Genomic DNA, 144,179 nt, shown 5'->3' with positions numbered 1-144,179 from the left:
CCGTGCCATCTCATAGGAATTTCTAATAGATTTCATTTGAAAGTCTAGATACACTGCTTTAAGTCTTTTGAAAATCAAATGTTTTTTTTCTACTGCGTTGTACTTGAGGTTTTGATCTGCCATCTCATTAGGTATATTCCGACGAGTCGGAATATACCTAATGAGATGGCCCATCAAAACCTGAATTGCAATGCAGTAGAAAAAACATTTGATTTTCAACAGAGACTCAAAGCAGTGTATTATCTAGACTTTCAAATGAAATGTATTAGAAATTATACTCCTAGCATGGGCTTCTAGATAGAAGGCTCTAAGAGGGAAGACGGCAATAGGTTGCATGACATGTGGTCCGGATGTAACCGTTCTTTTGAGGGGAGGGGAAATTGAGTGCAAGTGTCACTTATATGTATGCGTATATACGCATGCAGAGTTCAGAAAATGCCTTCATAAAACCGGGGAAAGGAGTAATAACTGGTTTATTAAAAATGCAAAATTCGAGTATACGGTACACTGACTTCGTGTCCATGGGGGACCTTGTACTGCCTTCGTGTCCATGGGAGACCTTGTACTGCCTTCGTGTTCATGGGAGACCTTGTACTGGTAACCTATAAAGAAAAAAGATGCAGTTACACGTTGATCTGCTTATCTGAACTTCAATGTCTGAGCAAGGTATCCTGTTCACAGCGCAGCACTACCTCAGCGCTGAATCAGTATTACAAACCGGGACATCAGTCCTTTATGAAAGGAGGACACTCAATACACACGATAGAAGCCATGGAAGTAGCAGTGACTTGTTGCCTTAACAGGGCTAAGTTAGCGCTGCACTGTATGTGTGAACCAGCCTTAAATGCGAAAAGTCACATTTAAATTTCCTACATTTTTGCTCACCCAGGCACTTAATTTACGCGCTACCTTGATAGTTTAACGAGTGGCACTAATAACATTGTCAGAGGCACCATAATGCAAAAGTATATTTTGCCCCCGAGTATGCGAGAATCAATCGCTCACTGTTTTTTGTCCGCCGCATTGCACTCTTTTATTTCGGCTTTTGAAAAGGTCTACCAAAGATAGGCGAGCAGATGTTGTCGCTTATGAAGCTTAGCGAATTCAAACATAGAGAAGCTAAGACTTATAAGCATCTCGCAGAATTAATATGGCAATTCGGGCCAATTGATCCATGATCGTAGACAACCGCCGCAAAAAACACATGGACAATAAGTGGTGGTAAACACTGGCGCCAGTGTTTTATGTCCACTTCTCCCTGTGTATTTTTCTTTACTTTTTTTTTTGTTTGTTTACTATCTTGAAGAGGTATTTTTAATCGTAACGGACAGGAAGGAAATGGTAATAGGGTTCTATGCGGATCATAAAGCCATGCTCTGAATGGACGAGTGTGAACTACAGCATTCACAGCAGTGGCGGATCCAAGAGGGGGGGGATCCGCCACTGTTGTGGTGCACAGCGGTGCAATCGATGCAATACACTAAGTTTGAATAATTGGGAGGATCGAAACATCAGAGGCCGAATTCAAAAGCAAACTTACGATAAAAAATTGAGTATGACAAAACCTGAGAAGAAATCCGTATTAACAAAACAAAATTGTTGCAACTTTTGTGTGACTTACAACGGAATATTACGGCATTATCTAAAGTGTCTTACAAACTTCTTAGGGCAAACATGGCCGCACATCACTTGACTATTTCGCCGCGACCAGCAATAGAAGCGTGGGCAAGAGGCATGTGTTTTGCGCACTGTTCACATGCATCCCTACTTGAAGCTGCGTAAGGACAACGCTAAACTACACACGGAGGATTCAGCGGACGAGTCTGCCGAGCTGTCCATCCTGCCCGTTAGAGCTAACGATGTGCAGGACTGCGATCAACGGCGAGATGCGCCAGTGAATCAACGAAAGAAAATGCCACACAAATCTTCAGTGCACCAAAATGGATCTTTCACCTATGAATGGCGTGAACCTGATTTGGGAATCACTAGCGCCCCCTCGTACTTCAGTAGTGATTTTCAAACTCAGGGGACAGCTGTGCGACTCTACAACAAGAAAAGGCACAATCCTGACTGGATGTGCCTTTTTAATGCGAAGCCTTATATGTCCATGGAGCGGAAAATCCGGCGTCCGGTCGCGTTAACCGAGTGGTACCAAATGTTAACAGAGGAATAAGAGAAAGAATAAAATGTGCTTCCACGGCTGAGATTTGAACCCGGTGCTACGGTGTGAGAGCCGGCATGCTAGCTGCTGTGCTATCTTAGCCGCTTCGGAATGCGGCATTACTCTCCCCTCAAAAAGAGGCTTGTCCCATTACGGCAAAAGACGGCATGGGCGTTGATGTGCCCGAAAGATGGTCATAAAAATATGTCCTCGGTTCGATGACATCGCACTTCACGTGACGACATGACGTACCATGATGTGTGACGCCGTATGATGTAACAAAAAAGTAATAGAGGGGCACTTAGGTATCCCTACGTAAATTGAATGCGAAAGCACTGATATTCCAAACAATAGAAGAAAAAAAAAGGAAGTGTCGTTGGGAATGGCAATGCTTTCGCATTCAATCCACAAAGGGGTACCTAAGTGCCCCTGTAATATTTTGTGTGGAGTAGAGCTCAAATAAACGCCGTACGGTGCAGTATACCTACGATTAAGTTGCTGCTAGCCGTGAGGCTTAATGTTTTGCACCAACAATACCGTAGTTTTTCCTCGGTTGCGACGAAGCACCACTGCGCTACGAACTTGCTAGAAATTTCTGCATATGCGACCGCTTTCTTCTGAAAACCTATGGTGACCTGCCACTCACTTTTCGCCAAAGAACAGTGAAAATACTTGATGTGAAAACAGCCATAACAAGCCTTAAAGAAATCGAGATGGGGGTCATAGCATTAGCTTCCCAACGTGCCGAGACTATCACAGGATTTCTGTTACACGCCGTTTATAAGACAGGACTCGACTTTTTCCGGTCTGATATTGAAAACAAAGTTTGGTTCGGTTAATTTTGTAGCAGAAGGCCCGCGCTTTCCCGTTTGTGGGGTCATTTTCTCGGTTCAAAATATGATGCAGAGTCCTTCCCACAAAAATGCATGGGTGCCCGCTAGGACTCTTCGAAATGATTAAATTAACCGAGGTCGCGCTATACTCTGTTGCCACTTCACAGAAGCCCCTCCCACAAAGCCCTTCACTCTTTTTAATAAGCAAACACAAGAGAGGAGGAGAGCCGAGAGGACACCTCCAATCAAGGCGAGCAAAAGGAATTGTGGGAGGGGCTTGTGCCATTCTATAGTTGCAACGGACTATAACAAAAGTGTACAGTACCATGAAAACAAAAATACCAAGCATGCAGAGAAATTCGCAGGAAGTGTAGCAGGGACAGAATAGAAAAAAAAAACTGCAGCTGCAATATTTACCCTTTAAATTTCCCTCAACAGCACAGCAGAGACGACATGCTGGTCGTCAGCACCTGGATGGCCACCCCCTTGTACTGTACAAACAAAAAATTAAATGCATGGACAATCCGCACATGCTGTTATTTCGCTTCATTGGCCGCTTCAGAGAAAGCAAGGATGCACACCTTTGTCCAACCATGTCAACTGCTAACCGAAACTTGCTGCCGCCAGGATTAAGATATCGCTTGTGCTATAAAAAAAAAACAATTACACACTACCCAGCTGGCACGCTGAAAGTCCAAACATTGAAGAAACTAACTCACAAAACTTAAATGCAAGAAATACACCTCGTGGACAATACACAAAATTATGTTCAGTGCAGTCTTGTACACTTAACTAAAAAAAAGTAATCGATTACAATTACTATTACTCTTGGCTATAAAGTATTCGATTAGATTACTTGATTACTCGACGGCAAAAGTAATTGGACATTACTTAAAGAAGTGATCGTTACTTTTCCGATTACTTTATTGTGTGAAGACACATCTTTAGCGCTCATAGCAATGAACTACTTCCAACCTGTATTTCACATTTGCACAAGTATTGAAAAAGAAAAATTGGCCCCCTCTTCGTGGTCGTTGCACCTTCACAGTGCGGACATAAGCATAGAATTCGTTTGAAGCGGAGGTGGTTCGGGATCTTGTTAAGCTTGAGCAAGGGTTGTCGCTCAAAGTTTGTGTCGCTCATTTTATTATTCACATGTGGATGAGCTCGGATGTTATACAGAAGAGCAGCAGCTCCAGGATTTGAAACAGATAATGTGTAGTAGCCATTAGCGGAAGAGATCGCCCCGACCACTTCTCAACTCGAAACATTGCTTGTCACAAAGACCACGTAGGGGAAATCGGGAAATATTTCAACTGGCTTTGTTATATTTTGCATCCGCTTTAGGCATTATTCGGTTCTGGTTCTCCTACGGGCTGCGAGTAGGTACCCTAAGCAGGATTTTTTTTATTTTTTTTTTATTTCGGTATGTGTGTGCGTGAGGGGGCTAGTTTGAACGAAGGACTCACAAAGCTACATTCTGCTTCCTTAAACTTCGCCTTAAATGGCCTTTGTCACGCACTGTGGCTTCCCTGGGAATTCCCACTCCCAGTCCCAGCTCGAAAAAAAAAAAAAAAACCGACGTTCCACAGAAAGTGTTCATAGAAAGAGATCGACCTCGTTTCCTACAGCTCCGCAAAAATCGTTTTTTTTTTTTCGTACGAAAAAAAAAAAGCAAATTTTATTTTTGTCATTTTATGAAAAAAAGGCGTGTGCCGGGGAATGGGGGATCCCGTGGACAAATTGTAACGGTTACAAGTAATTTTATTACTTCAAAAAGTAATCAGATTACTCTTGTGATTACTGCCTAATAAAAATAATCAACTAATTACAAAATTACTCCAAAAATTAATCGATTACAAGTAATCAAATTACTTGTAATGCGTACGGTACAAGTCTGGTTCAGTGTAAACCTTGGTGCACTGCAGGCTGCGTTACCTCAGCCAGTTTGGAGCATCTGCAGTTACATTCTTTTCGAGTTATTATGCCTGAAAATTTGTGACAAATTAACTGGGTTAATATTTTTTATTCGACACCCGGCCCAAATATTTAGGAGTATACTAGTGGGTTAGATTCTAACTTACCATAATTATTTTCGGCATCCTGAAGGCGTCGCTTCAGGGTCCAGTGTTCATATTGGATCCACCTCACCCTCACAGCTGCAACCACACTGAAATGTTTGCAAAGTTTCAGGCAGGGTAATTAAAAGTTTGGAGTTTCTCTTGAACACCATTGTCACAAATTTTATCTTTTTTGTCATTTTGTTCTGTTTAAGGGTGGTTTAAGGGGAGAGGGGGGGGGGCGGTGGGTCAAATGCAATCCTCGCATATGTTTACCTGAGCGCCAAAAGCATGAGCTTGGATGAGACTATACTCCCTTTCATACTTAGGGTGCAACGCTGTCAAAGCTACCGGCGCTAGCGTGGGGCTTGATCTCGTTGATCGTTTGCACGCCTTCTCGCGCAAGCAAAACCGTAGATGAAGCCACGCACTCGCGCCAGTAGCTTTGACAGCGTTGCAGGCTAAGTATGAAACAGAGTATAATGCCGGCCGAGCTTCAAACCAATGGGAAGAGGGAGACAAGAAGAAGGAAGTGGGACTGAGAGCGTTTCGGGTTCACCAACCACGAAGCTGCGACAACCGCATAGGTCATTCAACACACGTTTCACACCGCTTAAACACTGCGTCGAACTGCATTTTGAAGTCAGTCCCAATTCCAACGGTGTATGAACAGCGGCATTCGTTTCGTGGCATGCCTTGAAATGAATCGAAGTGATGCATGCTGGGAACACACTGCTGCTGCTTCATTTGGGAATAACTGCCGCCCTCGGCCGCAAATGAATGAGAAAAAAAAGAGGCGAAAAAGAACAACTGCTTTATCAAAAGTTCTAACCGACAAATGTAAACTCAGTTCAATTCTAGAAAGTCAGGGGACTGATGTTTGTCCTAACAGTACAATTCCCAGTCCACTTCCATAACTTCAAAACAAAAGATAGATATCCTCTTCAACCATTTTGACTGAAAAGGAATATTGGCTCTGCATGAACCGAATTCCAAGGAAGTCTAACTTCGGAAATGTATAAAGCGACCACATTCCTCGGGCCCCAAAACGGGACCCGTCTCGGAATGTGTGTGTGTGTGTGTGTGTGGGGGGGGGGGGGGGGGGGGGGGGGGGGGGGAGTTATTATTGCGTTGCCAGACTTGAAAAAGTTTAAATTTTCGGTAAAAAATCACACCTTTTTATTTTTTCGTATTCACCGTGCGCATTTCTTTTCCTTGCAATTTGCATACTGTTTGGCATGCACATCTAATACAATCGGTTGGAATATTTCTTTAGTAATAATGTATCTATTTTTTATAGTATACCCATAGTTCTGTTCACATGTCATACGTAAATTAACCTTCAGTATCCTCTCTGTGGGGCATATCTTGGTCCTTGATCAGAGAAAGCACCCTCTCACTGGTGCGATCCATTCGTTTAACCGCATCTTTTATTTATTCGCCGTTCGGGGGAGCCGAAGCGGGACAAAGCGCCGTCCCACAAGCACGTTGGTAAGACAGTGGGACCACGGCCGGAAAAACGGGACCTGTCCCGCCTAAATCGGGACGTCTGGTCACTTTAGAAATGTAATGAAGTATGATCAATGTAATTAATTTATAGTTGAACGACATCAGTACACTGGTAGACGAATAAGACATTTTCTAAAGCAATGGACTGAAAGTAGCATTAGGAATTCAATACGTGCTCTGTTGACATAAGCTGCACTTTCTCGCACCATACACAGAATGAGTGGCAACTTTTCATTATGCTACGCATAGATCCAAACATTAGGACAGATAAAGCAAACCCAACTGCTGAAGAAGAAGAAAACAAAATACATTCTAGCTTAGCGAGAAAACGTGTGCCGAGAAAATAGGGAATTTTAGAATATCGGGCGCTACTTTACCGCACGTTACGGACGGCAAAATAGCGAGGATTACGGCGAAAAGTTTTAGAATAGCGTTTCTCTGCCGGGGACCCCCCAAAACGCAAGCATCTCGCGCTTAAAACGCCACCAAGGTGTCACGACAGCGTTTATTTGGAAGTTTGAACGTTTTATCTTGAAAATTTCATTTCATTTCATTTATTTACTCTCAAGGCCGAAGCATTACAGAGAGGAGTGGTGAAGCAGAAAAGAAAAAAAAATACAACATGAACATAAACACAGCAGAGGGATTACAAAAAAATGGTTGCAAACACTTTTTTGCAATTAAAAACAATTAAACAAACTTTTTGTCCAGAGTAACATTTTTATAGTTGTTTTATACTCAATGCCGCACGTTTTGTTTTTGTCACTGCCAAGCTGCTCTGTTGTAGGGGAGGCGCTCACTTAATCGAATGACGTTTTAGCGAACGCCGACGTTTCACCGAATGACACTGTAGCGAATAGTCGGACGCCGCGAAGCGGCGTTTTCGGGTGGGCCAAATGGGTTCACATTTTTGTAATGAGCCGCCGCAGACTGTCGCCGCGAATCGGCGAAAGCGCAGCGCGATGGATGGGTTAACGCGCCCCCCCCCCCCCCCCCCCCCCGTTATTCGCTAAAACGTCGATTTGCTCAAATGTCGCTGTTCGCTAAAACGTCATTCGCTCATCTAATATGGACCCCTGTTGTACTTACGAAGCCCAGACGATCCACTACCCAGGGATGCTTACATGTCTGCCGCGACCGTAAGTACACGCGCCTCGATAGATTTGAGCTGTGAATCCAGCGATCCGTGGAATTTTCAATAGGCTTCGACCACACCGACCGCGCTCGCCGAGTACGACTCACGCAGTTCCCGAGCGGGCGACGGCGTCGAAGACGCGACCAACGGAGATGTCGTGGGCGCCGCCTTTTGCGGTGCCCACGCTATTAGGGAATTGTAGTAGACCGTTTCCGCAGCCCACTAAGCACCCGGATAGCGCTCCGTAATCCGCCACAAGACCTTGAACTATGCAGACAAGGCTGGCGGCGCGCATGCGCAGCTGCGACGTTTTCTTCGGGGATACCGTAGCGGAGGAGAAAAACGGTCTACTACAACTCCCTATTATCGAGAAATAACAGGCGCGAAAGCTCGAGTCCGAAGTTTGTTTTGGGTCTGCGCATGCACAGCAGCCACGAGATTATTCTAAAACTACCTAACGTTCACTTCTCGTTCAACGCGTACAATGCAAACAACAAACTGCGTCGAGTTGCTCGTTCTGTCGCGTCGTCGGTCTTCCGCGCTCTTCTTGCACATAATCATCACAAGAGAAAACTTCACAGATAGATAAACTTTATTAAATTAGCACATTTCAATTTTTAACGGCCCAACGCACCACAAACGCAAGTTGCAACGGACACAAAACTGGCGAAACCTTGCCGACCATGCCGGAAAAAGAAAAAAACAAAGAACTGGTGTCACTACCGATGGGGCGTCGAAGACGCGATCCTTAAAATATGAAACCGAAACCAGTAAAAGTTACAATACTGAAACCGAAACTGACCAAATCGCGATAGATGGGTGCCGTAAATATCTTGTTGGCGAATCTTGTGTCGCGAAACTAGGTTTGGGGAAACAGATTCCCCGTCTGAACGCGACCGAAAAAGTGGCGCGCCTCTGAAAAAAGTGGCGCGTGTTTCTCGCTTCTGGAGCAATTTTTCGCTGAAACCTCACCGACGCCCGTCAATCACCCGAAGGAGAAACACGGACGCTGCAAATGGCCGCTCGACTTCGCTATGACGTGTAACCTTCGAGGAGGAGTGTGCTTTTGGACGAGTCTGATTTTCGGCCGATTCCGTATCCGAGCCGAAGCCGAAAGAAAACAAACAAACATGGCGAGCGATAAGCGGAGACGCTAGTACAGGCGACGAGTCTTGGTCCTACTCGGTTGCAGGTGTGTGAACGGCGCCTACAGTACGGATTGGGGGCGCGGTGCAGATTCGTCAACAGTCGCGGCGGGTGCAAGCACGGCATATAAACATGATGACTGGGGATAACGTTATTTATCAGCGGTGCAAAAATGTCCGAAATGCATCGAGATCATCTCGCGGTTTTTCCCAATAAAGTTGTTTCTCTCTCTCGCGCGCGGTTTTTCCCGGGTTTGGCAGGACTAGTAAACCCGTTGAGCCGAATCTGACGAAATTCATTGAGTGGCATTAATAAAACAGGCTGTCTCTTCACACTGTGCGTACTTCATATCATTTTGATGCGAAACGCTTGGTATTCCCGGTGCAGATGACAAGGTCTGGCGAAATTATCATGAATCAATACGTCACACCCTTACAAAAATTTTAAATGAATTTCATTTGACAGTTTATGGAGTCTACTCATTACATCTTTTCGAGTCTCAATAGAAATGCAAACGAGTTTTGTAACGAGTCCGTAAGGAGTTTACGAAAACTATTGGCCACCGCGTTCCAATTGATGTTTCGACAAAGCTACCGCATAAAGTTTCTAATGTATTTCATATGAATATAATTTGAACGTCTATTGACGCCGTTTCGAGTCTGTGTTGAAAAACAATTGATTTTTTGTAACGAGTCCCTAAGGAGTTTACGAAAACTATTGGCCACCGCGTTTCAATTGAGGTTCAGCCGTGCCACCTCATAAGAATTTCTAATAGATTTCATTTGAAAGTCTAGATACACTGCTTTGAGTCTCTGTTGAAAATCAAATGTTTTTTTCTACCACGTTGTCCTTGAGGTTTTGACGTGCCATCTCATTAGGTATATTCCGACGAGTCAGAATATACCAAATGAGATGGCCCATCAAAACCTGAATTGCAACGCTGTAGAAAATAACATTTGATTTTCAACAGAGACTCAAAGCAGTGTATCTAGACTTTCAAATGAAATGTATTAGAAATTATACTCCTAGCGTGGGTTTCTAGATAGACGGCTCTAAGGGGGAAGACGGCAATAGGTTGCATAACATGTGGTCCGGATCTAACCGTTGTTTTGAGGGATGGGGAAAGTGAGTGCAAGTGTCACTTTTATGTATGCCTATATACGCATGCAGTGTTCGGAAAATGCCTGCATAAAACCGTGTGAAGGAGTAATAACTGGTTTATTAAAAATGCAAAATTCGAGTATACGGTACACTGCTTTCGTGTCCATGGGGGACCTTGTACTGCCATTGTGTCCATGGGAGACCTTGTACTGCCTTCATGTCCATGGGAGACCTTGTACTGGTAACCTATAAAAAACAAAATGCACAGTTACACGTTGATCTGCTTATCTAAACTTCAATGTCCGCGCAAGGCATCCTGTTCACAGTGCAGCACTACCTCAGCGCTGAATCAGTATTACAAACCGGGACATCAGTCCTTTAGGAAAGGAGGACCCTCAGAACACAAGATACAAGCCATGGAAGTAGCAGTGACTCGTTGCCTTAACAGGACTGAGTTAGCGCTGCACTGTATGTGTGAACCAGCCCTAAATGCAGAAGGTCACATTCACAATTCCTACATTTTTGCTCACCCAGGCACTTAATTTACACACTACCTTGATAGTTTAATGAGTGGCACTAATAACATTGTCAGGGGCACCATAATGCAAAAGTATATTTTGCCCCCGAGTCTGCGAGAATCAATCGCTCACTGTTTTTGCCGCTGCATTGCACTCTTTTATTTCGGCTTTTGAAAAGGTCTACTAAAGATAAGCGAGCAGATGTTATCGCTTATGAAGTTTACCAAATTTGAACATAGAGAAGCTAAGACTTATAGGCATCTCGCAGAATTAACATGGCAATTTGGGCCAACTGATCCATGATCGTAGACAAGCGCCGCAAAAAACACGTGGACAATAAGTGGTGGTAAACACTGGCGCCAGTGTTTTATGTCTACTTGTTGTCCCTGTGTATTTTTATTTACTTTTTTTTGTTTGTTTACTATCTTGAACAAGTATTTTTAATCACACTGGACAGGAAGGAAACGGTAATAGGGTTCTATGCGGATCATAAAGCCATGCTCCGAATGGGTGAGTATCAACTGCAGGTTTCACAATAGTGGCGAATCCAGGGGGGGGGACCCCCCTCCTTCCCTCCCCTTCTCGGAGGGCAATTGGACATGAGTGGACCCCCCTTGAACAAGAAAGAATGGGAGAATAGTATCCTTAAAAATTTTCCGCCCACCCCAAAACAAACAAAGGTCTGGATCCGCCACACTAAGTTTCAATTATTGGGAGGATCGAAACATCAGAGGCCGAGTTCAAAAAGCAAACTTACGATACCCGAGAAGAAATCCGTATTAACAAAACAAAATTTGTCGCACCTTTTGAGTGACTTACAACGAAATATTACGACATTATCCAAAATGTCTCACAAACTTTTTAGGGCAAACATGGCCGCACATCACTTGGCTATTTCGCCGCGACCAGCAATGAATATAGAAGCGTGGGCAAGAGGCATGTGTTTTGCGCACTGTTCACATGCATCCCTACTTGAAGCAGTATAAGGGCAACGCTAAACTACACACGGAGGATTCAGCCGACGAGTCTGCCGAGCTGTCCATCCTGCCCGTTAGAGCTAACCAGGTGCAGGACTGCGATCAACGGTGAGATGTGCCAATGAATCAACGAAAGCAAATGCCACACAAATCTTCAGTGCACGCAAAAGGATCCTTCACCTATGAATGGCGTGAACCTGATTTGGTGATCATTAGCGCCCCCTTCTACTTCAGTAGTGATTTTCAAAGTGGTGAGCGGCTGTACGACCCTACCACACGAAAAGGCACATTCCTGACTGGATGTGCCTTTTTAATGCCAAAGCATTATATGTCCATGGAGCGAAAAATCCGATTTGTACCAAACGTTAACAGAGGAATAAAATAAAAAATAAAATGTGCTTTCACGGCTGAGATTTGAACCCGGTGCTGCTGTGTGAGAGCCGGGCATGCTAGCTGCTGTGCTATCTCAGCCGCTTCGGAATGCGACATTACTCTCCCCTCAAAAAGAAGCTTGTCCCATTACAGCAAAAGATGGCATGTCTTTACCCGTTTTTTGTCCCTGTTTATCTGAGGCTGTTTTTTTATCATGTTTGACGGCATCGGCGTTGATGTGCCCGAAAGATGGTCATAAAAATATGTCCTCGGTTCGATGACATCACACTTCACGTGACGACATGACGTACCATGATGTGTGACGCCGTATTATGTAACGTAATATAAATATTAGAGGGGCACTTAGTTATACATACGTGGATGGAATGCGAAAGCATTGCCATTCCTAACAATAGAGGAAAAAAAAAGGAAGTGTCGTTAGGAATGGCAATGCTTTCGCATTCAATCCACAAAGGGATACCTAAGTGCCCCTGTAATATTTTGACTGGAGTAGAGCTCAAATAAACGCCGTACGGTGCAGTATATCCATGATTAAGTTGCTGCTAGTCGTGAGGCTTAATGTTTTGCACCAACAATACCATAGTTTTTCCTCGGTTGCGACGAAGTGCCACTGCGCTACGAACTTGCTAGAAATTTCTGCATATGCGACCACTTTCTTCTGAAAACCTATGGTGACCTGCCACTCACTTTTGGCCAAAGAACAGTGAAAATACCAGATGTGAAAACAGCCATAACAAGCATTAAAGAAATCAAGATGGGGGTCATAGCATTAGCTTCCCAACGTGGCGAGACTAGCACAGGATTTCTGTTACTCGCCGTTTAAGACAGGAGTCGACTTTTTCCGGTCTGATCTTGAAAACAAAGTTTGGTTCCGTTAATCTTGTAGCAGAAAGCCCGTGCTTTCCAGTTTGTGGGGTCATTTTCTCGGTTCAAAATATGATGCAGAGTCCTTCCCATAAAAATGCATGGGTGCCCGCTAGGACTCTTCGAAATGGTTAAATTAACTGAGGTCATTATACTCTGTTGCCACTCTAGAATAGCAGAAGGCCCTCCCACAAAGCCCTTCACTCTTTTTAATAAGCAAACACTAGATAGGAGGATAACCGAGAGGACACCGCCGATCATGGCGAGCAAAGGGAATTGTGGGAGGGGCTTGTGCTATTCTATAGTTGCAACGGACTATAACAAAAGTTTACAGTACTATGAAAACAAAAAGACCAAGTGTGCACAGAAATTCACAGGAAGTGTAACAGGGATAGAATAGAAAAAACTGCAGCTGCAATATTTACCCTTTAAATTTCCCTCGACAGCACAGCAGAGATGACATGCTGGTCGTCAGCGCCTGGAGGGCCACCCCCTTGTACTGGGAGCACATGTAGTCTGAAACGAACAACAAACAAAAAATTAAATGCATGAACAATCCGCACATGCTGTTATTTCGCTTCATTGGCCGCTTCAGAGAAAGCAAGCATGCACACCGTTGTCCAACCATGTCAACTGCTAGCCGAAACTTTCTGCCACCAGGATTAAGATATTGCTTGCACTATAAAAAAAAAGACATTTACACACTACCCAGCTGGCACGCTGAAAGTTCAAACATTGAAGAAACTACAACATAAAACTTCAATGCAAGGGCTACACCTCGTGGACAATACACAAAAGTATGTTCAGTGTAAACCTTGGTGCACCGCAAGGCTGATTTACCTCAGCCAGTTTGGATCATCTGCAGTTCCATTCTTTTCAAGATATTATGCCTGAAAATTTGTGACAAATTAACTGGGTTAAAATTTTTTAATCGACACCCGGCCCAAATATTTAGGAAGTATACTAGTGGGTTAATTTCTAACTTACCATAATTATTTTCGGCATCCTGAAGGCGTCACTTCAGGGTCTTTTCATAGTGGATTTACCTCGCCCACACAGGTGCAACCACACTGAAATGTTTGCAAAGTTTCAGGCAGGGCAATTAAACGTCTGCAGTTTCTCTCGAACACCGCTGTCACAAATTTTGTCTTTTTTTGTCATTTTGGTCTGTTTATAGGTGGTTTTGGGGCAGGGTCAATTACAATCCTCGCACTTGTTTAACTGAGCGTCAAAGGCTTGAGCTCGGATGAGACTATACTCCTTTTCATACTTAAGGTGCAAAGCTGTCAAAGCTACTGGCGCGAGCGTGGGGCTTGGTCTTGTTGATCATTTGCACGCCTTCTCGCACAAACAAAACCGTAGATGAAGCCACGCACTCGCGCCAGTAGCTTTGACAGCGTTGCACGATAAGTATGAAAAAGTATAATGCCGGCCGAGCTTCAAACCAATGGGAAGAGGAAGACAAGCGTTTCGGGTTGACCAACCACGAACCTGTGACAACCGCATAGGTCATTCAACAGACGTTTCATACCGCTTAAACACTGTGTCGAACTGCATTTTGAAGTCAGTCCCAATTCCAACGGTGTATGAACAGGGGCATTCATTTCGTGGCATGCCTTGAAATGAATCGAAGTGACGCAAGCTGGGAACACACTGCTGCTGCTTCATTTGGGAATAACTGCGGCCCTCGGCTTGATCACATCACAATTGCAAAATGAAAGAGAAAAAAAAGAGGCAAAAGGAACAACTGCGTTATCAAAAGTTCTAACCGACAAATGTAAACCCAGTTCAATTCTAGAAAGCCAGGGGACCGAAGTTTGTCCTAACAGTACAATTTAGTCCACTTCCATAACTTCAAAACAAAAGATGGATATCCTCTTCAACCATTTTGACTGAAAAGGAATATTGTCTCTGCATGAACCGAATTCCAAAGAAGTCTAACTTCGGAAATGTAATGAAGTATTGCCAATGTAATCAATTTATAGTTGAAAGACATCAGTACACTGCTAGACCAATAAGACGTTTCCTATAGCAACGGACTGAAAGTAGCATTAGGAATTCAATACGTGCTCTGTTGACATGAGCCACACTTTCTCGGACCATACACAGAATGAGTGGCAACTTTTCATTACGCTACACATAGATCCAAACATTAGGACAGATAAAGCACACCCAACTAGTTAAAAAAAAAGAAAAAAACATTCTAGCTTAACGAGAAAATAGGAGGTTTTAGAATATCGGGCGCTACTTTACCGCGCGTTACGGACGGCAAAATAGCGAGGATTGCGGCGAAGAGTTTTAGAATAGCGTTTCTCTGAAGGGGAGCCCCCCAAACGCAAGCATCTCGCGCTTAAAACGCCACCAAGATGTCGCGGCAGCTTTCATTTGAAAGTTAGAACGTTTTATCTTGAAAATTAAACAAGCTTTTTGTCCAGAGTAACATTTTTTTGTAGTTTTTTTTACACTCAATGCCGCATGTTTTGTTTTTGTCGCTGCCAAGCTGCTCTGTTGTACTTACGAAGCCCAGACGATCCACTACCCAGGCATGCTTACATGTCTGCCGCGATCGTAAGTACACGCGCCTCGATAGCTTTGAGCTGTGAATCCAGCGATCCGTGGCGTTTTCAATACGCGTCGACCATACCGACCGCGGTCGCCGGGTGCGACTCACGCAGTTCCCGAGCGAGCGACGGCGTCGAAGACGCATTCAACGGAGATGTCGTGGGCGCCGCCTTTTGCGGTACGCCGCCTTTTAAGGTACCCACGCTATTATCGAAAAATAACGGGCCCCAAAGCTCGAGTCCGAAGCTTGTTTTGGGTCTGCGCATGCACAGCAGCCACAAGATTATTCTAAAACTCCATAATGTTCACTTCTCGTTCAACGCGTACAACGCAAACAAAGAAGTACACTTACCAACTGCGTTGAGTTGCTCGTTCTGTTGCGTCGTCGGCCTTCCGCGCTCTTCTTGAACATAATCATCACAAGAGAAAACTTCACAGATAGATAAACTTGGTTAAATTAGCACATTTTCATTTCTAAAGGCATTTCCATACCGCGAAACGGCGAAACCATGCCGGAAAAAGAAAAATACAAAGAACTGGTGTCGCTACCGATGGGGCGTCGAAGACGCGATCCTTAAAATATGAAACCGAAACCAGTAAAAGTTGCAATACTGAAACCGAAACTGACCAAATCGCGATAGAGGGGCGCCGTAAATAGATCTGTTCACATGATGCATCTCGTTGGCGAATCTTGTGTCGCGAAACTAGGTTTCGGGAAACAAATTCCCCGTCTGAACGCAACCGAAAAAGTGGCGCGCCTTCGAAAAAATTGGCGCGTGTTTCTCGCTTCTGGAGCAATTTTTCGCTGAAACCTCACCGACACCGAAGGAGAAACGCGGACGCTGCCAATGGCCGCTCGACTTCGCTATGACGTCTGACCTTCGAGGAGGAGCGAGCTTTTAGAGGTGTCTGATTTTTGGCCGATTCCGTATCCGAGCCGAAGCCGAAAGAAAACAAAACAAACATGTCGAGCGAGAGCGACATACGGGCGACGAGTCTTGGTCCTGCTCGGTTGCAGGTGTGTTAACGGCGCCTACAGTACGGATTGGGGGCGCGGTGCAGATTCGTCAACAGTCGCGGCGGGTGCAAGCACTGTATATAAACATGGTGATTGGGGATAACGTTCTTTATTAGCGGTGCAAAAATGTCCGAAATGCTTCGAGATCATCTCGCGGTTTTTCCCGGGTTTGGCAGAACTAGTAAACCCGTTGAGCCGAATCGGACGAAATTCATTGAGTGGCATTAATAAAACAGGCTGTCTCTTCACACTGTGCGTACTTCATATCATTTTGATGTGAGGCGCTTAATATTCCCGGTGCAGACAGGGTTTGGCGAAATTCTCGTGAGTCAATACGTCACAGGTTTCGCGCGTCAAACTCCACGTGTGAGCAGGCCGATTTCGCGAAATCTTGGTTTCGCTAAACTGTGGCGCGTTGAAGACATACATCGTTAGAATAAGCCTTTAACAGTAAAAGAGGGTGAATACAGTTATTATTTTAAGCACAGGAAATAAATCTGTATATCAGAACTAGCACCGACGCGCTATTTGCTTCGGGTGCAATGCAGTAGGGAGTAGATTTATTGATTTTTTTTTTGACAACACTCATTTCAATGTGTAATGAGTAAACACAAAAGAATCGCTATTGATTGGGTAACGATAAACCTCACTTGAATTTGTAATGAGTAAACTCGAAAGAATTGATATTGATTGGGTAACGATAAACCTCACTTGAATTTGTAATGAGTAAACTCGAAAGAATTGATATTGATTGGGTAACGATAAACCTCACTTGAATTTGTAATGAGTAAACTCAATAGAATTGCTATTGATTGGGTAACGATAAACCTCACTTGAATTTGTAATGAGTAAACTCGAAAGAATTGATATTGATTGGGTAACGATAAACCTCATTTGAATTTGTAATGAGTAAATTCAAAAGAATAGATATGGAGTGGCTAATGATAAAACTCATTTAACGATGAGTTTCTTATGAGTTTCATTTGACTCTATAAAAACACATTAGAAGCTCAATTGAAACTCATTGTTCATTTTTGTAAGGGCAGGTTTCGCGCGTCAAACTGCACGTGTGAACAGGCCGATTTCGCGAAATCTTGGTTTCGCTAAACTGTGGAGCGTTGAAGACATACATCGTGTGAATAAGCCTATAGGAATAAAGGCTTATAAAGAAATAGCACCGACGCGCTATTTGTTTCGGGTGCAATGCAGTAGGGAGTAGATTTTTTTTTGATAACACTCATTATAATGTGTAATGAGTAAACGCAAAAGAATTGCTATTGATTGGGTAGCGATAAACCTCACTTGAATTTGTAATGAGTAAACTCAAAAGAATTTATATTGATTGGGTAACGATAAACCTCACTTGAATTTGTAATGAGGAAATTCAAAGGAATAGATATGGAGTGGGTAATGATAAAACTCATTTAATGATGGGTTTCTTATGAGTTTCATTTGACTCTATAAAAACACATTAGAAGCTCAATTGAAACATAATGTTCATTATTCTAAGGGTAGACATTCCGCACCAGTTTGTATGGGCGGCAGAATAACCTTGTAATCGTTTTTAGCAGACGCACCGCCAGCGACGCGCCGCCAGGGCCGCCAAAGGCCTTTATTGCAGCTCCGGAGGAGCGAACCATTCTGCGACTGTTCACGTCGAGCGCCAGAAGCAGAGTCGGGCTACCGCTAAGCATGCGGCAATATGTATATTTAACAGTCTGTTATGATTGATGACACAATACATGTGGTTGGTGCTATATTTATATTGTCACGAATTAAGGCCACGAGTAGGCGAACAGTGAACTCAAACTAACAGTTTAATGGGCGAACTTGTGCCAACCAAAAATAAGTAACGAAAGAGCGTCGGGGCAGCAGAAAAGCAGGCGGCGATTCGGCGGCGAAACAAAGAGCGCCAGAGAGACTGACTCGACAAGGTCGCGGGTAGCTGCTTATCTACCGTGCGTCGCTATCTCAAACGTTCGGCAAAGGAGGCTCAAGCATCGCGCGGTCGGGGCGAGAATGAACTGGCACTTTCGAGAATAACAAAGCAGAGGGAAAATTATGTGTGGTGCGAGAATGAACGGAAATCTTCTAGAAGACCGTGACCAAGCGTTGCTTTCTCGGCTCTGCGGGCGGCATTATCCCCCCCTTTTAAAAGTGCATCGCCCCGATGCAAAGCGAAAGGAAAACGGAAATGGCTAAAACATTTACGGTGAAACGAAATAAACATGCAATGTCACAATCCTAACGCGCGTAGAACGGCTTGAGTCGAACTACGTGGACGACTTCGGGTCGTGGCTGGCGGCGTCCTGATGGTCGAGGTCCGTCGGGGAGCACCTCGTAGTTCAAGTCCCCAAGGCGGCGGATGACCTTGCAGGGTCCGAAGTAGCGTTTTAACAGTTTCTCGCTGAGGCCGTGGCGGCGAATGGGCGTCCACACCCATACCCTGTCTCCGGGCTGGAACTCCACGTCGCGGCGATGAAGGTTGTACCGGCCAGCGTCCACACGTTGCTGGTCCTTTATTCGAAGAGGGGCTAGCTGGCATACTTCTTCTGCTCGTTGGGTGACCAGCTGTGCGTCGTCGGTGCCGTCGGCCGTCGGGGCATGGGGCAGCATGGCGTCGAGCATTGTCGTCACCTTTCTGCCGTGCACCAGCTGAAAGGGTGTAATGCCGGTAGTTTCTTGAATCGCCGTGTTGTACGCAAACGTGACGTAGGGCAACACTTCATCCCACGTCTTGTGTTCCACGTTCACGTACATCGAAATCATGTCGGCGATGGTCTTCTTTAGTCGCTCCGTCAGCCCGTTGGTCTGCGGGTGGTATGCCGCGGTCCGGCGGTGGTCGGTGTGGCTCAGGCGGAGTATCTCTTGTGTCAGTTGCGCGATGAACGAGGATCCTCAGTCCGTAATCAGGACTTGGGAAGCGATGTGTCGGAGGACGGTAGACTCCACGAAGAACTTGGCTACTTCCACGGCGATCCCCGACGGCAGTGCTTTTGTCTCGGCGTACCTGGTGAGATACTCAGTGGCCAGGGTTATCCAACGGTTTCCCTGCGCCGACGGTGGAAAAGGTCCAAGAAGATCCATTTCAATCTGCTGGAATGGTGCAGTCGGGGGCGCGATCGGTTGCAGGAGACCTCCCGGCTTCGTCGGTGGTTTCTGGCGTCATTGGCATTCGTGGGAAGAACGCACGTAGAGGTGGGCGGTCTTCGGGAGCTTGGGCCAGAAGTATTTCTCTTGGATCCGTGTAAGAGTCCTACTGTAGCCAAGGTGACCAGATGTTGGGTCGTCGTGGCAGGCTTGGAAGAACTCTTCTCGAAAGACTAGCAGAAATCACCAGGATTCACGTCGAGTTGTTGTCCCCGAAGTTCTCTTTATAAAGGATACCTCTCCAGACGGCGAATCTAGGCAGGTCACGTGAGAAGGTTCAGGGAATCGTGCTCCTTCGTCCCTCCAAGTGATCGATCAGTGCACGCAACTCAGGATCGTCCCGCTGGAGCGCTGCCATACCGTGAATGCTCATTGCGCCAAGAAAGTGGTCGTCGTCGGCGCCGTCGGCTTTGGCACATCCGGTAGCTGACTCGACAGGGGCTCTGGACAGGCAGTCGGCGTCGCTGTGTTTTTGGCCTGACTTGTAGACCACGGTCACGTCGTACTCTTGCAGTCGTAGGCTCCACCGAGCGAGGCGTCCCGATGGGTCCTTCAGGCTCGCTAACCAACACAGCGAATAATGGTCGGTGACCACCCGAAAAGGAGTCCCGTACAAGTATGGGCGGAATTTCGTGATGGGGCCCAGACGATGGCCAGACATTCCTTCTCGGTCCTCGAGTAATTGCGTTCCGCGTTCGACAGCGTCCGGCTAGCGTATGCGATCACGCGCTCTACACCCTCTAGTCGTTGGACCAGTACTGCTCCGCGTCCTGTATTGCTGGCGTCCGTGCGAACCTCCGTTTCGGCAGATTGGTCGAAGTGGCCGGGAATCGGTGGTGATTGAAGCCGTCGCTTTAGCTCGTCGAACGAGTGTTGTTGTTCACCACCCCATTCAAAGTTCACGGCATCCTTCGTGAGGTGCGTGAGCGGCGCCGAAAGCTTGGCGAAATCCCGAGCGAATCGCCGGTAGTACGCGCAAAGTCCCAGGAATCTTCGGACGGCCCTTTTGTTGGTGGGCGGTGGAAACGCCGCTACGGCGCGAGTCTTCTTAGGGTCAGGACTTACACCTTCGTTGCTCACAACGTGGCCTAGCAACTTCAGTTCACCGTACGCGAACCGGCACTTCGTCGGCTTTAGGGTGAGTCCTGCGGTCCTGATGGCCTTAAGGACGGCCGGAAGGCGGCGTAAGTGCTCGTCGAAGTTGGTCGAGAATACTACGACGCCGTCGAGGTAAACAAGACAGCTCTGCCATTTGAGGCCTGCCAGGACGGCGTCCATGACACGTTGGAACGTAGCCGGTGCCGTGCACAGTCCGAAGAGTGTCACCTTGAACTGATACAGTCCGTCGGCCGTGACGAAGGCAGTCCTTCCACGGTCCCTTTCGTCGACTTCGATCTGCCAGCAGCCACTCTTAAGGTCCATCGACGAAAAGTATCGGGAGTGGCGCAGGCGGTCCAGCGTGTCGTCGATGCGGGGGACTTGTATCCGTTCCTCTTCTGAGGAGCGGATGGAAGTCTTTCTTGGTGACCGCGTTGAGCCGCCGGTAGCCAACGCAGAAGCGAAGCGTTCCGTCCTTCTTCTTCACCAGTACGACTTGAGAGGCCCACGTGCTGCTCAAAGGCTGAATAATCTCGTCGTTGAGCATCTCTTGTACTTGTTTCTGAATGGCCTCTCGTTCCTTTGGGAGACCCGGTACGGCGGCCGATGCACAGGGAGCGCGTCCTCGTTGGTAATGATGCGGTGTTTAGCAACTGTTGTCTGGCGCACCCTCGACGTCGTCGCAAAGCGACTGCTTTCTCCAAACACCTGCTTTCACAGGTGCCCCCTGCGGGGCCCCGCGCATGAGGACACGCAGCTTCTTGTCATCGGTGGATTGTGGGTCGGCACGCGCGCTCAGTCGCAGGACGTCTTGAACGAAGCTGGTGACGCTTTCGTTGGGGCATTGCGTCCTCATCCGAAGGAGGTCTTCGGCTCTCTCCCTTCGGTGCTGACTGGTGAACGTCCCACGGAGCTCTCCTTTCAGCTGGTCTCATGACGTAATTGAGGTTTCACGATTCTCCAACCAGTGTCGCGCTGTTCCCTCGAGGGAAAAATAGACGTTTTGCAGACACTGTTCCGGAGTCCATTGGCTGTGCAGCGCCAGCCGTTCGTATTGCTGCAACCAATGTTCGACGTCTTCGTAGATCTCGCCGTGGAAGAACTTCGGTGTACGAGGGGCGACGGGCGGGTTGACGACGGGGGCGGCGGTATGGGTCTGCGACGACTGGGGGTCCATGGTCGGCTTCGTCGACTGGTTGGTCTTCTTCGGCAGAAGACCGAATTCCGGGATCAACCCTTGAATACGGCGGCTGGCACGATTCTCCGAGTCTTCAACGGAAGATCGTCGGGAAACGGGGCTTGCTGAACGAGTTCTTGTCGGGGTACGCTGCACGGGTTTCATACTCCGCACCTCCACCAGAAATGTCACGATTTAAGGCGACGAGAAGGTGAACAGTGAACTGAAAATAAAGGTTTAATGGGCGAACTTGTGCCAACCAAAAATAAGTAACGAAAGAGCGTCGAGGCAGCAGAAAAGCAGGCGGCGATTCGGCGGCGAAACAGAGAGCGCGGGCGAGACTGACTCGACAAGGTCGCGGGTAGCTGCTTATCTACCGTGCGTCACTACCTCAAAAGTTCGGCAAAGGAGGCCCGAGCATCGCGCGCTCGGGGCGAGAATGAACTGGCACTTTCGAGAATAACAAAGCAGAGGGAAAGTTACGTCTGGTGCGAGAATGAACGGGAATCTTCTAGAAGACCGTGACCAAGCGTTGCTTTCTCGGCTCTGCGGGCGGCAATATCATTAAGTACAAAGAGCGGCATGCTACGTTGAAAAACAAAGATTGTTTCGCTCCTTTATGCCGGAGCAATTTATTACAGGCGTACTTGCATCTACTCACGTAATGTATTTTTATATTTTAGCTGTGTACTACAACAAATATACTTTTGAGATCGGCACTAACATATTTTAACATCTTGAAGCATGCCGGTGAAAGCACAAGCTTACGAGGAGTGACAAAAAGAGAATTACCGTGATTTTTTAATCACGAATTCTATTCTTTTTATACACCAAGTTTATCTCTACCAAGGTAGTGTGCTTGCTCAGCTACGTATGAACGAATGAATTGGTTTCATTTAGACACTAGGTCTAGGGTAACGAGGAAAAAGGCAGATTAACTCTGCCTGACGTTGAGGTGATGTTTCAACTTTTCGTAGCAGTGCTTTGAAGGCTTCCCCTCGAATGCCCTTGAGCTCGTCGGTTACGCTCTTCTGGTTGTAATTCAAAGCACAAAAATGTCGTCATTTGATGGAGGGAAAGTACGCAGGCGAGCTAGTTAGGAAACATATTTAAAAAAAACCTAAAAGAAAACCCAGTGAGTACCCTGAAACATTTTTTTTTTGCGATAAAGAACTCGTTCTTATTTAGTCCAATTGCTTTTGTCTACAGCTGTGCCAATTGTTCCACTGATTTCGACCCTGTGAAATAAAGACATAGAACTCTGAGGTCTATATGAACTAACTGTTTTAATTGCTACCGAATCGTCCATAATTTGGTAAATATACACCACCCTTAGTTCACAACCTTCTTCTTAAATGCTTTCTGTTAACATCCCCCCCCCCCAAAAAAAAAACAAAAAAAAAAACACGTTAAGTTTTGGTGAATTGCGGCAATTGGTGACTTCCGGTAATTTCTGGGAAATCCAGATAAATCTGCTGACTTCCGGTAAGTTCCGCCTTTACCGGAAGCGAAAAAAGTGTCATCATCTAGTAAAATAAATTATTTTACTGGAAATAAAATTCCGATAAAACATCGGTAATTAGCGGTAAATTCTGGCTTTACCGAAAGTGAAAAGAGTGCCATAATCCAGTAAAATAACATTTTTAGTGGAAGTGAAATTTCGATAAAATAATCTTTTTCAAAAGGGTCGACAATTACTTTGTATAATATGTAATTAGTCCCTTACGAAATTGCTGATAAATATAAGGCATTGCAAGTAATTTCGTTACCTGTAACAAATCACATACGAGCCTGGTTAAAGCCCATATATAAACGGAGAACTTGCCAGAGACAACACACATGGGTGTCGCGAACACAGGCGCAGCGAAAGATCACACCGGATTCCAAGAACACGGGAACAACCTGAGGGGGTTCACCCAAAGCTGCGTCAATGCCTTTGCGTAAACCTAGGGCTCGCTCAAGACCTCCCCAGCCAGCCCCCACAACCACTGGAACATGATCCTCGTTCTCGACCGGTGCGACCTGCGCCCTAGATCCGCGCCTACGGCACGACTTTTGGTTTATGAAACGGCCTGCCCGTTAACAAGTGCACTTAGGAGTTATACTGGCTATGTAGGTTTGCGCGTATAGATGAAAAGTCCTTTAGGTTAGTGGCAAGACTTGCGGGCGATGAGCCGCCTTGGGAAAGATAACTTTGGCGTTGGTGGAAACACTCTAGGTTCAACACGTACCGGAACGTACAGACAAATTCTTTAAACAAAACGCAGTCTCGGCAACAAAGTGTAAAGTTGGGAGAGTGGTTGATGGTCGTATTGAATGGGTTAAAACAGTGCAGTCTTTGCGGCGCGCAGAAATGCGACCGCCTGTACACGCCCCCTCTAAGACTGCGCAAGGACTTGTTGGACTGGTCAGCAGTTAAAAGAACATAGTGGTCACATAAACAAATCTTGAATTAGATTTTAATATTAAACCGAACTTTCGTGAAACGCTACAGAATGTTATTCGAAAGCGCTTAAAACGTTACCAAAAATGCGAAACAAGTGTATGTACGGCTCACCACGCACACTGTCAAATCTCCAACAGAAATGGCTGCACACCATGCATACATGTACAACTTGTAAAAATACAAATGCACGCAAGAGTATGCGGCAATAAAAACACACCTACGAATATGGCGAGAGCAATAAAATTAAAACAATCACAACAATCTCCACGCAGTTTCTCACAACACCAAAAATTGAGATAAAAAAGGGTGGGGGGGGGGGGGGGGGTTGGGGTACGCTGGAGGGTCTCAACTGGGGGAATGTCACAAAAGGTTTGCACACACACGGCCCGACAGTTCGAGGGAGGAAAAGGGCATAATAGGGCGGCCTCGTCTGTCTGTCACCGCTGGGGGACCCCCCATGTCTAAGGCGGAAAATATTCTCCTGGGTTTCCCGCATGATTTTCGCGAAAAAATACCCTCGAAGCCGATGCTGATGGGTTCGACCCTGCTATCGCGGTGCGCCTGACAAGCAGGCCGAAGGTCACGAACTTTGAAGACGAAGTAGTCTCTCAATGATTCTTGCCACTGCCGAAGCGTTATACCAAGAGGTTTGGCTTTATTGGAACAACCCCGACTACAAAGTCGTCCTAAACATCGGTTATTCCGACCTCCATGTGATTGGTCTAACGTGTGTCCGAACGCGCTCGCGTGGCAGATTCTTCCGAAGGAAGAGGGAACGGTAGAGAGTCAGAGCTTCTCGACGCACTGTTTGACAGGGCACAGGGTCCTGACACTCACATCTCAGACGAAGCCCCTATAGACCTGCTTATGCTCGGCGTTGGAGGGACGGTGACCACTTTTGTCGAGTTCGCCTCTGGCTCGACCGCCACCTCCACGAGCAATACTGCCGATGGAGACAGTTTCCCCTGTATCGCGCTCGCCAAATTGTAGCCGAGTCTTCCTTTGTCCCACTCCCGGAGATCCATTGCGTGGCTTCCGTCTTTGGACATGGCAGCGGCGGCAGCGGAACCCCCACACCCGAGCTGCATCCAGCACGGCAAGCCTGAGCCAAATTAGCCATTGCCGGAGCTCATGCCGCGCCCGCAACGTCCTCCTTCTCGCAATAAGAGGGTTCATGTGAGCGTTGCCAACATGTGCATGGCCACCGGTGGCCATACTGTGCCGTGGTCAAATTTACCTCCCGGCGCGATAATCAGGGCTGCATTGGCCTAGCAGTATCCCCCAACTATTGCAGGAGGAAAGGACTACCTACCTGGGGCATCTTGCCAGCTTAGATCGCCGAACCGCGTCGATGGCTCCGCCTTGGCTTCTCCTCAGCAAGCGGACTCGTCGTCGTCTTGATAGTACTTGGCGATGACCGAAGTTGCCGACGACGTCAACGACCCTGTCGACTGCGCCAATAGGTATGTTAGATCCTTTTGGTCCCGGAACTTGACTGAACACCTTAAACTACCGTCGGCAATTGGGAGGAGATCATCGAAGATGAGTCCGGATGCTGGCTGGAGTTGAAGAAGACTTCTTGCTTTTTCTTGTGGCAGACGGCGGAAAGTTAACGGACTTGGAGGCGAAGTTATAATGAATACAATAACCAAAGCTAAACTTCACTTCTGATTACAGAGTACAAATATTAAAAAAGAGAAAAAGAAGAGAGTACAAATATTAAAACGTGTAACTAACTGCTGCGCACGGCTTCGGTAGTTATGCATTTACAAAAACGGACGTCTCGACGTCCATTGTCCTCCCGCGCACGGTGAGGACGGCAGCTAAGCCGCAGAGCAGGGGCTGTCGCACACAACAAAAGTAATACGGCGAACCGCGGGAGAGTACTGAGGCACAAGGGTCCGTTCAAACTTCAAGTTTTCTTCTTTCCAAACGTATTTTGTTCTGATCTACAAGCCTGGCTTTCAGGCCTCACTTGGTGTGGAAAATGGAGAAAGAGAGAGGGTGCGGTGGGGTAACATGATGGTTAAATGAGAGTAAGCGAGACGGGAGAAGGGATAAGGTGACGACGGTTAGATGCGCCTCTCAATCCCGGAGGACCGGAGGAATGCCATGAGGGATGAATACAGTTCCGTTGCGTCACTGAGCACTGCGGTAGTTGGTGTTGTCCATTCAATGTACGTAGTTGGCCGGAGTTCGTGTGGCAATAGTTTCAGTTGACCGGACGCTATAGCTTTGCGTACGCAAGGAAATTGCGGGTCGTGAGTGCGCCTGCCCAGAACGCAATGGAAGAGATAGAGTATTGCGTACGCACGACCCGGGGAGGGGGGGGGGGGGGTTGCGTTGCGGGCTAGCGGGCTTTGCGGGAAGCTCTCGAGAGAAATCGGGCCCAACGAGAGCGTCAGTGTCAAGATGGCGGTTACCTCGACTGGCGCAGCAAGGGTGTCGCGGTGTTCCCGAAGTTCTGCCTTACGTGACCGGTGAAATAACGTGGTATCAGCGCGGCAATCTTTCCGGCGCGTACCGCGCTCTAATCAGATCGCCGTGCAGCTGAAGGAGTGCACAGTAAACCTGTTCACTGCTCGCAATATCCGTCGACGGTGCGATCTGCTCAACGCTAGGCCTATTCGCTCAGTACATCGCCGACGGACGAACGACTCTTCAAGAAATAGGCGAGGCTCTGGCTTTGCACTGGACATCAGTAGGTCATGGATTTTTTTCTGCGATAGCATTGATGAAATATGCCGTTTTCACGGGACGAGTGACGAAGGCTCCGTGATCGAATTTGGCTACGGACTCGTACTCGTATAGCCTTGTACCCCGCAGAAAAGTGCGCTCGGCGAGACAGTTGCGGCTTGGTTTAACATGGAATAAAATAATTAGACACGTTTTCATTTTCAATATTTATTATCAGGAGCACGGTGGCGCTGTAGGCACACCGAATTGTACGGCTCTGGCAAATTTAACCAAGATCATGCCAGGTGTTCACTTGGAAACGTAACGCACCATTAAAATTGGTCTGAGCAGGTCGTTTTAAGCGTACACTATACTATTGCGTATTGCGTACGTAAGAGCCAGCAACGCTATACTATAACTGCCTAATGTCGCAAGCGCCTCCACGCGTTCTCGCGAGGCCGCGGCACAGTCCCTAATTAAGTGAGAACACTTCGCCGGGACCGCGAAGTACTAACAGCGTCTGGCATCGTTTGTTGCATCGTTTCGCCTCGAGTGGGCAAAAGCCAGGCAATCGCAGTGCATCCCTGCCTACCTGGGGCAGCGTTCGTACAGAACACCTCTGTATCTTCAAAATGTGGGGCTACCTCCTTCAGGTGATTAGAGGCTTGCGTCATTCGGCGTTTTAGGTTGTTGCCGACATTGATTTGGGTAACGGCCTGGCTGGAGTGACGAGCTGGTTGTCCCATTTTGGACGTGAAGCCGGGAGGAGCGGGCCTTCCGTCAGGTGGGCCTTCCCGCTCATTGTGAGGATGACTTCCGTCGTACGTGCGGGCGAATCGCTTCTCTTGGCATCGTATCATTTCTTGGGGAAATTCTCGTAATGTGTTCATCTGAGCAGCCTGCTCCAGCGGCTCCACGGGAGTAAACTTAGGAAGGCCAGTGACGGCTTGCATGGCGGCCCTGTTCATCACCACCAGGGCTTGCTTTTGACGTTTAGTTAGCTTAAGGTAGTTGAGTCCGTAGACCCCCTTCGACACAAGCAATGTCCGAACCAGGTTTTTTTTAGATATTCTAGTGCCCCCAAGAGGAGCCGGGGATGTTTCGGAGAATTTCAATGCCGTCTTTTCATTGCTTTCTAACGTACTTCATCTAAGTAGCCGCCACTCCACTTTTACTGAAGGTGCACCTAGAATTTTGAGGGTGCTCGTTTCCTCGATGGGAGCGCCGTCGGCTCACAGTTTGATTTGTAGTGGGTTCTTTTTTTTGGTTATAGAGCGTCATGTAGACAGTCTTGTCCATGGAGACCTTCAGCCCACTTTCATAGGCGACTGTCATGTTGATGTCCAGGGCTCGTTACATGTAGCGTTGTTGTGTATCGGCCACGGCAACAGTTGTCCACAGGGTGACTTCGTCTGCGTAAATCGTGAAGCGAACTTCGATTACAGTATGAAAGGCCATGGCAAGGTCTGCCATCGCCAGGTTAAATAACGCCGGTGAAAGGACCACCCCCTAAGGGATTCCGATGTTTTTTGGTTTCCATTGACTCCTGGTGTTGCCGATCGCAACCTGGTAAGTGCGGTCTTGCAAGTAGTTAATTATGATATTCAAAAGTCTGCCGATAATCCCGCGCTTTGTTTTGGTGTCAACGATCGTCTTGTGAAGGATGGAGTCGAAGGCCTTGAGTAGGTCATTGGCAACAATTATTGAGTGCTGTGTTTTGAAGAGTCTCCGCTCGAACATGTCGTAGTGGATTATTACAAAGCTGTCTTGTGCTGGTCAATGGGGTGTGGAGGCTTATGAGGTCTTGGGGATTTATGTCAGATGTGCCTCGATCATCCGTTTGAGGACCTTGCAGAAATTGGACGTCAGCGCAATAGGCCGAAGGTTGGCGATCATGTGCGGAGTCTTGCCGGGTTTTGGGATCGGGATGACAATCGATGGCTTCCAATTGGCAGGGATCTCCTCTTTGATCCAAATCCGGTTAAATTGGTAGAGAAGCTTGTCAGTGGCTTTCTAGGGAAGGTTTTGGAAGGCCGTGATAGTAACGTGGTCAGGGCCAGGTGCTGACTTTGTATTTGCAGCGCCAAGAGTCTCGACGAGCTACCCCAAAAGAAATAGTGCATCAACTGGTTGCTCTGGAAGAATGGCTGTTTGGCGTAGAGACCTTCAGGCGGTGGTTCGACTTGCTGTGGGTAGAAGTGATATATCCCGCTTCTTCCGCCTTTTGCTTCTCAGTTATGCTGAGACGGAAGGCAGATTGCTCCCCGTGTTGTGTGCTTTGGCCTTTCCGCTGAGCCCTTTGTACCTATTCCAGACTTTGCGGCAGTCCATCTTGTGGTTGAGTGAGTTGCAACTGCCTCGCAAGATGGTTTAGACGAGCTTCTTTGTATACTTCTTGGCCTTAGGTGTCTCATGGTTCAGTCGGATCTTGTTGTGTAGTGGTTGCTTGGCCCTATAGCTCTGGAACTTTCCGAGGCGTGTATCACACAATTTGACTAGATGTAGGTCGGGTGGCGGTGAGTCCTCTTTCACCTGGTATTTCTTCCTTGCATCGAATTTTCTTCCGCCTCCCATCGAATTCTCTCGTTCAGCAGGAGCCTCTCAAGTCGGCTCATACCTGTACGAAAGGTGTCCCATCTGATAAAGGTTACCTGTCGCTTTGGGTCAGTCGAGATGTGGAGATCGGCGCTGATAGGAAGATGGTCATTGCCCATTCGATCTTGCAAAACTTGCCACCTGATCCGCAGCTTTGGAGAGGTCCAAGTTAGTCGGAGAAGTGTCATTGTGATTTGTACCTTGCACTAGCCGGGTGGGGGTATCCGGGTTATTGCAAATCTGAAGATTTGCATTCTCGCAGGCTTTCTTGATGTTTTTGCCTCGAGTGTTCTTGTGCGAGTACTTTCAGGCAGTGTGTCGAGCATTGAAATTCCCTGCAGAATGGTGAGGTGCTTAGGTTTCATGAGCCGGTCAATCCAATTGGTCCTGTTGGCTTCTACGGACGGCCGCATAGTACGTGTTGTGTAGGTCGATGACTGTGTCTCCGCCTGCGTGGAGGCGACCTCTTGGACGTGTGAGCAGGCCAATTCGTAATCTAGCACTATTTATGGGAGGTTTTTTTTTTCATGGGTGCGGCCATAATGCCGGAATTGTTTGTCTTTCATTCGATGCTCGAGGGTAAATACGTGTTGTATGCCCTATTGAAAAATCCGGCAAAAACTTCCAGTTACATCCGGCAAAAACTTCCAGTGACATCCGGTAAAAGCTGGTCAAGTTTCACCCATTTTCATTTGAAACCAGCGTAGTTTACCGGCTTTTGTTGTAATATTTAACGGCAAGCAGATTTCGCTAGCACTTCACCGGCAGCGGGTTTTCTGATTTCGCTGGAATGTCACCGGCAGCCACTTTCGTTTACCAGACTAGCCGGTTTTGCTGGAAATGTTACCGGAAATGAGTGACTCGTTTCCCCGTTTGCCGGACTTCATTGAAAGCCGACGCGAAGGAGCCCAGACAAGCCGGGCACGTGCTGTGCAATTATGGTGCCTAGAACGCACCAAGGACAAGTCTACACGCTCCCTAGGATTGGGTTCATGGGGAAAATGTGAGGAGGTATTTTTCCTCTTTTGAAAAAAATCTGTTTCTTTTTCCATCAACGAGCAGCGGACCCGATCGGATTCTCAGAGTAGGCTTCCCGTACCTTCCATTGCAGCTGGGTGTAGGGATAAAAAGAAAATATCTTTTAGTGACATGTTTCTTCCTGTTTGTCCGCCCGGCCCGGCTTCAGAAGCATCCAGTGCGCGAAAAAGACGCCGGAGACGCCATGACTCTGCCCGTGATTTCTCAACGGCCGCGAATGTTCGTTCCGCGCGCTCGTGGTTTTCGTTAAGCGTGCTGCTGAGAGTGTGTATGTGTCCGCGTGGTGCACCCGCGGCGACGGCATCAGTGACGAGACCATGACTGTGCCCATGATTTATTATCAACGGCGGCGGATGTTGGTACGAGTTCGTGGTTTTCGCTAAACGTGCTACTGACAGTGTGTGTGTGTGTGTGTCCTTGTGGCGCGCCTGCTGGGTTTTATTACCTGAACTATCGTACATTTAGGAATTTACATAGCGGCATTATCAGTACCTTGAAAAAATATTTTTTTTTCGACAAAGAACTGGGTCATTCCTGCATGGTCGGATTGCTTTTGTCTAGAGCTGTGCAAATTCTTGCAATGGTGTCGACCTTGTGAAGTAAAAACATGGAACGTACTGGGCCTATATGAACTAACTGCTTTTTAATTGTTACCGAATCGCCCAGCATCTGGTGGACACACACTACCCGCAGTTCACAGGCTTCTTCCTAAATGCCTTCCATTGACGTCCGAAGAAAAAAGAAACACGGTATGTTCCGGTGAATTGGGCAAATCCGGTGATTTGCGGTGAATTCTGGCTTTGCTGGAAGTGAAAAAGTTCCATGTTTAGCAGAAATTTTGTTTACTGGAAACGAAATTTCGGTAAAAGATCCGGAGACATTTTGTAAACAAAACATTGACATTCCGGTAAATCCCGGTTTTACCTGAAGTAAAAAAGTTTCATAGTCCTGTAAAGTAAGTTTTACTGGAAACAAACTGCGGCTAAAAATCTTATTCAATAGGGTTATTTTTGCCATTATCGTGGTAAACCATAGGTGACTATCGGAATAGTGGCGGACGGTGGTAATTTTGGCTCAGCAAGCTGCAGCAGCCTTTTCTATATATATAAAAAAAGAGTACTCCAGGAGAGTACCACACCAAGACTTGGAGTGGAATAGCATGGCTTGGTCCCATCTTTCCGCAGCATTTCCTTGGAACGAAGTAAAAAATTTTGATTTTCATCCGTTTCAAGCTTCGTCAGCGTGGTCAACAAAGTCTACCTCGTACAAGTGTAATGAAAAGGATTTTTTACCTAAATTTTATTTAAAATTAAAAAAAATTATTGTGCTGGATTATGGGACTCTCTTCACTTCCGGTAAAGCCGAAATTTACTGGAGTGTCAACAAATGTTTTACCGAAATGCCTCCGAATTTTTAACCGGAATTTCATTTCCGGTAAGAAAATCTATTTTACTGAGTTATGGGTCATTTTTCCCTTCCAGTAAAGCCGGGATTTACCGGAAATCACCGAATTTGCCGCAATTCACCGGAACTTACCATGTTTTTTTTCGGTCGCCAACGGAAGGCATTTGAGAAGAAGCTTGTAAACTGTGGGTAGTGTATGTTTAGCAAATGGGCGTGGACGATTCGGTAACAAATACAATGCGGTTAGTCAATATAGGCCCGAAAGTTCCATGTCCTTATCTCACAGGGACGATACTAGTGAAACAATTTGCACAGCTCTAGACAAAAACAATCAGACCGATTAGGAACAGCGGAGTTCTTTGTCGCAAAAAATATTTTTCAAGGTACTCATAATGCCGCCGGGTAAATTCCTAGACTTACGGTAGTTCAACAATAAAACCGAGCAGGTGCACCACACGGACACCCACATACACACTCTCAGTAGCAGGTTTAGCAAAAACCACAAACTCGCACCAACACCCGCCGCCGTGGAGAATATATTCTGGGCAGTCACAGTTTCGTCACTGGTGCCGTTGCCACGGGTGCACTACGCGGACACTTTACACACTGTCAGTAGCAAGCTTAGCGAAAACCACGAACATGCGGAAGGAACATCCGCCGCTGTTGGGAAATCACGGACACAGTCACAGCGCCAACAGAGTCCTTTTCGCTCAGTCGATGTTTCTGAAGCCGGACGGACAAACAGGCGTAAGAAACACGTCACTGAAATATATTATCTTTTTATCCGCACACCGAACTGCTCTGGAAGATACAAGTCGCACACATAAAACGGGAAGCTTTACTGAGCATCAATTCGGTGCCACTGCTCATTGGCGGACAAAGAAACCGGTTTTCTTCAAAAGAGCAAAAATACCTCCTCACATTTCCTCCACGAATATCATCGGAGGAAGAGAAGGTGCGTGGATACTCGTCCTTGGTACGTTCTAGGCTCCATAATTACTTACCCACTTCCCGGCTCGTCTCGGCTTCCCCTTCCGCTAGCGTCGGCTTCCAGTGGAGTTCGGTAAACACGGAAACAAGTCGCTCGTTTCCGGTATTATTTCCAGAAACTTGGGTAATCTGGTAAACGAAAGTGGCCGCCGGTGACATTCCAGCGAAATCTGGAAACACGCTGCCGGTGAAGTCTTTGTGAAATCTGTTTGCCGGCAAATATTCCAACAAAAACTGGTAAACTACGCTGATTTCGAATAAAAACGGGTGAAAATTAATCAGTTTTCACCGGATGTCTCTAAAAGTTCACCGGATGTCACTGGAAGTTCACAGGATGTCACTGGAAGTTTTAGCCGGATTTTTCAATGGGGATGTCCCCCTTCTGCTCTAGCTTTTGGAGGCTTGTCGTTTCGCCGCGGTGGAATCGTTCGTTTCGGGGAGTCATTGCTGGTGGCCAGGGTGGCTCCGCCGCAGTTCACGTACTTCGGGGCCTGGGCGAATCCTTCCATACCGTCGTGCTCAAAGCCGCATGTTACATACCCGGCAAAGCATGAGGGAAGACGTCCATCTTGTGTCCGATTGCGTGACACCGGAAGCACAGCAGGGGACGCAGGCGGTACTCGCGCACATTGAGCATTTCACAGAGGACCTCACTTTCTTGCGAAGAACGTTACCCTTGAAGGTCACGAGGATGGTGTTTCCTTTTGCGCCGATGAGCCTCGCTGGTGCAACTTTGTGATTCTTGGAGTGGATGTCTTTCCGCAGTGTCGGAGGAGTCACAGTGTTTCCCTGACGAGGGAGATGAATAACTCCCCGGAAACAGGTTTTCCGCCAGGGCTTCGTATGGTTGTAGTGGGAGTGTGTCGTCCCAATTTCGTATTTCTTTGACCCGAAGAAGCTTATCCACCATGAGAGGGTCCCGTGTGGCGATGGGAATTGCATTCGCTTTTTCATTTCGATGGACTGTGCAGTCCTACATATTGTCAATCTCGGCCTGTTTGACGGCTTCGCCGATTTTATGTCCAGTAGAGGCACTCACTTCCTTCTTTCCAATCGATCGAAGCACTACAGTCTGCAGTGGGGTTGCAATGGGTGGTGAACCTTCCGCGTCCCTTGCAGCCAGTAGGCTCCGTCTTCTTCTCGTTTGTCTGGCGTCCGGGAGCGGCTGCTTTTGGTGATACAGTTCCTCCGCATTCCGCGACGCAGCCGCAGACTCTGTTCCGTGCGATGTGGGCTGTTCCGCCTCCCGGGATCATGTGTTCCTCCGTCTCCATTTAGCTTGCGGCCATGGGTCTTGTTGCCACGCCGGCTGAGGTGGGCTGCTGTCGACTTATGGAAGCGGCATGAACTACGCCATAAGCCGGTTTAGTGCCTCAAAAAACGGCACTGAACGTATGCTCCACGTCCTGAGGTGATGATACCTGGGGTTGTCGGTATTGCGTTGGATGAGTTACTTGTAGTCGTCCATCATTGTGAATGCATTCGGCTCCGGGTGGCGGCTGCTGCTGACGGAAGCGGATTATTTCTTCCCTGGAGGTAGCTAGCGGGGCGGTAGTCGGTCACCACTCTAGCAGGGGTTACCCAAGGCCAGGGCTGCAAATAAACATGTCCGAAGTCCTCAACTTCATCCCTCATCCACTCCAACTCCACTCCTCGGCGATTTCATTGTCATAACCTCCGGTCGTGGGTTCTGACAGTGTGCCGAAACCTGTCCCATCCAATCACAGTCTAGTTAGAATTTCATTGGGTAAGGCTCCGACGCACTCTCAACCAATCGGACGGGCGACACCACCAGGATCCAAAGGTCATCTCCCAAGGATAGGTTCCTCGGCTAGAGCCCAAACATTGAGACACGAGCTCTGGTTTGTTTATCATCGAAGAAAATAAACTGACTCCAATGACTCCAGCGAGCATCGCAAGGACGTGCCTCACTGGAAAAACCGTCCCTTGAAGTGTGAGCATAAGGTACGTTAAAACCAATAGATGAATAGAGAACTTGCCAGATACAACTCACAGGGGTCCCGCGAACACAAGCGCAGCGAAAGATCACACTGGATACCAGGAATATGTGTACCACTCCTGGGGGTTCACTCGAAGTTCTGTGTACGTCTGTGCGTTAAACTCTAGCGCGCTCGGGACTCGCGCAGCCAGCTCCACAACCACTGAAACCCGATCCCCGGTCTACGCCGGTGCGGCCTGCGCCCGAGACCCACGTCCACGGCACTTCGACCAGTTTATGAAACGGCCTGCCTGTTGATAAGTGCGCTTAAGTGTCTTGCTACCTGTGTAGGTTTGTGTGTCTGGATTTAACGGCCCTTTAGTTAGGGGAAAGACTTGCGGGCAATGACCCGCTGTGGGAAAGACACAACCTCGCCTTTTGTGGAAACGCTATAGGTTCAACACGTACCGCAGCGTATAAACAATTTATTTTTATCAAAACGCCGTCTCGGCGGAGCGCAAAAATGCGACCACCTCTACCGGTATGTTATTCATAAAATCCGTGCAACTTTTAAAGTTACAGTGGCAGATTCGCCAAATTTCACACAAACCTGGATAACCCAACCTTGCCCAAAATTTTGCCAACCCCTTCTTGTAACTCGCCTTAAAATCAGAACTTCACTTAAAGGAATAATTCAACAAAATTTTAAAAATTCCCGACGTGTTCAAAAATAGGTGGAATATGATCCACAATATCCGTAAATGACAATCGCACGTTTGTATTTTGAGCCTGGTGGCTGTATTTTTCGTTATAAACGGCCCACTCTGGCAAGCGCTCAGAGAACGCCCAGCGGAGACCACGGGACATCCAACGCAATCCTGACCTAGGTCGTCTCGGGAAAAGCAAAGCTACGGCGAGTCTGACGCCGAGAGGATGACCTAGTCGTTCCAGCCACCGAACGACTAGGTCATCCTTTTGTACGAATTTTGAGTGACGGGTTAATCCTCTATAAACTTGTAAAGGGGCAATAACGACTTGTGCGACACACAAAAGACATTCTCGGGAAGAAAGGAGTTCCTCCTTCACCTCTCCTCTTGTCGTGGCCGGAGCCGAGACACTCACCGTCTCTATCTGTCAAGGTTCCTAGACGGGCATTACAAACGAGGCGTTAGCGACATCCACCAGGTGCTCTTTGTTAATCGTTCAATTCGTTTTAAAATTCCTTTTCGAGACTTTTTTTTAAATAGATATTGGTATGTTCGATGTGATACCGCCACTTTGAACACGTTTAGACCAAAAGATGGCCGGTTCACACACTGGCAACTGCTTACAACCGAGTGCCTTAAAACGTCTTAAAATTTCTTAGGACGAGAGTACGCACTGGCACCATTAGTCGTGTAACACTTAACATTTCCGCATTGTTTTTGCGCACCATTATGTTTTATGGCTTATAAAGCTTAGAATGTCATAAAGTGCCTTTTCTCATAGAAAGTACGCAAATATGATCTCGCGGACGCTGCAAAATCTTTGCTCTAGAAAAATGCATTTCCAGGGTCAACTTACAGATGGCGCAGTGTGCCTTGTGTTTTCTCGTCGTAAGTAAAACACACAAAAACAAAAACTTGGTCGAAAGCTAACTTAACTGTTTGAACGGACCTTCAAAAGCTGACAACAATCACGTATAGCAGCAATAGCGACGGGCACAGGAGGAATCGTTTTGTTCCTGCGCAGGTTTGCCAGGCTTATTACGTTTCTTCCATACCTTGTATGTGATCTGCCCTGGAATTATGAAAATAATTCGTCGGTCAAAGCTGTTTTATACCTACATTTACAGTCAATTTCTTATACTTGGAAACACTCGTCAATTTTTTAACTTTCCTTAGGCAGTTGCAAAACATCAAAACGCAATTGTTATGATGACGGAATACCATTTAACTAAGGGCACCATAATTAAGCCTCGTAGTGCTAATTCTACCACTAGGGTACTAAAAGGAAGCCTCTGTGAGAAGCAGCACTCAATTTATTTGAAGCTTAACACCTATGTCTTCCCCATTGGGAAATCTCCTCACGAGGCTTTGTGCGTGTTTTTAAGATATATTTCATAAAAAGAAAACAAAAACGGGAAAGGTGGGAATTGTTTGGAAGTAGCTAGTTCATTTTAAATGTAGGCTATAGTTGTATACGCTTGTTTTTTTGTTTTTTGTATCATGTCACTCACATCGGAAGAAAATAATAACATATCATTTAACCTATTTTTGATTTTGCTATGGTTTAAAGGGTTAATTATTTTCCAACTCCCAATACCATATAGTAAAACATGTCTTCAATAATGTATTTATTAGAACGAATGGCGTTTGCTTCTTACCAGAGAATTACGTTTGGCATTTTGTGCAGTACCTATGTTTGCAGCAACCATGCGTAATGTGCGGCGGTTAGGGAGACACCTGCTCAGTCAATTCGACCTTTTGGTTCTCCATATAGAAAAACGAGAGAAAAAAAGGTGATGAATATTATCTGAAAGGTTCTGATAGAGAAATCGTATTAAAGTTCAAATCATTATACAGGACGTAAAAGTCACAAGTGCATACGGGAAGAATACGCGTGATTTCTTTAAAGGTGAAACGGCCTCCCTCACACGCCGTGCCATTTGCTACGCATCGTGATTCTCGTGCTTACGGCGTATTAGAGTGCTTTCTCCGAAGTGGCCGACCGATTTCGACGTGAAAAAGTAATTGGAGTAAGTAAACTAATGATATTGTAGTGAGTGCGCAGGCGAGCTGGTGGAAATGAACCATTCTGATGTTAGCCTGAGACTGAGGCAGGAAAAGAGGAAGTTTCAAAGTAGAAGAAAAAGGAACAGTCGAGGATACGTCGAGGATACGAGAGACGTATCCTCGACTGTTCCTTTTTCTTCTACTTTGAAACTTCCTCTTTTCCTGCCTCAGTCTCAGGCTAACATCAGAATGGTTAAGTAAACTATTTTTTGACGATACGTGCGCTATTGCACTCCCTGAGAGCTTTCATAAGATGCATAGCAATTAATAAACAAGGAGAATGATGCTTTCTAACATGCCGGAGATAGCACTGTGCAGCATTAAAAAATCAACCGTTTATTTTTTTTAATTAAAATAATGAAGTAGACGATTACGTTTTTTTAAGTACACGATGAGAACGGTGACAGGAAGCTATACCGGACACGGTACCGAGTGACCGCGGCACTGCGTTCTAGCCCTGGACGTCAATGCATCGATGGTGGCAACCGTCTATTTCGACTGGGCCACCTCCTGGAGCCGGAGGGAACTGATATCTTTTCCCAGAGATCCCTCTGCTGCGTCCGGGCCTGTGGAACTCGAGTAGGAACGGCGCATTAGCGGAGTAATTTAGTCGGGGCGGATGCCTTTCGCAGTCAGATTGTATCCGCGGAGGTTTTTTTAAAAAAACAATGCAATGCCGCCCCCTTCCCCCCCCCCCCCCCCCCCCAAAAAAAAAAAGAAAAAAAGAACAGCACCAACAACAGGAATATATGTACATAATTTCAGATTTAAAATTACTGCGCCACGTCCCACATAGCGTATTATTTTGACAGAGACGGCTGCTCGTCAAAATCCCCGATCAAGTGCTTTGGGCAAAGTAGTGTTTGGTGATTTTGCCAGCACTGTCCGTGTAATTAAAACAAGTAATATTTTACTTCTCATTCTGTAGTGTAAAGAAGCTAAAATCGAACCTAACGTTATGCCCGGGCGTGTGTCTTCGCTTAACAAAGGGGCAAAGAAACGTTTGAAACTTCGTATCGGGTTTATAATTAAAAGAAAAAAGCAATACAAAAACAGTCAACTATATTGATTTTGGGGCTTCTCTTGCATTTCGTTGTCATAAAATATCCATATCCTAAGTACACAAAGATTGTAAAAATAAAATGTCTTACTACCGAGTTTTTTTTGTTACTTTCTAATGAACAGAATGGTTAGGGTGTTTGATTTTTCTTAGAACATGTTTTTATATTTAAAAAAATTAGGTGAAAGTTTCACTGGCGCCGTCTTCGCCATCTACATCTCAGGCTCGGATGACGGAACAACCGTCAAGGTGAGCCGAACAAATTACTAAAATGTGTTCGTTTAGTTTCTAGTGAATATATTTATCGGTCATTCTGTGATTGCAATATTGACGGAAAGTTAGTATCAGAGGCCAGAGCAATTTAAATAATTTGTGACGAAGGTAATAGCATTTTTTAAATATTTATCATTCAGTTTTCGCATTTCTTTAGATAGATTTCCAGATTGTGCGCATAAAGACATCCGCAAGCCCTGCCAACAATGACGCTTAGAAGACGACGTTGTCCTTTCAGCCACGTCGTCGCTACACCGGCAGTGCGCCGTCAGCAAATTCACCAAGAACGCATTGCTGCCGAAATAGTGAATCGTAGCACTATACCAAATGGAAATAGACTTCCTGTGACATGTTCGAGTTGTAGAATTTTACTAATCCTGGTGCGATTCCTTTTTTTAATGCAAAAAAGTGGACAAATAAAAAAAAAATAATTAAGTAAAACATGAGTTAAATGTTAGGTGGAAGTACTGCAATGAAAAAAAAAACTTCATAAATATAAGCAATTCAAAGCATTAAGAGCTCTAAAAACAAAAAAAAATGGTGAGGTCTGAGCTTTTACTACGTCTCCCTAACAGCGTGAAACCGGATATAATTGCAGGTGGTGAGAAGCAATTTATTTGATCAGTCTTAAACATTCTGGTATAAGAAAGTGAAAAGAAGACTTGGACTCAGAAGAGGTCTTTTGAAGACGAAGTAAATTTTGTTCTGTTACTACGCCTTGGGAGTGTACCAGGCGCAAAGGCGAGTTCATGTTTTATACGATGTTCGTGCTGAAACATTAGCAGAGGTGTCAAGCATATTAACAAGTTACTACATTTGTTTTTGCATTTTTTTTCTATCTTCTAAACAGTCCTTGAAAACAAAGGAACACTCTTAGCCGAATATTCGGTATTTGGTACAACACCAGTCCTGAACAGAAAGCCGCACCATGAATTGCTGGGCAACAGGACGGATCTTCATTATGTCGGCTCTAATCTGCTCCACGACTGCTGAAACCAAAGGTATCGCGTATTAATTTGCAAGTAGCTAGACCGTTTAATTTTAGTAACCGGTGAAGTTATTTCTGAATCCATCAGGAGTTGAACCACGAAGGTTTGCAAAAAAATGCGAATATTATTGTTACTTCTTTAAGCCCAATAATTTATGTAGTTCAAGAAATCGCAAATATCAATATATTACATCTGTCTGAATTTTTCAAATGATTGTTTTTGTAGGCAAATACAAAATTGTTGTATAAACTAGAAGCCCGGCTCATTAACAAAATCCAGAGTTCAAATCAGTGTACCATTTGTTTTTTTCTTAATAGTCATGAAAAATAATTTTGACTATGGCGTTAGTCATTGAGCAATTTGTTTCGCAAAATAAAGCTCCGACGAAAGTGATTCATCGAAGAACAATATTTAGTAAACGGTGGCAGACAGTTTCTATAAATAGATATTTATAGCAATTATTGATTATAATTATAAATTATAAATTACAGAAAATAGAAATTTATATTTATAGGGGTTGACGTGAAGGAGGTTAGAAAGAAAAGAAAACGAAGCGGGCACTCCAACTTTTATTATAGGACTGTATCAAGACCGACCTCTATTAGGTCATCCGTAGTTCACTTACACCGGCATTTATCAGACGCGAAGAGCCACCACAGTATGCGAAAATGTTAATTTTGCTTATCGTCACAAATATTGTCATATATACATATAATGTAAAGTTATAAACAATATGTATGAATAATTAAAACTTCAATGCATGAAGGTTTACGTCCTAACATCAATAAAAATTATTTACTTCCAAAATTTAAAATTGAAGCGTTGCAGAGTAAAATTAATTTCAGCGTCCCAAGCATGTTCCTCTCACTTTTCGAATGACAGCGTGGCACGATGAATCTGCTTGATGCTCTAAATTCGGCCGTGTATATTGCATAGCATCCAAAATATTTAGCAATGCGCAACGGAGTCACAACGATGATAACTGATACCAACACAGAAATTGGTTATTTGCAGAGCCAGGCGAGATGGCTAAGCGGGATTGGGAAGTGAAACTGTAGTTGCAAATTGGCCTTATGAATCCGTAGCTCATAAAATTCCGCCAGATTCGTCAAAGATGGGCGATCGCATCATAGCGTTACATTTGGGAGTCAATGTGCGTGGCTTCTGACTGCATGGTGTCAAATTATAGTTTGGCCAAACTAAATGTATATTTTCTAATGATGTCGTACCTTTTGTTAATTTCGCCACTGTTCAAAATGACCGTTTTGTGCTCATTCTCAAGACAAAAACTTGTGCAATACTACCTTACGGCTATGATTGCTGTGTTTATTAAGGCGAGCAAATACAAGAAATGATGTCGGCTAACATTACTTGGGCAAGCTAGCATAAATCATATATGTTAATTATTTTATTATTTCCACTAGTAAAAAAAAGGACGACAACAACAGCAACGTATATTGTATATTCTGAACTTCCGGGGTGTATTAGTGCGACTGAAAGCTGGTACTTGGTGATTTGCAAATTCATTAGGTGTGGACGAAATCTATGATATTAGTTGTAGATTTATTCATAAGTCATGTCAAGCTCGAAGCTAACGTCCTCTGATAGGTCGCTGACCCTGGCGATTATCCCAATTCTGCAGAAGTCTACCCTATCCACACGTCACTACAAGATGATTACAAAAGAGCAATAATATTTAGACACCTCATGAACGTCTAAAGGTGAAAGCCGACGTTTCGACAAAAGACAGTTTCGTAATGCCCCTAAAAAAGCCAAGTTACTAGCTGCAACTTCTGCTGTGATTCTTAAAGTTCCATAGAATCCATCTGCTTTTTTCCTTGTTACTCTAGAACTCTGGTGTCTAAATAAAAACCAATTCCATTCATTCAGGTTTCTATAAAAATTTTCTATCTCATATAACGAGTTTCGTGCTTTGCTTAAACAACAATAAAAAAAGACACTTATGTCACTATGGCCACTCGAACTACGGTTACGGCATTGATTAATTAACCTTCTGATTGATTTATATTACTTTAATTCCAATATTTTTTTCTGGTTAAAGGGTTGGGTTCCGAGTATAAAATTTTATGAGAAATTTAGAAAGGCCTGTTATTATTTCACGGGGTAGCACTGTTTTGTTCGAGGATAAACCGATTTAGCATTTTCTATGAATGAAATTTAAAGTGAATAGAAAGTTCAAATAATAACTTAAAATATTTATTGAAATCCAGTGCCCGCTTCTTCTATTTTTAGAGGATTATTGCGACGAAGGCGCCGTGTAACCGAGATTTTGATTGGATGGAAAAAGATTCAAGACAGTCGAAATTAATTTTTAATCCTACGCAAAGACATGCCAGATGCATTTTTTCACCTTCCAAAGGCACTGGAAAAATGAACTAAAATCAAAACTGGTGTGCTTTCTTCTTTCAGGAGAGGACGATGTCTGCAACACCGCTGACTGTATGAAACTGGGTACGAACTCACTCGGCATCAGCAAACGGGATAGTCTTATCAGACTTCTGAGATAATAATTGTACTTAATAATTTTTGCAGGTTTAGAGCTTAGTGATGCTATTAACGCATCTGTAGATCCATGTAATGATTTCTATGACTACGTGTGCAAGAAATGGAAGAACAAAACCAAAGTTCCGCCTTATTTGCCAAGCTATGGACACCTGTGGTTGATACGAGACGAAGTGGCCAAGAAAATTAATGGTAATTAACATATTCAGCAAACATATATTTTGTGAGGGATCAAACTGGAAAAGCAACTACGTAAATTTTTTTACATAGAAAGTTCTACAGAGTTTTCATAATTAATGTAAAAGAAAAGGAATGCAGGACGCGGAAAAACCGGTAGTTATTCTCATCACTGATAAACTTTTAAATAAAAAAATATTTTAACGGTTTGGAACTTAAGCACAACTTCATTTACGTCATGTTACAAGCCTTCTAAAAAAAGTGAAAGCCGTTTACAACTCCCTGTAACGCCGAATCGGAGCGCAGCTCTTGAGGAGGAGGAGGGAAGGGTACTGAGGGGAGGGTAGACTCCTTTTCCTCCTCCTTCTCCTCCTCCCCTCATTCTTTAATGTGCTCCGGGGGGTCACCTGACCACGGGGGGAGGGGGTCACGTGACCTCGGGGAGGGGGGCCACGTGACCTTGGGGGGTCACGTGGGGGTCACCTTCGGGGTCCCGTAACCTTGAAAGGACCTTGGAAGGGGCCACGTGACCTCGGGGGTCACGTGACCTTGGGAAGGGTCAGGTGACCTTGGGGTGACCTGGGGGTCACGTGACCTTAGGGTGACGTTGGGAGGGGTGACGTGACCTTGGGGGGTGACGTGACCTTGGGGTGACCTTGGTTACGCCGACGGCGACGGCGACGCCAACGGCGACGGCAACGGCGACGCCGCTCAAGCCGGAAACGAGCGCCTAAGAGCTGCGCTCTAAGACATATTTTTTCTTATAGTTATAGTTTTGTATTTGTTTTCATTAATTACCCCAGACGGACATATAACGTGCAGACGCGTTAATAAAACAAAATGGTCTTTCGAATAAAGAAAGATCCATTGATCGATCCTCAAGCCGGGGTCACACTGCTGATACGTCATACAGACGACGCTCTGCAAACCCTATACTTCGTTTCAGCTTCGGTCCGAGCGCGGCCGATGTTATGAGCCGAAGGGCCAATCGAATAGCGCAAAAAGCGCAGCGTCATGGCGTGTTCTCTGTGCCTGATAGGACTAGTCGGCGGAGAAGCATGCACAGAGACACGGCGAATATCGGCTGGTTCTATCAACTGCAGAGAGCACGCCATGACGTTGTGCCTGTTTCGCTGTTTGATTGGCCCTTCGGCCCATAACATCGGCCGCGCTCGGACCGAAGCTGAAACGAAGTATAGTCACCACAATATCCGTGGTTGGAATGCCGCGTGCCAAGTTTTCTCCTTGAACTCATTGCCATGCACAATTCGAAGCGTGGATCTCGTGGTGACTCGCGTTGGAATCAGTTTGCAGACTGTCTTCTGTATGATATATTGCCGCGCGCAGGGGTCACGGACTTCTAGAACTTTCTCGGTTATTCTTGCTCTGGACATAACTTCTATCATTTATCCCCGCTTATGTTGTTCTAGAAAGTGCGTGTTCATTCTCGCCCCGAGCGCGCTACGCTCGAACCTTCTCCGCCGAATCTTCGAGATAGTGACTTACTGTAGATAAGACGACGCTCGCGACATTGTCGAGTCAGTCTCGCCCCAGCGCTCGATCCTGCGGTTTCGCCGACTTCGACGCCCGCGATGCTCTGCTATTATCTTTTGTACTCTTTTATTTTTGGCACAAGTTCGCCACATTAAACGTTTATACCTTCCTGTTTATCTATTGTTTTTAGTCACCACCCGTGACATATTGGTGGAGGTGCTGGGTATTCCATTCTATGCCCGTCAATCGTACCCCTCCAAAGACATCCCGGCCAAGCGACGTGCTCAGCCCCGGAAGGCTACCCTTCGCCGAAGACGCCGAAGCACGAAGAAGCCGCCGTACCAGAGGTCAGTCCCCTGAATTTGGTCTGCTGCCGGACAAGCCCAGGCCAAAGAAGACGACGATGGCCAACCAGTCGCAGACCCCGGCCACTCCTGCCTTCATCTACCTGCCCGTCTCACCCCGGACCCCGACGCCTTTCCACGGGGACGCCCACGAAGACGTCGAGGACTGGCTACAACAATACGAGCGAGTTGCCCAGCACAACCAATGGACGGACGAACAGCGCCTGCAGAATCTTTATTTCGCGCTCGAAGGAACGGCCCGGCACTGGTTCGAAAATCGCGGAACTTCCCTGACCTCGTGGACCGCCTGCAAGGATGCGCTGAGACGGACATTCACCAACCAGTATCGACGGGAGAGGGCCGAGGACCGTCTTCGAATGAGGACCGAGGGCGCAAACGAGACGATCACCAGTTTTGTTGAGGATGTTCTGCGCCTGGTCGCTCGAGCCGACCCTCAAGCCACCGACGAAAAGAAGCTGCAGATCCTGATGCGAGGCGTAAAGGATGATATTTTCGGTGGTCTTGTCCCCAACCCTCCAGCCACCGTCGAAGATTTTGTCAAGGAAGCTACGAGCATGGAACGTGCCCTCCTCGCAAGAGCCAGCCATTACCATCGGCACTCGAGCATCGCTGCTTCTTCTGCGTTGGGCCACGACATCAGCCCTAGCCTCCCCGGCATACGCGGCATCATCCGTGAAGTCGTCCGGGAAGAGCTCCGCAAGATGCTCCCCGCTGCAGATAGCCCGTCCTCTCTAAGACTCGCCGAGGTTGTCCGAGAGGAGCTTCACCGAGTCGTCCAGCCTGAAATTTCCACCAACACGACGACGCCAGAGGAACCAACGCTGAGCTACGCCGCCATGGCCCGACGACCGCCGCAAGCTAACCGCCATACAACGGCACCACCCCGACGACACCCTCCGATGCCACAGTATCCTCGACGTCAGGAAGGACAGGCCCATTACATCCGTCCGGAGCAACCCTCGACGAGGAACACCGACGTGTGGCGGACGGCCGACAGGCGACCGCTGTGCTACCACTGCGGTGAGGCCGACCACGTCTATCGAAGGTGCCCCTATCGTCACATGGGCCTACGAGGGTTTGCGCCAAACGACCCTCGCCCAAGGTACGGTGAACGCCCTCGTGACATTGAAGAATACCTCCGACGACCCCTGTCCCCGGTGCCGACTCGACCCCGAGGTTCCCGTTCGCCTTCGCCACGACGTGCGCTCTCGCCCTTCCGCCGCTCTCGTCGGGACAGCCTATCCCCCCTATCTCGTCGGGACAACTAAGTGCGGCAACGCCTGGAGGTGGCGTTGCCGAAGACGACCAGAGTAAAGAGCCTCCAAAAACGCCGGAGCGCTCCCACTCCCCCGACGCCACGCATCGCAACGAAGCCACTGCAACGGTGTCCAACAGCCTAAATGTTGTTATCGACGGCTACGACGCATCGGCACTCGTGGACACCGGAGCAGACTACTCAGTCATGAGTGGGAGGCTCTCTCGCCGCCTGCGAAAAGTTACGACGCCCTGGGGAGGACCACAAATTCGAACCGCCGGAGGACACCTTATCACGCCTGTCGGAAGTTGCACTGCTCGCGTCGAAATTCACTGCAAAACGTGCCCTGTGAAATTCGTCGTTCTACAAGACTGTTCCAGAGATGTCATTCTCGGCATGGACTTTCTGTGCGAATACGGCGCTGTCATCGACCTGTGTGAGAACAGATTGACGCTGCGGAAGCCTGTTCCGCCTTCAGAGAAACCCCAAAGAGCGTCACCCGTCGTCCGAGTCGCCGCCGACCACGTGAACCTGCCTCCGCGATCAAGTGTTGTCGTACCCGTCGTGGCCGATACAGCTTCCTGCGGCGAAGTTCTTCTCGAGGGAAGCCTCCAATTGCTCCTGGGAAGAGGAATAGGCGTCGCAAGGGGTGTAGCTGAACTTCAGGATGGGCGGACTGTGGCCCTCGTGACGAACTTCCGAAACGAAACGCAACACCTCACGAAAGGTGCAGCCGTAGGCCACGTCGAGGAACTCCGAAACCCCGCCGAAATCACCGCGATTACTGACGAATCCTCGCCGCCTCAGCCAGACAGTGCGTTGCCAGCGCAGCTCGACGTTGACTCTAAGCTTCCGGGCCCGAAACGACGGCAGCTGCTTAACCTCGTTGCCGAATACCGCGACTGCTTTGCGACGTCGTCGAAGGTACGCCAAACCGCCGTTGCGAAGAACCGCATCGTTACCGAGGACGACGGACACCCTGTGCATCGATCGCCGTACCGAGTCTCTGTTAAAGAAAGGGAGGTAATCCAGGAGCAAGTTCAAGAGATGCTGAGAGTCAACATAACCCAACCTTCAAATAGTCCTTGGGCCTCGCCAGTCGTGCTGGTTAAGAAGAAGGACGGAACGCTAAGGTTCTGCGTGGACTACCGGCAGCTGAACGCGGTGACGAAGAAAGATGTCTACCCACTCCCCCGCATCGACGACACCCTTGACCGGCTGCGACACTCTCGATATTTCTCATCGATGGACCTGAAGAGCGGTTACTGGCAGATCGAAGTCGACGAACGGGACCGAGAAAAGACAGCTTTCGTCACGCCGGATGGACTGTACGAGTTCAAAGTGATGCCCTTCGGACTCTGCACAGCAACTTTCCAGCGTGTCATGGACACAGTGCTGGCAGGGCTGAAGTGGCAGAGCTGTCTCGTCTACCTCAACGACGTCGTCGTGTTTTCCAGCGACTTCGACGAGCACTTGCGACGACTCCAAGCAGTTCTCCAAGCCATACGGAGTGCCGGACTCACCCTGAAGCCGTCAAAGTGTCGGTTCGCCTATGACGAACTGAAGTTCCTAGGCCACGTGGTTAGTAACGAAGGCGTCCGCCCAGACCCCGAGAAGACTCGCGCCGTCGCGGCATTCCCAGCGCCGAAAGACAAGAAGGCCGTGCGAAGATTTCTCGGACTTTGTGCCTACTATCGACGCTTCGTTCGGGATTTCGCAAGGATTTCCGCACCGCTCACAAACCTCACGAAGGACGCCCAGAAGTTCGAATGGGCCGAGGAGCAGCAGCAGGCATTCGACGAGCTGAAGCGAAGACTCCAGACTCCTCCTGTCCTAGGACACTTTGATCAGGATGCGGAAACCGAGATTCACATGGACGCTAGTAATGCAGGACTTGGAGCGGTACTGGTTGAAGTGCAAGAAGGCACCGAGCGAGTCATCGCCTACGCAAGTCGGACGCTGTCCAAATCGGAAAGAAATTACTCCACGACTGAAAAGGAGTGTCTTGCGGTCGTCTGGGCAATCACGAAGTTCAGCCCGTACTTGTACGGGAGCCCGTTCCGCGTAGTCACAGACCACCACTCGCTCTGCTGGCTCGCGAACCTCAAGGACCCTTCAAGACGCCTCGCTCGGTGGAGTCTCCGACTACTGGAGTTCAACATGACTGTAGTCTACAAGTCGGGCCGCAAGTACAGCGACGCCGACTGCTTGTCCAGGGCCCCTGTCGAAACACCTTCCGGCAGCAGCGACGACAATGACGACGAGTGCTTCCTAGGAGCAGTGACCAACGACGACCTGGCACGACGTCAACGAAACGATCCTGAACTGCGCGCATTAATTCAGCTCCTGGAAGGGCGCGGGAGTACCGTGCCCCGTGTTTTCTCACGAACCCTGCCGACCTTCGCCATTCGACAAGGTGTACTCTTCAAAGAGAACTTTGGGGACAGTAACTCGCCGTGGCTGCTGGTAATCCCGAGTGACCTTCGAGAGGAGATCTTTCAAGCCTGCCACGACGACCCGACGTCCGGACACCTTGGTTACAGCCGGACACTGGCCCGTATTCGTGAAAAGTATTACTGGCCCAAGCTCCCCAAGACCGTCCACCTATACACACGATCATGCCACGAGTGCCAGCGACGCAAGAAACCTCCGACGAGGCCGGCCAAACTCTTGCAGCCCATTTCTGCTACCACTGCACCCTTCCAGCAGATCGGAATGGATCTACTTGGTTCTTTTCCGCCTTCGACGTCGGGGAACCGCTGGATCATCGTCGCCACAGATTATCTCACGCGGTACGCCGAAACGAAAGCTCTTCCTCCGGGGACTGCTGTGGAAGTTGCTAAGTTTTTCATTGAGTCCATCGTCCTCCGGCACGGCGCGCCAGAAGTTGTGATTACAGATCGCGGATCATCGTTCATGGCACAGCTGACCCAAGAAATCCTCCGACTCAGTCACACCAGCCACCGTCGTACAACTGCGTACCACCCGCAGACCAACGGGCTGACGGAGCGACTCAACAAGACAATCGCCGATATGATCTCTATGTACGTCGACGTAGAGCACAAGACGTGGGACGAGGTGCTGCCCTACGTCACGTTCGTCTACAATACGGCGGTTCAAGAGACCACTGGATTCACAACCTTCCAGCTGGTACATTGTCGGAAAGTAACGACAATGCTAGACGCGATGCTGCCCCATGAGCCAACTGACACTGAGAGCGACGACGCCCAGGTGGTTGCTCAACGGGCCGAAGAAGTCCGCCAGCTCGCCCGACTCCTGATTCAAGACCAGCGGCGCGTCGACGCGGGCCACTACAACCTTCGTCGCAGGGACGTCCACTTCCAGCCCGGAGACAGGGTTTGGGTATGGACGCCCATCCGCCGCAGCGGCCTCAGTGAGAAACTGCTGAAACGGTACTTTGGACCATACAAGGTACTTCGTCGCCTCGGCGAGCTGAACTACGAGGTGATGCCCGACGGAACACGAACATCGTCACGCCGCCCACCACGACGTGAGGTCGTCCACGTCGTGCGCCTGAAGCCGTACGACGCTCGATAGGACTGTGGATCTTATGTGTTTCAAATGACTCTTTAGCTTGCCGTTCTTTTTATGAGCTTTGTTTTGTTTTGTGTTGCATCGGGGCGATGCACTTTTAAAGGAGGGAGTAATGCCGCGCGCAGGGGTCACGGACTTCTAGAACTTTCTCTTTTATTCTTGCTCTGGACATAACTTCTATCATTTATCCCCGCTTATGTTGTTCTAGAAAGTGCGTGTTCATTCTCGCCCCGAGCGCGCTACGCTCGAACCTTCTCCGCCGAATCTTCGAGATAGTGACTTACTGTAGATAAGATGCCGCTCGCGACCTTCTCGAGTCAGTCTCGCCCCAGCGCTCGATCCTGCGGTTTCGCCGACTTCGACGCCCGCGACGCTCTGTTATTATCTTTTGTACTCTTTTATTTTTGGCACAAGTTCGCCACATTAAACGTTTATTTCTTCCTGTTTATCTATTGTTTTTAGTCACCACCCGTGACAATATAACCAGTGTAACCCCGGTTTTAGGAAATGCGTTAGCATGACCATTGGGAAACGCTTGACACGTCCCCTTTTCGGAAACGCTAGCGCGTACCTCATCACTTTTCTGTTTTGGATTTCTCATTTTTGTTTATATTTTTCTTCCTCTATATTTTTCTGCTTCTCTTTGGCTTCGTTTCAGGGTCAGTTTTAGCGTTTCTCAAAAGAGAACGTGCGTACCTTTTCCCTAGGGTCATTTTAACGTATTACCTGAAGGCCCCGTCACACTGAGGCAAGAGTTGGACAAATCTATCTGGCAACGCGAGATAATCGTGTTGCCGGCGACCCTGTCAAATAGCGGAAGCGACAACAGTCGGCAAACATGTTGTTGCCGCCCGCCAACCGTGTTGGCCGATTTTTGTCTGACAACTCTGTCACACCCCGCTGACGGCGGGGACAACACGGGGAACACACCACCATCTTGATTGTTTACATTCGTTCGTGTGTGGCGCGGAGTCGCTGGAAATGTGACTCTACAAAGTGCTATAGCGTTCGGAGGGCTGGAAATCACCACAGTACGACATAAGCCAGTGACTGTGATTAGAAAAATTGACACGGGTAGTATTTTTCACCCTTCAGTTTATCAAAATGTTTTTCATTCGCTTACAAAGCAGATAGCCCTAACCAAGGAAAATAAGATCGCTGATAAATATTCGGGACTTACACCAGCGTATGATGTGTTTCTGTCCGGTTCTTTCTTTCATGAAATTCGTATCTCTACTGTAAAATTGAGTTAGCACCGGCAGTACCCCAAAGCGCCTTTTGTAGCATGGTGTTGAGATTAACTGGCAGTGCTTCAAAACTGCGACACCGACACTATCGGCCTTCATAACGATCGCTGGAATGAATATTTTTCAACGCTGTCTATTTGCCTACCGCCTGCTGTATGGTCGCTTCATTCCGCAAGACGTCCTGGGTATTTTTTAAACAAATCAGGTGTCTGGTAGCTGCTGTTGCTAAGTTACACGCGTGAACCATAATAGTCAAAGTGGTCGTTTTAATGCATCGATTCTTTATTATTTCCTTTCCTGGAATATTTTTGTTTTATATTTTATCAGCGGGTCAGTAGGCATGCCATTTTATTTCACTAGCAGTAACATGAGCTGGTCTCTCGCCGGTTCTAATTCCAACACCCGTCTGGACGTTCACTACCGTAGCTGTGACCATTTCGACGATGAATTTCGGTAACTACGCAGTAAAAACGTTAATCAAATTATTTTAGTTTCACGCCAGCCTTAATTATTGTTAAATAACGTTTTTCCAGCCCTTATTTTTGAGTAAGACGTCATTGAAAGGGGACTAGCTCAGCCATCAAAGCTACCTGTGCTGTTGTGTTGCCGGCCCGAAATTCGCTCAGCCAGCGATCAGGGCAATACACGTTGTCCAACAGAAGTTGCTGCTGTTTTGGTTGCCGAAAGGTATCATAGCAAGGCAACACTTTCGTTGTCATCCATGTTGTACTGCCGCTGAGGCAAATATGACAGGTTTTCCGGACAACACGGGGAATGAGCAACAAGTTGCCCGACTGATGGACAACGCGTTGTGTTGTTGCCGTCGTGTTGCCTCAGTGTGACAGGGCCTTAAGGATCCACTAATGGAACTTCCTTCATATTTTTCTGGTGTAGTGGGCTCGCCGAGCCCGCTTCGCCCCAGCCTTTGTCGGACGCAGACCCGCGTCGGTTGGCCGCTTCTTGCGTCGCATTTCGACCAGCCGCGCTAGGTGCTGCTTCCGCTCCTCTATCTCGTTCGCCCGCCCTGCACGCTTAGCAGCGCAATCCGCTGCCCGAAGCTGGTTTCGCTGTTCATCGGTTTCTCGCTCGCGCATTGGCTTCCGCCTGGTGACGTCACCTCTTCCATTGTCCTTCACTACTCTCCTCCTCATTACGCAGCGCGCTTCTCTTTTGGCTGTTTTGCCCCAGACAAACGGCGTCAGCTTTTCGCTCTCATGTAGGCACTAATGCTAACGCATTAATGTTCCCTCCAGTTGTTTTTGCAACGCATAAATAAACAACGAAAGAAATATGATTGAAACTATGCCGCTGATATCTGGGGACAAACGCTACAGCTTTAAAAAAGAGTTATAAGCGAGCGACACAAGCGTTTTTGTCAAGAAACAGCGTTTTGTGTTGGCGACAAACAAGCCGTGTACTTTGAGATTGTTGCGACTTATAAACAGCGCCATCTCAGAGATTTTTATTCTTGTTTTTTCTTTACGAGCGTTTTCTTGCCAGGATGATCTGCTACTTTGTTTTTAATAAACCCCAATGCGAAGGCAATAGACCAGCAAAGGGGCCGTTTTAGATCCGCAGGACGAAAGCTATTTCTATTTTGTTTTTTAGTACTTTTCATCAGGCATTAGGCGGCAACTTTCCTACTCATATGGCAGTTATGACATTAAACTTCTCATGACATTTGCCTTTCTCTATAGCCATCAAAACACACAAATACAAGGTGATGGTTCTTGAACGATAATCTTTAGAACAGTCGATATTGATTCAGGTACAATTAGTTTGAAACCTTCACGGGCGTCATCATCGCGGACGTATGTTTGCGTCGCGAGGAATCTTTACACGGCATATTTTACGTGCCTCATAATTTATTTTAGCCGCGAACCAAGTAACTGACTAAATAATCGTATGAATATGAAAATCAACTTTGCAAAACAGCAGTTCATTTCGCGCACGAATCTACACCACTAGCATGTCTTCGGTTTTTCTTGTTTATTCTTTCTATTTATCCTTTAGTATACAAACGGTACCGCATCGTTAGATAGCGGGAGGCATGGCTAACAATGCTGGATCAGTAATGACGTCACTTTTAGGCATATTGCTAAATTACCAAAGCGTCAATGCAGGGATTGGTGTTCCACACGTTACACGCGCACGCCTTCCCCATAAAAAAAAAAATTCGAAGTAAATTACCAAAATAACGCGTGGACGAATGCGCGTGCAAGATGCAATTTGTTTTATGCTTTTGCTTAAGAAAAGTAACTAGTGTTGAGACCTGCACGTGCGGCGCATTTGGAACACCAACCCCTGCACTCTCCTTGATGCTTGGGTAGCTTAATAATAGAGCTATTCTCGTTTCAATCTCTGCTGCTGTCCATTTCAATAGACCTTTCCGGAAAATTCAAGCTGACCTTGCAACGAGGCGAATTGTGGGGCAGTTCGGATGTGCGATCGTGCCGGCTCGAACGCTCCGTATATTCTGGTCGCGGCACGATTCATTCTTTCTTATCGGTAGGAGCTGAGAACACGCGGAAAAAGGAACCGAACGGAAAAGAAGGTAGTCACATACTCATTTTTTCTTTCCGTCCGCCTTCTCTGTGTTCTGAAACCACGAACTGTTAAACCAACGTCAATTTCGTCTTCGCTTCTTGGGTAATTTCACGTGCCGCAAATCTGAAACTCGCACTGCGTAAAGCAAACGCTGAGGGCACCACATATATCCGGGAAGGTCTATTTGTGATAAGTATTGTGCCTACATGCGTTCGTGTAATGCTACAGTACCATGCACAGAAAGAGCCATATGTTATACATAATATATTAAAGTTATCATCTATAAAGCAAACGAATGTCGACACATTACAGGGGAAGATCAATCCCACGCTGGCGAAACATTCACGTCTCGTTTGCTTTTTTTGCTAGTATACCTCCTGATGCATTTCCGACAATATGTGTTAAGGTAACGTTTTCTGCAATCAATTTTACCATTATAATGCAATTAAACGCAAAGGTGCAAGCGAGCTGGGCAAGAATGACGAAAATAATCCCTGGAGAAGGGATTCTTTTTGTCAATTTTACGGTCAATTAAAAAACGGCCGCTAGAAAAATTAAACACCAATTCTACACCGATACGAACGTTGCTGTTTCATTTCGTTAATATAATTATCATGTTGCTTTGTCCTGCTCTGCTCTCATAAGTAGCATCCTCGGCGTAGCTGACAATCTGTGGAACGCTTAATCATGCCGAAGCGTTTGTCAAGTGCACGTCAGCAGCCTCAGACGTGTCACTGGCGTTGGTATCGTATAAAGAAAAACGCTGTCTACAAACAAATTCAGCGATTTCCCACACCAGGTGTAGGCAAAGCGCGTGCGCAGAAACCAGATTCGCGTGGGACGAAGCGTCTGCGCATGCGCAGTACTGACAGCAGCGCCACCGCAGCGGCGTGACGTCAAAGAGCTGAGTTGGTGCATAGGTACCACGCTATCAACGCTGTCTCTTGAAGCGCTGAAAAGTATTATGTAGTCTTATTGAGCTCTCAGTATATGTTTGACTAGTGTCGACATCTCTCTATCCAAATTAAAATTTATCATTTTTATTGTTCTTCATTTCGAGAAGGGAGGCTGTAAAAAATGCAGCTCTGATGTTGCAATTAGTATGCTAAGATTAACTAAAGAGCTTCCACCCGCTCAATGTTGAATGTTCGAGCGTCTGACGCATGCTTTTCTAGCTTATGAAGTGGAAAGCTATAGTGCCGCCGGACTAGTTCTTATCGGGTTGGGTCGTTTATTTTAGTTAACAGTAGAACGAATTATCGCATCTGAAATAAACCATATTACATGCGTCATGAAGGAGATTGCACAACTTGGTCGTTATTTTCTACCTTCGAACTAGCTGTTCGATGGCACGACAAAATAATTCGCAGATAACATACGTTTTCAAGGACAGCTGTAATGGCAACCTCAAGAGCGCCGTCATTGTGTAGTGCAATACCAATTAATCTGTCTTTGAGTCCCAAGGCCACGTCTTCTTTAATGGCCCTCGAATCCGGCTAGATTCATGCAGTAGGTCGCCAAAATCATTCATGCGTTTGCGTTGCCTTACCTCGAATCTTGGTAAAATGCACGGTGATTAACAAACTGAACATAAGGGCGGAAACGAGCGGGTGAATATTAGTCCAGACAAAAACCTCGAGACTGCGGTTACAAACTACACATACACTGGAAGGTCTCAAACACAGCTGAGCCTAGTGTATCTGTCGTATTACAGTCTCGGGGTTTTCGTCATGCTCAATTTAATCATTAATTATTTCTAAAAGGAGAGAGGGGGGGAAGGGGTGAGTCGCATGGGATGGAGGTATGATAAAGATATTCCGACAGTCGGACGGTCTGCTGGGCAGCGTCTCGTGTCGCCTGCAGCCACGGCAGGCTTTTGCAATGTGATGTTCATTAGTGCGAGCTTTGTACAGTGCTATTTTCATTTCGTCCTGATTAAAGTCAACCTGTATCAAAATATTGAGGTGGGCTAGTTGGTTCGACATATTGAAATTATAAAGCGTAAGAAACAGACATGGAGAGGAAGTAGCGCTGTCCTGTCGACTTCATGTCCGTGTCTGTCCCTTGAGCTTTATAATTTCAATAAAGTCCACCTGCATTCGAGAAGCCCCTATGACGGCATATCATAGAGGCTTTGGAACTGTTTCGTCGCGTCGCAGATCTCCAGGAATCTGATAGTAGATTTTGCTGGTCGGTTTCCAATCTCTTGGAACGCTCTGAAAAACCGATGCCCACTTGCTTGGTCCAAGTAGGGCGCTTCACGTGTATTCAACTGGTTCTTTCAGGGCACTCTCAAATTTTCGGATCGCGCCGTCCTCCGACTCGTAGCGCTGTGAGGCACCCTGACTTCGAAGTGGGTGCGGTGGGAGAGCGTGCTAGAGGACTGGTCACGTGACTCCAACCACTTCCGCTCTTGAGTTGAAAAAGAAAGAATCCGATACGGGCTGAGAGGCTTCGCCGCGTTTGGGTGCCGCACCGATCCCGCTCTGCTGAGGAGTGTCTACTGGAGATGATCGGCGCTTGACGGGGAACCGCAGCGAAAGTGAGCTTCCACATTGAAGGCTGCCATTTTTCGTGCGGGTGTGCGGACATGCGACCTGGGCGCTGGATGGATTAATGGTATTGGCTAAACCGTTTGCGTTGGGCGATAGCTTGCACCATGGAAGTGGAAAGTTGCGGAAGGTTCCTCCGGTGTGCGGCTCCGTGTCGGCGCTCAAGCCGTTCGGAAAAGTTGCCGAGCATCCGGCTGGAGCGTCGTTCCTCTAGCTCAAATTGGGAGGCGCTCCCGGATCTGGCAGATCCGATTTAGAGGATTAAAGTGGTGGGAAACGTTCAGCCGAATATATCATTGAGAACTCTTGAGGTTCTCGGGCAATTAAAGTTTCGATTGATAACAACAAGCGCTATGGCCCAAGAGGCATGGAGATGACGTGTACGAGATGAAAGCTGCCGCTCTGGTATAGCATTATAAATATTCTATGTGAATCTTCAGTACTAAATTTATACTAACTGGTTAAATATGCACGTGACACCGGCTGCACCGAAAATGTCCCCTTTTCTGCGCAGATCAGTGACTCACGCACAAGAGCCCCTGGTAACATAAAGTAGCGTTTTTCTGCTCGTTCATAAAAGTGTGTTCACGCAATAACATCTATCGCTGCCGGCCACGTTTTCGCGCTCTTTAGCAATAAGCGTCTGATTTTTATGGTAATATGCTATTTTATCTTAAACAATTTAATGAAATAGGCCGTTTTTAGATTTATTTTTAAACTTGAATCATGACTTCTCTTACAGATATAAAAATAAAAAGTTAATTTAATATAATAGATTATATAAAAGTATGTCCAATGGCGGAAAAGCGCCTTAGTTGCAACAAGGGGTATTGGCATTGTTATTTATTGCGTGCCCAAAACACCGTGAAGGCTTTGAAATTGGATCACATAAAAGTCACAAATGAGTTCAACATGCAAAGACGTGAAATACAGGAGTGTAACATCAGTCATAATAAAACAAATTACAAACACAACTCGCTATCTAAAGTTAATTAAGTCATGAAAAAGATAGAAGAGGAGGAAGGAACGCCAACCAAAAATAAAAAGGAGCCCAACGTTTCAAAACCTGCTTGGTTTCTTCTTCAGGGGCGACTGTGTGCGCGAGGAGCAAGTGGTCTTCTTTTACGGCGGTGGACGTGATGTTTTCGCGATCGTAATGTGGCTGAGCCCGCTGACGTAAGCCGACGGTAAAGCGCCAAGCGACCGATTGATGTTTTGCGGTGTGGTTTGAATGGGCCATGACTCGACGAAGAGCCTTTGCCGGGAATTGGTCTCAATGTCGAGGATACGTGTGTCGTCGAAGTCAATGCGGTGGTCATTCGAGTCACTGTGTTCCGCAGCCGCGCTGCGCTCATGATCGAATTTTCGCACGTCGGTTTTGTGCTGGCGAAGTCTTTCTTTAAAGTTTTTGGTTTCGCCGATGTATGTGGCAGGGCAGTCCGCACAAGGAATCTGGTAAATAACGCCTTGCGCTCTTTCCTTTGGGGGACGATCTTTTGGCCTGGGCATCAGGTGTCCAAGCGTTGACACTGGTTTGTGGGACATCTGGATGCCTTCTTTTGCCAGCACACGCGCGAGCGCTTCGCTGGTTTCCTTTATGTAAGGGACGCAGATGCGCGTGGTTGAGCGGGGATGTGCGATTTCTTGTGTTTCGCCGATTGGTCTTAGGCGTCGATCAGATTTACGTTGACGACGAGCGATTCGCTGAATAAAACTGCGTGTGTAGCCGTTATTTAGCAGGTCGGAGATGATGGTTTCTTCTTCCTTTTTTCTGTAGTCCTCCGACGGGCAAATAGTCTTCGCTCGGGACAGGAGTGTCCGGACGACCGACGCCTTGTGGCTCGCAGGGTGGTTTGAGTCAAATCGGAGATAGCGCCCAGTGTGTGTCGGTTTCCTGTACACCGTGAATTCCAATTGATCTTTTTGTCTTTTGACCAGCACGTCAAGAAACGGCAGGGCGTCGTTCTTTTCAGTTTCAACGGTGAACTGGATGGCCGGCTCGATGGAGTTGAGGTGTGCTAAAAAGTTGTTCACTTCTGATTTCTTCATAATGCAGAAGCAATCGTCGACATGCCGTAAAAACACTTTAGGGCGTGCAGTGAAAGACTCCAGCGCGCGATGTTCAATGGCTTCCATTGTCAGGTTGGCCGTGGTGACGGAGATGGATGCGCCCATTGCGGTTCCGCTGGTCTGCTTGAAGAATTCTCCTTTAAAGCTGAAGTAGGTGCTCCCCAGGCAGAACTCTAGCAGGCGGCACAGTTCGTCCACCGTAAGGCTGGTCCGTTCGCTCAGCTTCTTGTCTCCCTCGAGGGCAGCTCTGGTTGTGGCGACTGCCAGGGGAACCGGCACGCTGGTGAAGAGCGAGACGACGTCGAACGACACCAGGCTTTCGTCATCGTTTACCTTTAGTTGCGCAACCTGTTCCACAAAGTGCCCGGTGTTCCGCACATAGGTCGCTGTGTTTCTAACGAGAGGAGAGAGAGTGCTGTGGAGGTAGGTCGACAATCCCCGAAGTGGTGAGGTTGTGAAATCCACGATCGGCCGGAGAGGGACGTTAGGCTTATGAACCTTAGGAAGACCGTAGAAACCGGGCGCAAACCCATTCCTGCACAGAAGCCGCAGATGAAGGCTCCGCGCGTCAGGGTACTTCTTAAAAATTTCAGAAAGGATATTGTTCAGTTTTGTCTGAACTTGTGATGTCGGGTCTTTCCTGAGCTTTTCATAGGCAGAGCTGTCAAGAAGGTTCTGAATCTTGTTCTCGTAGGCATCCCGGTCAAGGACCACAGTCGAGTTTCCTTTGTCCGCGGGTAGAATCCCCGCTCAACCACGCGCATCTGCGTCCCTTACATAAAGGAAACCAGCGAAGCGCTCGCGCGTGTGCTGGCAAAAGAAGGCATCCAGATGCCCCACAAACCAGTGTCAACGCTTGGACACCTGATGCCCCGGCCAAAAGATCGTCCCCCAAAGGAAAGAGCGCAAGGCGTTATTTACCAGATTCCTTGTGCGGACTGCCCTGCCACATACATCGGCGAAACCAAAAACTTTAAAGAAAGACTTCGCCAGCACAAAACCGACGTGCGAAAATACGATCATGAGCGCAGCGCGGTTGCGGAACACAGTGACTCGAATGACCACCGCATTGACTTCGACGACACACGTATCCTCGACATTGAGACCAATTCCCGGCAAAGGCTCTTCGTCGAGTCATGGCACATTCAAACCACACCGCAAAACATCAATCGGTCGCTTGGCGCTTTATCGTCGGCTTACGTCAGCGGGCTCAGCCACATTACGATCGCGAAAACATCACGTCCACCGCCGTAAAAGAAGACCACTTGCTCCTCGCGCACACAGTCGCCCCTGAAGAAGAAACCAAGCAGGTTTCGAAACGTTGGGCTCCTTTTTATTTTTGGTTGGCGTTCCTTCCTCCTCTTCTAATTGTTCTTACCCAACCAGGCAGATTTCTGCCAAATGTTTACTTTCATGAAAAAGATATCATGCTGCGCAAGGATATTACAAGAAAAGTTGAATTTTATGCATTGGTGACCCTTCAATCTGCTTGTCAGGATAAAAGGTGTCGCAGAGTCGCGTATGTTTACTGCACACGTAAGCTTGTACTACTAAAAAGATCACGTACATCGAAACAGCCTTGTATGAGTTTCCGTAAAAACACCACATCTCGGCGATGCCTGCGGTCAATTAGGGTTCTGTTCTTTAAAACTTTAACGAGACAATTATACTCAAAATAGAGTCTCCTGTCAAAATGCCTATCGTCGACTATGCGTATCAGTCGCCCTTGTACCATTTCAATGCGTCTGCAATCGCTATGTGCTGGAAAATTCCACACAACAGACGCAAATTCAAGTCGTGGCCTAGCCAAAGCAAAAAATAACCGTAATATAGTATCAGGTGCCTGGAAGTGTCGAGTCAAACGTGAGATCATCGCGAGCACCTTAAGACCGGCACCACAAATGTTAGTCACATGAGATTTGAACAATAGTTTACAGTCTACTAGAACTGCAAGGTCCCTGACTACGTGAGTTCGAGTATTAGTACAGTTTCCCAACTTTTATTGAAATTATAAGGGATCATTGCGTCTTAGCGAGATTACCTTAGTTTTGGTGGCGTTCAAAGGCAAGCGGTTTGAAAGGCACTACTTAGAAATGCTGAATACATCAGATTGTAGCGCTTCACAGTCATTTTCGGAATGAATATCTGAAAATAACTTAATATGATCAGCAAATAAAAGCACCCTGGCATATGTAATACAGTTTGAAATATCATTATTGAATACTAGGAATAGCAATGGCCCCACTACCGCCCCCTGGGGCACTCCAGAAGTTGGGGAGAACGCACTTGATAAAACATTATCAACACGAACAAAGTTTCTTTTCGATGACAAATAACTAGAAACCCAATCACAAAGCTTAGGTACAATTCCATATCGTTCCAGTTTTTGTAGAAGCTAAAACTGATCAACCCTATCAAAAGCCTTTGAAAGGTCGAAGTAAATCGAGTCAATCTGACCACTTTTCGAAACGACTGGGGCTGCGTAATGAAGAACTGTACAAAGGTTAATGTCAACGGAACGTCCTCTAATGAAGCCATGCTGTTGATACGTAAGATACTTTGATAAATAGGAGAAAAGACATTGTTGCACGATGGTTTTAAATATTTTAGCAAAGCTTCGCAAAAGTGACTCAAGGCAGTAATTTGACACATTGCAGGCATCGCCCGCTTTATGAATGGGCACAACTATCGCTTCCCGCCATATCGCGGGAAATATATTGGAATGCAATGACACGTTAAAAATACGAGCTAGTGCGGGGGCTATCAGCCCACAGCAGCCTTTAATAATAAAAAGCGGAATTGCGTAAGCACCACCCGACAATTTAGGCTTCAGGTTTTTTTAATCGCCGCGACGACGTCACATGTAGTAACACGAAACTGGGTAAGAGAGTCACTATCAATGGGATCATTCAATCAGTCTGATTTCGCAGAACGAGTGGGTGGCAAGTAACAGCTGCTAAAATATGAGGCAAACTCCTCGGGGATGTTTTTAGGCGAAGGCATAACAAACCGCGCCGTTACGAGTAGAACGAAGCAATGAATGTTAGAAAAACGACCGCGTTTTGCTTTTTACTAATTTTCAGAAACATTTGGGGTCAGTATATAAACTGTCTTCAACACGTCTTTCGTGGGCGTATTTATCACGCGCATGCAGAATCTCAGGTAACGACTGGAAGTTGCTAGAATTATCGTACCACACTTGCTGGCACATTATCTTGAATAGGCCATGAAAACGAGACCTTTTCAGCGAAGCAATCTTCAGCTCCCTGGAAAACCAGCTCGGAAACTTAGTAGGTTTTAACAAACTTCTTAGGTACATATATATATTGTCAATAGTTTCTTTCATAACCAACGTCAATTCTCTGGCCCTAAAGCTAACATATTTTGAAGCATATAGCTCAGACCAATCGTATGATCCAACATACTTGAACACGCTCAAGTAATCTCCGTTCCGATAGCAATAAATAAATTTTGCAAGTTCTCGAGATACGCAAAGCAAATAGAATCCGACCTTGAAGGGCCGATGATGGGCATCAGCATTCTCTAAAGGGTGTGACGAAGCCGTCAGCGTGCCGATAGGGAAGCTCGATAAAAGCAGGTCAAGTGAATTGCCTGCAGCATTCATTGTGCAGGGAAAGCTCATAAAAAATCGGCAGTCGGCAAAAACCAAGGAGGCTTGCTTTCTGTAAGGTAATTAAAACGATCGAAACTGCCAATAGTCTAGCCTACGCCCGGAAGGTTAAAGTAACCATATATTTGCACTTTGAATTTGCTAAAATCAATTCCCTTTGTCAAAGCGTCAAAGTGTGAAATAAAGGGTGCGCACTGTGATGTAGATAGGAAATAATAGTTTGCTATAAGATAATTAGAACGGTTGCGTAGTAAAATCCCAAGCCATAAGCACTCGTCGCAAGTCTCAAGGTCACTTCTGCGGACCGCTTTTAACTTGCTCGAGACTGCAATTAGCACCCTTCCCCCAAACCTTTGACCAGTGGCGCCATATTCGCAGTCCCGACGAAATACAGCGTAATGGGACAAAAAATATTGTGAATAAAAAATTTCGTGACGTTACCAAATCTCAGTAAGACAGAAAATGTCAAAATAGGAAACCGCAGGGTTAGACAAAAATTTGTTTGCCTTTGTTCTTAACCCGCGAACATTTCGGTAGTATAACTTAATTGTATTATCCATACCTGTCATTGTGATCTAGTGATTCGGAGACGCGCAAGACATCGAATCTACTGAAGAACGGGTGAAACAGGGAATCTTCCTGCCAGACATCAGGAGAATTTAGCAGCTCGAAAGCCTCGTCATCCACAGATATACGAAAAGAAGCGTAAGAGGTGAACTTTGTCTTAAGTTTCGAGCAGGATGCCACTTTTTTTTCTCACAACAGGGTTGATAATGTCTAGCACATCTGCTTCGGAAGTATCCGGGTCTAATCTAGACACGAACAGTGCTTTGGACTTTGACTTGCGCGGTACAGATTTTACCTTGCAGATCTTGTATGTTCCACTAGAGGCCTTAGCACGACGACGAGACATCCACGGCGTAAAATCGCCTTCGGCAGTGACTGTATGAGTGTTCTCACGCTGATAGAGTTGGCCCTCCTGCAGTCTGCTGGATGCAGATGTTTCCAAAAAACATGGGGGAAAGGGGGGGGGGGGGGGGGGGGGCTCGATATATCAGACGTTTGAGAAACACGCCCCCTTCCCCTCATTTTCCTTGACCTAATTTGCGTACTGCCACAGTACGCACACATTCACATTTGGTCCCAAGCTACGAAGCCATTTTCGGTTTAAGTTCAGCTAGTTGGTACATGGTCAATGATGGTAGTGAATCAGCTTGAACATCAAACGATTACGCAGAAACGGGCCAAGACACGCACACGAAGCTGCAATGATAGCTTGAACATTAAACTATAACACTGAGACGGGCCAAGACGGACACACGTAGCTGCAATGATGGTTGGAAAAAATTGGTTAGTGCAAAGGTTTACTATGCTGCATAAATTTCCGTAAAACTACGGGCACAGCTGAAGAAACGTCCACGGGCTCTTGTCACAAGGTGATGTCGGGTCCGCAAGAAGCGAATGCAGTGACTCGGAGTCCGGTCAAGCACGCGAGCTCGGCCGCTGGTAGCCGCTGTCCAGTGTGATGAGCGAAGGCTGTGGAATCACGGCTGCCGGAGCGCCGTATGTCACCGTTTCAATCAGGCGCGTCGTTTTGAAGCGAGCAAACGAGCAAGCCAGCAGGTAAGAAAGGACGCGCGTGCGAACTGTGCGGCTCTCGCAACGAGGTAGAGGTGCTTATAGCGGTAAACTGGTATCGTGTTCACCAGGCAAAATTGACCCCCCCCTCGCCCCTGGCTGCCGCCATGTTGTGCAATTTCGACTACTAGACACGTGACTAAATCCTGAGGCTTTTACGCAAGCTTGAGCCGAAATATTTAGTGCGATCGCTGTAAAACCAAAAACAAAAACAAAAAACAAGCGAACATGATAAACTATTTTTAATACTGTTACCCCCAGAGATCAGTGTCTAGCTCCGATAAAAACCCAAGATACAGCACCGCGGCTGATGGCATCGAGAAGAGCCATTGCGAAGCTGCCCGAGTTTTTAGCGTAAAAACACACCTTGGACTTAAAACAAACAAAATATCGGTGACACAAGGTAGAAATCGTTGCGAAATCATTCGATGAGGACGGAGCCGATGTAAACGCGTCCGCTCTTCGCGGCGACCGCAGCGCCCTCCTTTCGTGGGCAACGCTGACGGCTTTTCGCGTAATGGGACAACTAAGGCTTTCGCCTTAAAAGAACGAAAAGAACGGCACCGATCGCCGCAGCAGCACGCCAATGTAAGGTCACGCTTGACACGCCACTACGTCATGAAAGGGCCATCTCGATTCTCGGTTGCCCGGTGGATTGCGGAAGTAGTCGGGCGCCGATACTTCTAGCACTTGCAACCTGGTTCGCTTACCGATTTTTCTATATCTTTCGGGGTATCCTGAATGGTCATATCTCCAGAGAACCCTCGGCCCGACAAAGTTCCCTTTCTAGCATTGGCAGATATGAAAATGGCCGGCAGTAATGCATGGAGATGCGAGGAGGCGCTGGCGTCGGAGGATAGCTACGCGATATAGCGGCTTCATAGGTGCCTGAACGTTGTTTGCTACGTATTGTAATGTAAAACGTGTCGGCAGTAAACGAAGTTCTCTTGACGAGTCGTACAGGAAAGAGTAGCGTGGCTCTCCCCGAAACAGTCGACAGAAGATATGAATTCGGACCACTTCGCCCGTTGTACTTGGCAGCTGCTGGATATATGAGCGTGAAGGCTGCATTGTTCACCCGCGCTGGAGCTGAACAGCCCTTGCTCGGGCGACAGGAGAGCTTCCCTGAAATGAGGCAGCGTAAGCGTCCTGCCAGGGCAATGTCATTGTGTTTTCAAGCTGGGGCCCCAGCAAATGGTTAATCTTGCCTGCTACTTTTAAATTCCCGAGACCTTTAGCGGAAGTGTCATTTCAGGTGCCCGTTTGACACGGGTATTAGACCACACGAGTAGTTGCGCAGAAGGGCGATCCGTGTTTCACAGCGGTAATAAAGAAGCACGCTTGAGACCCATGTGACAGTGATGAAAGCTTCTTGGGACTTTAGATTTGCATGTTATGACAGAAGGTAACTCGAAGGACAGGTTTCATCAGGTTCCGTCGTGCAGCTCTAATGGCGTCCATTCCTTCCCACACCCACTGTTTGCATGACACTCTTTGCGGTGTAAGCCTTCGTATTGCCCAACACTCTTTGCGGTGCGAGCCTTCATGTTCCACAACAATAGGTTGCTGCTCACCCGTTATGAAATGCGCGTTCCGAAGGGTTGGAATTACGTACGTCGGGGAAGTAGCAGTGCGCAGCAGAAAATCGTCATCTTCACTATATGAGGAGGTGGCGCCCCTGGCTGTGATTATGTGAAGCAGGCGCAACGGCGCCAAAGTATGGGGAAGCCAGAAATCTGTCAGAAATTTTAGTATAAGGAAGGCTATGATGAAGCAGAGCATAGATCACACAATTAAGGAAGACTTAAGTCACGGGTGAAGTTCGAAAGGGCGTTAAGTTACCATTCGAGCAGCAAGCACAGGGCAGCCGACGCGAAAACGAGGATGATAAAAATATAGTCCGCGTTTTCGCATCGTCAGTCATGTCCTTGTTATTTTTCGTGCTCGTGTATTTATCTTAATTTAAGCAATTATTTTGATAATTATTACACTCCTCTCGTTTCTTGATGTCCATCGCTGTCAATAAAGTTATCCTGGAGGAATTAATATTCTATTTCAAAATACTTTCATAACTTTTTGGGAGACTAAACAAAACCTCACGATAGTGGCCGGCATTGATATGCAAAATCGACAAATTCACAAATCATTAATATGGCATTTACTTTTTTTGTCAGCTTTTTTTTTCAAACAATTTTAAGACTAAAATACCATGTGCATTTAAAAGCCGAGTTGATATTCGAATGCCGATTTTGGCTTAATAGAGTACGGGCTAACAGAAATTATAAAAAAACATCATTTTCTTTTTAATTTATAGGTGTCGGAGCGAATGAAAGCCTCTAATTTACAAATTTTTATCCATTCTACAGACACTTTAAGCAACATGACCGTAACAGCATTTCAAGCTGAATCTCTCAACGAGAAAATTGCAATGGCCTATCAATCGTGCATGAGGGAAGGTACGTATTTTGCATTAATATCTGGAAGTATATAAAAAAAAAAAAAACGAAGACGAAAGAGAAAGCTGTTAATTTAATGGCAGATATCTCTCTGGATATTCATATATTTTTTTGTGATAACACACTTTACTGACTTATTTGTTTCCCGGAATTTTAAAGAGGAGCTCCATGACTAATTATGCAAAATATTTGGTTGCTGTCTTTCTTTAATATTATCATATGACATAATTTCAGATTCGTTCCAACCAGCGGAAGAAATCAAACGGCTACAAAATACATTGAAGAGATTTGGCATCCTTGAATGGCCGATGATGCCTGGTTCAAAAGTAGCCATAAAGTGGCAAGAAATATATCGAAAAATTCGAATTGGAGCTGACATGTCGTTTATTTTTAATATTAACCTCACCCCAAATCTTACTAACACGTCGGTGCGAGCCATTGACGTAAGTAGCGTCTTAAGTATTCCTCCTTTCTGTGTTATGTTAGCAAGCTTCACCCAGAATTGAAAATGTGAGGTTCCATTAAGTAGGGCAACGCAATCCTTAACTGTCAGCTCTCTGAAACCAAAACGACTCAATAGAAAATACGTAAAACTGCTAAGAGGCATGGGAACACTGCACGCGGCCATCTTGGTATCGTCAAGTTAGTTTCGGGCTTTTGACATTTCGAAGGCAGCTGCCCTACCTCAATGATTGAGATGCTAAAACTTTGGAATCAGCCAACCCAGACGAAGGACTACGCCTTCGTGCCTTTTATTTCTGATAAAACGTTTTTTTTCGGCGTCAAGAAGGAAAAAGTCGTACCCTTTAGTTGTAAAAATGTTTCTCTCATCATCTTAGATCCCTACCCATACATGCGACCCAAATGTGATTTTTTCGGAGGCTGTTAGTAGCGAAAGCTCCCATCGGCGAAAATGTCTGAGTTCCTGTGAAACAAACGGCACCCTCGATATTATTTTTGGGACGTTTAAAAGAGCTAGAATCAATATGAGATAGCTTTGACCTCAGTAGAGCATAAGTCGCGGTCGTCGCGTCAGAAAACGAGGATTTCTCGAATTCTCTTAGAAAGAATGAATTTAAGCACCGGCTTTGAAATACGCGACTTTCTCAAACCTACCCCCCCCCCCCCCCCTTCCCCGCTCAACATAATTTTGCAATAAAGAAAATCTTTAAATCGCCCACCAATAAAAAGGAAGAGGCCGCGAAATGATGTTGGTGCGACAGTTCCACTCGGCGCCCGCAGCATCATATCACTTTTATGTTGCAGCCGATATCTAAGTTCTAGCTCACGTGATGAACCAAATCAACTCATGTAATTCAAATTTTTGTTCGACAAGAGCGACAGTGAAATCGCCCCTTTGTGACAGAGTTTAGAGTGAACAGACAGGCTGTCTATCTGTCTTATGGGTTCCGTTCCGCGTGCAGGCATTCTAATCTCTCCTGCTCGATTTTAGAAGTGTTGTTTTTTCACAAAACTGGTTCATGATCGACTCACATAACGAATGAATCCACGGCAGATTGATTGCGTGAGGACTTGCCTGCAGATCATTCATCTCTCTAGCGCATCTACGCGAAGAAGACGACAGGTAGACGACAGCGAGGACGGACTGAACCAATTCGCGACCCCACAGTTCCGCAAAACTCCAACATCACACTGTGGCACCGTTGACCAAGAACGAAATTGACGTTTGCTGCTACGGGCACGCTGTTACCACGAAAAACAATCACTGTGTACGTACAGAGCGACAAAGTACACTGTGATAGACTTAGCGCGAACCGCCTCTATCTTTAATAACCCAAGGCATGACTGTAACACAAGCATGGTTCTGCTCGAGGAGACTTCATCCTAAAAGCGATCTCGTCCTGGGCTTGCAGAGGGGCGTTTGGAGATGCTTTCACGCACTACGTGCTCGCGCACAACACTTCGGTACAGCACAGTCACAAGAAAGGTCTTGCTGGATGAAAGGTTGATTGCACGTGCAAAAAAGATGGTGGCGTGCTAGACGAGCTTTTTACAGTAGCTTCTTGAATCTTTCCATGGACCAAAAGGCATAGTACCGGAACCTGCGTTGCGGCAACCAGGGAAAATTTCCGCAGCTTCTTCTTTTCGGGGAATTAAGAGCCCTGCGAAAAGATGAACCAGGGACCGCAAAAAACACAATGGTGCGCCATTTTTTTATTTCCTCGTCAAAAAAAAAAAAAGGAAGCGTTGTACCGCTGCTAGACTAAGCGCTTTTCAAGTGAATCAACCGCCAAAACTCCGCGAGTGAAAAGGCGCCCGGCCATATCGGTCTGAGTGTCGGCGGACCAGGCGCAGATCGTAGGAATCCTTGATGGGAGTCACGTGGTAAACGGCCAGCGGAAGAAAATCGCGATTAGGTCCATCGTGTGAAATTCCCATTACTGACGCCGAGCGAACTGTATTAAAATCGCTACGACGCATTGTTTTCTAGCAGCACTGAGAAATCACGTTTTTCATTAAAGGCAATAAATAAAAGCCGTGTTTTTTGCTCTTGTCTTTCATTGTTAAGAATGTGTCTTGAATTATTGTTGTATCGTAGATTTGTTCAGCTGCACCTTCTTTTTGTTTCGCTTTCTCAAGCTTGGTCTCGCCCACATAAGGTCAGCTGCCTTTGCATCAAGCAAGAAAGAGACTGACTTTAAAGTCCACACAGAAAACCCAATAAAACAAACATAATTTAGAAAGGAATCTAGTTAAACTTTTTGAAAAAATTGAGGTAAATACGCATGTTTTCACAGGCATAATAAAAAAAAAATTGAAAGACTACTCTATAAAAAAGTGTAAGCCGTTTACAGCTCCCTGTAACGCCGAATTAGAGCGCAGCTCTTGAGGAGGAGTAGGGAAGGGTACTCGGGGGGGGGGGGGGGGGGTCACGTGACCTTGGGGGGGTCACGTGACTCGGGGTGTGTGCGAAATTTTTCCGCTAGATTTAGCGGGGAATTTTTCTACTAGATTTAGCGGGGAAATTTGTCCGCTTGAATTAGCGGGGAAATTATCCCGCTAAATTTAGAGGGGAAATTTACCCATAATGCACCGCGCGCTTACGCCGACGTCGACGCCGACGCCGACGCCGCTCAATCCGGAAACGGGCGCCTAAGGGCTGCGCTCAAAATACGTAAACCAGCACCCGCCAATGAGCACGCGCAAAACTGAGATCGCGAATGGATTTGCCGATCCTTCAAAGTCGCTTGTTCTGAAGACCTTTAATGAGACGTCAACACCTGAGTCGGACGGGCAGATAAAAGTCGTTTAGAAGGAACCCCTTTCGAGAATCTGTAGATTAGCTCGCAATCATACGTTTACTGATGTGCGCTGGTTCGCCCACCCTTCAAAGGAGTTTGTTCGTAACTGACACCATTCTTACAGCTGCCCCCTTCCACGGCATAATACGGGTTTCACTTCAATGGTCACAAATAGGCTCGCGTCGTGCGAGAACGTATAGATGTTTCTTCGCCTTGTAGCTGACTTTGTTTTATCAAAAGCTGCGTGTAAACTACCGAATAGAAAGAACAAGAAACTGAACCTTGTTTACGTATGTACATCGCACGCGTGGGAAAGCTGTTTACTCAGGAGAACGCAGCATTCGTTGGCGTCGTACCTGTCGCGCGAAGCGGCCGCTTATTTACATGTGTCCTCCGCAGGTCTGGTCGCTTGTTTTACTTCCTTGCCTCTATCAATATAGCGGACGTAGTTCTCGGCCCGCTAGCAGAGTGCGCTGTGCATTTCGCATACCTAGAGTTCCTGTATAGGCTCCCTACGGGAGTCAGAGTTGCGCGTTCATCCCCGTAGCGCCGGCTTTCCTGCACGGCACGGGATTCTGCTCCCCACGAGGCTGAATTCGGCGAATAGCGGCGTCGTGCTTGTTCACCTCTTTTCCTGGAAAACAGGAAAAGAGGAGGAGGCATAAGCAGGGTAAAATACGCCGAGGCGCTTGCAACCATATTTGCGTATTTATTCAATTACAGTAATTGAGTTACTATAGTTTCATTACTTTTCTTAGTAATTTGTAGTTGAAATAATTACTGTGTGCTAAAGGAATCGTAAGTGTAATTTAATTACTTTCTAGCGTCAGGAATTGCGAAATTTCCAGCCCAATTACAATTACTTCTCCAAAACTTTGCGGCGCCGACGGAACCTCTCTGAAAGCGTCTGCACTTGCACAAGCGGCTTAGCTCTCGGTGAAACACTCGCACAAAGACGCGCGCTCACGCACGCACGCGCAACATAAATAGCGTCGCATTGTTAGTTGTTTTGTTGCTTACACTTCGGGCTAAGACAATCCTCTGGAGCTTACCTCAACGCGCCTTGTAGCGCCGTCTGAGGCGCAAGAAGACAACAATAGCGTAAACATGCCATATATATATATATACATATATATATATATATATATATATATATATATATATATACGAATATATATATATGTAACAATGTAGTTTCAGCTTTCAACCAGGGTTCGGAATTTTAATTGTCTATAAAGTAATTTTCTTTTGTTTTTGCCAGTTTTTTACGCCCCTCTTCCAGTACCGCCGCATATTTGTATCTTTGTATTATTTTCAAGTTTATTTCCTTTTGGTTTTACTTCAGATATTATTTACATAAGCATCTTGGAGACTGACCTTGCACCTGTGAATATTGTCACCAATAATTCGAGAGCCCCGATTCGGTTCTTAGATATTTCTGAGTCATTATAAGTTCAACTCAATGTAAATAATCTACAATAACATTATATTTTTATCTGACCGTGGTCGTATTAGCGCGTGTGGATATTATTTTTATATTAACACTCGTAAAATATTCATATATGACTAATCGTCGCATTTTAATTGCCTGGCTAACAAAAGTCTGCCAACCCAATTTTTTTATTTGGCGATCTGGCGTGTTCCAGCATATGAACTGATTTATTATTACTTATTAAAAAAGTACTTCATTGCCCCAAGTGGTCAAGTTCTATAAGGAATTTAACAAAATTCATAGGAGGAATGTACAATACGCGACATTTATGCAGGGATGCTTAAGCCTCCTCAGACATTGGGCAAACAATGAACTAATATGTTGAATTCTATACAACTCGTTTAAAGTTATTTGGCCCCAGTGGGGTCCTTCTCAGAAATTAGTAATATTAAAGTGATTGCATTATAATTGAAAATCAATTTGCAATTGTAAATAATTACTTTTCACGTAGTATTAATTGTAGGCACGGATGGGCAAAATACATGCAAATATGTATCGAAATACAAATACAAAATACTTCGTCACAAATATATTTAATTACAAATCTAATTACATTTCTAAAAAAGCATTTAAGTACAAGATACAAATACAACCAAATGTATTTGGTCTCCTCCAAATACTTTTCCAAATACATTCCTCAATATTTGCGTCAGCGACTTCAGGACACCTGCAACGGGTCTCTGGGTATCTTATTTTAATTTTGAATCGCACACTCGGGGGTTAGTGTGCGAGGCTCTATAGTCGGTTACAAGTCAAGGAGGTAGGAGAAGCTCCTCCCACAAACGTGATGCGCCCGTTTCAAATCTCTCCGCAGTCGAAAGAGTTCACTGAAAGCAGCCTTTGTATCCATCGAAGGGGGAAGCTAATTCCCAAAAGTCGTTTGTTTCCATCGGAGGGGGGAAACTCTAACCTCCCTCTTCTGGCTTCCACACTACTCAGTCAAAGTCTAAAGATAAACCAAATACGTACAGAAAGGCAAGACCCTCCTCCCGCGTTGGCCGCGACGTCACGGAAACGATGGGACGCTATTGGATGCGGTGGTGGCGGAGGGATATATGAGTCCCTTTGAGGGGCATTTGCCGCTACCTTCTTAACCTGTAACCGTCTATAGCAGCGTAATAGAAATATAATCACAGAAAAATGTACTCAGCTGGGCCGTAATAGGTCAAAAAAGTACATAGCTTCAAGCAGCTTTTTTGTCGATTATACATTTTGGTATAGACCAACAAAGAACCGAGAAGACCAAGACGCGCAGTACTAGCTAGATAATTTTTTATTGTTGCAACTCGCTCCAGTTAAGAAAATCTGTACGACCCGCGCATTTAGAATGTTCCAGGCAAAAATATGGATGAAAATCAGGCTGGAGAGCATCACATGTTGTCGCAGGCCCTTATTTAGCCAGTCTGCCTGTGAACGTCGATTTCGTCACTATTGTTGCCCTGGACTAGCACCGTAATCACAAAGTCACTAAACGCTTGTGCTTGATTGAGAGACACGGCATTCGGCGCAGAACGTAGTTTTCTTCCTGCTCTGGACAGTGTCAATAAATTCGAGGGATGTGTTTTTGCCCACAAAATTGTATTACATTACAATTATAGTTGAAATACCAACGTCTTAGTATCTAAATACACACGTCAAATACATTACCCAATTTGTAATAAATACAAATGCAAAATACACAAAGTATTTGAAATACTGCCCATTCCTGATTGTAGGTAAGTTACTTTTGAAGCAAAGTAATTGTAATTGTATTTAAATTATATTTTGGAAGTAATTTACCCATGGATGCTTGCAACGGCGGCACATGCAGCCGTATCGATGGCTTTCCTGCACGTTTTTTTTATTTTGCTCCTCACGTGATCCCATCTCGACGAATAGCAGCGCGGCGGCACGTGGAAAACAGACGCGCACCTCTGGCTGCCGTACACGCTCAGAAATAGGGGGAAGGGGGGGGGGGGGGGGGGGGGGGGTTAGACGTGTACATCCCTTGTCCCATATGTAACTCCCCAAAACAACTATTCAACGTTCAGTCCACCGAGGTCGAACCGATGATACCAAATTTGACGAGCGGTTTGTTTCATTGTCTAGAAATGCAACTTATTAAAATAGCTAATGCACGCATTAAAGGCTAGAATAAGACAATCAAAGTTGTGTTGGTCCTGCTGCAAAACCTGACTGTTTTCTTTGTGTAGTCCCTGATACGCATATTTGCTATTTAATAGGTTATACCCAACAGCTATCAAGCCACTCGTAAAAGTTGGTATCGCCAAATCGACGTCAGAGCACTGAACGTCGAAATGCAGTTTGGGGTGTTACATACGGGCCAAGGGGAGTACCCGTCTACACCTCGTATTTCTAAAAGTGTAGGGGGCCTATACAGGAAGGCTACGCATACCGTGAATTGGGTGTAATTTTCAGACGGTTGAATCTCTTAAAAAAATCATTAAAGTACTGAATGTTTTGCTGCAGCACGTACTTTAAGGGAAAAGCTGCATTATAAAAAATCCGTAATCAAGAATGTTGTTTTTTTTTAATTTCAGATTGACGTTTCAGAGTTTCTGCACACTTTGGATGAATTATATCAGGCGCAAGATAAAAAGGACAGCGCTGTGGAAGCCTATGAAGATTTCATAAAGCGAACAGTAATTTCGTTTTCCGGAGAGAAAGACATTAACGTAACGACAAAGATTGCTCAAGATATATTTGACTTTGAAGTAAATTTGACAAAGGTAGTGTTCGCTTTCATGTATTTATAAGAATCGTGCAAGGCGCCTGTGTTATGTTCTTTTTTTCCCCACTACTACTACACCGGTACAAGGGTACTGTAGGAAAGGGTTACAATATGTGTAAATGAATACATTCCGACATGATGATGCAGTTCACTTGCAAAGCGCTGGCCTGCCACCTCATAGCAATATTTAGCGTATACCTATACATAGGTTGCACGTGACGTCATTCAAAGAGCGCTCCGATGACCACCAATGAAGGGGGCAAGAGGGAGCTCCCCTCTGATTAGGGCCCTTTTCTGTGCCTACCGGCTTTGCCCACGCGTCGCTATTCTCCTCCCAGAAGATTATAAAGGATTAACCCGTCACTCAGAATTCGTACAAAAGCAGCTTCCCTCTCCTCTTATATGGTGTTCAAAAGTTTGCGATGCGACGTCAGTGCCAGATTTGTATAAAACAAAAACAAAATGTGTTGGGTAAATATATATAGATTTGTTCAATGAACATATAAAATATAAAAGCGCATCAGAGAATATATATACGCTTTATATGATTTATATAACTTTTATCTATTCATCGGACAAATAAGTGTTATACGTATAACTTTTTCCAATAAAAGTATACTTTTAAACTACATGTTAAGAAGTCTTTTGAAGAATAATGAGGCTAGTAGCTTCGCTCTGGATGAACCGACATTTATCGTCCGTGCTCGCATTCGATCCTGATTACGGATCTTCTTCAACATAACCGCCAGTGGTGCGCCTGTGTAGGAAATATCAGAATACCGCTACGGTTTCATCCTCTGACCTAAATTGAAATTATGTGAATGAAACGCACTCAGAAACCAAAATGAGCGTGTAGCAACGTGTGCTGGTTCTACAACCGTGTAATTTATTAAACTTATTGTAACATACGATGTTGGCATTCGTCCCAGCCGTTGCCCCAAGTCTTCTTGTCTACAGCCGGTGACACGTAAAGAGTTCAGGGCGAGAGAAAGGAGGGCTAAAGAGGGGAAAGGAGGTGCAATGCTGGAACAAGGGGATGTTTCCTCCTATCCAGCAATCCACCTGCTTCCTCTTCCGCTGCATGGCTTTCCCTCGCCCTGCAATCCTCACCTGTCACCAACTATATAGTAGGCATACATGTGCGCGGGCCAGAGCCCACGTGCAAGCGGCTCTTGCGTGGGCCTCTTCAAGGCCGAAAATAAAATACTTCGGCCTTGAAGTATTTTACTAACACAAATGCACCATAAAATTGGTTTCGTCATGAATTTCTAACTCCCCGCAATTACACATTAAAGGTCTGAATTTTATGATTTCAGTTATTGGTTTCACGTTTCTCTATCGAGGTTCATTTTGTTTTAGTCTTACTCTCAAAAATAATAATGGGAAGCTGCGCGAGCGTGGAAATATATTACGATTTCTTGAAAGACTATCCCACAATGTTATCACCGAAAATCTTAGTTAAGCTTTGTAAAGCTTGTCTGAAATAAGATATATGCAAGATATTAGTCCATCTTCAAATGTCAATGTGTTTGACGACACTGAAACTGTCATTTAAATACTTTAAGCTTCAGATATATTTGAAACCACGATGATCTAGTTCAGTCTGAAGGGATTTAGTTGCTGGAATTTCCAAAGAAAGAATATAGATTTCCAGTGACTAATATTATATACAAAGAACAAAACTCTATTGTGTTTAGTGTTCATCGCATTCTTGGGATCTTTCGTTAAATTTTATTTTGGAGGAAAGAGAAGTGTAAACAGACGTCATGTGCGAAATTTCATTTAAACCTCCTTTCGGCCGCTTTGCACTTTCGTGCTTTTCTAAGTCAGTGCTCTGATACATTATTCAAAAGCTAACTCATTCGTTTAAAAATGAAAACATAAAATAAGCACTTTTCTGTCTTCAAGTGCAACACTTCTTCGTTTCCTATTATGTTGAACTGCAGCGGGAGCTCGAAGCTAGGGGCTGTGACAAGGCCCTAACAATGCATTCGTACGCATTTCAAAGAAATGCGCTAAAGACTTTGATAGTAAAAAGCGCGTAGCCTGTATTCTTAAAGTAATGCGCGTGTTTTGTACCTGCGATGTATTATATATGTTATAATCCAGCTCCCAAGCGTGATATTTAATATGTAAATATGTAGCATGTTTGTCTCGTTTTTTTGTGCAACGTTCATAGCATCATGGGCAATACCATGAATAGTAAATAGATTTCTTCAAAAGTGAAGAACTTTATTTTAATTTAAAAGTTATGATGTACAAACCAAGACTGACTTAGATATTTGTTGCAAGGAATATTATGAACTTTCAAATTACCTTGCTGTTTGTTTAACATGTTACCTGAAAAATGTGACAGTTTTCTTACTTCCGCAGGCGCGTCTCCTCCGCGTGCTCCTGTGTTCCCTTCGCCAGCCCGCTTCCAGCAAGTTTTGTTTTTTATTTCCTTTTTAAATCCACATTTGGAAGAGAAGCGCGGAGAAATGTGCTAAATATCATCTACCACAAACTTCGTTCCCATCCTCCAAGCGAGTCGCACAGAGCGATCGTTCAAGGAACGTCTGAGCTACGGTGAATGCGGAAGAAAAGTGACACTGGCAGAATATTTGGTGTCGACGTCACGAAGACGTTTATTTGTCAGTGCCGTATTTCCTTTATTGGCGTTGCAAAAAGGATGAAAACAGCTTTGTTCGTTCCGTCAGACACTTTCCGAAAGCTCTATGCAGCGTAGTCTTAATAGACTCAGTAGTCGGCATCGGCACTTCGAAATTCGATACACAAGCCCTGGCTTGTGAAGGGCTTGTGAGGCTATGTGGGCGACAAATTTCGCAAGGGCGTCAGGTGGGAATCGACATTCCATTGTTCAGGCTTACCTGTTTCCTAGCGTGACGGATAAGACTTGAAACTAATTTTTGGGAGAGCACAGGAAGTGAAGTGAAGAGTTTTTGCGAAGCCTGCTTCCGCTCGACCACCCCACCGATCCCGCTCGAAAAATGGAGACTGCGCAGATGCGCGTCATCCTTGGTATGTCAAAATTCTTCAGCAACGATCTTTGAAAAACGCTTGAACTAACTCGAACAAAGTGCACGATGATAGAATCTTCTCGAACACAGCAGCCAAAAACATTTCATCGAACCGCGTCGACGCCGGACTTTAAACGACCACCATTTTATCTCACGCACTGATACACACCCGACGAGCTAAGTGACGTTACTTTTAAACTGACGTTTGATTGGCTGTGGAGACCCCTAGCCTTCCGCTGCTGTTTAACACAAGATGAAACGGAGTGTAGCTAAAAGTTTTGAAACTGGCTAGACTTTTTTTTGTTTCTTTGAAGTACATTTAAATGTCGCTATTCTTTGTTTACGTGAGAAGGTAATATATTTTGTAGTACTGTCTCCGTGCACAAGACGATAAACTTTACCTTGTTCTTTAGACATATTTATTGTATAACAAGACTTTGAGATGAAGTAGATTGACGTTGGGTTTAAGTGTACGGGAGGGTCATTTAGTTATGTCGGATTTTATAGTATTTCTTGTTTACTTTTGACGACAATAGGCTAAATAAAGCGAAATTTTCCTTACAACGATAAAATTGTTGTTTAATCATATTTCTTTCGTAAGGACGCGAAAACAGAAAATAATCAAGGGAATTGCTAATGAACAAACTTTCATAGCCGCCTATATAAATTTTTTGTGCGTTGATTTGATTCTTCACGATGATCATATTTAATGTTAAAACATATATAATTTCATATTATTGCGTTTTAATGTCTTCTTGAAATAACTTTTATTGTTCAGGTATTGAGGTTTTATATATTTTAAAGGCATTTGAAATAATTAAAAGGATTTATATGTAATATATGGTTACAATGGCGTTTTATTTATTTATTAGGGTTTATAAATATAATTATAAAACCTGAAGCTCTTGTGAGAAGTTAGCATTTGAAAAACGCTTACGACTTACCACAATTATTGCACACACTTAACTGCTTGGCAACCTAAAATGAACTTCCTGTTGTAATTACCTTCAAAGGAACCCCTTTTTTGAAGATATATAGGGTGTTTCAGGAAAGGTGGACAAATTCGATATTGCGAAAACTACGCGTCAACAAAAAAAGACGTGTCGTTTTCGTTCTGGGGCAGGGGCCTATTTAGGGAAATTATTGAAGTCCAGGATAACTAGATTGTTAATTATTTCAGCGTAGTTCACTTCTTTATTATTCTGTTTAAGGGCATGGTTTCAATTAAAAAATTGCTCAGCATCATCAAAAAACAGCACAAATTCGACGTTTTTTTTTAGGTTTCGGTTTGCTATCGGAGCGCATCTCGGCCCCGACGGCACCGCGCCCCGTGGAGAAATAGTGCAACCGAACTTGCTGCGCTGTCCTCGCGAGACGCAGCAGAAGCTTGTTGGCACAGTGGCACGTCGCTCATCCGTTTTTCCTCACCGTTTCCGGCTTGAGCGGCGTCACCGTCGCCGTCGACGTAACCGCGCGGTGCATTATGGGAAATCTGCCGAAATGCACCGCGCGGGACCCTCATAACGTCACTCGTGACGCCACGTGGGACGTCACGAGGGTCCCGCGCGGTACATTATGGGACATTTCTCATGATGCACGAACGGGGAGGAGGAGGAGGGGGACGACTGGATCGAGGGGAGGAGGAGAGGAGGGGGAGGAGGATGAGGACGAGGGTGAGGGGAGGGGGAGGAGAAAAGGGGAGGACGAGGAAGGAGGAGGAGAGGGAGGGAGGAGGAAGTGGAGGGGAGGGGGAGAAGGAAGGAGGAGGAGGGATGAGGGGAGGGGTGAGGTGGAGAGGAGGGGGACGAGAAGGAGGAAGAAAAGGGAGGAGGGGAGGAGGAATAGCAGGGAGGATGAGGAGGTGAGGAGGAGGGAGGAGTGGTATAGCCTCCCCTTAGTACCCTTCCGTCCTCCTCCTGAAGAGCTGCGCTCTAATTCGGCGTTATAGGGTGTCGTAAACGTCTTTGATTTCTTATATGATAAATAAACTTACAATCAACTGAACCATAGTACGATTGTGATTGTTTTTAGATGTAATTCTTATCGCCTTTTTTCGTTGTAAGACCTTCGATTATATTTTTTCAATTTGTCGCCAGAAAATCAACGACTTCGAGCTCGAGCTGCCAGATTATCTAAACAATATTAGCACGGATGGTTATTACTCTTATTACGAAGACGTGGCATCAAGTACCGAATCTGAACTTGTAAGTAGCTGAAATCAACAATACAATTAATATGAGTAATTATGTCAGAATTATTCACGGAGCTACGTTTCTTAGCCCTTGTTACTGGTAATGAAGAGGTGCATCAAAAGGTGCCTCGTATCATTAAATAATGTTTAAATAATTAGAGTGCGAGAGCCGCAGGGATGTTCTGCACAATAATCGAGAGCATTCGGAGTGTGTGACAGGACGGTGGCGCCGCCATGCGGCTCCCTGCACAAGCACCTTGCATAGGCATCGCGCGTGGCAGCCGACCGTAGTTTATAATAAATGTCAACTAGCCTGAGTTACCATTTATTCATTTTTATAGGTAAAACAAAGAGGCTTAGCGAGTGGCTCTACCGGACCCATTCTGGCCGCTGAGAAGCCGACTTTTCGAGTGACGGCTCGTCTTAACTCCGAATGAAAACCGAACTCTTTAAATGATTAAGTGTCATCTGAGGCTTCTTTGTGCCGTCGGCTACTCCGGCAAGCGCAGTCGATGATAGCAGGAAACAGCTCGATCTATCTAAAACAGACACTACCTCCTTCCACAAAAAAAGAACAACAGGTTAAGGTTCTGTTTTACCCCCCATTCACACTGGAAGCGGATCCGCGTTCGCGAAGCGGTTGCGAAAGCGGTTGTATAAAGATCCAGTGCAATTGCACGCGCATTTGATGTCATCGTGTGCGCGTGCAATTGTACTGAATCCTTATACAACCGCGTTCGCAACCGCTTTGCGAACGCGGATCCGCTTCCAGTGTGAATGAGCCCTTAGAGTAGATATGGGGCGATTTTGAGCCGTAAGTACGTAACGTGAAACCGTCTTATATATTGTTCTCCTGAGTCACGTGACCTAATATTTTTCTTTTGAATCGCGCTGCCTAATGATGTCACATTGTTCTTCGGGTGGCAACCCAGGTCGTAACGCTTTTGCTTCTCGCTCTCAGGCACTCGCGAAAGTGCGACGCATTTGTTTTTTTGTTTTCTTCCTTACGAAGCGAGAAAGTATACACACACTTTCAAAGTAAACAACAACGAAAATACGAGCTGCATGCTTCCGGTTGTCATATTCATTTCTGGCTGCTGGGTGCTGTGAGTGTTTTTCCATGGGGATCGCCCGATTACGAGCGTCTATTATCGGAGTTTGTCTATGAATGTTTGCGCTTGTTACAGTCAATAATTAACTTGTCTAAGAAGTCCTGAACGTGTCGACCCGTTCAAGCCAACAAATGCAGGAATATTAATGAAGAGCGCCATTGGTACCCCTAAATGACCTTTCCCGAGACGACGTGGCGTTTGACTACGTTACGCAAAGTTTCACGAGGCACTTTGAGCACGACTAAAGACCGATTCGTACAGTTGTGCATGACTACGGTACGACGACCTACCACCGCGAGTTGTCGGGACAAGCGTGTTTCGTTGTGGCGTGCAAGCAACACGCTTCCTTCTAAACAGGGACGTCCCGGTGGCTCGCGATCGGAACTTAACATGAGTTCGGAGCGTAGTTGGACGCTTCAACTACATTTGAATAAACCTCTATCCGTGCTTCGTATGAAGCACGGCAGCGCGGCAATCCGTCGAATGTGAAGTTTGACAAGCGGCATGCAAAGCACGGATAAGAAAACTCGTAGGAGTATCTCGACGTTATTTAATCAGGGTCTCGAACGCTGCTGCGTGAATTTTAGTATACCAGCCGAGAAGCACTCCGAGCGTTCGAATGGTCCTAAAGATGCGTAACTGCAAACAGAGAGCTACACGCATGATGTATAAAATTTTGCGGAACATTCTGGCCCTGTTCTTTCCTGGAATTGTGCGTTAAAAAGGTAAACCACTCTTACGTTGCTATTTTTTTATAATATAGAACGACCCATAAATACAAAGCGCACATTTTCCCGCATCAATAGACACAGTTTTCAACAAAAAAAAGAAGGCGAAAAGCCTATTTTTTATGATACCGTCATGTTAAAAAAATAGCGATTCTAATAAAAACCTCTTAACCTGGCAGGCTCGGCGTCCCATTTCGCCAATGAAAGGCTCATCGACGGATGTTCGATACTTGATGTTGAGCGACGTTTAATCGACAAGTCAGAGTCGTTTCAACAAGACATAATTGCATCGCCGTCCATGTGCGACAATGACAACAGTGATGTTTACCGCGCGGAAATTAAAACAAAAATTACTTGTGCTAGTTGGTTCAGAGCATCTCGCAATTGCGTAGTGCATCGGAATCAGCACAATATATGGCGTTTTGATAGAATTCTTTCCTGCACAAAATCACCAAAAAGGATTTGACAAGATGAAATACCTCAAACAGCTCGTTCATTCTGAAACCGGAAAGCGATTTGGCAACGAGGTGCCCGGATTAGAGAAAACTGAAGTCGCCAAAGAATGGTCTGTGTGTTCCTTCGTTTAAAAACAAAATACGTGTTTCCTTTGCGATTAAAAAAAAAATCCTCATAGAAATGGATGGTGTCAGCAAAATGTGTTTCAGGATTCGCGTAAGATGTGGCCCCAGTGAGGTGGCATTTGCAACCTGGTAACTGTATTGTTGTGCCCACTGCAGTCGCAAAACAATAAGGAAGCCATACAGTAAATGTAATAAACCAAAGAATATATAATCTAAGTAGCTAAAATTCAAAGAACTCTTCCTCTAATGTGTCACAATTTTAGTGTGCGCATGAAGGCATTCAACTTGGCGATTAAAAAAAAAAAAGCTGCGCCGAATTTATAAGCACCCCGTTATGACTTAGAACAATCCATGATGACTCAACTCTATCGAAAGACGACGGACCGCTAAAACCCGATTGCCTGGCTATATTGTTCGAGACGTTTTGTCGAACCATGTATTCAAACGTATCTGTTTAAAGGGCAACTCTGCTTCATTTTTGATATTTAGAAAACTATGCAGGCCTCTTCAGTATCATATAGAAAGACCACATGTAAAATATTACGATCTAATTCCGTCTATATACTTAATGAACTGGCCAGCAAACATTCAAATGAACCAAGTCGCCGGAATCTGCCAACTCTAGCCTGTGACGCGAGGCGCAATCATCAGCGCAGTCAATGCCACGGAGTTGGGGCGGCCAACATTAAGTTACTACGTCAGAGGCATGACTACGTCATTCTCACGTTTTGTTTGTTTTTACTTCTCATAGCAAAATTGAACGATGACGTCATGAGTTTCTCCTCCCGGTGTTGGCTCAACGGCGTCGCGTGATCAGTGTGGCCCGGATGCGCTTCTCGGAGTTGAGAGCTGGGAGCAGTCTGTTTTGTCTCGCCGCTGCTCTAGCTTCAAAAGGACGTTTTGTTTGATACGACCGCGGGCCGCATCTCCGATGCCTAGCTGCGATGAATGTCAAAAGATCCATAGGCTGACGATGTTGTGTTGCTGCCTGCCCGAATTACCAGTTGACCAGCCCGGGAGGTGTCTTTCACAAGTTTCCATACGATGTTGTAGCAAACTATATTGGCGAAAATTGAGGAGCAGACGACACTTGCGCTTTGCTCTACGTTCGCCCGACGTTGCATAAAGGATACTGCAATGACCCTCGTAGGGAAGGCACAGACGCGCTCTGACGGGCCCACGCTGAGGTGAGGAGAGACGAGGCAAAAACAATATTTACTGTTTAATAATAATTCGAGTCGGTGCTGGTGCCGCCCGCAGCTCACCGACCGTCGCGGCGTTCTAATGGGGTGGTGTCCCGGGCTGTCTGTCGCTGTGCTGGTGCATGGGCGAGATGGCTCCGGGGCTCACAGGGTTCAGGGGCTTGGAGCGCTGACGCCGGCAGGTGGCCTTGCGATTGAGGTGATCCGGGCTTCACAGGGTTCGGAGGGTTCGGGGGTATGGGGCGCTGACGCCAGCGGAAAGCCTTTCCGTTGTGCTTCTCTGGAGCGTTGTTTCCCGCGCTCCCTCCAGCGCGCTCCCTGGCACTTTTCTCGGCGCGTCTTCCCGCTCGGACTCGCGTAGCCCGACCTGTCCCAACTTGTTCCCCATGTCCGGTTTCGCCGCTCCCCCTCTCATCTTTCGTCGTCTCCCCTTCCCCTCTGCCCCGGGCCGTCACTTTTTGCACCATCCGAAGCAGCCTGCCCGCGCCACGTGTCCTGTACCTTGCCCCCACGAACGTCAGGAGACCCCGTGGTTCCACGTGACATGGCCATGACTCTGACGACACTCGACCAATGTTGCCTGACGCAACCGAAGTTTCGGTTTCGGTATCTGCTGATGTTTAAATTAAGATTACACAAATAATATTCCACATTTCGCGAATCCGAAGACGTAGACCTGTTAAGTAGTGCTTTGGGAACTGGAATCGCAAATAAGCCCAAAATTTTGGAATTGAGCGAAGTTGCCCTTTAAGTTTATATGTACTAACATATATCAGTTTAACACCGGTGGTTGTTAACTCTGTGGACTCGAAGATAGAAGAGGAGGTATATCGTTATGGCGTTGCAAAAAACAAAGCGTGGAGCTTCTTTTTTTTTTTTCTTTTTTTGAAAGAAAGGAATAGTTTAACAGAAGTATCTCTAATGTTCTCTTATCTCGCCAAGCAATTCGAAGACTTGCAACTAAGGCCATAGCTTTTCGAAATTTGTTAGCAGACCTTTTCGAAAATACTCTCGGGCCTCATGCAATATCACATATGTCATAGGCCCAAGAGAACTTAATGTATGCAGGGGCGGCAAGCTAGTAACCAGTACAGCCGTATATAAAGAAGGATCGACCATTTACTGAGATGGCCCGCACAAAATAATCCAATGTCATTTGTCGGACGGAAGTTGGACATGTCTGCGAATACGCCCTCTGGCCGATCATGGAATTTCCCAGCGGTGGAATGGACCTAATATTGTAATCTCAAATCGCTGTTCTAATATCGCTGTAGTTGAAGGCGACTAAAATTACTCTGAACTCTAAGCAAAATCTATACTCACATAGCAAATTTAAACATTGACTGATACCTAACACTCCAAGCAAAACTTCATAAGTGCAACCTCTTTCTGTTTTAGTAATAATAATCATCAAAATCATTTAAAGTTATTGGTTGAAAAATCGGTGTTATTAAAAATTGCCGATCACTACTCGTGTAATCCAGCTCCAGGCCCGAAGTGACGAATATACGAGCGCACCTGAGAAGGATCCCGAGCCATCCACGAAGCTGAAAGACATTGATAGGATATTAAAATCCGTAAGCTTAACATTTTAAATAGCTTGATAAAAGCAAGTGTAAGAGTTGGATGAAAGCAGCTATATTACTTTGTTTTGCCAGGGAGGGTGGCGTCAGCTTCTAACGGATGTCTTCAAAGATGCGTCAGTCAACTTAACCGGAGAAGAGGAGGTAAATGCTTTCGATCGAGGATTCCTTAAGGGAGCTATGAAGTTGCTCAATGAAACATCTGGGCAAGGACAGAGTATACAAATCAATTCAACTCTCAACAGAAGCCGTCTTCAATGTGCTGGAAATATTTTTATTCAACAAAATGTCCTACAAGCTTGTCTAGGAAAGAATTAGTCATCTTGGGCAAATCGGTAGAAACTAACATAATTGTAAATGAAATACTAAGCGATATAAGAAGAGACCTAACAGTAGGGACTGCCCCTCAATTCGTATTTAATTTCATAATGAATTGATTATTACTTACGCTTTTCCAAACCTAGCCGTCCTCTCGGCCCTTTGATTTATGGAGACATTTTGCTGTATATTGAATTCTAGGGTTGTTTAATAAGTACGAATTAAAAAAAATACGCGTTTCTAAGGCACTCTTATTAGAAACAATAAATATGCACAAGATATTATGCGATGGCGTTTGCTCAGGATTACAAATCTTAATGTTATTAACAAAGAAAAAAAAACCTGCAAGGCACCGGGTCTTCTAATACTTTATAATATTGTCTAGATTAATGGCTGGAGGGCCGGATCCGGTCTGCGAGGAAATAGGCACTATTATACTGCCTCCGGCACGCCATCAATATTGACCGCCCCGAAAACACACATGCACGCACACGTACCTACACAGACATACGCGCTCGCGCAGACACACACACACACGTATAGGACAAGGGGTATGTTTGATTCGAAACTGTGCATAATCAGACGTATTAACTCAAGAGATTTTCCAGATAGAGTTTTCTCATCAGCTGATCTCCGAACAATCAATAAGCTGACGGATGTAGTTGCAGTAAGAGACTTAGTCAAAGGAGCCCCGAGGAGGTGTATGACATCGCCAAAATATGCCGATAACTATTTCTTCTAACTCTAAGCATCCTAGGAATTCCCAAGTCATAAAATAAAGAAACGCGGTCCATTTTCTATTAAAAATCAATCAAAGATCGCAATATACCGAGGTCATCTCAGACGATGAGAGGACCACGTTCCGCAAGCAGGACCACTGTAAATCAATAGCTTTGCGAAGGGTCCCCGCGTATCCGACTGGTGACCCGCGGAGTGATATTGTCACAAATGACGATGTGACAAAACAAAGAATAACTGGGGAAACTGACACTTTTAATTGGGCTAACTAGTGCCCAGAACAAAAAAGAAAACAGAACAGAGCGTCGAGGCCGTCAAGGTAGGCGTAACAGTAGGATGGAGCGCTGGGGCGATACTGACCCCGGCTTGTCACGCGGAGCACCTTTTGTAGCCACGTAGATCTCTGGAACATTCGGATACTAACGTTTGGCGCGTAGAACATTCGTAACTCGATCAGACAAGAAAGTTCTCGAATTTGCGAGAACGCCAAGTAAATAAAAACAAGAACATTGTGCTCGCTGGAATCGAACCCTGAACTTCCACGCGAAAGCCAAGCACGGTAACCATTCGGCCACGCACGCTTTTTTTTTTTTTTTTTTTTTTTTTTATTGCCACAGTAAAAGTTTGTAACACAATGACATACAACAGAAACATTTTTTTTAAAGGAAAAGCGCCCAGCCTATACCAAGGCTTGAGATGGTCGTTAGTTTAAAAGTCTTTTAAGGCCTTCAGTTCCTCGAAGACAGGTAACCACTCAGGGGGAGGAATCTTGGCTTTGTAGACAGCTGTTAACTCGCACACAGTTTGCACGAAATATTTTCGCACAGGTCCTACATTCACGTCAGCATGTCTTACAGCCATACGACTTTTCCAGATGCTGTGGAGGCCAATGAGCATGACTGTATCTAAAGGAATCGTATCGTCAGTCTGAACTTCTGTATTTAAGAACCTAATACCGTCCGGGGTGATGGGAAGATCTTTTTTTATGGTCCTCTGCAAGACATCCCAAAAGAGCAGGGCGTCCCAACACTCTAGAAAGACGTGCTCAATCGTTTCCGGTTTTTGGCACAGAAAGCAATGAACTCCCCAAGGAACAAAGATCCCTTTATCTTTAAGCCATGTCTTCACAGGAAGAGTATTAGTATGGAGCTTAAAGAAAAAGGTTTTAACTGTCGGCGGAACGTACATTTTCTTGACGCGGCTAAGAACGTCACGCTCACGGCGTTCACAGAATCTGTTACGGTACAAAGGTACAGGAAAAAGAACATCGTATAAATCCCCCGATAGACGCTTCCGCGCGACACCAGAAAGATATTCTAAAGAAAAACGCACAGACAAAAACTGAAATGCGCTAACTACTTCACTCAGGTAAGGGCTGAGATGGCACGCACTGCGTTTAAATGACGAGACGACAAAAGAAGGTATTTGCTCCGCCAAACAGGTTTGTATCACAGTACGCAGAAAAGGGTCGGCTTGATCCCGTAGAAACATGAATCTCGAAACCACTTGCTTAACGAAAAGGTGTGACAAGGAAAGTCCGCCTTTGGTGACACGACAAAAAAGGTTATCGCGGCTTACTCTCTCCCATCCAGACTGCCATATAAATACGGCAAAAACACGATGTAGCTTCTGAATGTTGATGCGGGAACAACTGATTACTTGAAGGACATACCAGATTTTGGCAATTAAAAACACGTTACACACCGTGGCCCGAGTAAAAATGGATAAGTCACTTCCTACCCATTTCTGCGCTTTTCCCCGGGTTTCATTGATGACCGATGACCAATACGTATTGTTTGTTTTATAATGCTGAAGAGGCACTCCAAGATAGGGGACAGGGGTGAGCATGAAGCTAATGTTTTCGAATTGATGGGGCCTCGTTGCCCATGACCCGTGCCAAAATCCAACACATTTCGCCCAATTTACAGAAGCCCCGGTTGCTTCACAGAAACTTTTAATCACACACACGGCCTCTGATATGCTCTTTTTGTCGTTACAAAATACAGCCACATCATCCGCATAAGCCAGCAGTTTGACTTCTTTGTTGTGCAACCTAAAACCTTGTATATCTCTATTTTCAATTATCCGACGACAGAAAGGCTCTAAATATATGTTAAATAATAGAGGTGAAAGGGGACATCCCTGCCTTACAGATGACAAAACTGGGATGGGTTGGGTAAGGCGACCATTCACAATCAGTTGCGTGGTGCACCCACTATATGCCATTCGTACACCAGCTAGAATAACTTCGCCAACCCCAACGCGGTCCAGTAAATCAAACAAAACATCATGATGTACGCGATCAAATGCCTTCTCTAAATCTATTTGTAACATGGCTACTTGGCCTTGATCCATGTCACAACACTCGAGAATACTGCGCGCACAGTGAATGTTTGTAAAAATTGTCCGCCCTTTAATCCCGCATGTTTGGTGATCTCCTATGACGTTGTGTATCACAGCTTGAAGTCTACGAGCAAGCACTTTCATAAAAATTTTATAATCTACATTGCTTAAAGGCGGGCACTCAAAATTTTCTTCAGCGTGGCAGAAGATTCCCCCTCTTTTCTTTTTTTCCTCCTCCCCTTTCCTCCTCCATTTTCCCCCTCGCTTTTTACGGCCTTCTCGCACGAGTGCTAATGGGCTTACCGGCCCCCCCGGCAAAATCTCCTCTTCAAGGTTGTCTGCTTCAATCCCAAACACCAGGGATTAGTTAGGCAGGCTGGATATGAGCTCGGAAGGGTTCGGGCTGGCTCGCTTTTCTTCTTTTTTTTTTTGCTCTTTTTCTGCTGTTCTAACACACACTCAGATAGTCAACACCAACTAGCCCAGGAACAAGTTCTTTTACATTCAGATACTTCCGCATGCGGCCACACAGGCTACAACACCGCATATTTATCTCGAGTGAACGGAACTTGAACATCACAGCAGAAGTAAAAAAGATGGGTATTTTTATCCAAACTCTGAGCTCTACCCAGAGGGTTGAAAATTTGTCGTTCTAAAAACGGCACACTGAAGAGTGATTGTATCACTATTGTGTTTTTTTTTTGTACAAAGTAATAATCATGAGTAATTACAAGTCAAAGACATTGCGGTCAGAGGGACACAGTCTGACCCTTTCTGGGGCGTAATATATAGGTTCGTACTACAGGTGTTTTCTAGAGTGATGGCCGCCTCGTTGAAGCTACTAAGAAGAGTAAAAACAAACTTCCATAAAAAGTGAAACGGTTTATGGTATATTTAATCTATCTGCAGCCTTAGAAAAAAATTTCTTCGTGGCCAAACGTGCATTTAGTTTCTGTCGACAAATGTAACTGAAAACTTGACACCCGACAAATATCTTGCGTATCAGCAAAGAGAACGGGAAACACGGAGATTGAACCGCAAAATCACAATTTTCTTCGCGTAAAATAGTGCAACTAGGAATAGTAGCATATTATGCCCTTTATTAAAAGACAGCAGGTATCACGAAGTTTTCATTCTCTTCTTTTCGCATTTGTTCGCTGATGAAGAAATGGAATGCCCAGATAGCCTCTGCAGCCCTTACATAATTGTTTGGGGCTTTGTCAGGGTGGGCGAAGGCCATCTCCAAAAAAACCCAGGAGTTCGGAAGGTGCACTACCGCAAGCTTTGGGGCTGCTTGGCTAATTTAGGCGTCTGGCGTTCCCCGCTTACTTAGAAAAGAAGCTGAACAGCGGTCAGCTCAACGTCGTCACCAAGCGGCAAATCATGCCGAAATGTGTCCTTGAACACGTGCGAGATCTTTACCCGAACCCAGCCGGGATTCGCCACAATTCATCTACGAAAAAAACTATAAAAAAAGATAGGCTTAAACGATTTGGCAGTTTTTGAATATAGTCATGCGGACTAACTGTCCACAAGTACGGAAAGAAATGCAGTAGTAATGCAAAGCTCTATTGTGTTCTTTATGTCCATACTTGTCTTTCGCGCTGTACGCCAATTAAAATGAATTCTGCAATATCTGTAGATTATGCATGGTTATGTTGTCTTTAAAAGAAAACTAATCAAGCAAGTTCGGTATCGTGCCACAATTTGTGCATATACAATTTTATGTGGAATTCAAAGTCAAAACAGTACTTCCGCGGGAAATAAAGCATCCGTCGTTCTTCGTCTTCCTGAAGCTATGAACTACCGATCTCGGCTACAGGACTTTTGGGTCCACACAATATCACGCTCAGTAGAAAATTCGCATTTTCTACCAGAAGTACTGGAAATTAATTATTTTTCAAACAGGTCGGGTGGTGATGCGTGTTTGAGTGTAGGACCGTTGACTGGGCACTGGTTTGCGCCAAGAGTGCAGTGCTTTCTTTCATGCTGCCCGTGACGAGTGTTGAAATTTGATAATAGTAGAAATAAAATCAACTGACACCCTTAGAATTATTTTAAACTTGCGCTTTCTTCAGGCATTAAGATTTTGATCGTACCTTTTATTCATTGTCGTCTTCGATGAGGGAACAACTTGCCGAGGAGGCCGCGCTGTCCGCGTACGCGGCTTGACAGATAAGGGCGCGAATGCTTTTCACGAATCTTTAAAGACCAAGCACAAAAATGAAAGACGCAGCCACTTCACGCCAACGAAACCAACTTTATGTTTTGGGCAGACGTCTTGCGAGAGTTGCAGTATTTTAATTATGCCTAATAAGTTAAATGTTTAGGACTAAGTACCAAACTTTTTTAGATGTATTAAGAACCAAAATGTCAAATGGAAAGTTCTAGAGCTGCTTGAGAAACACCCGATTAGCTGTTTGCAACGTGATACAGCTCGCGTGGCTTCCTTCTGACTAGTAATAAAGCTTATGAAACATGACAAAATACCCCGTGATAAAGCGCCCGCCCCATCATAAACTCAATTTCGAATGTCCCGGGATTTGTTTTTATAGGCCGGAAAAAAAAAAGAGATGGCACGCAAGACGCGTGCCCCACGCTTTATATATATCAGAAAAGAACTGCCATCTCTTTCATATACAACGTTTATTTTTTTTTTCACCTACTAGGTATTAGAAAAAACGTGGAAATTAACGTTTTGTGGATGTGAGCTATACGGCCAGGCGAAAATTGGGTTCAAGAAAGAACGCAACAAAAACCGACTGATTTCCTAACATTTTTTAATGAAATTTTTGATTATAAAAGAAAACGGGATAGTTGATTTATAAAGAAGTTGGGCGTAATCGAAAGCCACCAAATTGTCCAGTGAAAATTAGCGCCATTGTGGTTTGTGTAGGTGAGCTATACGGCCAGGCGAGGATTAGGTTCAATAACGAACGCAACTAAAACCAACCGATTGCCTAAAATTCGCTAATTAACCTTTTAATTAGAAAAGAAAACGGCATCTTGTATTTAGAAAGTTGTTGGCCATAATCGCAAGCCACCAAGCCGTCCATTCTTAAAAAGATGTAACGCGGGTACACTATTATACGGCGTCCTCCTAATTTGGGCGCGAAAATATAGTTCTGATTTTATGTGGGCTCCATCTCCGCGTGGCACAGCCTAACGCCATGAAGCCAAAGCGACAAGTCATGCGCATCGCTGTGACAACGCCACTGTAGAAGGGGCGAGGAGTGCGGTGGCCGAAAAGATTGCGGTAACGCGATTCGCGTCCAAATTAGGCTTTTTAGGACGCAATGAGCCACTTCACGCCCACTACATCTCTGTAAAAATGAATGATTTGGTGTTTTTGATGACTACAGATAAGGAACAAACCGCAATTGCGTAACTCTGACGTCTTTTTTAGAAAAATGTCTAGTCGTTAAAAAACATCGCCCTGTATAAGCACGATTGTAAGGCAGTCCTTTACGTCCGGCGACATCATTACGGCATGGAAGGAGACGTTGACCACAGATCATACTCTGTGTATGATCTGTGGTCACTGCTTTTTTTTTTGTACCAGAATGAGCAAACATTTGATACCAAATAAAATAGATTTAGCATTCACCAAATTCGGCTTGTTTACTTGATTCAAATCGATATTTGATTTGATTACACTTATTTTGTACCCGCACACGCCTACTTTATTCCCTAATAATTACATTGTTTTTTTGTTTCTTTTTTTGTCGTGCGAGGTCATCACAATTTATTATTAACAATCGGAGCTATGCGATTACGCGGAGGAGGCGCATTTGAAGATATTCAAAATTGTTCTCAATACACAAACAACTTCAAACGTCTTGCTGTTTGGGTCGTTTCCTACACGCAGGACCAATAATAAAGCCAAAACCTTATGGAGGAGACTATCTCTATCAACTCAACGCACAAACACGTTGTGAAGCGTGTCTGCGTACGTTGAAAAAGAGATACCGGTGAGCAAACCATAGCGTCGAATGTCCATGCATCAAAATGTCCGTGCACCGAAATATCCGCACACCGAAAAGTCCCACACCGAAAAGACTTTGCAGCGAAAAGTCCGTACACTGAAATGTCTGTGCACCAAAAAGTCCGCACCGAAATGCCCTACAGCAAAACGCTCTACACCGAAAAGTACTAGACCCACTACGAATGGGATCCTCCGTCACCTCTGCCGGTTTACGAACCATAATGATTCAGAACCACTGGTCTATGGAGCGCCATCCCTGATATACAGAAAACGCCGCTCGTACTTCCCGTTGTCGCCATGAATCCGCCTAAACAACGAAAGATGCCAAATCAGATATTTATATTAAAATTGATACTTCAATGACGACTTCTTTGAGCAGAACAAGGCAGTTGTGCTCTCACAACAGCAAAGAATCGTCTTCCAAACCAATGCTAAAAAAGAGCCAATGCAACTCGTCGGGAAGAGCAAGTGCCAAGCTCGCTCAAAACAGCTACTCGGTTGGTTCAGCTCCTTGTCGCAGGTGTGCCGGCTGGCTTCTGGATAATCTTTTCAAATCCTTGAAGCTTTCATTTCCTCCACCCCAAACTTGTAAAAAAAAAAAAGAAAAACAACAAACAAAAAAACAGGCAGCTGGCAAAAAAAAAAAAAAATCGGAAAACGGCGAGGAGGAAACGAGTGGCGATTTCCTCCTTTCACAGTGGCGAGAAGGCAAGTGAGGGTCGGGTTCCTTCTCTCTGCTTGCGGGCCGGCCTTTAAAGCAATCGGCCTGTAGTTTTTGACATTCCTAAGTTTTTCGTCGTCGGAAACTTTTGGAATGAGGACTGTGTGACTATTAAGGAAAGAAGGTGGCAATGTTTTTTTTGAGAACGCTTCCAATATTACTTTATGAAGCTTTTGTGCTAGAACGTTCTTATACTTTTTATACACAGTAGCATTCAGCCCGTCCGGACCGGGTGATTTTCCGGACTGTAGTTCGTCTATAGCTGCTTCGATTTCGCTAAGTTCAATTGGCTGCTCAAGCCAAGCAGTGGTGTCTTCATCTAATCTCGGAATCAGATGCAAGAAGGCGTTATCAAGGTGACCCCGATTCGGCTTTGCGTCACACTGAAAAAGCTGACTGTAGTACTCGACAAATGCTTGCTCTATCACTTCGTCTTTCGAACTTAACGAGCCGCGATACTCAATTTCACAGACTCTCTTCTTACTCGCGTAGTGCTTTTCTCTACTAAGCGCTCTTTTCGTCGGTTGTTCTCCGAGGAGATATTTTTCAGCACGCGCTCTGACTACCGCCCCTCTATACTTCTCAGTTTCTATTGCGGATAAACTATTTTTGGTAGTTTTAATATCGTTTATATATATACCGGGAAATTCGGATTCTAACTTAAGGAGTCTCTTTAAATCTGCACGAAGTAGGTTCTCTTCTTTGTCCCTTAAATATTTTAGAGTGTGGGATCTTTCTAGAGCTGCTAGCTTGATTTCTTGCTTTGTTACCTCCCATGCCTCAGCTGCGTTAATAAAATGCCCACTGGACATTTTCCCCAACAACGCTTCTAGCATGTTAATAAAAACTTCGTCGTCAAGTAGCTTAGAATTAAATTTCCACAAACCCCAACTGAAGCGATTAGTTTTTCTTCTAGCTTCGCCCAAAGTGAACGTCACCAGTGCGTGATCGCTGAAAATTATCGGCAGAACCTTGTACTCGTCCGTCCCAGTTAAAAGCTCGGCTGACACGTAAGCCCTGTCAAGTCTAGCGTGACTGGACGAACAAAAATGCGTATATCTGAGCGTCTCCGTCTTTTTTTGAAAAGTAGCAACATCAAGGAGAGAGTATTCATGAACCATAGTGCTCAGAAACAACGCGCTGGAGTCGCTATGTTTTGCCTTCGTTGATCTGTCGCTTTCCTCGCAGACACAATTGAAATCCCCTAACAATACTATTTCTCGGGCACAGTTTAAAAAGTTATGTAGACACTCAAAGAATTTTTTCCTTTCTTTGACCTGATTAGGAGAATAAACGCAAATGACCCTCCAAGGCTTATCAAAAATTACGAAATCGCATACAATAAGCCTACCGAAACTATCTGTAGTTATTACGTAATCCTTAGCATTCAGCGCTCTTCTGATGAATAATAAACACCCCCCCGACAAGCCGTTAGCGTGACTAACACAGATATCAAACGTGGCCTGAAAGGGCTGCACTAGCCTCGCTGTGTCCTCCTCGCTTTCTACTTTAGTTTCTTGGACTGCGAAGATGTCCAGATTATTGTCTTCGAGAACTCTTCGTACCTGGTACTGTTTACGACTCGTAGACATGCCACGAACGTTCAGAGTTCCAAATTTGACTGAGTCAACAAGCTGTGACATCTCCGTTGCACCACAAGAAGGACACTGCAAGCGAAGGTATCCTCACAAGCGCAGGCTATGCGTATCACAGTACCGGTGCTCCCTTTCCCCCTTGGTCTAAGGGGGGCTTCGTCCTCGCCTTCTGTGGCAAACGAAGGGGTCGTCCTGGAGTCGTTTTCGATGGCGGTTCAGCTTCACTTAATCCCTTGAGGGTTCCTGCCGGGTCTTGATCAGTTTCCCTTGACCTTTTGACGGCCTGGGTACCAGCGTTGGTCATGGTAATGTCCGTCACCTCGTCGGCTCCTGTCTCAACCTCTAGCTCCTTTTCGGTAAGGGTTACGACGCTCGCAGGGTGGCCACAGACGGCTCCAGCGGCTTTAGGGACCGCTGCTTGCGTGAAAATCTGTTTGTCGTCACTTGGCACCAGCGCTTTGACGTTTGTCATTCCTTCCGGTGTAGGGGCGAGCACTGGCTTCGCAGCGGCCCCCTCTTCCTCCATGTCTGCTTCATCCATTAAGAGCTCAGACGTATCCTCTCCCCCTCCCGCAGGCCCTGCGACCGCCGCATAAATCCGCACGCACTGTTCGGCCGCGTGGCCGAACCGACGGCACTCGCTACACTTGGGGACCCGGCACTCGCGCCGAATATGGCCAGTGCGATAGCACCTAAGACAAAGCGGGGCCCTGCCTGGTGCCACCACAAGTGTCATTCCTCCGGCTATCCGCACTTGGTGCGGTAGTTTTTCCACGGTAACACCCGCCTTCAGTGTAACCAGAACCGTCCGGGTGTTGGACTCGATTGCTTCACAGCCCGGAATGCGCCACTTCTCCCTCGTTACGTCAGTTACTTTGCCGTATGACGAAAAAGTGGTACGCACCTCGTCGTCAGAGACATGATGAGGCAACCAGTGAACCTTGAGGCGAACATTCTGGCCGTTGGGATCAATCACGATGCAGCGCCGGTCTTTCACGACGAGCTCCCGGGCTTCAACCAGTTTTTTCTTGCTTTCGTTGCTCTTGAAGGTCGTCAACCACACATGGTTCATCTGGTAGGAGCCCAGTGAAACTACGTCGGCTAGCAGGCCCGCGCGAGTCAATGCGTCTCGGAAGTCTTCCACGCGGTACGGGCGTCCTTTAACGTCGGCATGTAAGAATACCGAATTTAAAACAGTAGGTCCAGTTGGCAGCGGTGGCAGATGAACAGAGTATTCCAGCTCAGCAGAAAACGCCTTATCACCACGGCCCGGCTGGGCCGTTATCAGCGCTCCATCGGAGCTCGACATTCCGCGTCTGTACACTGCGGTGCCCAGAAGTGGAAATGGATTCGGCCACGCACGCGCTCGCTCGGCGACGCGTGTGGCAATACCTCGAATGCAGGCGGCTCGTCACCCGGACAGCCCGGACATCAGGACCTCCGCCAGTTGTTATAGTCCGTCGTACTCGCGGATGATGACGGATCGCAAAGCCCGCTTGGAAGTCACCGGCATGGCGGACGGAATCTGCACTAGGAAGATCGATGAATCCACCCAGAGAGCGCGCGTTCGAGAGCAGACCAGAAGACGACCGGAGACATTACTCCCGCGATAAACAAAACAACACACACACACACACACACACACAAAAAGATTTTTTTCTAAACGTTTATTGCAGTACTATGTTCCCTCTCCGCGAAAATCTAACATTTGTCACATCTCATTTGCTCTTATCATCTACAAAGGCATACACGTTTTGTAAAAACACCGATTTCAATCTCCACGAAATGTCGCGTTTTCATTGTTCACATGTCGTCCTGGGTACCGGAACAAGATCCTCCCATCGCATGAGATTATCTCGGTATGTTGCGATCTTTGATTGCTTTTCTAATAGAAAAATAGGCTGCGCATGACTGTGGTGTAGGAATTTCTAGGATGCTCAGGGCCCGCAGAGCAGACTTGTACCGTACGCATTAAAAGTAATCAAATTACTTGTAATCGATTACTTTTTGGAGTAATTTTGTAATCAGTAGATTACTTTTATTAGGCAGTAATCACAAGAGTAATCTGATTACTTTTTGAAGTAATAAAATTACTTGTAACCGTAATGAGGCATTCCAGAGTTCCGTGTCCTTAGGAGCATCTCTCGTTCTGTTGGTGTCAGGTCACTGAACGGGAGGCGGAATTCGCTCGCGAGAGCGGCATTGCCGTCCATGTTGGTCCGACGAAACGACCGCGCCACCGCGCTGCTATAACCCACCGCGGTAACCAGAGTCTCGACGCCCTAAATGCCGCCGGTACAGACAACCAAAAACGAGAAACGCCCAAAGGCCCAAAAACGAGAAACGCAGATAGTTCAGTTTCGGTTTCTTCAGTTCTTTCGTAGGTACAGAAGTACGCGTCACAAATGTCTATAAAAAATTGGGCAGTATGCCAGGTTCCTAAAAAGCCTAAAAACACCATTAAAAAAAAATTGCCTTCATTGTCTTTTTAAAGTACGCGACATTTTTTATATTATATCGCTGTAAACTAACTGCCCCCCCCGCCCCCCCCCCATCCCCACCCCCTTTCTCTTCGTTTCTCCGTCTGGCCCGGACCATCGTCAATTTGCGGCGATCTGGCCTGCTGCAGCAAAAATGTTGCCGACACCTGGTCTTGACTAATAAAAACCTTAAGCTACGCATGACGTTTAGCAACCTTCTCTAAATTATTCGCAACCTGAAAAAAAAAAAAAAAGAAAAAAACGGATATTTGAGATGGCGGAGGTTGGGCTTCGGCATTGTAAGTAAACATGAAAGCCAGAAACGATTGAGTTAACGTTTTCATGCGAAAGCATTAACTGTCCTGCGGAGCGAACCGGCGTTATCAGCTTTTCAAGCCAGGAAAAGCGGCACCTGAATTCCCCAATCCCATGCAGCGAAGCCTGTAGTCTCTAGCAGCGAAACAAGGAATACGTTCCCCTTGGCTTCGACGCGTCTTATCAGAGGCTTCGTCACTGAAGCCGCCGGGCCGCTGAAGGCCAAAGCGGACGCTTCTCGGAAAAGATAAAACACAAAGAAAAGTACAGCAACGCGGATGCTTGGTCACAGAAGCCGTGGAGCCGAGGGTGTGTGTGTGTGTGTGTGTGGGAAGGGGGGGAGGTCGCTTTCGCAGGGGGGGAGCGTGATGTCACCGCCGGAGTGCAGTGTAAAAAAGGAAGACGTCGCGCGCCGCTTGTAGGAATGCGCTGCCTGTACGAATGCTTTCGCATTCTTACACGTAAGAAGTCTTAAGCGTCTTATCGATTTTTTTCCTTCAGGGTTGTAGTGAACAACTATTTTGGATGGAGACTCTTATATAAATTAGGTCCGATTGCCTCGCATAATATGACAACACTCAACTTTAAGTTCAACCAAGATTGGAGGGGCCTCCAGGGACAGGAGCCGCGATGGAGACATTGCGTCAGCGCCTTGAACAATCCGTACGACCCCATACTCGGCTGCGGACTGGGAAGACTGTATGTGGATAAGTACTTTAATTCAACGGAGAAACAAGATGTAAGTACCCTACAAATAAATATCCTCAATATTTTTGAAATAATAATCCCACACTGAAGCTAAGAGTAGAGTTGTAAGCTTGTTTTGGTCCCAGACCTCGATGGCAATTGCCGGAGGTGTGTAAATAAATAAGACAAATACAGCTTTACTGATGTGTAACGTAATTGCATAAAATAGCGGAAATTTAAAATAAGTGTAACCAACTGCCAGGTCCGGTTTACGAAGTTTAATAATTACTAGAGGGACACATTGGCGTGAAGTGTCCTCCCTTGTAGGTTGAGGGCGCTGGCTAACTTGTAGCCGGAGAGAAGGGGTTGCCGCGCATGAAAGGAGTAAAGGCCCATACGCACATTCGCGTTTGAGCGCGGTGCGTTCCGTAGCGGCAAGCAGACGCGTTGCGTTGCGAAGAGCGCTTGCGCCAAACTTCTACGCACAGTTGTGCTGACACGCAGTCAACCGCAGTCAAGAGCCAATAAGAACGCGCTATCGTCGCTAGTGGCTCACCAATAGTAAGCAAAATCCAAGGCAACATGGCGGCGCACAGCGACAGCGTTGAAGTGTTCGATCTTGGGACAATCTCGCCTGCTTCCCCGACGTTTTGTCAAGCTGGAACCACCGCATGCAGCCTTGGAAAATACAGTCCCCACCGCTCCCCAAAACGAAAAAGCAAGCACTGCGACCGGCGAACCGGATACGTCGCGCCGAGTCGGCCGGGTGGGGCCAGCGATCACGTCACCCCCTCTCCTCTTTCGGCTCCTGATTGGTCGAAGTCACCCGAACGCACCGCAACGCTTCGGAAATTTGAGCGAGTCTCTACTCGCTTGCGTCGCGCTACCGAGCGTTGCGGGAAGGCGCGCGTCGCTCCGCAAGCGACCGCGCCTGGCCGCAAGGACTCCGCAACGCACTCAAACGCGTTCAAACGCGAATGTGCGTATAAACCTTAACGCGAAACGCCGCGGGAGAGAAAGACTGCCCGCGGGTCAGTTCAAACTCAACAATCTCCCGTCTGGCCAGAGGTTATGTCAGTGCACCGAGTCCTGTCCAATTCAATCAGGGCCTAGTTAGAATACCATTGGGAGCAGGCCCTGACGCACTCTCGACCAATCGAACGAGTAACACCACCCTCACCTGGACGTCAAGGGCTCAGCCCGTAAGGTCAGGTCCCACGGCTCAAAGCCTAAACATTTAGACATGAGCCCCGGCTGCATTCCCGGTAAAAAGCGTTCAAAAGACGAGGACAAAATATAGAACAAACGCGACATATATGGACTTTGTCGTAACTGGCAGGGGGTTCGAGTGAACGCAAGTGGCTTTCTCTTTCTTTGTATGCGGCCACCGACGTTTAATTGCACTGCCGTTTTGGAGTGAGCAATTGTCTGCCGTGGTTTTTCACTACTTTGTCTTCGACTTTTGTGCTCTTTTAAACAAGATTATTACCTACAAATTAGTGCATTACTCGACTCTTATAGAAATCTGGTTTTGTTTCTAGCCGTAGAAAAAAAAATGACTCTGATAATTCCGGCGAGATGAGCCAAAACGTGCCTCACAAGGGAAATGGTTTCGCAACCACAAAGCCTAAGCATTAAATACGTTTAAAAACTAAATAAACGGATAAATTGCCCAACACAACAGAAATGCATCTCGCGAGCATAAGCACACCGAAGCACCACAGAGGATTCAAAGAACATGGAGACCACCTTCGGGGCTTCATCTAACGCTACGTCTACGTCTGCTCGTCCTCGGATCATGTTGCAGTGGCTGTGGGCGCAGCTATCCCCCACAGCCACTGAAACATGATCCGAGGACTCCGCCTTCGTGGCTTGCGACCGAGACCCGCGTTTTTCGCACTTCGTCTGATTTACAAAACGGCCTGCCCTGACAAGTGTAGTTATGTGTTTTACTGTCTGTGTAGATTTATGTGCCTAAGTGCCCCGGTCCTGCGGTTAAGGGTGAACACTTGCGGCCGTGGGATAGATAAAAAAACTCCGTCCGTGATGAAGAGCTGTAGGTTTAGCACGTACCGGGTATTATAAATGAATTCTTTAAACAAAACGCTATCTTTACGGCGCGCAAAAGTGCGACCATATCTACACTCACTCGTATCGAAAGAACAATGTTCAACAAACATTATTCAAACCAATGTGGAAACTGGTAAGCAGTTGCTCAATATAGCGCAAAGTGTTCATACGTTTTATTTTTTAAACTAATAATCTACAATCTTTTATTTTTTATCCGTAAAACTTCGAATTGGTACAAACTAATTTTACAGAAATAACTTCAAAATGATTCGTATCTTCATTTTGCTGCAAGGAAATTTAGAGCGGAAACAGTCTATTTTCATTCTCTCGCTGCGCGCAGAAAAAAGTTTTCTGTGAAATTTGAAATGTGTATCGAACATCGTAAAAAAGCATTTCTCGGGCTGGAAATGTGCATCCATTTTCAGGTAGAGTCAATTGCCAAAAGTATTAGAGACTCTCTTGGAGTTGTTATCCAAAATAACACGTGGATGGACAATTACACCAAAGAAGAGGCAAAAAATAAGGTAACTATACTAGAAATCAGAGGGAAAATATTTGATTGATTTATCTAAGTAATGTTTATTGTTTGCTTCCAGCTTAAAAATGTGGTTTTCAAGATAGGCTACCCCGCAGAATTATACCAAGAAGATGTCTTAAAGGACATGTATAAACACGTGAGCATATTGAAGTTCAATTTTATTTACATGTTTACAGTGTGTCTGAGTAGTGCATCACATAAATAAATACAAATGTATTTAACAGCTATATCCAAATGCATTCACTCTTGGATTACTTTTATTTATCAGCAACCTAAAGTCGGGGTCACGCCGCTTATGATTCATGCAAAGGACAGTCTGCATACCGATTCGAACACGAGTCACCGCGAGATCCGTGCTTCGAATGCCGTATGGCAATGAGTTCAATCAGAAATTTTTGCAAGCGACATTCGAACCACCGATATTGCGGTGACTCGTGTTTGCACACTGTCTTTTGTATGATGTATAAGCAGTGTGACCACTTTTTACTTAACTAGCGCCATTTTTGTCCAGTGCGAAAGAACAAACGTTTTATGAGAAAACTTAAGAAAAATATTGATAAAAGCGTTAGAGAGCTGATTTAAGTGGATGTAACGGACTTTCATGTGTTTTATGCAGGTTGGGAACGTAACGCTAAATGATTCTTTCCTTGATATTTACCTGACCTTCAGGAAAAACAATGCTATTCACAAATTACAGAAGGTGCACAGTTCCTACAATCGGAGCCAGCAGTAAGTGTATATTTCTTCCTCCCTTTCAAAACATTTACAGGTGACCTGGTACCCGATTGCAGTGTTCAGATCTGGTGGTATTCAGAAGAAAAAAAAAAGGTTTAGACAAATATCGAGATTATAATTGAGTTATTGTATTTGTATGAATATGTTTCTTAAACTACTACGATAACTCGTCATTTGCTATTTAATTTGTAAGCATTTTAGATTTGTTGCTCTATTTTGCTGGAAACGATACGTTTTCAGCGGAAAAATTGCAAGAAATTAATGAACATCGACTAACGTTTGGTGCGCAACCCAAGATTCTCTTCAATATTCCACAATCTGGGTTAAATACACCAGCTGCCAAAGTAGAACACCTGACCGAAAATTGCCACAATTAAAGTGAGCGCCTCCTCATTCCTTAATGATTTCCTTTTGGGGAACCTACAGACCATGATGTGAATTGTACGTAACAGCAGACCAGTCGCATTGTATAGCCTATCAACTAATATTAGCCGATTTATGTTTAAATTTTAGGGAAATTAAATAACCCAAGCGATTGCCATCTCTTTTACTATCTCAGGTCTTCTGTGCATAATTATATCGCAAAGCAAAAAAGTCGTATTTGTTTCTAAAAAAAAAAAAAAAAATCTGGGTAGTTCATATTGTTTTTTTTTTAGTCAAGGCAAGAAAAACATGTTTGAGAGTTAGTCGCCGCGTTAATAATGGGGGTTGGCAAAGCAAAACTTTCATTGTGGTTGTTGTTGTTCTACATATATAAGTAGAGGGGTGCTAAAAAGAGTAATTGCATAACCTATCGCATTGTATTACCTATCGACTACTATTAGCCGATTTATGTTTAAATTCTAGTGAAATTAAATCACCCAAGCGATTGCCATCCCTTTTGCTATCTCAGGTCTTCTGTGCATAATTGTATCGCAAAGCAAAAAAGTCGTATTTGTTTCCAAAGAAAAAAAAAAAATCTCGGTAGTCCATACTGTTTTTTTTTTTTTTTTAGTCAAGGCAAGACAAACATGTTTCGGAGTTAGACGCCGGGTTAATAATGGTGGTTGGCAAAGCAAAATTTTCATTGTGGTGGTTGTTGTTCTACATATATAAGTAGAGGGGTGCTAAAAAGAGTAATTGCATAACCTATCGCATTGTATTACCTATCGACTACTATTAGCCGATTTATGTTTAAATTCTAGTGAAATTAAATCACCCAAGCGATTGCCATCCCTTTTGCTATCTCAGGTCTTCTGTGCATAATTGTATCGCAAAGCAAAAAAGTCGTATTTGTTTCCAAAGAAAAAAAAAAAAATCTCGGTAGTCCATACTGTTTTTTTTTTTTTTTTTAGTCAAGGCAAGACAAACATGTTTCGGAGTTAGACGCCGGGTTAATAATGGTGGTTGGCAAAGCAAAATTTTCATTGTGGTGGTTGTTGTTCTACATATATAAATAGAGGGGTGCTAACAGGAGTAAATGTTGCCCAATGAGTTATTCCGTCAACTTGATACGCTTAGCGGTAAACAATTGTATGAAGTTTTGGTATAAATTTCTAGCTTAATAATGATAGTGTTCGCAGTTACAAATATGGGGTAAATGACTGAGAGGTTATGTCCTAAATATAGGCCAAAGGGAATCTTTCGTATTCGTCATTTTTACGTTTTACAACGTCTTAACCGGGCACCTGTTCACACGAACAGGCGCCCTCACTGGTTTGTGTACTGGGGTGCTACCATTGCTCTGTGTTGTAGCGCACTGAGTCTGCTGGCAGGCTCTAGCAGATCTGGCTCTATGCAGAAAGAGGCGGAGTATGTCGGACAAGGCAGGCAGGATCATTTCTTTAGATACTTTAATTAACACGACAGCAGTGATGAACTCGTGTCGCTGAAAATCCCGCGTCGATGGCGTGCCGCGAAAATTCTGATTCGTCGATAGGGTCATGACGTCACAGCTACATGAGCTCGCGCGTGAATTTTAAGTTTTTTTTCCGGAAGTCGGCTGGCCAGGTGGTGGAAGTAGCCTTCGGGAGACGAGGGAGATGTGCGGGGCCGGGAGTTTGCGTTCGGCGCGGGAATGATGAGAGGGTCCGCGGGATGATGGATTTACGTTCAGATGATGCTTACTCGTTCGAGTCACCAATGCGGAGTCACCAATGTAGTGATATGCGTTCTGCTAAAATATATAGTTTATTGAGCTTATTGTTACATGGCCAAATTTGGGATAACGATGAAGACGCAATGTCGGCGTCTGTCCCGGCCGCTGGTCCCGTGTCGACTTGCCTAGTGCAGGCTTGCGCCTTCTGTGCGTCCTCCTTTCCCGGTACCACCTCGCAGCACATGTATCCGTTGGAGAGCGGTGGTCCCAAACGGCATGTCGGTGATTGGCCACCGCTGTGCGCGAGGTCTTCCGAGAATGCGGTCTGGGGGACATATCGCTGGAGAGGAAAGCAGCTCGCAGCTACGGCAGTCGGCCGCACCCCCACAAATCAGTTGTCTTGCCTCCTTACACCAGATCTAAAGTGTTTCATCTACGCACTCGACGTATGCATCTGGGCGTCAGCAGTTTCTATCGACACTGTTTAAACATTATTGCGGAATGGCTTAGACATGGAATGTACCTGTTTGGGACCAAATCCGCAGTTCTTCCTTTCACCATAAGAGGAGAAAATTATTTGGCGCTCTCTGTAAATGGAGAACCACTAGAAACTGTCGAGATCCACCGATCTACACTCTCTGTAAATAAGAAACAATTATAAATTGTCAAGCCCCACCGAATTTCGGGTATAGTTGTAGACCGAACCCTTACGTGGAATGCACACGTGTTGTGAATGAACAAAAATATAATAGTGTAATTAATGCTTTGCGCTGCATTGTGTGAACCAAATGGGAAGGCGCAACATCATCTCTCCACCACTTGCGCTTAGCACTGGTACGACAACCGCTAGCCTACTTCATACTAGAACTTCATGGCCTCTACGCACCTGCGAGACTCGAATACATGACTCGCCGCTTAAAGCCGGGGTAACACTGCTCATGCATAATACGAATGATAGTCTGGAAACGCGAGTCACCGCAATATTCGTAGTTCTAATGCCGCGAGAAAAGTTTCTTCTTCAACTGAATCTCATGCAGCATTCGAAACACGGATCTCGCGGTGACTCAAGTCGAGTCTGTGTGCAACTGTCTTTTGTATGATGTATAGACCCTTTTGCAGTTCACAAACATGAACTGGCGCTTTCTTCCCAAGTGACTTCCGGTGGCTCCCTCTTTGCAAGCATATCGGCTTGCTTATGTCACCAGTGCAAAAAACTATAAATGCTGCATGGAGAAATACGTTGACGATTTAACGAGGGCTTTTGCTGCACACTTTAACGCCTCGGAAGAGGCAAGCTGTATTACAAAAATATGCGAAAAATTTCATTAACGAATTCGCGCTGCTTTGTTCTTTTGGCGTTCGCCTGGAGATTTGGCGTTTCATCGACATTACGAGCAGCGAAGTTAAGGTGGGCTTTCTTAATTCCTTTCACGAGCCGGAAGTTCTCTGGGACGTCGAAGACTGGAGCAACGCTTGGTGGCGTTTGCCATGAAAAGGGTATGCGGAGGGCAAGTTCGTCTGCTTCTCGCGCAGGGGGTAGCGGTGACGTCAGAACGCCGAGCCCTGATTGGCTGATCGAGCCCCCCTATCTGAGCGTCGTCTGCTTCTTTGCAACGTCGTCTGCTCGCAACGTCGTCTGCGTCTGTTTTACCTTTCCTGCGACTTTCGGAAGTGCAGAGGCCAGATTCACGAAACGATATTACGCCAAAAATGTGCGTAAGACAAAACTTAAGAACAAATTCGTATTCACGAAACGAAATTTTCGTAAGTTTTGCGCAGGTTACGACAAAATCCTAAGACAGCTCCGAAGCTGTCTTACGCACTTCTTACGATCAAATCAGCATGGCCGACAACGTCGCGGTCGCGACGACCCACGGACGTTTATTTTTTTACGTGCGGTTCTGACGCGTCCCGACTTCAAGCAGCAAGAAAAAAGTAAAAACTACTTGAAATGACCACGACGAACAAGAACGCTGGATCCACAAACACCCGGGAAAAACCCCCACGGCCACGATCCCACCGAACGTGACCAAACGAGCTGGGCAGTTAGGCCTAGCAGGCTCTCCGCGACTCGGCGACCGTCTGCCCACGACCGGCTGGCGTGCTGAGTGGAATATGCCCGCGCGACTTTTGTGAACCCTTCCCGTATAATATTTTGATTGCTGACCTCAATTTTAGATTAAGGGGTCAATTTCTTCCTCTTGAAATCTCCTTGTTTCCCGAGGCAACGGTGACTCTCGCCGATGAAAAAGCGGTGAATCTCCGACAGACGCAGCAAAGATAAAGCAGCCATCGCTTTGACCGCTTTGACTAGCAGACGTAAAGCAGACGACGTTAACTGCGCCAACCCGCCGACGCCGTTAAAGAGTGAGGGGTCTCGCCGCACACGAATGGAGGGAAAAAGTATTTGGGAGGGAACTTGCCTCGGTTCTAAGCAAAAAAACCTCGGCGCCCCGGGACACCTCGCCAGGGAGTCCTTTGACTTCCCTCCTTGATGCGCGTCTGCTAGTTGTTAGACAAAAACAACGTACCGCTCGAGTTATTTCGTCTGCCCTCTCTTAAAGGCGAGGTCGAGTTCGCTCCGAAAGTCACAGGAAAGGTAAGACAGACGCAGACGACGTTGCGAGCAGACGACGTTGCAAAGGAGCAGACGATGCTGAGATAGGGGGTCGCGATCAGCCAATCAGAGTTCGGCGTTCTGACGTCACCGCTACTTCCTTTCTTATGCGCAGAAGACGAAAATGAGCCCACTTGCGAGGCGTATATAAAAACTGTGACCACGGCTTAAGAGTTTGCCTGGGTGTGCCTCGCGCAATCTCCGGTGTTCTGGCTTTTGCAGAGCACGGGAGCCGCCAATCTCGGTCCTTCGAATACATTAAACGTGCAGGCATTTCTTTCGTTTCAAGGTAACCTGAGGAGGTTTCTTTGATAGTCTAAATACAGAAACAACTCACTCTGCGGGATGTAAGCATCCTAGAAATCCCTAAATTATAACGATGCGCGTCCAATTTTTCTGTTCAATGAGCAATCGAAGATTGAACGTACCGAGGTCATCTCGGGCGATAGAAGGAGCATTGTTCCAGCAGCCAGAGAAACCTGTGACCGATGAAAATACGACATTTCGTTGAGATTGCAAACGCTGTTATTACAAAATGCTTATGCTTTTATGCGTAATAAAAGTAAATTAGAGTATAGTAAAATATTTAACTTTTAGCGGAGAGGGAACAAAATGCTACACTAATTGCCTCAAAAACAGGTTCACTATGTTCTGTTCTTTTCTCCCGCGGGAGCAACATGTCCGGTCGTCAGCTCTCGAGTGTGTGCTCGCTGGGTTAAATCGTAGTCCGGGCTATGTGGACAACGAGCCGCGCGCATTCGAGGTGTCACTCCGCGGTTCCACCGGTCGGAGGCGCGAGGATCCTTCGCTTGCTATTGGCTGACAGTGGTCCTGGTTTTGGAACAAGGTCCTCCTATCACCGGAGATGACCTTGGTTTGTTGCGATCGTTGATTTCTTTTTTAATGGGGAAATCGGTCGCATATCGTCATGATTTAGGAATTTCTAGGATGCTTAGAGCTAGCAGAGTGAGTTATCTCCATATTTAGGCGATCTCAAAAACCTCCTCAGGGCACTGAGACGGTATTTATGCTCGCCAAAGTTTTTATTTGAACATCTCACATGAGAGCCCAACTACCCAGAACATAATTTGCAGCTCGAAATTCGGTTTTGTTTTTCCGCGCGAATAGCGCCGATCGAGAACTGATCGGTTTGAGTCGCGCTCACTCGCTTCTCCGTGGTCATCTGGCGTCTTTTATGGTTGGGACATAATCACCTTAGATAGTCAAAGTCGTGGGACATCGGAGGCACACACTAAATACTAAAATAGGCAGAAAATATGATACCCATGCTTGTGGCTTCTAAGAATATGCAATACGTTGATTGAGAAAACAAAGTTGTACAGCCACGTGACTTTTGGCAAAGCCCTCCCCCTCTATATTTATTTTTCCCCAGTCCAGTTTCGGTTTCCGTCTGGAGCACTTCCGGTTTTTTACTTTATGAAAAATATACGTGGCGCCGTACGACAGACTTCATTGGGTAATATTCTAAAACAATGTAAATTCGAAAGGCAAAATATATATATATATATATATATATGTGTTTGAGGGGGCGTGTGTCAGTGTTTTATAAAGAACACAGCAAATCGATCACCCTCTTTTTCATAACTTTAAGAGCAGAACAGGCGCACGAGTACATAACTTTCGGTTAGAACATCTACGCCACCTGCCAAGCTACGCTCAATAAGAAACTCTAGCCTCACCTGCCACCTGGATGTTGGCGACGCCTGAAGTATAGACGACGATAAATGAAAAGGAAAACAAAAGCTCAGTGAGCAGTGTGGTTGTGGCACACGCGGCTCTTTTCCACAATTTCACTCAAGTGTACAGAGACGGATCTACCCATGATCAAAGATCAGCTTCTGGATTTGTTAAACCATCTTTAGACCCGTTTTCCCTTCTTGTAATCGCATCGATGATCCTCAGCAACAGATTAGCTCCACGCTATGCTATCAGCATTACAATTTATTCGGAATACAATCACGATTAAGAAATGCGGCATCTGAAGGGACTGTCAAGTAGTTCTCACATTCATACAATCAATGAACTGTAAAAGCAACATGGTCGGATACATTTACAAAATTCTGATTGAAGTGACTGCGGCAATACAGCCAGGCCACGGCATTGCACTTCAGTGGGTTCTAAAACACTATAGCCTAAGGGGCAATGAGGCGGCAGACTGCCTCGCCAAAAGGCCGCACCGGGGCGGGAAATTTCAACTTGTTGCCCTCTCCCGTGAAGGCACTTGGGAGATATTAAGGACGGTAGTACGCAAAACGTGGGGTTCTAAGTTGCATGACAAAAACTCTAAACGCTCCATTTTCAACGAAGTTGACCCTTAGATAAAATTCTGCGTGCCCATTTCTTTCGCGCCCAGCATAGAAACACCACTGCACAGGCTTACACCGTATTCATCGTGCAGAGTTTCCACAAAGTGCATGTGGACAGTCAGTCGCAGATGAAACGTATCGCCACTTTTATGCTCAAGATTCAAAAAGTGTCGAATAAAGCTAAATTTACTGCTCATGGCACCTAACGACAGCCTCTTGTCGCTAGGAAAGGTGCTAGGACCTCGTTTTACTCCAGTTTTACGAAAGAGTGATCTGCTTGCCTTACCTGATTTCATCTTGGAAACCAAAATACTGAACAGTTATTTAGTGTAATAGATCTTCGTCAAGAAGAACAAAGGTATGGTACGAAACTAGAAGCAGCACTCTATAATCAATTGACATTATATATTCCTGAACTGTAAAATTCTGTACTTTATACTCATATAGGCTACCTTCGTTGTATATCATCGTGCTAAATTAGCTTTCATTGCAAAAAGCGTTCGGCTAATCTAATAGGCATTACCACTACTTTATTGCATAATGTGTCGTACACATTTTACTCGCGTTTTAGTGTAGGAATTAGTGTATGTGAATTGCTTAAAAAAATCATTGAACCCGAATGTATATACCGTAAAATCCCGTAAGGACGCCAAGCAAAAATAAAAAGATAAATTGGGAAAAACAAGGCGTGGGCTATCTCTGGAGATGACACAGCGAAACTTTATCGAAAAGGAATGATAAGCGCCTGGGCACCCGCTACAAACCGCTTGACGCGGGAACTGCTCCCGCAGATCGCGGACACGGCAAATTCGCGTTTCACGATGCGATAAACAAGCGGGAATTCGCTACGAACTCCTATGTCACGGGAAGGGATACCGCAAGTGGCCGACGCAGCCGGTTAGCGTTTCACGGTGCGAAGGACTCGCAGAAACCCGCCGAGAACTCGCATCTCACGGGAACGGATACCGCAGATCGCGGATGCAGCAGATGCAAGTTTTATGGCAATAAAAACGCGGGAGCCCCCTACAATCTTGCCTGTCACAGAAACCGATATCGCGGGCGCTGATAGAGGACAAAAACGCGGGAATACGCAGCATACAAACTCACATGTCACGGAAACAAATACCGCAGATCGCAGACGCAGCAGAATCGCATTTCACGATACAATATACACACGCGGGAACAACTCGCGCGTGTTACAACTAACCAGCCATAAATAAGTACCCATTTGTCCCAAAATTGAAAAAAAAAAAACATTTCTGGGCAGATACGCAAACAAAACAGCGCGAGAAATACATGAGGCATTCCACATAAGAGAACACGGGGAGAGTCTGTGTATTAGTGCGCCGTCACTGCACTTAACAGATAAAGAGTTTTCTTTTTCAGACAACACCCAGATAGACGGTAATAATAGCCAATGTTTCAGTAAACCTTCAGCTGAGAGTGCGCTTCGTCTCGGTCCCCTTCTTCGTCCGTGTTTATTCGGCGCTTTTCGTTCAGTTACAGCTAAGAATCTAACTCGCGAGCGCAGATCGCAGACAAAAACGCGGGAACGCGCAATAAACTCGCTTCCCGGACGTCCCGGTACCGCAGACCGCGCCGTTGATGCGCGATTCCCGTCAGACATCGCTTGACGGCTAACGGGTATCGGTGGTGGGCGATGTTTCGGAATTTTTACCTTACAGATATTTAGCCAGGAAAACGGGATGAGCGATCTCTTGGGATGGGGCGTCCTTGCGGGATTTTACGGTTGTGTAATTTTATACTTTGGAGTGTATTGTAGCGTGTGCTGTGCAGTACTTAGGTCATGTGACTACTCTGAACTGTCAAGTAAGTGAACTCAAATCACCCAAGTTCAAAGGAGTAGCCGATGCTGCTATAGCGGCAGCCAATGTCTTCTTTTATTTTTATCAGTTATTAAAGAAAGGCAGCCGGTCACGGGCCCGGTTTCACACGCTCTCTAATGGAGGCACGCTTTTTTATAGTCAATTTTTGGGTTTGCCATGTCATGTAGAACTTTTCACTTGAGATACGCAAATTGCTTACCCATTGTTTCGTCATTGACTCTAGTCTTGTGCCTCAACGGCGGCAATAACAGTTCATGAACGCGTTAAAATTGAGAGATTTTTGGCGCGGTGTTGAAGGCAGCGCCAGTCAAGGTAAAGCCACTGGATCGTGGGAAATTAGCGCTAAGCTTCCGGTATCGTCGCCATTTTCGTTCATAGGATGGACAGTTTCTCCTTCATGTCTCCCTTCTTGAAGAGTCTACCTAAATTCACTAGTGATGGCTAGCTTTACAAAAACGTTTCTTTTATAGATATCAAAATGTTGCTACCCACAACCCAGCGAAGCAAGCGTAGCACATCATCCTACCGCCACCATATGCGGGGTCGGTTCTTAAAGGCATTGAAAAATAACTTTCCTCTCTTAAATTAGGCGAAAACAAGAATACCATTGTAAGAGATCTGTGGAGATAACCATAATTGCTAAGTTGGTTGCATGCAAAGTTCCAAAAAGGCTTATATTGACGAGGAACGCTTTCAGTACAATGATGCTCCATTGCAATCTAGGAGCGACTGGTTCAGAACAAATAGTTTGAAGCCTCGAAGATTTTAATAGACCAAATTGGCTATTGGCATGGCAAATGAGACCGATCATTCACTCACCTAACAAGGCTTGGTCGTCGGTATGTTAGTATTTCTTTGTGTCGTCGCACTTGTGGTTCATTAAATGAGCAGTTTCTCGTTGACCTCTCTATTTTTGGTAGGCCGATCTAAATTCGCTACAAGTGACGGGTAGCTTCAAAGAGATCTTTATTGAATGCTAAGATTTTGTTATACACACCTGCGAAACGAGTTCACATCTTCACTTACTTAGAAAGGCACTGACACGTCAAAATTATATTTTTTTATTATCTGAAACGATTGAAAACGATGCCTGGACATTACCCTCAAAATTAGAAACTTAAAAATTCAGTAATTGTGAAATAAAAAAATAAAAAAACAATTTCCAAATGCCGAATTTGAAGTTCCCGCGCGATCCGCGCCAGTGGAGTGACGTCAAATATTGAGCGGTCCTGCTACTCGAGTTTCTTTCGCGCCTCCTCTCCGAAACGCAATGGACCTTTTTCCAGTAAGCTTCTGCGCATGCGTACACTCCCGCTGTCGCCATTTTCGCAGGACACCGGGACGCGGTGCCCTGCGAGAATGGCGACCGGAACATTATCTTCACGCGTATTTAGTGTATTTTGACTCTTTGTTTTTAGAATCTGGTAGTATGGGATATAAAAAGCACTGAAAACCGATACAAGGGCACGATGCCGACGTGTTTTGACGGGCGGAGGCATGTTGGGCTGCTCTTTGTTTGTAGTTGGCAGACAACTCCCCAGACGGCGTTCCTTACTCGAAAAAGGTCCATTGCCGCCGCGACCCGAAGCGAGGAGGTGAGGAGCAGGAGAGAAAGGCGCCGGGGCGTACCGGGAAACCGGTTTCCTGCGTGCGTGCCGTGCTGCCTATCGCTAAGATTGGACGACGCTGCCCTGGCGGAGTCGCAAACAAAACTACGAGATACAGACGCCAAACTTTGTTGTTTTGACCGTTTACGATTTCCTTTTCGAAGTCTGAGAGGTCGTCGGGCAAATAAAAAAGACCACTTCGTCCGATTCCCCGACTCACCGATCACTCTCTGCTACATGCGTCGAGCGCCGCTATGCTTTTTGCGAAGGAGGATAAAAATCCAGAAGGCAACATCACACCGGACTCCGATTTTTGGTATTTCAAAAAGAAGGGCCGTAGTGCGTTCGCAATGGCGTTAAAAAAATGTTTTACGATTCTCGTTATTAATTGTTATAAATTTGTCGCCTACAAAGCTTCTAGATTTTATCATATTTGACGTCAGAAATCAAAAGAAGTGAGGAGGTGAGGAGGGAGAGAGAAAAATGCCAAAAATAAAAAGGCGCGCGCGCGTGTGGTAGAAGATTTTTCGCGATGCGGTAGCTTTTTCCGTGTCTATGACGACAATTTGCATCGTCTTAGACTATAAAGAAAAAAATACGACTTTGGGGTGTCAGTGCCCCTTTAACATTGACCATTCGAAACCTGAAGGACCCGATCAAGTTCCAATTTTTTTTTAAAAGAGATACGCGGAATGGTCTGCCAAATATCTTTCCATTATTTTTCCAAAATTATTAGACTCAGCTTCTATACCGGACGACTGTAAAATTGCTAAAGGGATTCCAATCTTGAAGTCAGGTGATGCGTGCAGTGTATCGCGCTACCGGCCGACTTTATTGACGTCAAGTTGCTGTAAGTTCTGAGAACATAGAGTTTCAAAGCATAAAAACACATTTTTAACCACTCATTTCCTCTTGTATGAGCGGTAACATGGCTTCAGAAAAGGCCTATCTACAAACACACAACTAACTGAAGTTGTTAATTTTGATTTTTACGCGTTTTAGACGCCCCGGGGGCAGGTAGATTGTTCCTTTCTAGACTTCCAGAAGGTATCGATAAAGTATGTCATGAGAGGGTAATTGTTAAATTGCATCCGAATTTGAAGAACGAGGGTTTGCTACGTTGGATTGAATCCTTTTTAATGAATCGCAGGCAGTTTGTTAGTATTAAAATGGCTACACAGATCACTGTGATTAAGCGTCGGGGGTTCCCACATGTCGGAGTTGGGCTCGTTATTGTTTTTAGTTTTTTTATAAACGACTTAATAGGGTATGAAGAAGTGCACGCTAGTATCTTTACGGAAGATTGTCTTATATTCATCATAGTTCACTCGGCCTGTGATCAGGATAAATTAAATAGATTTGTGACTAGAATAAACGAATGGTGTACCTCTTGCCAAATATATCTAAATCTAGAAAAAACTATGTATGATATTCACTCACAAACATCAACCGCTAATATTTCTCTGCAGCCTTAATGACACTTTCTAGAGTGTAAGATTTCAAATACCCTGGCATCACGATAACAAATGATATAAACTGGCGCCGCACGTCCACAAAATACTTAAAAAGGCCGATAGTAATTTGGGCTACCTCCGAAGATCTCTTAAGTTTGTGTCTGTCAAAACGAGGTTCACGATGTACAAAACGCTGATTCGGACTTTGTTTAAATATGCTTCCGAAGCCTGGGACTCTCACGTGATTTACTTTGAGCAGAAATTGGAAAGAGTCCAGCGTCTTGCGCGCGATTTATATTTTCAAGATATCGCCGACTTGAATAACATACCCAGCTTTGTTCTGAAGCCAATCTACCATCGCTTAACAGTCGGAGAGAAACCAAGCGCTTAAAACGTCCCTTCGTGATTCTTACTGACCTTGTTTTTAATAAAAAATCATTTTACGTTATGCCTCACCAATCTAGAAGTCCAAGAAACAAGCACAGTCGACATGTACAAGAATACAGATATAAAAAGTGTATTAAATATTATTTTCCCCCACTCAATACATTAGTGGAATTTGTTGCCTGAAAGTGCTGTATCATGGCAAGATGCATAAAAGGTATTCTCTTCATTGAGCGCGTGTCAAGAGATTTAGATGTATTGCCGTAATCTCTACGTAAATGAACGGGCGTGGCTTTTGATTTTGATGCAGCGCACTTTTCTTTGAAATATTTCTTTTCTTCCCACTCGAGTCTGGCAACCTTGCCGAAAGAAGCGACCGTGCTGTTATGAGCTCCTCGTTCGACTCTTTTTTTTCGCCGGATCGTCACAACGTAAGCCAACCATCTCTAGTGTACGTTCTAAAAAGGTCATCGCCCCTTACCCGGTGAACTGTTTTGGACCCGCGACGCCCAATTTGAGCCGGTTCACGCCTCCCCCTCTGTGACTGGCTGACTAAGCCTAACGAAAGAATCAGCCTGGTACGCTCACGGCTGCGACCCAGGCGCGATGGCAGCGCCATCTCGCGAAGAACATATGCAACTGGACGGAACCGGAGCTGGAGCGCCCGCCGCCCTCGCCTGCGGAGGGAGAGAGGCTGCGCCAGGTCAGCGCAACGCCGACAATGCTTTCCCTGACGCTAAGAAGCGTCGGCACGACAGCACATCCGACGACACAACTGACCACTGCCACTTTCGAGCGTCGCAGTCCGCAAGGGACCCCGACAACGACGACGACGGGACATGGAACATGGCCACAGCGCGACGAGGAAGAACCAAACAACGGCCAGACGCCATGAAAGAGAGACGCGGCCTGGACCAATATGTACTATCGTTCTGCCGAAAGGGGCGTCGAGCCATGGCAGACATCCCTCCGAGGGAACTTCACCAGCAAATCAGGACACTCGCAGTGGCACCGAAGACCATCAAGCATCTAACGGTACGTGTGGACGATGTGTCCAACACTATCACTATTACCACCAATGATCGGCTACACGCCACAAGACTACGCCAGCTCAAAGAACTTCGGGTACCCGGACAGCCCCCTCTCGAGGTGACCGTCCACCAGGACCCCAGCCGCGGCATGTCTCGTGGGGTCATACGGACACTTCAAATAGAAACAGAAGGTACCCTTAAAGAAGCGCTCGAGAGCGAATCCGCCACCATCCTCGCTGCCCGCCCCATGGGCAAGAGCCTGATGGCACTGATCACTTTTGCGGCACCCAGACCACCGCGCACCATAAAGTACTGGAGCCGACTGACTGCCGTTTCACTGTACGTGCCACGAACCTTGGTGTGCTTCCGCTGCCACGGAACGGGGCACAAACAGGACATTTGCACTAAACCGGCTGTGTGTGGGAGGTGCGGAGTGGGGCATGGCTCTGAGACTATCTGCGCCGGCGACAAGCTACACTGCGCCATCTGCGACGAGGACGGGCACCTTGCCACAGAACCCAATTGTCCTGAGAAGGCCCGACGCCTGGACAAGCTCAAGGCACGTACAGGCCGCAGATCGCGCAGCCGAACGAGACGCGCTCGATCCGACACATCGAAACGACCGCCAACACCTAGCCCAGAAAGGCTAACAGGCGAGGACTACCCACCACTGCCCATCAAGAACAAAGATTGCCAGCAAGGACAACGAAGTCAGTCGGTATCCTTTACGCCTGCTGCAAGCTATGCAGAAGCAACCTTACCAAGGAAAAGAAGTAGGAGCCGTCGACGGAATCCGTCGACCCAACGGCCCAATAAGGACCCTATCGCCGAACTCAAAGAAGCTCTGGCAGACTTGAACAAAAAACGCGCAGAGCTAACAGCTCGCCTCCTTGCACTCGAGGAAGCTCGCACAAAAGAGGCTGAAGTGGAAAGGCAACGTAGAAAAGACGAGCAGCAACAAATTGAAGACGAACAAAGAAGGAAGACTGAGGAAGCATGTCGAAACACGCACCGCCTCCAGTCACCATCCCCGTCATGCCGCAGGCCCAGTGCACCCGCCGTTAACACACAACAGACACAGGAGATTATGCCCGACTCCATAAGCACCCAGGACTCGCACACACAGCTGCTCAGTACACTACGCACCTTCATGGAACAGCAGCAGCAAATGTTCCTACAGACGCTCCAACAAACATGAGCAACTACCAAGCCCAGCAGCAAGCATTTTACCAGCAGCTACTGCAACAGAAAGCACACCCGGAACACAATGGTCACTCAGCAAGCACCATCTAACAGCGCTAGTCGCCCCCCAACCCCCAGGGAGGCGGCCCCACTTCGTGCTTCCCCAACCGACACCCGCAACCCATACCTTCCAGCACTGCCAACCTCGCAACAAACTCCTCCCCCTTGATACCGGACGTCCTCCAGTGGAACTGTCACAGTCTCGGAATGAGCGCCACTGAGCTTGGGAACTGTTTCGTTATGAGGGTCAGCCGACAGTCCTGCTGCTTCAGGAGACCAGGGGGACCACACCGGGCGTCCCAGGCTACTTCAGTTTTTTCTCACCGTCCATGAAACGCCAAGGACGCCGCGGCGAACCGAACCTTGTGCAGGCCCAGGCCGCAGTGTTCGTGCGCCGTGATGTTCACCACTTTCATATTGACACGGCAGAGTACTGCACCGCATTCCAGGAGGTTGTGGCGGTGCAGTGCCGCATGGACAAGAATAGGGAGGTCATTTTCGCCTCCGTTTACTTACGCCCCGAGACCAGTCGTCGGAGTCGAGGGAACTTCTCGTGGCTGCGCCAGCTGCGAGTGCGATACCCGAAGGACCGGATACTTGTAGCCGGCGACTTCAACGCCCATCACCCCCGCTGGGGCTACAAGGAGGCGACGCCAAGAGGCCGCCACCTGGAAGAGGAGGCCGAAGCGGCAGACCTGGTGCTCGCAAACGATCTTGACTACCCGAAGCGCCACGCACTCCACTCGAACCAAAGAGACAGCATCCCGGACTTGACATGGGCCACCGCTGGCTTCGTGACGAACTGGCGGTGCGACTCGGACCCGCGTGGAAGTGATCACTACCCTATCTGGATCACACTCAACGTGAGGGTTAGAGCGAGACATGCGCGCACAACCAAAGTGACTGACTGGACCCAGTTTCGGCTGGCCCTTGAAACGACCATGGAAGAGGATGAGCCAGTAGTAGATCACATTCTCGGGGCTGCCAAGGTAGCCACAACATAAATCGAATTGACTGAAAACACGCCAAATCCAGACAAACACTTATTGCATCTATGGGAGGACCGCTCCAAGCTTCATCCCGAGTACTTGAACAACGGGCGTACCCACAAGGACCTAGTCAAGGTGCGCAACAAAACTGCGCAGGCCAGACGACATGTCAAGCAACTTTCCAGGGGACGATGGCTCGATCACTGTGCCTCGTTCGACGAGCGGACTGGTCTCCAGTGGCACACGTTTACAGCCATGTCCGGCCGCGCCAAGACACGGAACATTACAGGGAATGCGCTACTTGGCCTACAATGCACACAAGAAGAGTTTGAGAGCCAAGCAGCAGCAGCATTCTTCCCACAACCACCAACTGAACAGTTACCATCACCAGACATCTACACGCCCGAACTACCTGAGCGCAACGATGGTTCCGAGAGCCTATTCACGATGGCCGAACTCGTAGCCGCCCTCGAGAACGTCAATGTCCGCAGCGCACCCGGCAAGGATAATGTCACGTGGGCAATGTTACACAACCTACCCGAAGCCACGAAACAAACTCGGCTAGATTACATAAACGATATTTGGGTCAAGGACGAGCTCCCAGGATGGTGGAAGCACTCCGTGGTAACACCCATCCCGAAGCCGGGTAAACGGCCAGGCAGCGTTTCCCACCTACGTCCAATATCGCTCACGCCCACAGTATGCAAGCTGCTTGAACGAATGTGTGCGACGCGACTCAACTACTATCTGGAAGAAGTCGCCGACGGCTACTTTGACCCGGGACAGACCGGCTTCAGATGAAATCTCTGCACACACGACAGCCTATTCCTACTCAGGAGAATTGCAAACACCCACAAAAGAAGGCAGAAGAAACCTGGAATCCTTGTCGCTGTGGACCTCAAGAAGGCCTTCGACACCGTACGCCACGACGCCGCGCTAGGAGCACTGAAGAAGGCCTACCCCGGCACCAGGATACTCAATGTAGTCAAGTCTTTCATCAAACACAGGGCCTTCGAAATAAGATCAGGCAATAGAACACCCCAGCAATTCGAAAACAATACAGGAGTTCTGCAAGGCGCGATCCTCTCGCCCATCCTCTTCAATGTGGTGATGAGAGAACTGGCGCAACGACTCGAGCGCGGGGGTCAAGTGCGGTTGACCATGTACGTGGACGACATCACAATTTGGACGGAGCCCTCCGACCATCCAACCACAGAACGGGCGAGGGAGGCTATTCAGTGGGCCCTGGACACTATAGCCGAACGTGTGGAAGCCACAGGAATGAAGGCCTCCCCGGAGAAGACCCAGTAGCTTATCCTCGGAGGGGCAGACACTGAACGCAACAAGATTGACCTCTCTCTTGCGGGGGTGCGCCTGCAGCGTCCGCCGGAAGGCTGGATGCGCATCTTGGGCGTGCCTCTCCACGAAAAGGCAGGTGCTGGTACCTGGCTCAAACAGCTCGGCCCGGTATGGAAACGATTCGTCCACCTCATCAAGCGGATCTCTCACCGGTTCGGCGGTGCTGGCACGCAGGTTGCCCGAACGCTCGTAATGTCTGTGCTCACATCGCGAGCGTGCTACGGCGCGACTTGTTTCGACTTGACGAAAGCACAACGGGCCAAACTGGAAAGCCTCTATCGCGAAGCGCTTAGAGTTGTCACGGGGCTTCCAAGACATACACGGGTGGAAGAACTATACCGTTACGCAGAACTGCCAACACTTGACAGTATCATCCAAGACCGGAAGAAGGGTGCGGCCGAACGCCGCGAACTCACTCAATAAGGCCGTAGGTTGCTCGACTATGACTGGCAGACTTCGCCTGCAGTAGATATCCCACCTCGCCTTGCGCCGTGGGAAGACGTGCAAGTTCTGGCCCCCAAACCAGTACCTCGAAAGACCAGCAAGTTCGGCCACAATAGGCAACGTCAGACAGTTACAGATAATGCCAAACCATCAGATGATCCATACGAAACTACAGGTTACACCGATGCATCCTGGAATCCCGAGAACAGACGAGTGGCCCTGGCGGAGACGGACCTCCACCACCCACCGCAGACGCTGCACCTCCGATACGAGACCGACCTCTCAGTGGCCGAGCTAGAGACCCTCGCCGTCTACCACGGCATCGCGTGAGCGGCCGAACTCAAAAATGACACTCACAAGATTACAATATGCACGGACTCGCTGGAAGTACTTAAGGCGTTGTCCAGGGCACCACGAAGAGCAACTGCGGCCTACGACGTCAAGATGCTTTGCGAGCAACTACAGGGCACAAGGCATATAAAAACCCAGGTGCTTTGGGTTCCGGGCCACTCTGGCAATCAAGGCAACGAGGCTGCGCACGACCTGGCGAGCGAGGCACTTCCAACCGCTCGCAGCACACCGCCACGCCTCGCCTCGCCAGACCGCGACCAGACCCCGAGGCCGAAAAGCTCCGACGCAAGTTGGAATGGCGCAGAGAGCTCCGAGCACAAATACCACACAATGAGCATCCCCTACCCCAGGGGCTCCCTCGAGGCGCGCAGGTGGTCATCCACAAGGCCAGGACGGGTGCCGCCCTAACCGAGGACGTCTTGGCCAAATGGCACGCTTACACCAAGAAGCACCAAAACCAGTCACCGGTGAACGACGAACTGGAAGAGCCTTCTGCGGACCCCAGCCCTTGTATTGTGACATGCCGCACGTGCGACATTGGAGCCCGCCCTACGATCCAGCATTTACTGTAGAACTGCCCCGGTCTAGAAGCGATAAGGGCGAAGCACAGAGGTTGTGCTTCGCCATTGACTCCCTCGAGGCGTGGACTACCCCACAGACCGACGCCCGTCAGACGTTACTCTCGCTCTGGGAGTTTGTCCGCGAAGCCGGGATAACCGGAAAGATATAATGCCCTGTTCCTTACCCTTTACCCCCCCCCCCCCCCCCACATCCCCAGCATTAGGCCATAGAGCCATCCTTGTGCAATAAAATGTCCTCCTTCTCTTCCCACTCCTGTAAGAATTCTGACAAGGACTGACAGTACGTGAAATAAATAAAAATACATAAATAAATAAATAAACATGAGGAGACTAAGGAGGACAGACACTGGACGCTTGAACCGACCTAACTGATAACGAATAATAATAAAAGCAGGAAGGTTGTTTCGGGAGAGGGCGAAATGAGAAAAGGTGGAACGATAAGGCCGTTTTGAGCTGAGTCAAAACGGGAAGGGTGAATCGGGAATGGATCAAAACGGGAGCTACACGTTTGGCAACCTTGATTTTCTCAGTGACGAGACAAATAGATCGCGTCTCGGAGAAAACTTCCGGAATATTGATAATAGTAAAAGGCGTAGTATCGGAGAAGTCAAGAATGATAGTTTAAAGGTAATCAAGCTCTTTATAACTGCATCATCTGAGCGCATACGACAATTAGGATATTCGTCTAGTTACAAAATTAAAATTGGGTGTTTTGGAGCCACGCATCTTCTTATTACCCAGATATTATTTTCCCAGCCCTTACATTTATGTCAGATAAAAGTACATACGCGCCAGGTTTGTCGGTTATATTTTCACCATCCGAATAGTTTTCTTTTTTTAAATTTATTACGCTTATTTTTATTTCGTGCATGCTCGTTACACGCCTAGCACGAGAACTCGACTTTCTTGCATAATATTTTATAATGGCACGTATGCGTTCTAGATACATTGAGGCACAGATTAAATATATAAAGTTAATCGCATGCGAGGAATGTCACGCCACTTTGCTAGCAAAATTGAAAGAACGCACTTGCAACTTGCAGGTGCATGTTCACAGATCGATGTTCACGCATATATGGATTCAAAAATGAACAATTGGTGATTTCAGATAATATCGATCAGAGGGTAACTTTTTAAACGGGGCTATAAGATTGAATCGATATTAATATGTGTATCAATCGGCTCTTGAGATATTAGCACGCAATCGCGTGATCAGAACCGATAAACAATCATTTCTGGAAAAAGAAAAAAAAAAGACAAAAAAAACGTAATTTTCTTTTCTAAATTTGCATTACTTTTTTTGCTGTGAATGGATCTCCATGGTTCTAAAAAAAAAGCTTGTTTTATTACATCATTAAATAAAAAAAGAAGATACTGCCCCTCTACGAAATTGTTTTTTAGTCTGAGCGGTCAGTGCCCTCAACGTCAAACTATTTCAGCTTTTATTAAATTAACACATAATTTTCATTTTTTTATTCTTATTACATCGTTAAGACACAATTAAATAAAGGATGGGAAAGAGGAACGCACAATATATTAAAAGCGGCTCACAAAACGACCACTTTAAAGCACACTTGTACGTAGTTCAAGTACTCTATCGAAGTTACTGTAGTTGAACTACTTGTCTGAGTAGTTTAATAACTTTCAATTACATGTTTATTTCGGTAATTAGTAGTTTAATGTCATTACGTTTTTCGAGTAATGTCTACTCCAATTACAGATTACTTTCGCATTTTAGGGGTAGGTTAGCTCATCAACAAACTCCCGCACAAGAAGGAGATAAGATGTTGGAAGATCAGCTCACATTTACAAAAAGTGGGAAGCATCTTGCGTAGGCAGGGAGGAGTTATTTGGAGGGTCCCAAACACCCTAAAAGTTTTACAAGCCCGCCCTGCAAGAATAATGCTACGAGGCGCGGGGAGCGGAGAGACGCATCGCAAGTGACGCCGAGTAACTGCGGGATTTGCGCCGAAGACGGGCGTTTTTCTGTGTACTTAAGCTCAAAAAAACTTTACGGATTTGAAGAAAGGGTTTGTCCCCGCTTCACCCCTACGTAGGAAATCTCACCCACTACAGGAGCTGTACGCACTGGAGGCAAGAAAATGCAGCACCCGCTCTGAAACTCATCTGGTGCTGCCGTAGTTCGTGCTGTACTTGAAGAATCGCGTGCAAAAGGACAACGCAAATGTGACCTTTTGGTGCGGCCTTTTGTCCCGAAACTAAGAATATGCAAGTCTTCCAAGATTGTTTGAGAAACCTTAATAATTGCCCCAGAGGTAAAACGAATAAAAATAAATTAACAAGCAGTATTGAGAAGTACTTTAAGTACACAGTACTTAAAGCACTATATCAAGTATGTATAGAAAGCTTGTACATTACTTGAAGTGCATTCTGTGAGCATGTACTTCTACTTCACTAAAGTATTTTTTTTCTTTGGTACTTTCCGAGAAAAGTGCAACTGCCCACAACAAAGTACACTCGCCAAATAAAAAAAAATGCCGTATTATCATGAGGAAACGCTCTATCGTCTTTCGAAACGTCATCAGATCAATTCTCCGAGTGAAATAATGGCGACTATAAGACCGATGCAAATTTAAGCCTTATAGGTTGATTGTGTTAAATAGCTTGTCAGCGAGAGCCAAACAACTACTATGCGGCGACTTGACTTTACCCAATATTTGCTGCCATTTCCGATAAGAAACTATTACACCTCTGATTTTCCCTGAAGCAATGTACACCTGTTAAAAAACAACAAAAGTAAACAAACAACACTGTATCAGGGATGAAAGGGCATCCTGAAAGAGTGTGTTAAAAAAGTACCTATACTTTACTTTGAAAGTGCTTTGTATATATTATACTTTACGTTTTCATGTACATTGCACCCGGTGTACTTAAAACATTACTTGAAGCAGATAATCTATCATTTACCTTGTACTTTACTCACAACTATAGAAAAGCGAACACTCCCTGCAAAGTCGAGCTCCGGCAGTACTAAACATCAAATTAGATATGATACATCCGCAGTACATCATGGATTAAAAAAACAAAAATGCAGAAAACAAATAGGCACGCAGAAGCAGAACCAGGTGTTAAAGCCTTTCTGTGAAGCTTCATATTTGGCTAGTTGAATTTTACTAATGGTTCAAAACCTATGAAAATTTTCGTTACCATAAAAATATAAACATAACTTCAAAATCTGATATGCTACTTTTTCCGGTAATTAGTAATTTACTCAATTACTTCCCATTTGAATAATTTCTGCTCTACTCGAATTGCTTTTGCAGCCAATAGTCGCTAACTCAACTTACAGTTTTAGTAACTTTTAAGTGCAGACGTACAGCCTCGGTTTTCTGCATGGACGATAATCCACTTAGCGGTCCCCCTCTCCTAAGCTGCGAGTGTAGTCGTGTTAGGGGAAGGTAAAATGTAGAGAAGATATAGGAAAATGAAAGGCGGGTTAAAGTGTAAAGAGCGGAGTGTACGTCGGGCCTTTGAGGAATAATGGATGGTGCGTCTGTTGGCCGGTAATATGTTTTTATTTACCAAACGTTATGGTCATATACCTAAATAGTAACTAAATGAACCAGATTCGTAGAAAATTCCTGCATAAATAACACTAGACCGCAAAAACCATATACCCACAATGGGCCCAAAGTTATATCTGCGGGCACCGCTGAACTGACCAGTTACGTTTGATGATGTAATAAAACTAATTTAGTGACACGTTTTAAACTTTTTAGGCTTCAGCTAGAGACGGACACATTATCGCAGGTTGATATTGCCGCCTAGAACTGTTGCTTCGCCAGCCAGTCGCGCTCGCCTAAATCGCGGTTAAAAAGATATTCGTTTATTATAGGATAGCATGGTTGACGAAGCGGGGCAAATATTTCCCGCGTTGGCTTTGGATTCCCCACTTTTGTCCCAATTTTAGCGAGACTAATCACCCCTCTGATATAAACTTGCACAAAATCGAATTGCCATCGCGTGACAATTTAACTGTTGAGTAATGCTAAAATTAAAACCTAAAATAATTGGTGCATTACGAGTATTAGCAACTGCGTGCAGGACTATTTTATAGGGCGCAAAGTGAGGGAGTTTAGTAAGTTTTAAAAGAATATTTAATAATTTATTTTCTATTGAGGAGAAACGATAGAGGTTTTAATTACGCGCTTAGGTCGCATAACACAAAAAGGACTACTTAATAACTTCCTTCTGAGAAACAAACCTGCGCGCATTGCCAAATTCATGGAACTTTTACCGAGATTATAGTATAGCTCTTCAGGAATTTGTTCCTGCCTTAAAGCTCGTGTACTCTCATCATGGCGGTTTCTCGGTCTTTATTTTTAGCTACACTTTCACCACACTATCTATACACTATTGACTGGTCGGATTTGGCATATTTTCGAATTTGTATAAAAGAAACTAATTTGCGTTTCGATTGGTCTCGTGCACAGCGAGCCACAATTTGCTTGGAGAGTATTTTCGCTTTACTGAATTCTGCATTGGCTGGCTTCAGGTCAGAGCACGGCAAGATGCAAAAAGCTACACAAACACAGATATGCAGTCTGAGAGTGCGCCGTTTTTCTCGCATTCACGACACTTATTGTATAAGTTGGAGCTGACACGTACAAACAAAGACGACGTGACTTTGCGTATTTGAAGTTGCTTGATTTGACAATCGGCTTGTGGTATTTGTTGGACCACGTTGTAGTGCTGAAACATAGTCCCGCTCCAGTTCGAAACCGTTACTGTGTGCGGTAATTGAGGGCACTAAATTGTATATTTACGGTTGTTTTCATTCTTTTTTTTCTAGATGGCCTCATGATTTGACCAAAGTAAATGCGTATTACTCGCCGCTAGAAAACTCAGCTGGTAAAGTATTTTGCTGCGTTTTAATGGTGTAGGACTGCAGGCAATTGATACTAATCTTTTGTTGCTTTTCCTTTCGCAGTATTGACGGCTGTAATCTTACAACACCCGTTTTACAGCTTTGGAATGCCATCGTGAGTTTCCCTTAAAGTGTTTTCAGAAAGTGTATCTGGCATGTATTTCTTTTTTTAAACAAATTAACGTGCGTGGGGTATATTTATTCTTACCGCCAACGGATGCAGGTCAGTAAAACTGGGAACACTGGGATGGATATTAGGACACGAACTTAACCACGCATTTTATGGTGGTATGTAAAGTTGAGTAAATATATATATGTATAAGTATATATATATATTTTTTTTAATGGACTAAAATTATAATTATGTTCTAGGGAGTTACTATGACAAATATATGGAAACAAGCGCGACTGGTTGAATGAGGAAGCGAAGGAAACATTTATGGAACGCGAGAACTGTGACAGGGGTCTGTATAAAGATCAGATGGAAGAGAAAACCTGCATGAAGGTAAATAAAGTTTGCTTAAACGTTTGTCTTCTTAGGCCTTCAATATTTGAATATGCATGAATTTCCAACAGATCAATGAAAACAAAACACTTAACGAAAATATTGCCGATATTAAGGGTTCAGAAACTGCATTTTAGGTACGTATGCGAGTAATAAAATGCTATACAAATTTGGGATCTGTAAATCATTTTAGTTGTAAAAAAACAACTACAGATATAAGAGTTATTTTCTTTCGCAGGCGCATCGGGGACTATTGCCGCAGTTTCCTAATCACACGCAGCGACTTCCCTGTCTCAATGAGTCCAACCCTGACAAGTTGTTTTTCATCTCACTGGCATATGTGAGCCAATTATATATACGTATATTGCATATTTAATAAAAAACCAAAAGTTATGAAACATTAATATTCGTTCAAAACTAATACATTAATCGTATAGCTATTTGAGTTTGTAATACAGTACATTAGTTTTGAGCATTGCATACGATATGTAACTTTTTCGGTCGTGACAAATTCGGAGTGGAAAGGTGTCGCGTTTATAACAATTTGACATGAAAAAATGAAAGCCGCTTACAACTCCCTGTAACGCCGAATTAGAGCGCAGCTCTTGAGGAGGAGGAGGGAAGGGCACTGGGGGGGGGGGGGTTAAACTAACCAGGGGGGGGGGTCACGTGACCCCCAATGCCGATGATGTCATCACTGACGTCACTGATGACGTCATCAGTGACGATGACGATGCGGGTACCGATGACGTCATTAGTGACGTCACTGATGACTTCACCAGTGATAATGATGATGACGATGCGAATGTCGGTGACGTCATCAGTGATGATGACGATGACGATGCGGATGCTGGTGACGACATCAGTGACGTCACTGATGACGTCATCAGTGATGATGACGATGACAATGCGGATGTCGGTGACGTCATCAGTGATGATGACGATGACGATGTGGATGCCGGTGACGTCATCAGTGATGATGACGATGACGATGTGGATGCCGGTGACGTCATCAGTGATGATGACGATGACGATGTGGATGCCGGTGACGTCATCAGTGATGATGACGATGACGATGTGGATGCCGGTGACGTCTTCAGTGATGATGACGATGCGGATGCCGGTGACGTCATCAGTGATGATGACGATGACGATGTGGATGCCGGTGACGTCATAAGTGATGATGACGATGACGATGTGGATGCCGGTGACGTCATCAGTGATGATGACGATGACGATGCGGATGCCGGTGACGTCATCAGTGATGACGATGTGGATGCCGGTGACGTCATCAGTGATGATGACGATGACGATGTGGATGCCGGTGACGTCATCAGTGATGATGACGATGACGATGTGGATGCCGGTGACGTCATCAGTGACGATGACGTCATCGGGGGGTCACGCGACATCGGCGGGGGTCACGTGACCTCGAGGAGGGGGCCACGTGACCTCAGGGGAGTCACGTGACTTCGGGGGGTCACGTGACCCCCCACGAGGTCACGTGACCCCGGTGGGGGGCTCGCGCGGTGCATTATGGGACATTTCCCATGATGCACCGCGCGGTTACGCCGACGCCGACGCCGACGGCGACGCCGACGGCGACGGCGACGCCGATGCCGCTCAAGCCGGAAACGGCCCCCTAAGAGCTGCGCTCTAAAAAGTTATTTGCGAAAAGCGTCGGGTGACTAATTATTACAAAATAAGACTCTACCATTATCTTTTCTCAGGTTATATTTTCCAGGGGTTCATCTTAATTGATCGGAAAGGAGGCCTTGCTTAGCAGTTCAATAGTGCTACCGCCTTTTGTCAAGATAATATTTGAACCATCTATACTGATGTTTCTTTAACAAATTCTTACATAAGTCATGATGTCCGTCTTTGAGGTCTCATTTTTCAGAAGTTCTGAAACCCGCTCTAAAATAAATATTTGCTGCCACAGCAGTAGAAAAAAAAAAATCAACTTTGTGTTTTCGTTTGAGTGCAAAACCCTGTTTACATGTTCCTTCGCAATGCTGCATTAACGACACGAAAACAGGGTGATTAGAACGCTTTTATCGGCAATTAAGTGAATAATTTACAGAAAAGTAACTCTACAATATAGTTTCATATGCAGAACGGTATATTACGTGATAGGATGTTTCATACAAAAATTGTGTGCGAGGACTTCCACTTCTTAGTGTTGTCGGCCATGAGCGCCTGCCTGCGCAATGCAAAGGGTTGCAGCTAATGCTAATAGTTTTTGTGTAACTTAAGTAAACTAAATATTTCATGCGACAAGTTTTAACAAAAAATAGTTCAATTAACTTGCTCTGCACTATACGTTTCGAATACTTAAAAAGTATTGCTTTCTAGAATCATTCACTGCCGAGTTTTGCGACTCCCCAAAATTGTCTGTAGGGAGAAAAAAAAACGATGTAGTTTTAACTCAATCGCCGCAGTTCGGCGACGTCACCGGACACGTCACGGTGCAGTTCGCTTCCGATGTAGTTTGTAGGCGATGGAGATTAGGCTCCTCCCACCGGCGACGTCACGATGCAGTTTCTCAACCGCGTTTTCCAGCATAGACAGACTGGACAGATAAGAGGCGGCAGAGAAATCGCCGCATGCCCGGCGGCAATCGCGGCACGTATTTTTAAAAATGAATGCAGTTCACGCTTACTTCTGCCCTAGATAAAAAGGATAACAAAATTCACGGGAGAAAAAGCTACAGAAATTTCCTCCCAACTGACGTTTCCTTTTTTTTTTTTAAGTGCTTCAGCTTCTCTTTAAAGGGGTGATGATATTATATTGGGTTGGAATGTTCATGACTCTACAGAGACCTACTTGTTCAAGCCTGGCCCAAGGGTGTACCAATTACACCCCCTCCCTATCGAAAATTCCATCAAGATACGTAATTTAGGACAGTGACTGCCAGTCAGCAGCCTTGGTGGAACGTGCCCTGATGGTCCATCGGATGACGTCTGACTGCCACTGCCAAGGGAATTTCATCAACAAGGGCAGCTTTTATATAAGAGTAAAGCTATGCGCACTCATAAATATCGCCAAATGCCTCGACAAAACAAAATGTTCTAGAAAAAAAAGAAGAAAAAACAAGCAGGTCCACCGCGGATCGAACTCGCGTCCACTTGCGTACAAAGCGGACACCTTAACCTCTATACTATGTCTTTTTTTTCTTTATTGCCCCTATGCTATGCCGTCCTCTTCTTTCTTTATTCAGCCTATGCTATGCCATCGCTTAGGAAACTCGATTTGACCATTCGTTTTATACGAGTTTAGCGGAGTGCGTATAGCCATTTCCGTCCGAAGTGCACTCCGGAGTGCCTATAGCTTTACTCTTTATATCAAGCTCCAATTCCGAGGTGACAATCTTGTTTGGCTATGAAACGGTTCACAAGCCGAGGTGGCCATCTTGCATGGCTGTGAAACGGTTCAAAAATCCTTAAGATGATTTAATTCATGACATCAAAAATCAGGAAAAGTATGTACCCGTCCCTTGTCCCCCCCCCCCCCCCCCCCCCGTCCTTTTGAAATTTGCGTTTTTCAGGCAAAAGGGAAATTCGTTTACAAACGGGACCACATGCACCGTAAGCATGTTTCAAAGAAACGCCCTCGATGTCTGAACGTTTCGGGACGACCGTATACACTTTAATTCACAAAACCTATGCGACTCCGTTAAAGCTAGAGAGCAAGCATGCGTGCTACGACAGACAACCCTGGCTTCCACGGACGAACGCAAGCAGCAGACATATCTGAACTACGCTCGCGGATGCTTTTTGTCTGCACTCTTCATGAAACAATAATAATGAGGTGCGATACAGCGGCAAGGCCAATAGCCCATGTCAGATAGAAAGGTATAAACTTTCTAGCCCAAACCTCTCGGACCGATTCAGGAGCATTTTAGTATTGCAGCGCGAGATTCCGACAATGAGCGCATCGCTCTAAAGAATGCTTCGGCTGCATATGGAGTTAAGCCTTCAGCATGTTATGCAAAGCACTCGTACCCATCAATCGCCGTACTTCAGTTCTACTCACCTGCCATGTAGAGTACTTTCGCGTCGTAGAACGATCCTTTTCTTTGCGCGTCTCCGGCCTAGTAGACCTGGTACACCTTGTCGTCTTCAACTACACCGCTAAAGTCCCTTACATCGTCAAAACTCCCGACAGGCTGGGTCTTGTCGAGTAGAAATTCTACTAAACATAAGACATTGTAGAGCTCGGGCAGGATTGACAGGTTGGAGCAAGCGGGCAAACAAAACGAGTCGATAGCGATCGTTCATGGAATCTCGGCGAAGCTGGCGAAGCCTCTATGGGCGAAGCGAAAGTGGCGTGTTCGGCGTTTCGGCGGGCTTCTGATCAGGGTTGTTGGTCGGTTGCGCGTCATATCTCTAACATCAGCGGTTTTATGGGCTCACGCCCCGAAATCGTTTTCTCGTGCATAGAATATTTGTCGTATTCACAGATTTGACGAAATAGTGGTATCCGAACGAACTTTACGTCCTTTGACCGTACGTCTGTCTGCACGTCAAAGCTTTTTGACGTACAGTCAGAGACAATCGATGTACAATCAGAATCGCCACCAAGACATCTTGCTGGCACTTCGCGGCGGCCGACTGCCACCAGGAAACCATCAGAAAGCCGACATGCGGGGTCTGACTGGAGTTTGACTGTCGGTCAGAGTAACTTGTTGGCCAATCAGACATGCTTGACGTACAGTCAGGCACAGTCAGTGGTCCACTAGAAAACATTGACTGCCAAACAGGGTTACGTTGATGAATTTTTCATTCAAACTGTTTTATATTAGACACCCCAAAACTTCAGTTTTACGTACAGCGCACTGACGTCGTACTGACGGCCCCAACCTTTACGAGAGGCTTAATGACGTTGAAATATACTATATATTGAACAGCTAAAGTACGTATCAAAGTCTGCAAAAAAGAAAGAAAAAGGACACTGAGGTTTTGCAGTAGAGACAAGCAAATACCCATTGCGTTTTTTTTTTTTAAATCAATCACTGGTACATTAGCTATTTTTAACAAGTTGTACAACTCGGCTATCAAGCCGCTCGTGAAAGTTGGTAGCGTCGGTTCAACGTCAGCACACTGTACGTTGAGCTGAAGTTTTGGGGTGTCTTATATGGAACAAGGAGTGTAAGAATATACCCTGTTTTACTGCGTGATTTATACTCCCACGGACTGCCATTGATTTAGAAGCTTCGTGGTCGCGGGGGAATTGCGAGGATAAGAAGGCACCATTTCTTTCAGTCCTGCCTTCGCAAAGCTTGATGACGTAATTGTGGAATTAAAACCACAAGCCCGAAGACAGTCGAGCGTGGCTCATGTATTGGGCACGAGATCTGCCTGAGCACCCAACTTCCGATCGCAGCAATCAATGCCTTGGCATATACGAGGATATACTCCGTCTCACCTTATATTGTGCCGCAGCGAAAGTTAAAAGCTGGAGCTAATAACGTTAGTGGCTGCCGTTATAACGCGAGAGCTTGTTCGGCCGAGATGTTCCCTAGAGCAAGGAGCTCGCGCTTGTAGCCTTTTATGCTGGACATAAGGTGAAAGAGAGTATAGTGGCTCGTGGTCGAACCATTACGGTGATGAGAATAGCCAAATCCTAACAATGCGTGGAGGTCAGCACGCGTTTTCTTCTTTGCCGATACTAGCGAGTGACTATGATTAACGTTGGGGGCATAGGATAGGCACCAGGCAACATGGCCGCGTTTTATGGGTGCGAGTTGAGGAGATGTACCATGCTCATAATTCTCGGATTTAATTGCCGGCTCTCATTGCACAAAAAGAAATCTAAGAAACTTAAGTCGGTTATTAACGTTACCGAGTGATTCTGAGTAGTGTTTAGAGAAAGTACAAAAATCATTTCATGACCCCTTCAGAGAGGCCGGGCAACAATATCAAGTAGGAATGTTTTGCTATTTAGACAACCATGCTGGCACTGTGCTCTGTTTCATAATTAGTGTACAACAAAGCTGCTGATGCCAGCCTGGGATTTGATCTCTCAGATCATTTGCACGCTTTGTATTGGAATCGAAACTATAGATGAATTTACGCACTCCCGCCAGAACCTTTGACAGCGTTGTATTCTAATGATAAAACGAACTATAGTAGGACCTAGAGCCGCTAAATAAGCTGCTCTTAGAGTAACGACACTTACCCATATTACCGCGCGCGCAGCTGGCAAAGTAGGCAGCGCGCGCGTGGCCTAACGGTTGTCGCGCTTGCTTTCCACGGTGAAAGCCAGGGTTCGATTCCTGGCCGCGGAGGCACATTTTTGTTGACTCTGTAAAGTAATGTTCTGGTAAATTCGAGATTCATCTTGCTGATTTGAGGTTAGAATGTTCTACGCGCCGAACCTCTTACGCCGAACGATCCAGAAACCCACGAGGGTACATAGGGATTCCGCCAGGCGAGCGGAGTCAGTTTCGCCCCAGCGTTCGACTCTGCTGCTACGCCGACTTCGACGCCCGCGACGCTCTGTTATTATCTTTTGTACCCTTTTATTTTTGGCACAAGTTCGCCACATTAAACGTTTATTTCTTCCTGTTTATTTATAGTTTTTTTAGTCACCACCCGTGACAATATTGGTATTCGAAATCTTGGTTGCTAGGTGCCTAAAGTATTATCGGAAATGACATAAACAACTTTTACGTTATCCACAAATGCTTAAACAGTGCGCGACAAAGCAAAGCAGCATTACTTGAGAGCCCTCACACCTGCTCTAAGCTGAGGAAGTCGCACTGTTGAATCACGATGATTGGCAGAGGCGTCTGCTCTGTGCTAAGCACCAAGATGGCGGCGCCGACAACAATATCGGGGAACGAAGTACCGATACTCTAAGCGTAGCTCATTTAGTGACTCAAGTGGGACCCAAGTGTGCACGTAAGCCATGCCACCGGCCAAGAAGCTCCTTTTGTCGCTACGCGATATTAAGGATAAAAGCGGACGGTTTCTTTCAGTCCTTCCTGGGCAAAATATGATGACGATGTTGTGGGGATTATTTTGTTAGCGTTGCCAATAACACGGTTTTCAGGAATATATAATCAATATTCGCAATCCCCGCGATTACGATAGTTAAATCCGGCTTGTACAGTGAAAACAAGCACTGCGTGAGCACTCTGCTTTCGGTTTGGGGTTGCGACAATCAACGCATCGACATGCATTCGGGTGGTGGCTCGTGCCCAAGCGCTGCGATGACGGTAATAGCCGGACTTTAGCAATGTCCCGAACTCAGCGATTGCCTTGTGCTCTGGCAACCCTAGCGTGTGGCTATGATACAGATTAGCGGCTTGTAATCGGCTCTCGATCACGTGGCCACTTGTTCCGGTTGCGAGTTGAGAGGGAAAGCGCTGGTTGTTTTTCCTCAATTTATGTTCTGCGGCTCTCATTGCGTGGAGAAAGAAACTAAGAACATTTTCATAGGAGGGTGATTCCACGTCAATTCATGCAATGATGGTCCGGGTAATATTTTAGATATTTTTGTTAAAAATGTATATGAAAGCCATGTCTTTGGGAGGAACATTCAACTGGATATGAACGCCGTAACAATTTTTTCGCTGAGATATAAAATAGAGAAGCTTGAGGCGTGGAAGTTGAGAAGATTTCATAATGCTACTTTGCACAGTCGTCATTTCCTTATCAAACCTTTCACGGCACCATAACTTTTTAATAGGTTTTACAAAGGTTATAGAACACATACATAAACAATTAAAAATACCAATAAAATATTTCTATGCAAACAAAAATATCAAACATGGCATAAAAACGCGTTTTAGAGACATATTCACAATTTTTTTGCAAATAAACCATCTTTTATAATACTTCACAAAACATATCAAAATACGGGTTTTTAAATATTCTTTACGGATATGTAAAAATTATATGCCCACCCTTAATTGTCTTCTTGTTATTAACGCGGAAATGCGGCTAATTTCTCAAAAAGTGGCAAGATTGAGCGTCGATATTTAAAAAGCTCCATATTCTATCTTTTTTTAACTTCCCGTGGCACTTTACAGTGACTCGAACTAACCTGTGATGGCAAAAGATTGAGTAACATATGACCTCCAAGCGGGAAAAGCTACGACAAACCTTCACTCGGAGCAAGCCAACGTCTTCGTCAAGGCGGCTTTGCCGTACAGCACCAAACGTTTTGAGCGTTAGTTATGGCATGTATTTTATATTATTAAAATTCTTTTTTTTATAACGCTGAGTATTAGTGACGCGAAAATGGACTTTGAGCTGGAATGCCATTAATTAGCTTACAATTCTGAGGAACGAAACGGCCCCACTGTGCGAATTCGCTAACTATGCATACATAAGCTTAAAACTCTCAGTTATGCGAGTGGCCATGTATACATCCGGCCTCTCGGCATATGATGACTTCCACAGATGAGAAGCCTGGATTCCTCTAACAGGTTTTATGGTGGTTCACTCTGCTTGCTTTACCGCATGAAACGCTCGAACCCGTTCCACAGACAGGTGGAACATGCAGACATTTGTTACTTTTTTTACGTAGCACTTCCACAAAGTCTTTAGCGGTGGCAATCGTTGAGTTGAGCGAAGATCTCAACTTGGTGAGCGTTGGTTCTTCCACCTACTTCATCACAAGCGCTTTCTCCGTGTCCAGTGGCTGAAAAGATCCATCTTGCCGAAGAGTGCGGCTTCCGAGACAATTCGTGGAATTGGAAGCTATTCTTGAAATGCGCCGCCGCTCCGTCTGATACAAAAATTATTTCAAAAAAGAGTGGGAAATGAACATTAACATTCTCCTTTATGGACTATGTGGCTAGAAGAGCGTGAGCTGTGTCATGTGTCGTGTACCATCTGTGACAACGGCAAAGCTTTGCGTGCCTTGCGTGGACGTAACCACACTTGTGGTTACGTTCACGCTCTGCACTTCGGTTGGAAAGAGTACTGTCCATTTTTCCGCAAAATCGAAGTGGAACATCACTGCCTTGGGTGGTGAGGCGGTTCTTGTGTCATGTATCAGGCTTCGTTCAAGGTCAAGGATGTAAGAATGCCTCATATACTTTTCGCTCTCCTATTGCCGCAGGAAGTCAGAAGTGTCCATAACCTTTTTGACGAGTTCGCACGCGTCCCATAACGCGAAACAGATCTCTTCGTCTTCGTCGAGATGAAGCGACTGCAGCGAGGTGCTCTGCGTTTTTGGGCACTTTTCTCAACGGCGCAGAAAGCAATCGTTCTGTGGAGCGCAGAAGAGGTAGATGCGCTTGAGGTCGTCTTCAGTAAATGTCTTCTTTGGGGCATTTGTTAATGCCGTTAAAAGCAACTGAAAATTGACGCAATATATGCATGCGCACACCTCGTGCACGGGACTTTTCTTTTTACCCATTTTGGTCGTAGGGAATAAAATTTGGAGATGCCTAGTTCGGGATGGGGATGGTCCTTCCTAAACAGCTGTTAAGCTTCCTTAATAGAGCGGGTCATAAACCTTTTTACGACTTTGAACATGTCGTTGATCATGGCTTTGACGACGTCCTTTTTGTTGGGGCTTTGAACAGAGCATGCGAGGTCGTCACGTGTGTAGTACTCAATTGCAACCCCTACGTCTTCGGCATTCGCCTTTTTCCCCATATAGGGATCAGGGGTTGCCCAAACACCACCTTTGCGCTTCAGTTTTCATGTTTGATCAATCATGTAGGCAGTCGCACCCGACACCAGACTCAATATTTGTTTCTTCAGGATGATTGGTGGCAGAAGAACGTACAATCACTTGCGTTCCTGGTGGGAACTACATGCCTTCAGCACTTCGCAAAACGCGTCAAACCACTCTGCGCAGTGCTCACAACTGTCTTCGAGTTCGAGAGTTTCGTGCGGTGAAGTAAGCAAAGTGGACCACCGTAAAACTTGTCAAAAGAATCCAGGAAACTCATCTGTGAAAGTCATCATATGCCGAGAGGCCGGATGTATACATGGCGATTCGCGCAACTGAGAGTTTTAAGCTTATGTATGATGACATAGGTAGCGAATTTGCAGAGTGGGGCCGTTTTATTCCTTTGAATTGTAAGCTAATGAATGGTATTCCAGATTAAAGTTCCTTTTCACGTCACTAATACTCACCGCTTATAAAAAAATAATTTTAATAATATAAAATACATGCCATAACTAACGCTCAAACGTTTGGTGCTGTGCGGCAAAGCCGCTATGACAAAGACGTCGGCTCGCTCCGAGTGAAGGTTTGTCGTAGCTTTTCCCGCTTGCAGGTCACATCTTACTCAATCTTTTGCCATCACAGGTTAGTTCAAGTCACTGCGAAGTGCCAAGGGGAGTTTAAAAAAAATAAAAGATGGAGTTTTTTTTAAATATCGACGCCCAATCTTGCCACATTTTGAGAAATCAGCCGCATTTCCGCGTTGATAACAAAAATATATTTAAGGATGGGCATATTATCTTTAAATATTCGTAAAGAATATTTAAATACGCGCATTCCGATATGCTTTGTGAAGCATTATGAAACATGTTTTTTTTTGCAAAAAAATTGTGAATATGTCTCTAAAACGCGTTTTTGTGCCATGTTTGATAGTTTTGTTTGCATTGAAATATTATATGGATAGTTTTAATTGTTTGTGTATGTGTTGTATAACTTTTGTAAAACCTATTAAAAAAGTTATGGTGCCGTGAAAGGTTTGATAAGGAAATGACGACCGTGCAAAGTAGCATTGTGAAATCTTCTCAATTTCCACGCCTCAAGCTTCTCCATTTTATATCTCAGCGAAAAAAGTTGTTACGGCGTTCATATCTAGGTGAATGTTCCTCCCAAGAACATGGCTTTCATATATATTTTTAACAAAAATTATGACCCGGACCATCATTGCATGAACGAACGTGGAATCACCCAGGATGTGATTCTCAAGCAACAATCTGAAATGATATTTACTGAATGTACAAAAATTATTGCATCGCCCCGTTAAGGAGAAACAAAGAATAGGTGGTGTTGGAGAGCCCCACGTTGCGATGCCACAAAGAATACATTTTACCCCTTTACCCAGGGAAGGGCGAGATTGGAGCTTATAAGTCATATATTTTTAAAACTCTGCTCTGCCCGCCACCAGGCCTGGAACGAGTTTCAACCCCGATACGCGGGTCCAGTATTGCCGAAACGCTAAAAAGTTTACACAAACATATCTCTAGGGATCGAAGGGCACCATAACTTAAGCGCATGTATAATATGTAAAATATTGCAAAAATATTTATATTTCTTTTACGTGCGTTTAAATGAATTTTCTTTAATCATTTTAGGTAGAACTTTTTCGCGATTCGGAAAACTTCCCATAATACATCAACACAGCCAGTGGCTCACGCATTGGCCCCATAACCATTCACGCGTTTCCTTCACACATTTGTCTTTGAAAAAAAAAACTGTTTTTCTTATGCATAATAAAAACTTGTCATCTAAGCGTAAAATGTCCAAATTCCAGGCAACGCTGGTGATCACTATGCGCCTGTTGACGCCTGGCGCTCAGAAAGTATCGGTCACCAAACACCGTAACATCTTTTGATGCTGGCGTTCCAGAACCTCAAGTTTTTGAACTTATTGCTTTTTGAACTATAGCTAGCGTAATGAGCTTCGGACGTTAGAACACTTGTCTCGCTAATGGGAGCGACTCTCAATATTTCTTCGTGAATTGTGGCTAGTCGGTAGGTTGTAAAAACAAAGTGTTTACAGGTTTACCTCACCAAACTTCGGTTTTGTTCAACAGAGCTTTTGCCAAAACGATCAGCTGGCAGAGATGAGGGACATCGTTCTGCACGACCCTCACACTCCTTCGAAAATAAGGTACTTTTCCATAACATTTGTTTACGTAAAATTTTTTAACGCTGGCACGGGCAGTCTAATTCAGTTGTAGACTCGAAGAAAGCTTTTAGGTACGCAAGTGATCAACATTAATAATATAAAAAATGTATTTGTTTTCGTTTTTAGGGTCAACCGACATCTTGGAAATTCTAAGTTGTTTCCGCAGACATTCCAGTGCAAAGAAGGCAGTACAATGCATATAAGATGTAAATGTGAAGTGTAATGTGCACTATAAATGTTTCTACTTACCAGTCCAAGACTAAATAAACTGATGTGCTCAGTATTTCTATGAGGTATTCTGAATCATTCCTAAAAGTAGGTCCCTCGCAAGTGACCTGTTGAATCTACGTGATAGCAAAATGTCCAAGAAATTCACAGTGAAAAAAAAGATACATACGATGATTAAAAATGGAGTAGAAAATGCAGAAGTAGTAATAAAACAGCCAATAAAAATAGCCACAAGGCTATTGACCCATCACTTTTTTTAAAACGATAATTATTTGTTTGAAAGTACCTGACAAGTGGTGAAAGGGTTGGCAGGCTCGGGACGTTTCTTAAATTAAGCGCAAACTGGCCAAAAAAAAAAGGGGGGGGGGAAGCATACAACGCAGGTGCGGTTGCATGTCTTGAATTTGTCCCACTTTTATTAAATATAACTCATACTGAATGTTTGCTTAAAATTTATTTGACTAAATAAATTGTATTTGCACAACGGCATTGATATACCGACACTCTTTAAGGCAAAGTTTTACTCGGAGCACCCAATCAATTTAATTAACAGAGCATACATGTGTATAACTTTTTATCAGAATACAATTGTTGTTCAGAAGTAGGAAAATACTTAGGCTCATATATATTTCATAAGGTAACTACGAGTGGATATTTTGGGCTCATATGGGCGTATTTCTGCTTCCTCCGTTCTATCCTCCCGCCTGTGAACACCAATACAAAGTTTTGGTATCAACGTACCGCAGTGTGTCTAACGCTTTTTGACGAGTAACCTGCATTCTGTCCCACCACAGCGTCGATGTGTCCTCAAAATGGCAACAGCCTCGGACGATCGCTTCAAACTGTCGCAATCCAGGTAGTTTGTTGGAGGACAGTTGGTTCAGATCACGAACGCGCACAAAGGCTGGACGCCATGTATTAAATATAATTAGAAAAAGCGGTGAATTTCACCCGACTGCGTTCGCTCTGCGCGTGGCGCCAGAAAAGTGGTTGCTGCGCCAGGCACAAGGCGAGTGTGCCGCTGGGCAAAGTTCGTCGGTTGTCTGATGCATATTCGCTCCATTAATTCAAGCCTTAAAAGAACGCTAAACTTAAAGGAAATATATTGTTTGAAGTATTAGAAGAGAACACATAAATAGCAACACCCCCGCCCCCCCCCCCCCCCCCCAAAAAAAAAAGAGTATATACTGCGAACCATTTTTGAACCTCCATATATCGTCATGGGAGAAATAAGGGATGAGGGCGGGTTATTTGGGGAGAAGTGACAGCCATCGCACCATCTTAAGCTTTTTCAAGGTTGGTAGCATCTGTACAAGTAACCTGTGGGAGGTCAGGGTAGCGATAGCGGAGTGCGCATAAGTGAGCCTCCTTGAGGCCAGCATTGTTTACTGGGTGCTTATTGCGGGGTAGGGTAGAGTGCTCACCGATCAGACGTGCGGTGAGGATGCGCGACTTCTTAGGGCTCCGAAACAAAAAAAATTGGAGATTTAGTGAAAGAACTAAGGTCGGTGAGTTGATGCGTTCGCTGGGTTTGTGACATCGGACTCACCGAACTCACTGTCGTTCGTGACATCGAACAACATTTACATTCATCAATTCTCTGTGGGGTGTGAAGTCGTGAGGTCGTGAGGTCGGTGAGCTCGTGACTTCGATTAGTGGCGTCAGTTGGTGAGTTCGGTGATTATTTTTTTTAGTTTGGTGATGGCATGAGGTCGCTAAGGGACGATAGGTTCAATAAGAGTTTGTGCGGTGACGTCGAGTAGGGGTGGGTCATGTGACTTCTCCGGACATTTTCGGGAAAGCTGAGAATACGTTCACTTTACAATGGCGCTGTAAGCCTGTACGGCTGGTTCCCTGGTGGGAAGGAGAAAAAAAAGCACGGATGGGTTTTGTTTACGCTCTTCGGCTCCAGCTCGCTTCGTGGCGGCTTGACCCTGTCTTCTGCGTGGTCGCTATTTCGTAAGCGGTGCGTTGACATTCAAGGGAGCAGGGATCGCCCGCTCGCCTCGCCCGCTGTTTTGTAGACTGCGCGGCATCGATATAGAGGGTGCCACAAAAACAATTTACAGTTTTCTTTTTTTCTTCTTTTACCGCAAAAATAAACTAGGCATCACCGAACTCCCATTCTCCGCCAAAAGGTAGCGCTAGGGGTCACAACCGGATGCCAAAGCTTTAGGCCCATCCGATACCTTATTCAAAAGTTATAAGTGATTTTCTTAAATTTTCAATGGGAAAATGGCGGCCGACGGAGTTTTCTAATAAATGGGGCTCTATGGCACGACAAACCAAAAACGGTCAAAAATGGGCTCCATTTTACCATTGAAATTTTCAAAAGATTATTTATAACTTTTGAATAACCTATCGAATCGGGCTGAAACTTTGGCATCTCGTAGTAACCTAAAGCGCTACCTCTGCGCCGAAAATGAGCGTTCGGCGATGCCCAGTTAATTTGTGCGGTAAAAAAAAAATCCAGTAATTTTTTTTACTTTTTGTGACACCCTGTATATGCAGCGTTTTGTTGTTTTCGCAAAAAAAGAAAGCGGGCGCTACGCTTCTACGCCCGTCGTATCTTTACATTCCTTTATGTGGTATCTTTACGGTCCTATGCGCTTTGATTTATGCTTTGCGAGTTTTCTGGCTTTCGGTTTTTGAGTCATTTAATAATTAACGAAATATTGCATTTCGAAATAAAGTACATATTTTCATTCAACTTAGATTATTTTTTTACTAACATCAATTTTTTATTAGGGAGTTGGTTTAAGATTTTTTATTAGGTTTCTTTCTCATTTCTGTTTACTAATTTATTTTCGGACCCTCCAGACAGCAACAGATCCCCAATGTGGCCCCTTGGCCAAAACGTTTGGCGATCCCTGATGTATGCTGATGTCAAGATCGACGGGTTGTAGCTTATTTTACAGTTTGCTGCAGGTGTCCTTGTTGTTTCACTGTCCCTAGAAAAAAATTAATTGTATCAATCGTCAGCATCTTAAAGCAGCACGCGAACGGGAAGGTGGTTAAAGCAAGTCGCACCCAGCCCCAGGTCGCGCGGCGCTCCGCCTCGGATGGCTTCGAAGAGGAGCCGGGGAAGCCGTAAAACTGTGCCGTGCGGGTTCTTCTACGTGCTGCTTCAGCCGACCACGCAGTAACTGTTGTGCCTTTGTTTCGGTGCGGAATAGCTATCTCACTACCACTGCCGCTACAACGCGCACAACCAAGTTCCAACACAGCGACTACATGAGCTTCCCCATTAAACCGACGCGTTTGCCGTTACGGACGCTTTAGTCGGAGCTTGTATTACGTGTGACAATATGCAAGAATATTTATAAACCAAGAAATTTAGGGAGATTCGCCAGTGAAAGTGATTTAAGCAGCGACAGTGCTGCGATTGCTCACACTCGTAACTGAATTCTTTGGTAAAAACTGCACGCTCTGCTGGTTCCGCTGTCTAAAACGTTACGGCGACGCGGCATATTGGTGTGATATTGGAATTTTAAATGAATGAAAAACGTTTCCCCATAATCAATGCAGATTGTTGGGCTAGTTGGTACTGAGAATTTGACGTTATGATGGCGCTTAAGACGAGGACAAAGGGGAGACAGACAACACGGAGCGCTACTTCAACTTTCTATTTTTGAAGAATAGGGGGGGGGGGGGGGACATATATACACTCACCCGGTTCACCTCAGCCAAAAAGGATTGGCTGAGGTGAAGCGGTTCGAGGGTATGTACGTCCCCCCCTATTTTCCGAAAATAAACAGTTGAAGTAGCGCTCCGTGTTGTCTGTCTCCCTTTTGTCCTCGTCTTAAGCGCCATCACGTCACGACGTAAAATTTCCCCATAAATCTATTACTGAGGAACAGCGTTTGACCGGAAGTTCCTCGAAGCGCCACTAACACCACCGCTACTGTAGCCAGCGTTCCATATGGGTCATATGGTCTTCTATGGTTTGACTATAAGCAGTATGGGTAGATACAGTTCATACCAACCATACGGTGGAATTCTTTGCAGTCATATGGACGAATACGGTTAAGTATGGTAGTGTTATAAGCGACCATATGAATGAATATAACTCTGTATGGGCCAGCCATATCCAACTATACTAAACTAGATGTGTATGGTATGGCTCGGTATGTTTCAGTCATATCCAACTATACGGAACCATGTGTGCATGGTATGGCTCGGTATGGTTCAGTCACATCCAACTATACTGAACCATATGTGTATCGTATATATGGCTCGGTTTGGTTCAGCCATATGGAACCATATAAATTCATACTATTCCATATGGTTTGCCATATGAAATCACATAAATCCAAACTACGCCATTTAGTTTGCCATATGGGCTTATATAGTTTTTTTAGTAGATACAAAACATAAAAACAAAGACCGTTTACGCTCAGATGTAGTCAACATTTCTTTTTGCATATTGCACGACTTTGGTGTACAAGGCCTTCCGGAACTGTCAATATTGTCAAGAATGACTAGGTGACGACTCGAAGAATAACTGAGGAAACTGAAACGTGTATTGGGATGAACTTGTGCCCAAAATAAATTAGACAAACATTAGCGTCGCAGGTTTCGATGGAAAACAGCAGGATCGAGCGCTGGGGCAAGGCTGAGTTTGGCTCGCCACGCGAAGCGCCTTACGTACACGCGTGGGCTTCTGGAATGTTCTCGAATTCACCTGAACGCAACATTTCTAGAAATAACAAAAAGACGCGTTCGCTGCCAGGCATCGAACCTCGAGCCCTTTGTGTGGGAGCCAAGGCGTCGATAACCTTTCGCCCAAAAGCGCGCTCGCTTGCAGATGCGCGTGACATTACTCCCCTCTTTAAAAAAAGGTAATGTTAAATACTAAATATAAAGAAGCTTCTGCCGATCTTCCCGCTGAAAGGACAAAGTGCTACAACGCTGTCTTGTGTTTCTGGATTTGTTGAACACCTGTAACGAGTGGAGGCGAAAATAGATGATGCGGATCTATGAGCACTCTCTGTCTTTGTTAACCCCATACACTCCAGCAACAAACACGTACGCCGTAGGCTTAGTTCTTGGCGATAGTTACAAATCTAACTGCCCACGGAACTACTCGTAGTCGAAGGATATATGTGTGTTTAACAGGCTGATATGAACGTTGACACAATACATGCAGTTTTATTTATTTATTTATTTCAGTACCTTCGAGGCACAGGGGGTGTTACAGAAGGAGTGGGGGAAAATATAAAAACAAACAACAGGTAGTAAATTAAGAAATTGAACAGAGAATGAAAAATGCAGACAAAGCCGGTTATTAAGAAAGTACATAATACTCAATGGCGGATCTGAAAGTGAAATCGTTGGTAGTCATTGCGATGGAAGCGGGCAGGTGGTTCCATTCGTTACTATAGTCGGTTACAAGTCAAGAAGGTAGGAGAAGCTCCTCCCACAAGTGTGATGCGCCCGTTTCAAATCTCTCCGCAGTCGAAAGAAGAGTTCACTAGAAACGCTCCTTGTTCCGCTTCAATGGATTCCCACTTGTCTCCGATCCCACTGTTTAAGAAAGCGACCTTTGTATTCATCGGAGAGGGAACCGAGCCCCTGAAAGCAGCCTTTGTATCCATCGGGGGGGAAGCTAATCCCCGAAAGTCGTATTTGTTTCCGTCGGTGGGGGAGAACTCTAATCTCCCTCTCGTGGCTTCCACAATGCTAAGTCAAAGTCGAAAGATAAAGCAAATATGTACAGAAAGACAAGACCCTCCTCGCGCGTTGGCCGCGACGTCACGGAAACGGTGGGACGCTATTGGATGCGGAGGTGGCGGAGGGATATCTGATTCCCTTTGAGGGGCATTTGCCGCTACCTTCTTAACCTGTAACTGACTATAGTCCTTGGGATAAGTGAATCGAAAAACAAGTTCGTGCGACAATGCGGCACGCCTACTTTGTTATGGTGGTCCGAACGAGATGAGACGTATTATGGCTCTGAAAAAAGTTCGGTTTTGAGGTGCGGGTTATAATGATATATTTTATAAAATAGCGTGAGTCGCGATATTTTTCTGCGCAGAGAGAGGTTCGGAAGGTTCAAGGTTGCCTTCATAGAGGATACACTAGATGAACGGGAGTAGTTCGACAAGACACAACGCGCGCTGCAATTCTGTATCGATTCTAAGTTATTAGTAAGAAATTCCAGGCCTGTGTCCCACACCGAAGATGCGTACTCCAGTTTAGGGCGGACGAGAGTTTTGTAGAGGAGAAGCTCTAAAGATGATGGTGCCATGGAAAAGTTACGACGCAAATATCCAAGCATGCGTTTAGCATTATTTACTATATGTTTAACATGCATTTGCCAAGACAGATTAGCTGTTATGTGAACCCCTAGGTATTTGTATGACGTTACTTGTTCAAGTGCACTGCCTGAAAGTGGATAATCGTAAATGTTGCCACAAACGGTCTGACGCGTAATCCTCATTACTTTACACTTGTTAGTATTTAAACGCACTTTCCAGATATCACACCAATTAGAGATTTTGTTAAGGCCAGACTGAAGCACATAGGAATCGGAACTAATAGAAACGACTCGAAAAATGACGCAGTCGTCAGCAAACAACTTGATGGATGAGTTGATAGAGTTAGGAAGGTCATTAATGTAGATGAGAAAAAGAAGAGGGTCAAGAATAGACCCTTTTGGCACACCTGAAGTGACGGGGGACGAGGATGACTTGAAGTCGTTAGTAACTACAAATTGGGTTCTGTTAGACAGAAACTTTCAATCCATGCGATAATGTTAGGGTCAATAATTAACCTGCTTAATGTCAAACAGAGTAGCTGATGAGATACGAGGTCGAAAGCTTTAGAAATGTCCAGAAATATGCAGTCAACATGAGATGCATTATCTAAAGCAGCAAAAAGTTCACGTGTAAATGAAATGAGTTGTGTCTCACAGGAGAACATTTACCGAAAGCCGTGCTGGCATGATGTAAAAAATGCATTACTTTAAGAAAAATAACAAGGTTAGAAAAAATATATGGTCTAAGATTTTACAAGGAATACTAGTTAAAGATATTGGTCTGTGGTTAAGGGGAGAATGCGAAATTCCTAATTTAAACGAGGGTACCACCTTGCCCACCTTCCGATCGCCGGACAGAATGCAAGTATCTAGGGACTGTGAAAAAAGTTTCGACAAAATATGGAGGAATATACTTCGGTGTTCTTCAGAAATATTGAGTTAGTATCATCGGGTCCAGATGACGAAGAAACTTTTAAATTTCGGATTAAATGCATCACACCAACCCAGTCAATCACCACAGGATCCATAGGAAAAAAGCTCGAGCCAGCAACGTCAGGAAGACAAACGGAGGGTAGATTCAAGAACGACATTTCAAACGCTTCATTAAACTCAGAGCAGCAATCAGACTGTCGTCATTTAATAATAATAATAATATTATCTTTATTAGCTTTGAAAAAATACAGGTGTAAGCGTGCTGGCCCACGAAAGCAAAGATGCTTGTATGTGGGACCAGGCAGCCAACAAAATACCGTGACACATTGAACACTGGAGAAACAAAACAAAAAACAGAAATGTAGGCATTTGGGCAACGAATACGCACTAAGTAATTATTTAATTATTATTGCGCGAGCGTAAGGCACCATTCTCTTACATTTCGTTTTACCGCACGAAAGGATGATAAGTTCAGTAAAGATTCTGGCAAACTGTTGAATATCGAAGGGACATAGTGTCGTTTTAGCTTTTTTTCATAGTTTGTTTGTATCTTAGGGACCTTGAACCTATCTGTACGCCGCAAGTTTCTCTTTTTTACCTCTTGTTTAAATGTTCTACTGTAATAATTACTTGTTATTATCACATATTTATGAAACTGATTAAATTACAATACTTCTAACGCGCGCATTTTTTCTTCAATGTCTAGTTTATCAAAAACTGACCCGTAAGAAATATTGTTTACACTATATTTTATGATTCTATCAATTCCCTGTTTTTTATACTCTGAACAATTCCCATATATCGTAATCCCATACCGTATAACAGATTCTCCTAGCGATCTGAAAATAGTTCTCCGCAAGTTTACAGAACATACACTCTTTAGCTTGTAAAATACGCCGATACCACCCGCATTCTCTTAATAATATATTCGATTTGTTGGTTCCAAAGGAGATGTTGGTCAAATATTAACCCCAAATATTTAACCGAGGAGTTATAAGGTAATGGTCTACACGTACAAATGTGTTGAGCATGATCATGAAGGTGAAGATATATGTTTGGTACTAGAGTAATTTGTTTATGGGGATTACGAAAACAAACTAATTTAGTTTTATTGACGTTCACAGAAATGAGATTACTTTAAAACCAGTTAAGTAATACATCTATATCGCTTTGAAGCAGCGGAACCGCCTGGTTATAGTTGTAATGCGGTAGGAATAGAACGGTATCATCAGCGTACTGAAACATTCTAGGTCGTAGTTGTAATAACCCTAGATCATTCACATATATATTAAACAACCCTATTGAAAAAGGCCAATATGAACTCGGCTTATTGGAAATATTGTATTCCAATTAAGTTGATAAAAACCAATAAAAACTTATTGTTATCCGATTAA

General features: G+C 45.6%; 1 long non-coding RNA gene and 1 pseudogene across 1 annotated transcript; one reads left to right on the top strand and one right to left on the bottom strand.

The window, feature by feature from the left end:
* Window positions 1-13,173: 13,173 nt before the first annotated feature.
* Window positions 13,174-15,652, bottom strand: LOC115315944. Its single transcript, XR_003917823.1, has 3 exons — window positions 15,612-15,652; window positions 13,685-13,767; window positions 13,174-13,213 (listed from the first exon to the last, which is right to left on the bottom strand). It is a non-coding gene; the product is annotated as an uncharacterized LOC115315944 (long non-coding RNA).
* Window positions 15,653-39,825: 24,173 nt separating this feature from the next.
* Window positions 39,826-135,588, top strand: LOC8039204 (annotated as a pseudogene).
* The last annotated feature ends 8,591 nt before the right edge of the window (window positions 135,589-144,179 follow it).

This window comes from Ixodes scapularis, unplaced genomic scaffold (assembly GCF_016920785.2).
Source record: "Ixodes scapularis isolate PalLabHiFi unplaced genomic scaffold, ASM1692078v2 PGA_scaffold1__304_contigs__length_218370807, whole genome shotgun sequence".
In the NCBI taxonomy this organism is placed as follows: domain Eukaryota; kingdom Metazoa; phylum Arthropoda; class Arachnida; order Ixodida; family Ixodidae; genus Ixodes; species Ixodes scapularis.
Note: the sequence above shows the minus strand (reverse complement) of the source record. Positions and strands in the feature narration are given on the sequence as shown.